At 42.2% G+C, this 144,179-nt stretch overlaps 2 protein-coding genes across 14 annotated transcripts; one reads left to right on the forward strand and one right to left on the reverse strand.

Annotated features, from left to right (window-relative positions):
• Positions 1-38,458: 38,458 nt before the first annotated feature.
• Positions 38,459-44,190, reverse strand: SIX3 (SIX homeobox 3). 5 transcript variants are annotated; one of them, XM_032102815.1, is made up of 3 exons: positions 42,346-44,178; positions 39,794-39,953; positions 38,459-39,379 (listed from the first exon to the last, which is right to left on the reverse strand). In XM_032102815.1, exons 1-3 carry the CDS (start codon positions 43,110-43,112, stop codon positions 39,278-39,280), a joined length of 1,029 nt encoding a protein of 342 aa, XP_031958706.1. In that variant the 5' UTR covers positions 43,113-44,178; the 3' UTR covers positions 38,459-39,277. The 5 variants fall into 5 exon arrangements, with proteins under 5 accessions (XP_031958706.1, XP_031958707.1, XP_031958708.1 ...); XM_032102818.1 differs by lacking the exons at positions 38,459-39,379; positions 39,794-39,953 and adding exons at positions 40,206-40,421; positions 40,545-40,621 and having other exon boundaries at positions 42,346-44,188; XM_032102819.1 differs by lacking the exons at positions 38,459-39,379; positions 39,794-39,953 and adding exons at positions 40,206-40,421; positions 40,541-40,621 and having other exon boundaries at positions 42,346-44,188.
• A 2,393-nt stretch (positions 44,191-46,583) lies between these two features.
• Positions 46,584-81,932, forward strand: LOC116441188. 9 transcript variants are annotated; one of them, XR_004238947.1, is made up of 13 exons: positions 49,606-50,311; positions 61,392-61,481; positions 62,466-62,588; positions 67,237-67,348; positions 68,131-68,269; positions 70,497-70,605; positions 71,663-71,724; positions 74,291-74,373; positions 77,012-77,456; positions 79,665-79,829; positions 80,279-80,430; positions 81,162-81,445; positions 81,565-81,932. XR_004238947.1 is itself a non-coding variant. In XM_032102820.1 (8 exons), the coding sequence occupies exons 1-8, from the start codon at positions 50,243-50,245 to the stop codon at positions 77,168-77,170; spliced, it is 750 nt and encodes a 249-aa protein (XP_031958711.1). In that variant the 5' UTR covers positions 49,584-50,242; the 3' UTR covers positions 77,171-77,777. The 9 variants fall into 9 exon arrangements, 1 of the variants encoding a protein (XP_031958711.1); XR_004238942.1 differs by lacking the exons at positions 49,606-50,311; positions 68,131-68,269 and adding an exon at positions 46,584-46,687; XR_004238944.1 differs by lacking the exons at positions 49,606-50,311; positions 68,131-68,269 and adding an exon at positions 48,648-49,012.
• Positions 81,933-144,179: the final 62,247 nt, after the last annotated feature.

Here is a 144,179-nt window from a genome sequence, read left to right on the forward strand (position 1 = left end):
GTACCCGATGGAAAGTCTAAACTATTGCTAGCCCTTTCATGTCTTACAAATCCACTCTCTGTGCCCATCCTTAAATACCTTCCAGGTTAAAAAAAAAGCCAAGCATTGAAAATGGCCTCTTGTTATTGAAGCCAGTGCATGTTCAATGGGTGACACAAAAGTAAATTTTCTCTGCTTTGCAATGGGCTTTCGCTGGCAGTCCCTTTGAACACAGGTAGCTGTCAGCAGGAGGCTATCACACCCTGCTCCAGAGTTTCTGAAGAAAGAATGTCAGAGATTCAAAATCCCTGAAAAGGGAACACCCCTGTCAAGGGAAGGCTTTGAAGTGACACTAAACATATATTTATAATTACAGATGAGGTGATATAGTATGCACAAGGAATAAAGACACACAGCGTGTCCTAGGGGCATGGCAGGAGAGGTGACATGCATCATGAAGCCTTGTTAAACTGTTCACTGAGGCTGAGGAAACCTGAGGCTGGTGCTTCTTATCACTTTTTGTGTCACAATGCAATCCTTTTGCTTGCAGGAGTGTGCACACCTCACACGCACTATTGATATCCCTTAAATACATGACATAACTCTTAGGCCTACCTCAAGAAGGGAACATAATCTTGTTCACATACCCATCACAGATGCCAGAAAGGATGCAGGGCAGATTTTTAGGTAGCTCAGCTCAGTGTGCTCCCTGTGAGAGGCCTGAACTCAGGCAAACAAGCCTCAGGAGGATCACTTGGAAAGAGTTTGAGACTTGCTGCCATTTGCCTGGAAGGCTTGGAGAGAAAAGCAAAGCCAAAAACAGCCAGAACGTGTGCGTTTCTATTTAGAGATCTAGCTGTCTCCATGTCTTTGTGTGTGTGCACATATGCATGCAAGAGTGATTATGATCACAGAATGAAACAGTTTATTAAAGTAGTCAGTTGTTTTCATGGTAGGAAAACATACGTATTTGCATATACACACACACACATTATATATATATATATATGTATATATGTATATATGTATATATGTATATATGTATATATGTATATATGTATATATATCTCCTCACAAATGTGTATTTGTGCATGGACATTTTCCATGCATAAAAGTCTCAGCAATGACTCTCCTATTCAGGAAAATGCATGGCTGTTAATTTTTATCACATGAAGAGCCTGAGTAAGTGTCCCTAGAGAGCCAGAGCCACAATATCTGTTGGACAACAGTGATTTACCTCTACCACAAGTACTAGGCACTTGGTTCCAAAGCCAATGGATCAATAGCTCCCTATCTGTACTCTCAAAGGTGACTTGAAGACACATGTGAATGTGTTCAGACGTCCAGATGACAACTTCCTTCCAACCCACCAGGTAACTGTAAGAAAAAACCTGAGTTACAGCTTTTAGCCAAACTGAGCAATGGATGTGGTAAGTAAACATTCCTGTAGATTGCATTAAAATCGCAGCATTTGCCTCACTGAGGTATCTGTCTGTGGCACCTTCAGTGATTTTCCTTTCCTGGAAATGAAGAAGGCTACAAATAGAAAGGTTTGGCTTCAGCAAGTGACATCCATCATTATTTAAACCATGCTTTCCCAGAGTGCTTTATCCTGAGGGAGAGCAGACGCAGGATGCCTGAAAATGATGCATTCCTGTGCAAATTTGATTACAGGATCACTTCATGGATGAAGCGTCCATCTGAACTACACATCAACAATTGCTAAACAATAGATGGCAAGAATCCCTGACATACTGCTACTTCTCATTGATGTTTCATACATTCCCCTTCACCCATAGACTTTAATTGACACTGCTCTTTGTGTTTTGCCTGCCAGTTTTGATCAAGCCCATATAAAGGAGGATGTATGTTTAAACTACCACAGCGTGAGTAATTTGAATCAAATTCAGGTTTGCATGAAAGCTTTGGTGCATTATTTGATGGTAAACTTATTTTAGATCTTCAGGACTGCCATTATGAGGTGGGATGCCACATACTGGTTGGACTAGTAATTGAATCTGGACGCAAATCATCCTTTATATAGCAATGTTTTTCTCTTTTCCTCTGTGCACGTGGAATATGTTTGTTTTATTTTAGGGCTCACTCAGGCTACAAGATTTTCTAGTAAATTCTTTGCAGTCAGATATGATTTTCTTCCAAAAAATTAAGGCCAAACCATGGCCTTCTTCCTCACTTTCTTTGTCTTACACAACAGCCATCCTGAGTATCTCTGCACAGCTTTCCAAGTGGTATTTTGAAAGGACTTCCAATCAGAAAAGTATCTCATCTACACAGGTTATTCTCAGGAGCAGGTAGGGTAGATGAAAAACTGGTGTGAAACAAACCCTTTCTGTTGAAAGTAATAGCCTGTTCTTCCCTAAGGAATGGCTAATCATGGTCTAATTTGCAGCAGTTTGTCCTGCAGACTCAATAGAGATTGGTCTGGTCATCTCCAAGGCCTTTTGAACATGTTAAGTGGGAGACACTGGACAAAGATAGTTAGTGTTCCCCAAAGAGACCCCTCTGGCACCTGTCCAGGAGGCAGAAAGAATCTTTGGAGGATGTTTCTCTCTTATTTATGTAGTCTATGTGCCGCCATGAGGCAAATGTGTGGTGAGGGAAAATGACATCCCGTTAGCAAAAGACATAAGATGATTTTGTAACATGCTTGTTTATAAATCCTCTGCTATCATGGTGGCAGTTTTGTTGCACAGTAGTTTTTAAGGAACTTTGTAATAGATAGAGACTGAACCAGTCAGGTCAGCTACAAATATTAAATAAATCTATAATTCCTTCCTAAAAGATTTGCAAGAAATACTTAAATGCTGTAGACAAGAGAGCAAAACAGTCACAGTGGGTGCAATTTACCAGAAATTAGCATTTTTTAACTTCCTCATTGATTAGTGAAGCTTGAACCATTTCCAGCAAGCGTAGCATTTCTAGCAGTTGTTTAGTGAAACATGAGCTGGTTTTAAAGCCATTTTTTCTACAGCATTATATTATATATACTTTCTTACTATATAGTCACATTTTATAGTATTTGTTTTAACAAATTGAAAGCTTATTACAAATATTGTTCTTTCTAACATACTAGTATTTACTCATTTTGAAAAAAAACCCTAATCCCACTCTGAAACAAGCACAGCTAACTTCTATTAATGTAAGTTTTATGTTTTGACCAGCTATAACAAAACTGCCTTCAAAGTATGTGGAATAAAAATCATATACATGAAGATTTGCTCTGCTGTCATTCACAGCAGTCCTAAAATGTCTGACATAGCTGATGTCTGATTGAAAGCAAACATCTAATTCTGTTAATCGGGATGATACAGATATGATGTGACAGTACCATGCTACTTTGATTGTACCTTAAGAACGTTTGTTTTGATCCTTTCCTGTAGCTGTTTTGCTGCTCAAACAGCTATATCCATAGCACTGTGTCTCCAGCTTCTGAATATTGGAAGGCCCTTCTATTATTGGCTTAACTGTGGTCTGCTTCCACCTTCTCAGTCACTGTTTCCAGGTGTTCCACCTACCTTCCTGCATCAGTGTCAGTGTTTTTGCATCACCCAGGATGTCTGATGGTTCACTGATCCAACTGAAAATGACCCTATAAAAAGCAAAAAAATACTTTTATGATGAGTGAAGCTGCACACACACACACACACAAAAAAAAAAGAAGAAGAGGCTTAGAAGTATCCAGTAATTAAATGAACCCAAGAAAATCACAGAACTGACTACTTGTAGTCTTTTCTCTGAAAGTAAATAAGCTATATCTACCAATAGCTGCTGAGAACCCGGCCCTGCATCCAGATATGAAATGCTTTCTCTGCATAATTCCTGTAATCACATTTCCTCAGGAGCTTCCTGCTTCATTTTGGCTAATATCTAAATTGTATCTCCTTTATTTTTTCTGAAATCCTTACTCTTCTTTGACGGATGTCTGTGCATCTCGTTACTGGCTGTATTTCTCTAATATGAAAATGCCGTGTTCCCATAAGTAAAGCTAGGGGAGTGATTTATGCATTTTTCTGCATGAAAAGGCCCCTTGTGTGCTTCACATGTGATGGCAGAACAAAGCAGATCTCTACAAACATTTGTTTTCCTTTTAGCAGTTATTGCCATAAAAAGAGGTCAGAAAGAAATGAAACAACTTAATGTTTTGTCCCCTGTCCAGCTCTGGTGCCTGATCTGGTTTCAGCTGTTATAATTATGGGTCTCTCTCTGAATACATGAGAATGGACTCTGGCCCCTGAAGGATTACAGCTCGTTCAGTGGTTCCCACAACTTTGGACCAACTGGTCACAGTCCATCAAGCCAGCCATGTGCATGCTTCACTTCTTAATACTTTCTGCAGCCCCAGGTGCAGAGCACTCATGATGGCCTCAAGGACCACCCAGTTTTTCTGCATTGCAGCAGTGGAGCCACTGAAATAAGTAACTTGACAATCACACCCTATAATAAACAGATCTCTTTGGCCAGGAGCTCCAGCACAGCTGAGCTAGTCAGATGTGCTCATCTTTAGGCATTTCAGGAACAGTCTTAGGGGAGCCATGGTTGGCTTCAGTGTCTGGTCTTGTTCCTAGGTATAAAACAAAGCTGAAAGGCAGATAGTTCTTCTAAATAATATTATACAATTTCTGAAAATTAAAATAGCAGTTCAGAATCCATGAAGTGCTGGTACTGTGCACTTGAACATTTCATCTGCAGGGAACATAGTGACTGGTAAAATTTCTACTTGAAACTCTCTCTTTGGACGCAGGGCAAACCTTACCGGGAGCCTCTCTCTGCCATATCAGGGTGCTCCCAGACCACCTGAAGAATACATAGGTGGGAGCCTGATGTCAGTCATGCTTTCTGCTTTCTGAAGTCCTCATCATTCAGGTAGAATTGACAGGCACAGAGGTGGTAGATGGAGCAGCATTTTGACAAGGAGACAACTTGTCCAGTGCTGAAAGACTGCTGACTTATATCACACAACACTGCAATGCTTCAGTTCAGCTGCACTCCATCCCACCACAGCCTGGTGTGTCTAGTTAAATCCCATGACAGGAACTCAAATGAGTACTTCAGAGTGTAGGAATTCCAGCAGATACATATTGCCCTTCTCCCTTGTTTATCTACCCAGCTCTGGATGAGAGAATTTTTGAGCTGTGTTGCATCCATACCATCACTTTTAAAACCCAACAGTAGACCTATCATCCATGAGAACATATAATCCTTTCAGACTTCCTTTAGGGTTTTTCCATATACCATATTCTGCATCAGTGAGCTCCTCAGTTTAGTTTTGTGTTGTCTGAAAAACAAGGGCTTCCTTCCCTTGGTCTTATATTTGGCAATAATTTTCATTGGGGGTCTCTGTGTCCCTGTGATGTTAGAAATAATGACTATACCCACGCTTTTTCACATTCTTTATGCCCTCCATCCTTTTAGAGTCCTTAGTGCAACCCAAGGGTCTTTTCCATTTCTTCTTAAACAGAAACCATTTCCTACTTCTCATCAAACTTTTTACCCTCTCTATATGGTTTTTTTTTTTTTTCATCAACTACATTGGGTTTCTTGGTATGAAGTGCCAGAAATGCATGTGACATTTGAGGTGAATTCAAACACAGACATAATTCTATTTTCTGCTTTCTTCTGCCTGCATTCTTCCCTTAGTATCTCAGTTCCTAGCTTTGGCTTTACCAGACATAAGAATGTCTCTTGCTTCTGTTGAAGCTGATAGTGAAAATTCTGATCTGATTTCCATGAGGATGAGTTGAAACTCTAGCCCAGAGCTCCCCCAGCAGCCCTGCACTAATCTCCTGAGTTATCAGGCCACCTATCAGTACTCTGTTGTTCAGCCTTTTGTTCGTCTGAGGAGTAGGTCTGCATGGATTCCATGACAGATCAATGATTCTAGGCTTCTCTTCAGAGAAAGGGAATAATTTATCATTGCTAATGGTTTGTTTTGTGTATAGATCTTCTTACCTCCTCCTGACTTGTGGCTCTGCTTATGAGGAACTGCTCTCAGAAATATCCCCAAGAGAAACACTTTATTTTTGGATAAAACTCAGTATGTTGGATGTAACAGTTTTAGGTCCTTCTAGTCATGTGGGATTATTTTTGGCTATGCCCTGACTATTTTATGACCAACCAAAAACTGTCAGTTGATGTTAGTGTAATTCTTACAGACAATACTATAGGCAAGGGAGTAAGGTCAGAACATTCACCCTTGTCTTCCACAGTCAGGTGCCACTGCCCACTTCAGCAGTCTCTGGAAATTTCTAATAACTTAAGTCCAAAGCCTGACACTCACATGATGACATGAGAATCACAGGGTACATTTTTGAAGCAATTTTCTCATCACACTAGAAATTAGAAAGAAAATCTTCCCTCAAACACGTTCTTATGTCTCAGAAAACCACGAGGATTAAAATTAACAGCTTTCCTCTTGGTAGGTTTAGCCTCCAAAGCAGGTGTGTGTTGAGCTTTTGGGATCTGCAGGAAGGTGATACTGGGAATGGCAAGCTAGCTCTGCTAGTCAGTGACACAGGTCCTAGTAGCTTCATTATGAATATGGTTTTACCCAAGGGCTTTACCAGCTAAGCAACTGTTACTCTATCTATGTACACTTAGAGGATGCATGACGTCAAGTGCCAAGCTTTTCAGGTAATTTCTGCTTAGCACCTGCACAGACATGCATAGAAAATGTCACAGTTAAGGCCCAACCTTTGATGGTTGCCTTTGGGTTAAACATTTTGTTTGCAAAGGCAGATGTGATGAATTGGTTTCTTCTAGTTCCTAGCTTTGTTCCCCAGAGAAGTAGATTTCAAGGGGATTGGTTTGAAGAGCAAATGTATACATCTTCACAGGACCACCACCTAAATTTCTGTGATTCTTTTAACAGAGCAATTACTTTTCACATTTGATTTTAACAATGTTAGTTCCCAATTTAATTAACATCACTACCGCTTTCTCTTGACAATTTCATGGCAAGTCTATAGGGATCCCATTAAAATGTCATTATATTGCTGCTGTGTTGTAAGACTTCAGTGGGAAAACAATTTCAGTGCAAGTCTACAGAGATCTTGTTATGAAGCTTTTAGAATGTGAAATGCAAATAGCATCAATTATTTCAGTATGAGCCTGTGGAGTCCCAATCCTGATGTCATCATGACATGAAGTTGAAAAAAAAACTCTTCTAGTCTTCATGTATGAAGACACCAGAATGATGTGAGAATTAAGGGAGAAAAAGAGAGACAGAAAGGGAGAAAATACTTTTAATGCATTGCTACAGTGATGTGAGACAAAAGGAGAATTCATAGGTCATACAATTAATGTGTGACCTCGGCACCCCTAGTCCTGAGCCTTCCATATATACAGTCCTCTAATCCCATATGCAGAGGGTTTAAACTACTAGAATACAGTGACAGGGAGTATTTTTAGATCCCTTCAAGGAAAGGATCCATGCCTGCTGCGCATATTTTGAGCAGAATGTAGTTTCCCACAGCTTCCCCATGACACACATAAGTACTCCTTAAATCCATGGTAAGTCCTATCACGCCTGTACACTTCATCTGTGTAATTCTCTAGAAATAATTAGAAGAGAAGGATCACCAAGCCCTGAGGGTGGACCCCCACTGTGTGCTACGGGCAGCTCCAAAGCTGCCTTGATACCAGGCGCATCAGTCACGCAGACAACAAACCCGTGAAAGGAAGCTCAGATGTGGCTCAAATGTGCCCTGTGGAGCTCATCTGACATTGGTCCTCCCAGCACACAAGCAGAGCAGGGCTTGGCTCCCTGGACACTGCCTGTGTGGAAGTTGTCTGGATGGTCACTTGGCTGCCCTAAACCCTGTAGTTTCCTAGTGTGGCAGAGAAAGCCACAAGGCCCCCCTGAGCGAGGCTGGGAGATGGCTGATCGTACAGTGCTGGGTCATTACAGTCTGGGTGAGTGAAGACAGCAGGATTAGCTCCAAAGACAAAAATTTGGTGTGGTTGTTTAAGGAGGGGGAGCAGTCACTGTGGGAACAGATAGAACAGTACAGAAAATGTACAGCTCTATGTGTTCTGGGGAGATGTGACTGAGTACAGTACCTAAAATGCATCTTTTTATGCTGTGCCAAGCACAGGTTTTTTGGTTTGTAGAGCCTGCATCCCCATATTTTTGTGCAGATATATTCCCCTCCATTTGCCAAAGGTTTACAGAAGGTAAAACTAAAGCAACAGTCGTGTAGTAAACTCCAAAAAAGTGATCCAGGTTTTCAGTCGAGTTCTTTGGACTTTTGTTCAAACTTATCTGGTCAATGATAGGCTACAAAGAAATATTCACTTTGCTGATATGGGCCAAAGATGTTGATGACTGTAACCCACTCTTCTGCCACAAAAAATATGAGTCTAAAAGGACAGCCCCCATTATGAATGAATGATTGCTTTTCCAGAAAATTGTCGTCATTGTCACCATCACCCTTGACCAGTCCCAGAATCATCAAGGGCTTCGCACATATCCAGGAATCCAGGACTGAGGGAGAAATGGGATTTCCTCTTCTCCCTCTTCTTCTTTCCTAAAGTCAGATTTGACTGTTCATAACTGTGGATCAAATGAGCCCTATGAAGCCCTTCAGAAACACAGGACTCCTGAATGGCAAAGTTCTATCTTATAAAATGTCTCATAACTACCCTAGGAGAGTTGATCTGACCATAGCCAGTCAACACTGCACCTGCAGAAGTCCATAATAAACAATTCTGTAGATGCCACAATGCTTTCAACACAAAAAGGCTGAGTTAAAGGAGTTGTAATTGCCTTATGTTTCTTAACATCTGTTCAATGAACCAAGCCTCCAACTTTGTTTATTCTTGCTCTAGGTATTCTCTGCAAGAATAGCTAGGTATTCTCTGCAAGCTGATTTTTTTTTTTTTGTAAGGACACATAGTTACCAGAAATGTTTCTGCCTCACCTGAGCATGACACTGGTATTGTCTATCTGCAGAATCACCTCCAAAAGTGTTAGAAAGGAATTGCAGTATGGAGACTGGATGGTTAAATACTCATTTTAACTACTTACTGAAGTGTGAAAAGGAAAATATTATGGTAGCACTTCAACATGTTTCTGCTGATATTGCCGAGTCATGGCAAGGCTGAGATATGTTATGCAAGCTGCTACGGTTCATCGATGCTCAGAAATCTTTGTTTACAGCTCATCCACATGGGAAGCACTGGATTAGGGGGGTATCTGTCGGGAGTTTTGTCCTCACACTGCTAAGATGCACTGAAGATAGCTAGTGGCTTGACTGCAAGATTAGAAGATTTTTACATTCTCTTTTCTGAGCCACATATGAGGCAACAAATGTACCATATCCATTGGTTTTAGCGTGGTTGGTGTTATCATAGTCTCCCCAGCTGAGCAGCTACTGCAGTTGGTGTCAGCTGCTATAGCTGTGAGTTGCTCCCAAGAGTCACATCTTACAGGCAGCCTTTGTTGCTTATATTTGCTCTAGCCTTTGTGGACAGACAGAGCTCAGGAGGGTCTGCATCCTGGCTGACTTCTTTCTGCACTGAAAATAATACAGGCTTATTGAAATATTCTTAATCTGCATAATCAGGACAGAAGATGAATATGAACAGATTTACTCATAAAATTTCTCTCTCTCCTACTTCTGTGCTCCCAGACCTCCTCTGTGAACAGCCTCTTCTGCAAAGTATTTTGCTATTTCTGGATCTCTTCCAAGACAGAAAGCAGAAGAGCACCAATACTGCTCAGGGTTAGCTGAGTTTAAAAGCAAAAACGTGAAAAACAAAACTCAGGCAACCTAAATTGTATCTGAAACCAGTATAGTTTGCTAGAGGTTATTTAACCTAAATCAGTTCACTCATCTCTTCCCTCATTTCGTTCCAATGTTTATTTTACACAGAAATTAATAGAGATGGTAAGTGATCACTCTTTCTAAGACATTTACAAATGAACCAACATCTTGAATTTGCACTGCCCAGAGCTGGTATTGTAAGTTCAGTTTTCACAAAAATGCCTGCAGAGCAGGGTGGCTTGTGGAGCCCATGTGAAATTCGTCAGGCTGAAGTGGCTCTAACGAGAATCAGATAAAAGGCCAGTTAAGCAGTACCCTGGCTATGGATAGCTGGCTGCCAACAGCCACTTTTGCTATAGAATAGAAGAAATAAGGCAAGTGGGATGGTCAGAGGGCACAGAGGGAAGGCAGCAGGAGAAGAAATTTGGAGATGGATGCCAAGGCACAAGGTGGAACAAATCTGCTGAGTGATACACTTCCTGCTCGTGTCAAGCAGAAAAGGATAATATCCCAGATGCTTCCCTTCCCACAGGGATGGTTATCCCTGTTGTCTGCTCCTAGAAACTTCCTTCCTCTCTCCCCTTTTCCCTCTCATCAAGAAACACAAGTTCTCAGTCTGTTGGCTAGGACATGATGCTGCCCCACCCATACCCACTCAGCCTTGGAAAGGGGTGAAGGGGGAAAGGGACACTCTCAGACTGGACGTCTTGCCCCAGGGCTGCCCCAGACTCTTGGGTGCAATCCCAGCACAGCCTGGCTCCTCCCCAGGTCAGAAAACCGTAACAGATTCAGTGCAGGCCTGCTGGGACTGGATGGCAGGTCCTGTGCTCTCCTGTCTTACTACAAGGCTCAACTTTACATCAAGTGATTTGTCAGTATTTTCCTGCTAGCATTTGGCTTTTGTCTTGGCTTTGCTTCCCACTGCTATTAACTGTCCTGACAAATGAAAGTCATTCTGAAACTATGTGGCTTTGTAATTATTATCTTTGGTAAATGTTTTGAAAGCTGAAGAGTTGCAGTTTGCTCCCTCACAAGCTGCAAATGCCTGCCAGAAGTTCAATTTAACTGTCAACACCTCTGCTTGTGAACTTAAATATTTTGGAGTCTGTCTTTATGGTTACGTATATTAGCATGTTCTGCTTTCTGTAGGACAGACAACTGGTTGCTAATAAGAATGTACTCCTGTTTAGTCATGTTTCTTTATTTAAGGCTGCTGTTGAACAAATCTTTATCTCTCTGTGCTAGAATTCATGTCAGAAATAGGTTCTGAGTTCACTGTTGATTAAAGACCTTTAGGGCACCAGTACCTTAAAAAATAATTTAGATGCTGTATAACCTCATGACTGATATTGCTACCAGCTCTTTGAAGGTGGAATGGTAATGCCTGGAAAAACTTGTGATAGGTCTCTCCCATTTCCATGAGTACTTTCATGCACAGATACAAGCATGTTTGGTAACTGCAGGGGAAGAATTTGTGAGCACTGAATTAGGCACAGTGACAACCAGGTGGAGAAACAGGTTGAGAATGGAGGTTTAATAGATGTATTCAGCCTGTAACAAATGAATCAACCCTCGTATTTCATTGCAGTTGATGACAAACCCTGTGTTCACTTCTTTGGAAATCAACAAGGTTAAAAGCAATATTGGCAGGAAATTGGTACCTTGGGTGCTTCTGAAAATTCTCCCTAAGATTTAGGTCTTCAGCCTGATGCTCAACTCCCATTGACTTTAGATGGAATTAGAAATCTGTGTGATCTTGAGATCTGGGGCCACAGAAAGATTTCAAAAAATGCTGATGCACCTAGTTGCCTTTAATTTCACGTGAGAAATTTCGTCTGCATCTCTAAGTTCCAGAAGACCAAAAAAACTCAATCCCTCCTCATTCCTTTGCATCCTCTGTTCTTACAAGGAGTAGGTATAGGAATTATTTGAGGTGGGATATACTCAGACCTCTCTGAGTTTGGCAGGGTTATTAAAGGAGGCTAAAAGGATTCAGTACACACTAACCTTTACAATATAATGGGAGCTGGGTACGACATCCCAGAAATTGCCTGCTAACTCTGTATTAAGCTCCTCTTCATTAAGAACCCTGTACACTCCCAAATGACAATTCTTTTACCCTGGCTGGACAGTGGTCCAGCTACAGCCTACTTCCCGTGGGAAGAAGCAGGAGTTTCTGGTTAATAGAAGAATAAGAGAGAATATGTCCTAAAATCCTCTCATGCTGAGGAATGATTGGGCATGACCACAGTTCCTTTTGGGGGGACAGGCAAAGTGGGTAACTCTCTCTTCCAGATTTCCTGAGTTTTATGGGCCCTCTTTCATATTGTCGTCCATAAGGAAATGGCATGATTTTCGAGGTCGCAATGGCAGTCCTCTGAAAGTCATTTCTGCTAAGTCTAGGTCTCTCCCTTTGGTATTTGGGCAAGAATTCGGTTAAAAAGTAGAAAATTCGTTGTTCAGGATGTTTCTGTGGATGACATCAGCAAATTCCTTAATAAATGCCACAGAAAACAAATGACAAAATCTCTGTAAAGATGAGCTATTAATTAGGCCATTTGTCTCATATGTCACCACCTTATCAGTTATACTACATCTCTTTCTATTTTCCAACAAAAACAAAGCTGCTTTTATATTAATTTTGGTCTTTGTCATGGAAGGAATTGGGTTTGCATTCTTTGCTGGGATTTTGTGTGTGTTTGTGTCAGGAATAAATACATTAATGAGACCTTGAGAGCAAAAATCTCTTTAACGTGGAAGAGAAATAATCTCCAAAGCAGAACAGAGCACGCTGAGGCATAAATAAGACAGACTGGGTGACAGTAAGTACAAGCAGCTGGCCAGAACAGATTCACAGATGGAGTGGAGCTATATGATGATAAGGGATTCATTTAGCTCTAAGAAGTGCCTAATACGGCAAAATAGCCCAAATGATAGGGTTTCCCTAATCGCCATGGATAAAAGTCTCATTGCATTAGCACCTTTAACTCACCTAGATTCAATTGTGGCCCTGTGAAAGCTCAGAGAGCTCAGCCTTCCAACACTGCCTTTGTGTACTTCTTCTTTATCAGTGAAGATTTCATCTCACAGCCACTCACATGCAGTGTTGTAAAAGTAAGTTGAGAACTAAGGTCTTCAGCAAGGTATACTTAAAATGTGAATTGTTGGTCAATAGGGAATATAATCCCACAGTTCAGATGTATGTGGTGAATGTGCCTGGAGCTTGATTTCTCAGAAAGCACTTACACATGAAGCTGAGTTTTAGAACTGCCAAGAAATGTCAACATTGCCACCAGGACAATCTAAGAGAGTGTAGCAGCACATGGAGCTTCGATATATTTATTAAGAATATAAGCATAAGAATAGAATCGGCCACAAGAGAACATTCTAGAGGAATCAACAAAAACATCTTTTTAACGAGAAGGCTGCTCTGGAAGGTGGAATAAAGAACATTTTTGCTATACGAAAAATGGCAGCAAATGAGCAGAAAGACTGGGAGAACTGGCAACTGAACTTTAGCTTCTCAGCATCTGTGAACAAAGGTAGCAAACTAGGTGAGTTGCCTGGAAAGTCAACCAAAGCTCCATGAAAGGGTATTTACATAGGTTTTAAACACCTTGTAGGTAGTATTGAAGGGAGAATCAGCTATTGTGGGCAAAAGAGGAAGTTTTGGTTGTTAAATCGGGACTGATGGTTTCTATTTTGCCTCCCTAAACAGCCCTGGGCACTTTGGTGCTAGTGCTGTGTCAAGCCTCACAACCACTCCGCTGTCCCCAGGCAGGACACAAGCAAATCCTGAAACACAGAGGACTCTGCACAGGTATGATGTGAAATGACTGAGCCAGCTGGTGAAGGGTGACCTTAGCAAGCTGTGCCTTTGCCACACTGCCTGCCCTGTGTGCCTGTGCAGCCTCCTCATGCCCCAGCACACCTCGGAGCAGTCCTTGTCACCAGCATTGCTACTCTTTGCAGGGGCAAGGATGAGGAGAATTGTTTTCAGATCATTACGATTTTAATCTGTCGTTTGCCGTTTGTATTCCCAATTGTCAAGCAAGAGAGAGGAAAATTGGTGCAAAATCTTTTAGTGACACTGAAGTTGTATAGCCAGGTGCCTCTGATGCCTTTTCCTGGTCTTAAAATCAAGAGCCATACACGGTTAGAAGGGGAAAAGGCATTTTACCTTGGTATTTATTTTAAGGATCCTTAGGTGCACATGTCCAGGTCATGTGCATCGAGATGCACCCCGTCGAGGGTGCCCCCAAAGATCGGGTATAACATTATAGGTTTTACTAATTAGCATACCTATCAAAGATTCCCCAGTGAGAGGCTCAAGTGAGCCCCCCTCCCCAAGGAACCTTCCCCTGGATGGTTCTATCTTGGTTTACAGAATGTGTTCTGGAGAGGACCTTGGGGTCTGGGGCACACTGACCCCTAGCTACGAAGCTTCTAAAATGTTGAGTCTCTTAGCTGAACAAACAAGTTCAAGAATTTTGGCAAAAAGCACTAGGAATACAGAAGTTGTAAAAGGTATAACAGGGGTATAAAAGAAAAGGCAAAAAACCTTCATGACATCACCTCTGTACATGGCTTCCTCTTTGTTGCATGGCCAAGAGATGTGTACTGCAATGGGATATATGAGCAACTGAGGGATGGAGTTTCCCTGGTCCAGTTCTTTGCTGATAGCTGCTCTCTCTCAGTAGAAAATCTGTACCCATATTTATACTTGAAGTAGAGAAATCTTGATATATGCAAGGATATGATCAAAAATAATGGAGATTTACACTTCAACAGAACTCACACCCTTTGCAATTTTACCTATTGTGAGTGCACATGTGCATATTTTGGGCTGATTTTCTCTGTCGGCTGAGCCAAAGATAGTGGGGAATACTTCAACTTTTGAAAGTTCTTCATTAAATGCCTTGGGACTGTGATGCTGATCCTGTCCCAGAAAATGCTTAAGGGCTGTCCGCAAGGCTCACCTGCCCAGCTAATCTCTTGTTTCTCGTTGTAACCCTTTCAGAGAGATTTTGTGCTTGCACAGTTCTCTAATACACCCATCTGAAAGGCATCAGAGAAGTGCCAAAATGAGTGTCATACTTGTTGGCGAGGACAGATGTGGAAGATCCCTGCCTCATTTCATGCTGCCACGACAAGCCTTTGTTTTCCACACACATGCACAACTCTGACTTCTGCTTGACTCTCCAGGGGAGAGAGATGCTGAAATGCCTTGTTCCAGATGCACACTTTTGAACAGGGTGTTTAGCAAAGCTCATTCATCAACAGAACCTGTACTGTCACCTTCCAAACAGCAAGAGAGAGAGGAATGTGTCAATGAGTCAAAGTCTTCAGTGCTGTGCAAAGAGTTTATCCTCCACCTCGCCGAACCTGCAGCCTTGGTAAAGTGGCCAGAATCAATATAATGTATATTGAAAGAGGCATGGATATGGTTTTTGGAGAGAATTCCCTTACCATGTGAGCCAAGGAAGTACCATCAGTCCCTGGACCTACATTCCATCAGAAAGCCAAATCATTCTTTCCTGTTCTCCTCCTGCGCCCTGAGGATTGCACACCTTTTTTCCTTAATAGGTCTGTTAACATAACAGGGCACGGTGGCTGCTCTGGAAGCACCCACATACCTCAAAATCCTGCAGTGACATGTTCAGATCTACCTGTTTGTTGGTGGTAGCCTGACTGCTACACTGGGAATAGCCTCAAGCTCAAATGCTCTCAGACAGGCACGTTTCTGAAGGCAAGGAGCTGTCCGTCTCCATTTCTTCCCTCCTTCCATCTTAAAACATGAAAGAATATACATTTCAGAGTCTCTTTAGGATTTATTTTAATCTTTTGCCTTGTCACAGGAGCCAAACTGTCACAAAAAGTGTGGGCACATGACATCAGATGTCCAACAGGTGACTAGACTGCCCTGTAAACCAAGCTTAACATCAGTTGCCAAACGCGATTTAACAACCTTACTTCATAATCCAAAATCCTAAATTTTGCTTTATGATCTTTGTGTTTCCTTCCATCTCAACAATGTGACAACACAGATATTGCCTTAAGGAGGTGCAGTAACAAACATTCAGCTTAGGCAGTGACAGGGCCACAACTCAAACAAATCCTCAGTACCTTGAGGCCTCATGCCAGCCTCCACACCAACCCCTTATTTGAACAAAATTTCCTGAATGTTGACATCCCTATCCAACCTCAGTAACATGGTGTGATTGAAATGGGGTCCAGTGCCAGTAAATGGATTGGGTTCACTGTTAGTGAGTGCTTATACCAATATATTGCACAGTTTCTGCAACCCACAGATCCCAAGACAATTGTTCCACCTGAACACTCAGTAGCCACGTGACTGCGCACAGCTGGGCTTCTCTGAAGCTTTTTCACTGCTGGGGAATTACTTTTTATTGTGTCCAGAAGCACAGTTCCCAAATAAAGTCAAGATTTCCAGTGTATGAATTCACAGGAACTTTTCTTCTTTCCAAATAACTCAAAAATATTCTTCAAAACATTCATTCAGAATTCAGATTCAGGTACAACAATTAAATGAATGGAACTCCTAAACTCAAGGATAGCAGAATAATTCACAGTCTTTGGAGTTTTTGGCAGTAAGGCAAGCATGAAATAGCATGAATTATGGCATTGCCTGAATGCTCCAGTTCATGTCTCAGGTAACCATTTGCCTTCAGACCACAGAGGAGGAGGAGAAAGAGCTGCTGTGCTGTTGAATTGTTTAACAGTAGCTGTAACCACTGTCTCGACCCACACCCTGGTGCAGTCTCCTCACTTTCTGGCTCCTGCTGATGATTATACCATGGCAGCTTGTCTCTTTGGTAAATTGATTCTTCAGTCTGGTTACGTTTTCAGGTATTAATGCATTTAGAGAGATCTCTAATCCATCCCAAGATGAAACTATGATTCAATCCAAAAGGTTAATGCATTGCTTTTACATGGTACTGTGAATAAGTTGAACTTGTATGTTATCACTCATTGTTTAAACACTGTAACACCTCACAAATGCACAATGTCTTTCAGACAGGAACTTCAAAGCATTTTTTCAGTCACCAATTTAACCCCACAGTGCAGCAGCCAAGTCAGCTGGCAGATACGGCTTTCCTCTTTTTAGGTAGGTAAACTGAGGCAGAGAAAACCCAAACACATATGTTCAATATGACTTATTTTCAAAGACACCAGCTCCTTACAGCTGCCATTGCTTTAGGATTCCTACATATTTCTGAACTTCAGATAACATTTCTTGAAATAAATAATGAAGTGAATAATGAAGTGAACAAAACATAAATAAAGATGACAGAGTATGAATGTATTTTCCTGCCCTTTTTGTGATCCTTCAGACCTCATAACTTCTTTATACATCCAAGGAAAATGAATGGAAGGGCAGGGGCTTGGAGGTTATTTTGCCAGAAGGAATGGTTTGTGTTCCTGAGCAAAGACACCTAATTTTTAGTGAAAGCTGAAAAGAGGAAGAAAATTCCATACTACTAGTATTATATATTCCCTTGTTTATGCACACTGGCCTGTGTCCAAAGCAGAGCGTGTGGAAACCATATGACTACTATTGAATATGTGCCTAAATCAAATTTGCAGTGTTTTTCCTCTGCTTGCCAAGCACAAGCCTCCAGTGGGGTTAGATACCATATGTTAGGTAGAAAACAGGTTGCAGTTTTATTGCCTACCTTTCCAGGTACAGGACAATCTTGCCAAACTAAGTGACATCCAATTGTATAGGAACTCCATAAACGTCTGGCTTAGTCTGGGTCTCAAAGCCCATCCTAATTTCTCCAAAATGATTGATCAAAGCAGACACCTACTCCTTCAAAGGCAGAGTCTTTAAGCAGAGAGGGAAGTGAAGAAGGTAAGGCTTTGGCTCTTTCCTTCATCTGAACTTGGGGAAAACACATTTGCAGGAGAGATTGTTAGAGAAGGCATCAGGAAGCAGCACGTACCGTGCACCGCTGTACTCTTTACAGCAACACTAAAAATTTCAAAATGTGTTTTTGCTCCTTGTTGGCACAAACCCAAATCTTTTAGAACAGAGTCTGTGCTGTAGATTAAATATGTGTTTTGCTGCTCATAACTCCAGGCAGAAATGAAAGACCCTGGTCCAGCTGCCAGTTTCAAAGGGAAGGGGTTCAAATATGGTTTTCCACTTCTGGCCAGGAACTAAAATGGAAGACTAGCCACTGGGCAGCTGTCATCGTGTTTAGAAATATGGAGTCTTCTAACATAAATGCTAAGAGTGGCCATAGTGAATCAAAGCAAAGTTCAATTTAGCACAGCAACCTGTCTCTAAGAGACAGCAAACTCACATAACCACGTTGCAACAGCTTGCTGCTCAGGGACTTCCAGATCCAAAATAATTTTATTTAGTGGGTCTAAATTGATGGCTTTCTCTTCTGCTAATTTTCCCTATCACTACCTGAGTCAAGGTCAGCTTTCACCACTCACAGCATCCCACAGCCCAGCATTCCTATGGTTTCCAGACATGTTGTGTAAAGGAATACTTTCTTCTGTTTGTTTTGAATCTTCCACTTTTTTTCTTATAAAGTATTATTCCATATACTTGGCCACCTGTCACCCTTCTCTGAACTTCTTCCAGCTTTGCTATACTCTCTTAGAGATGAGGAGCTCAGAACAACATAAAAATGATACTCATGGAAAGGGTATGCTGTAGATTTGAGCCATCACTTTATATAGGTCACTTTTACTCCATATGCATTTGCATTTATTTAAATTGAATCTCATCTGCTATCTCAGGGCAGAATTTCTTCACCTGGAGTACATTACAGAGCATGACACATGTCAGTTTATGGAGGCTCACATCAAAGAATGTCCTGAGCAAGAAAACATAGCACACCTACCACACAAAGTACACAAAAAACCACCTGTATGGGGGGACTCACACTTCTGAAAATGAAGGATTTCCAGATCAAAAATTTAGTAAAAGGATGAAAGTAGGAACGCATCCTGTATATTGGGCTAGGCATGAAGTATAATTATACAAGAATGTGAAAATGTTTTTTTATATTCTCTTCGGGAGGAAAAGTTTCAAAAGCCCATCTAAAATACTGCATGACCACTGGGTTGTTTATAATGTCTAATAACTACTTTTAGCACTTACTTACCTAACAGAGATGATAACTGGCATCCACATGCAAATTTGCAGGCAACAATCAGTTGTGGGCTACACAACAAACACATATCAAAGTCACCTGGGTCTCAGACATGGAACACTTGGCATTGGCATTACATACCTCAAGTGGCATTATCTCTGTGTCCTACTTGACTGCAGACACTCAGAAGTGGATATCCAAACACAATAGCTTTGCTCCAATCTTGGTTAAAATAATTTATTTATCATATTTACTATTTACAATCCAAAGCTGATCAGAAACTGACTTTACTCTTGAGCTAAAGTTTCCAGATCATCTAGATCACAAATTCTAGGCCCCATTTCTTTTTGAGAAGGCCCTATGATCTCCATGCTTAACCTCAATCCTCTTGGAACTCAAATGCTTGATCCAGTCTTCTGAGATTTATGTACTGGTGATCTGTGCAAGACTTTAAAAAATCAAAACTTTCACAAAGCCACAGTGTCTCCAACCCAGAGCTGCCTATTGAACTGCTGGATATAGAACAGTTTTCCCTGGCTGATCATGGTAACCACATGAGCCTTTACAGAGTTCCCAGAGATGTTGTCTCCTGTCCAGTCACTGCTGTCACTTCCTACCACCATGACTGTGATGCCTGGGACTCTCCATTGCAGCTCAGAGAAAAGAATACAAAGAGACACCAGCCTGAAGCAACTAATCCAAACAGTGAGAGCAGCTGAACTGCTGGGGAAAGGGTTTCCGTACTGACAGAGAACAACACTGCCTAAGCACTCTAGTTCAAAACAAATAGGAAGCCAGGCAGACAGGCAAGTGGAAAATGCAGACATCAGGGTCCAGTGGAAAATAAAGAAAGGAAAATGTTCAGCCTATAATCAATCATGGGTACAAAAAGACTCATGTTACATTTCAGCACTGTGATTATCCCATGGTAGTGGGGATCTGCCCTAGGATGGGTCTTCTGACAAAGCAGCAGTATCTGCTGTATAATTTTACCAGCTCTGACGGTGCTCTAGATGCATGCACTGTGGAAGAAACATATTGACTAAAAGATTGCAGCCCTTCTACTGGGTGCACTTACAGCCACTTACAGGCTAATGGATCAAGCCGCTTCTGGGTGGATGGGAAGCCCTCTGAAATCCATTCCAAGAAACACCACTAAACAACAGTAATAGACTGTCTGTAGCTATCCTCACATGGAGAATTAAAAATATAAAGCAGAGTCAGAAAAGCCTTGGGAAAAATATGTGCAGTGATTGGTTGTATTAAGTGAAACAAATTTAAGGCCAGTGAGAAGCTGGGAAACCTGTGAAAACAGAGAAGTTTTCTCACTGGACACAAGCATAACTAGTGCTTTGGAGTCCTGGCCATCAGTAGTGAGTGGGGCACTGCAAAGCACAGACTTGATTGCCACACAAAGGGACATGGCCAAGTAAAGACAGTTGCCAGTTTTCCGTTTACCTCAGCTCTCTGTTTGGCTCATTGATCTACCTGAACACCTACAGGAAGACATCAGATCAGGTGGGAAGAAAGTCCAGACCTGCGATGTTGCAGTATAAAAATTCACCCTCCCAACAGCACAGACAAGATGGACAGGAGAAGGCAAAGTCTGCTTCACTTGATGTTACAGCCTGGTAACCAGACAAAAAACATGGTAGCCAAATGAGCAGTTCCTGAATGACTGGAGAAAAGTGGTTGAAGCAGCCCCACAATTAAGCAGGTTTGATAGTCTTGAAATTCTTTTCTAAAGCAATAACAAAAGGCAGCAGTCCAAGTTTCACTAGAAAAGAGATCATACAAGAAACACAGATACACAACCATGAAGAGAAAGCTTCAGATAGCTCCAAGAAATAAAGAAGTAAATGGCTGGTTGACATGAGTATAGAAGCCAAGGCCTTGGGTAGAAAAGTCAGGAGAAACAAGGAGATTGTGAACAAATCAAATCCACATGATGCAAACCAAGAAAAGGAAATCAGTGACCAGATGGAAGGCTCACAATGTCAGATATATCATAAGCAGCAGAAGACATGCTCATGGAAGGGGATTCACAAAAGGGGTATCAACCATTTAGTCTGTGATGGGTTGCTGGTAAAAGAATTTCTTGTGGGGGTACAGACTCTGGAGTGACACTGAGCAACACAGTGAACACTTGACATGTGTCTCATGCTCTCGTGCTGTCATACCTGTGTCACACTCATCTGCAGTGCAGTGATCCTTCTCCATGGACTTATGGGGTCAAACCAGGTACTTGGTCCAGTATTCGACAGGCCAGCCAGTTGTGCCTGCTATAAGGGGCTCTGGGACCATGGCATCTGGAGCTCACAGTGCAGGTCTGTGACTGGGACTGTCCTCCCAGAGGTTTCACAGGAATCCCACTGAAATGTTCAACCTTTGGCAGCAACCTCCATCTCTTCTTTTTACTGCCCACTAAGTAGGACATTTTCCCACTGGACACAAGCTCCCAGAATCTCTCATGGGAACAGTATATTTTTGCTCTAGCCAATCTCAGGGTCTTTGTTTTGGTACTAATACCCATTTTCACACAAAATGCACATGCACAGAAAGATTTAACAAGGGCAACAGAAAATTAGCTACTAATTTTTGCAGCAATTTCCAAGCATTTGTTTTCTCTGGATTTGAGGCAGGTTGGGTTAAAACTCCTTAAATGCTATAAACATTAATTTTAAAAGACAGTCTTCCTTTGGGCACCATCAGAGCAATGGAAACAACCACAGAAAATACAGTGGAATCAGGTATCACTTGTAAGAAAGTAACTGGGGATGTAGTATTCCATTACACAGGATGCATTTGTACCATTTTAGCTTGCACAGATGGAAATATAGTTCAATGTTTCAACATCATTTGACTTTCACATGTTAAAATATTGATAAGTGCTGCACAGGATAATGCCCCTATGGTTTCAAGTAGTAACTGGAGCATGATGTTTATTGAAGTGAAATACAGCAAAGCCTTTAACAAGTATTTAAAATTCTGAGAATCATTCTCAACACTGTCATAGATTATTTCTTTATTTTTCTTCAGTTAATCTTTGTTGATATCTTCCAGTTTGTGGGTGTTAAAATAGAAGTCATCTTTTGATCACCTCAATGCTTCTGTGTTACAAGACACTCTTTAGAAAAAAAATTAAAAGATCTTCTATTTGAAAACTACAATGTTGCTGTCATACACAAAATAACAAGCTTCAATAAAGAAAAACAATGCTACATAAAATAGGCATAAATGGACCATACACTCCCTGTTCTAAATATTTATGGACCTTTACGCTGCAGCAAGAACATCTGAAAGCCATAAAACACATGATTATCCAAATTGCTCAACGAGGTCTAACTTGTATCATGTCAAAGCTTCAGTTCTAAAATGCACCATATTTCCTACACCACTTATGATTGCTAAGACCAAATTAGTCCAGCCAGAAGTCAGCAGAGACCAGAAAAGATGTCACTCCGATCTATTTGAAGGGAAGATGAACCATGAAGCATTTTCTGAAAGTGCATATCACAGGGGTAAGACCATCATTCATTCAGAACTCATCTATCCAGGCAGCAGCATCAGATTTAGCACAGAGATGCTTTGGTCCCCTATGAAAGCAAGGCTTCATTTAATACTTCCCATTGGCACAAGCATGGAAAAAAATCAAAGAGGAAGGCAGTTCGCCACATATAGTTCAGGTGAACGGACTGGAAAGGGTATAATGTTCCCTGAATGTTATTTGGAGGAAGAAGAAGAGTTTCCAAGTACTGGAGCAACCATGCATTGGGGTACACAAGTCTGCAAGGGATTTAGGAACTTGACGTTTAAACGTCAAGGTAATTAAAGGTAATTCTTAGAATGTACTCTTTAACCACATCATCTCATGTGAACCCTGAGTAGGCCAGATCCACATGGGAAGCCTGAATAATTCCCAAATGAATGTTCAGTACCAGGAGCAGTGTTTGCAATTCATGCATAAAGGTGCATGGCAACTCTTCTCCTCTCCACCTAACCTCATGGCAGTTTCAAAGACCAAGCAGTATTCATTGTTAGACCGTAAACAGAATATTGTTCTCCTCTTCTTAAAACAAAATAAGAAAAATAAATCCTATTTATCCTATTGCGCTTTGTCTGACTGTAGGAATATCAGCTTACATGGAGTATTACTTAAGGCATTCATATCTCAATAGTTGTCCTCTGAACACCATTCAAATTAAATGTGGGTTCCCTTGTTTCCTAATACATACACATATTTTAGCACATAAATCATAGTAATAAGAGTTATCAGTTTCAGTGTAAATTATTATTTTGCAGAGCAGTCAGTCTTCTGTCCCTCTAGTCACTTTATTATCTGATAATTAGAACTCGTTATAAAAGTTCTAAGTTGTCAATTTCAATACTGGTTGATGAAAATTCTGTGAATGTTCTTTGCAAAGAATACCGGAACATTTAATTTCTAAGTTGTTGAGGTGCTTCCCTTTGGTTTTATAATTTATATCAAGAGAATAGAAAAGTTAATATTATTAAGTCAAAAGAACTCCATGCTAGCATGAAACAGAAGATTTACTGAAACAGAAGATTCTGGTAGTTCATGTAGATATTCATGAATATCTGAAATTTCAAAATTTTGTCTCTGTTGTCTTAAAAGAAAAGTTTGAAATGTTAATCTTTGCATGGAAGGAGGTTAACATTTCAAAATTTTGTTTGAAACTCAGTTTTGTAATCCACTGAAAATGTTGAACAACAGGAAACAATTGACCTCAAAGTACCACTTATAAGTGGTACAAGAAGTAGTACAAACCATCTCAGAAAAAAGAATTGTATTACTATGAATTAGTGATGCAGCAAGATGTTCAGGCTACTCATTATGTTTCACACTGTGATATGTTGAACTCTATTTAAAACAACAATAACATAGTTTTTCCACTGGGCTTTGCAGAATCCTTCTTGATGTCCCTTTATACAAGATTATGGGCCATTCCCTTGAATAAAATTAATCTCTGGTTTAATGAAAGCTAGTCAAGTCTCAACACAAAGCCCATTGAATGATTTGGCATGTGCAAAATGACACAAATCTTTCTCCTGCACCACAGCTCAAGCTGAGAACACGCCTCAGCTGTGTTCTCAGTATGTTTGCATCTCAGTCACAGAGGAGCCATATGATCATATGCTATACTGCCCAAAAAATAATTTTCTCATGTGCAGAGAGGCATTTAACCAGAGATATCGTGTAACATCTTCTATGGCCATCTGTTCAACCTCAGGAGCACAGGTATTTTAGAGCAGCACACAGGTTAAGTGCTCACAGCCAGGATTTGCCTCCATACAGCCCTGTATTGCAGTGACTAGTGCATTGTGCAAGTGGAAGTGAAAGTGGCTAGCCGATTAAAATCCAGATGATCATGGATCATAAGTTGTCAGGTGGATGTTACACCAGCAGAGCAGAATGTACAATGAATATGTCCTGCTAAAAAAAAAAAGCTAAGTGCTTTTAAAGATAATGTTCTGTTTGATGTTCATATAAGCTGAGGCAGAATCTCTTTGAATAAGCAAACCCAGACAAACCGCCAGTAAAAGAGCAGGTAGCTGGTAACTTCCCAGCATGGCTAGTTAGTCATTCAGGAGCGAAAAGCTGTCACATCTGTTCTCTACGGGTATGAGTGTCACCATATTGCTTAATCAGAAACAAGCCACAATTAAAGAGGGAGTGACCCTCAGAGATCTCATGGAGATGGATGTGACACTCTGCCATTGTGTGAAGGCCTTATTCTGCTGATCAATACCTCAACTACCTCATACCGGACTGCTCCTCTGCTCACATCTCATGGAAACTGTCAAAATGGGCAGAGTATGTAGGGGGGGGTGGGAGGGGATCACCAGGGCATGCCTGTTTCGTGACATACTGTAAATGTCTTCGGTCTTACTTTAAAAATCTACAGTTTTGAAATACATATTATAGTTTTTTGCATATCCTTAAAAAAGCCTGTATGCTTTGTTTGATACAGAAGTCGAGGCCAGTGGGAACCTGTGGGTTGTGCTTTCATTGATTAGCTATATGAAGGAAAGCACAGTGTGTCCTGAGTATGTTCAGACAATGCTGTTTAGCTGGCTTTTCAGAATGAGGCACAAACAACTTAAGGTCTCTGCATTGCATCACTTGCATTGTTGGTGTTCTCCTGCCAACTGGAGTTCTAAACTCTGCATTCTTAGCGTCATTTGAGTGAAGATCCCTGCTGCCAAAGGTCAGGTGTCCCAGAAACTGTGACATAGATCCAGGGGATGGTTAAAATAGTCAGGCAGATTTATGAATCAAGAAATGCAACTCAGAAACCTCAGAAACCTATTTCCTAAAAACTAAACCTAAGGCATTGAAGGAATTAGGACTTAGATAAGTCACCACCCTAGAGGGATATGGCCCATCCAGTCAGAACTCCTTTCCTTAAGCTGGATTTCTGTCACATGGAAGTAGAAAGGTTTTCTATGGTTAACTGTGGCTATACCCTGCCTTGTTTGGAGCAAAAATTGATACTGAAGTTTCTCACATTGCAAGGGACCATGGAGGCAGCAGTACTTTTAAGATGGTAAATCACTGACCCTTGAGCAAGGCCCTGCAGGTGGGCTCTGGAAAGGGACGTTAGACCTAAGGTAGCTGATAGGTCCAAGGCTTAAAACTTCTTGTTGCCCTCAGAATGCCCCAAAGCTTCTTAATGCCTTCAGAAAATTCCCGTACACTGTGTCTCTGAAGTGTGGGCATTGTGAAGGCTTTACTGGAGGAATCACAGGAACCTTGGAGACTTAGCTCAAGCCTCCATAGTTAAGTGACAGTCAAGCCCTGAGTGGATCTGGCCCAGACAACCTACAGGTGGAAATGGAATGTATTGCTCTGTAAACTTCTCCTAACCACACACTAGTTCAAGAAGTTTTTTGTGCATGTGGTACGATTTTCGTGGGATAAAATTACTGGACGGCGTCATTATTTCAAATCAGCAGTTGTTTGGAAATAAACAGACAATAACATGAGGTGATACCTTGGGAAAAAATGCTGCTGCTATGAAAACAAAGTACTTTATGGAGAAAATGTTTGTAAAATGCAGACAAAGACAAACTGATGTTACTTATGCAGTATGACACACCTCTTCTGCCAAGGCTTGGGGGTGGGGTTCAGATAGGCACTGAAGAGGGAAAAGGGAGTAGGGAGAACAGGCACTGGCTGCCTTTAAATCTGACACTAGTAATGATATAGGATATCTAAACTCTTTTTTTCTGCAAAAGGAATGGTTGTTCTTAAAACATGTATATTATTAAAAGCTCTTAGCACCAAAAATATAAAATAACTGCCTTATTTGTATAAAATCAGTTTAGACCTAGAGCTGGAGTCTGCAAAGATGCTCATGCTTATTTCCAAATAGTGAATACGGCAGTAACTAAAAGCGTAGTTTTTCCCTATGATTAAAATTAACAGCGTGGTGACCTCCCAGTGCCACTGGTGACTTTATCACGCCTTTTCCCGTTAGGTGCGTTTCCCACTGTTTGCCGTAGACCTTTTTCTTCTCGGCTGTGAAAACTGGTAAGTTTCAGAGATGCAGGGCTGGCTCAGAGCCGTGGCACCAGTAGATGGCAGCAAGAACACGCAGAAAAGGCTTTCCTGGCCCAGCCGGGCAGCCTAGAAAGCGGTGCAACTTTAAACGGATTCAGTATTTGTCTTCCATATTTGGAGAGTGAAAAGTATATGTGACAATTAGAGGGTAATGCAATATTACAGTGCAAATAGGAGAGTGAAATGACTGTGTAACCACTGAATAGCTCCCTGATTTAATTTGTTTGTACTGACCTAACTTCTCTGCAATTTCAAGTTCACCTCTGAGGGACTTGGAAAGAGGGATGGAGATCTAACTACTGCCAGTCACCAGGAGCTTCCCCGGCCCTCCTTCTCTTTTACACTTTCTCTGCAGGGTAAAGGTGATTAACACTGCTCTTAGGCTAAAAAGTCACAGAAATCTGAAAATGAAAGAAATATCTCCCTTTACACTCGGCCATCATATTTTTTTCCTCATGGGGGATTCTGCTCCCTGCTACAGATCCTTCTGAAAAAATAAAAGCAGTTAAAGCATGAACACAAGCCCCAGATATGCACATGCACAAGTATTATTTTTTTTTCCCAAAGGGACCTAGGGTCTGGGCTGACTCACCATGTATTGTACTAATTGCAAAGATGGAATGCAACAGCTCCAGAAAACTGCCAAGGAGCAGACATAAAATCTAAGCATCTGGGTGGCAGCTGGGCTTCTTAATTATTGGCAAATATATTTATATATAAATATTTTGCCAAGCGTGATTTGGGTTAAGAGTTCCTGTGAAGTGACCTTTTGCTTTCCTTTGTTTTGTGTCTGTACACATGTCCTAGATAGATACATGGGGAGAGAGACACAGACGCGCAGACAGAGATAAATGAACGGATTTCACACAGCCCTCCAAAATCCCAAACCATGCCTAAATTAAACGAAGAGGGATATGAAGCGAGGCATAAGTGCAAGCACAGATTTCAGAACTGTGAAAATATGTCAGCAGAGCATCATTTTTTGGTTCAGGCTGATAATCACTCCCTGCTCTCATTATAAGATCAGAAGGGCCATCTGTCCTCTCTGGATAATTTGGAGCTCAGATACAGTGAGCACCCTTGTTAGAAAATGACCCTCCTACTCTCTGTAATCACAAGCACTTGCAGCCCTGGATCTGCACGACGCTGGGGAGGAACAGATTGCTTCCAGATCAGTATTGATTATGTATAGATTTGTGGTTTATTTGGTGCTATATTTGGGTGAAGAGGTTTTTATTTTGGAAGGGTGGTGAGGCTTGTTTCCTGCCTCAATTTTTCAACCTGGTTACCTTCACTTCTTCAGACTTTCCTCTCCCTTCTCGAGATGTAACGCTAGGATATTGCATGAGACAGAGGAGTATCTTGATTTAGTAATGAGACAAGTAAGCATCAGTCTGAACAATACAGCTCGAGAAGCTGCTTCCTAATATGTGGTCCCTGTTTGCAGGGAGCTGTTTCCCCTCTGATACACGGTTATTTTCGAGTGAGTGACTCACTCATTCACAGCCGTAGCAGAGAGGTGTAAAATTCTTCAACGTTTGCTCTGGACCTGCAGACACAAACAAGTCTTAGTGACTTCACTGACATAGGACAAAGTCATTAGCTGAAGGGAAAAACCTTGGCCAGGGAACATAAGCTGCCTTCCTCTTCTGACCCAGATTCAGTGACAGTCCCATGTCCCCCCCCCTCCCCCCGTGTTGCCAGTCAAGGAGACAACTTGATCATCGGAAAGGCAGGACCGGAGTAAAAGTACCCCTTTTCGGATAAGGGATGTTGCAGGAATTCACCCGGGATGAAATCATCCCATCGTTCTTGTGGGGACCAGTGTGTATGGTATCGCTAATAGCAGAACAAAGATGACAAACAAGAGGGACAGTTTCGAGGCATCAGGGAAGTTGCAGGTGGGAGGAATCCGATTTTAGCGCTAAGAGCTTCGTCGTCTCTAACGCCCCGCTGTAAGAGACTTGTGGTTTCAAGAAGTAGTTTATTATTATTCTGACGGTAGCGGTTTCTCCTCATTTGTAAGACAATGATGTTTAACATTCACCGAGGAGTAGTGAGGTGGCATTTGAACACCCCCACCCCCAGCCCCCTGCCGGGGGCCGGGTTCCCTTTGCACAGAGCTGTGGCTGGCAGGCTGCGCTGCGCCCGCAGGGACCGATCCCGGCAGGGTCGCCGGGTCGGGCCGGGCCGGGCCGGGCCGGGGTGACCGAGACTCGGCGGCAGGCGTGGGATTGTTCCCGCCGTGCCCGAGCCGGGCATCTTCCCGAGCGGCTGCAAAGCCATCCCATCCGCGGAGGCGGACAGGTACTAAACGACATTTGCAAACTCAGCCGAGTTCAGACCACGGTGTTTGCGCAGCCGGCGGGGACGGGCGCTACCCCACCGGCGCCATCGTGCCCTCCTTTCCTGGGGAGGAGGGCCCGAGTACCCCCGGACTGGGGCGGGCAGAGGCTAGGCACACTCGGGGCGACATTCAGCAGGCATCCTAAGATCTCTGTTTTTTGGGATTGGTATCCATAAAACATGTATGCTAAAAATCAGGACAAAGCAGAGCCCAGGTAACTCTCGCTGTTGATGCTGGCTGGCCTTAAGGACGGGCACACTTTTGGGCAATCAAAATAATATCTCCGTTGACTTCATATAGGTCTCTTTGTCCAGCAGATAAATGATTTCAAGTGCGGTCTTGCTGGTTGGGGGGGGGGGGGGACAGTTGTGTTTGGTTTGGTTTTTGAAAGACTCCGGATCTACCCAATCTTTAGCCTCCCTCTTTCCGTAATTTTCCTCACTAAGAAAGCTTGTACGTGTTTGTATAAAACTCAAGTACACTGAGGAGGAGGAGAGGGAGAGATAGTGGGTGCAGGACATAAAAACTCTAACAACAAGTAGCCCCGAATCTGTGAGTGATACATGTATGTGTATTCTCGCCGAATACTTCTACATCTGCTAGGCAAGGCGTCGGACCCTGTATCTGCTCACTTCTGTGCACTCCTGCGGTAGAAAACGCAGTGAAAACGCTTTACGTGCTTGTATGTATGGGCGTGGGGCTATACAGGCAGATAGGTAGATAGACTGCACTCACGTAATCTGCCCGTGTCTATCTATCTGGGAGGATTAGTTATCTCTGCATCTATTGAGAATTAACAAGGGCGAGAGATTATGTATCAACGTACAGACAACGGCTATGAATATGAAACCTTACGTACGTAGGTAAGACGGATTCAGTCAGCCACTCAGCTGCAAAGCTCCTCTTTAAGACTGCTCTGTCTTATCCTCTCAAAGCCCTCTGACAGCTTCCTCCGAGTACCTTCACCAGGGAATAAGGAGGAGAAGGCTCGGCATTTCACATCCCTGCTTTTCATATCCGAAAATGACAGACTTATGTCACCGCCGTGCCTGGACTTTGCTGGAAATGGGCCGCCTCCCCCGACCCCGCCACACACACCTTTTGTTCCAGGCAAAATAAACAATTCGGAGGAGCTGGGAAAGGGTGTTATGCCAGAAGGGAAGAGACGGTGGGAGGGCCACGCTCCCCCCCTGCCCCCCCGGCCCCGCGGGCGCGGGTCTCTGCGGGAGCCCGGCGGGAAGGGAGCGGGGGTGCTCCAGGGCAGGGGGTCCCTGCGGCGGCGGGAGAGGGACGCGCCCGGCCCGGGGAGCGGCGGCGGAGGGCAGGGCAGAGCACAGGGCTGGCGGGGCCGGGCCTGCCGCACCTCCAGGTGCGGGGAAGGGGCCGGGGCTCCAGGCGGGGGGCAGCAGAGGCAGACGGGGTCTGAGGGGCGGAAGAAGGGTAGCTGTGCGACCGAGGGGGCCGGGGCGCGGGGCCGGGGCAGGGGTCGGGGAGGCGCACGGCGAGGTCTCTCCGCCGCGCAGGACTGTATTTTGCGGCAGAAACTCTCTTGAGCGCAGACAATGGAGCGGGATGTTTACTGCGGGCGGGAAGACAATTAGCAATTCATCGGGAGAGATGTGTCACCCAAATGTCACGGGGAAGCTAACATGACATCTGTTTTAATGGCTCCGTGCTAATAAACTCCTCTCGAAGGGCGGCTTTGTGGGGACGTCAAAGATTATTTACAGAATGAGTCAGTTTCCAAACGGGCTGAGGCGCCGTCGGTGACGGCGGGAGCGCGGCGCGGCGGGGACACGGCGCCCGGGACGCCGGGGCGGGAAGGACCCGCCGGGAAGGGGAAGCTGCGGGCAGCGCTCCGGCCCGGATCGGATCGGCTCGGCACGGTCCCGGCAGGGTCCGCCTGACGGGGGGCGGTCAAAGCGCCGAGGGCAGGCTGCAGCCCCGGGCGGGCGTCCTTCCGCCGCGATGGCTGTGCCGCGACGGCAGCGGGACGCGTGCTCCGAGGGGATGCACGTCCACCTCCGGGGCTTGCCCTGTGCTTAGCTTTGCCGGGAGGATGGGGGAGTCCCAGTTCCGGGAGAAACCGCCCCGTGCGGAGGGCCCCGAAGCAGCAGGGACAGGGTCTCCGTCCAGTGGCCCGGCCTCGGAGATGGAAGTTCCTCGACACCGGCAAGCAGCGAGGCCCCAAAAAGAGCGGCCGGTTTTTCACCGAGTGCCACATCCTGCGTTATTGAACAAGACACGCTGCAATAAAACACATAAGTAGACAAACTGAGAGAATCCATTTAGAAGTTAACACAGTCTGACTCGTTCACAGCCACACAGTGGGGGGAGACAATTTAATTTCCCTCAAATCCATTTGAAGATTTTTATGTTTAGATTGTTGTTTAGATGGTATAAAAAGGTTCTTTAGAATAGGAGAGGGGGGAACCTATTGAGCCTCTGACCTTTGGCTTGTATTCCTGTGCCTCCTCGATTTTCGTCTTCTGTAAGGCCAGGTGGCTAGGGGATGTGTGGAACGTATCCAACTGTTCTTGCAGGTACGTATGTGTGTAAAGAGAAAATGTGTTTCTGTGTTCCTGTCTGTCTCTATATACAAATATATGTGCATCTCATCTGTACAGAGAGTGGATATTGCACCTTTTTAAGACAAGCAGAGAGAGCCAATCCAAAAAGTCTTTACTCGGGCAGAAACGACACTGAACATAATAGCAGGATATTGCAAACCTGTCCTCGGTACTTATTAATCGTCCAGATCAAATACATTAATGGATAGCGAGAATGAAAATAGGCTGAGAACCGTCTGTCGTCCTTTCAAGGACAACGAAAACGCCGTACTGACACCGAGTCTGAACACAACAACGTGCTCCGTAACCTGGAGAGGGAAGGGAGGTGGGCCAGGAAGTAGCTCCGTAAGAGGAAAATTGCCATTGTCAGGAAAACTAAATGCAGTTTTAGGTGACCCACTGAGATGAGTAAATAAGCTACAGCTCTACTTTTCTTCGTGTCTCCAAAGGTATTGCAGTCTCAAAGATAGCTCGGGCAGGCGAGCACTGGTCCCGCACGTGCGGGATGGCCCAGGGGACAGAGCCGCGGGAACAGGGGCTCCTCCAGACGGGGACCCCGGAGTCCCACTTGTCCCGTTCTCACCAGAGTCATTCTCTCCCAGCCCTGAACACACCTTCCTAGTTTAATACAAACCTCGTGGCGGTGATCTGCTTCCTCGGGCTTCGACGGGAGCGTCGTCTGGGCCTCCAGGGGAAACGCACCGGCCGCTGCCCGGGACGTGGACCCCGGGGAGCAGAGGAGTGAGGGAGAGTGAGAACACCAAAATTGTTCCTACATACCCTTTACTCACTTGAGTGCACCCATCTCCCCGCACACGCCGGTTCTGTGTAGCTGCCCGGTGTGTGCGTATCTGCGCCCGTGACTTTTGGGAGAGCGGGGAACAGCCCCCATCTGCTCTCCCCGCTTAAGCCCTCGCTGTTGCGCTTCCCCCCGGCGCCGAGTGCCGGGCAGAGCCTGCCCGCTGCGGACACGGGGGGCAACGGGGCTGCCCCGGCAGGGCGGCGGCGGCGGGGAGCGAGCCCCGGGGCGCGGCGGGCGGAGGGGGCGGCCCTCTTCCACAGCCCCTCCGGCTGCCAGACCTCTGGGAGTAGGGGGAGGTAGGGGAGGGATCCCGCTCTCCATTCCAGCTATTTTCAGAGCTCGGGAGCCCGGTAAACAAAAAGCTCTTGCTATCTCCTCGCGCAGATAAGGCAAGAAGTGGCTTTCTTTAATAATATGATTGAAATGTTAGGGGTATGATGCCTCCTCGTTAGTAATATTGGCTTTGCATGCAGAGCACAATCCCATCCCTCTAGACTGCTTAGCCAAAACAGAGCGTAAACTCTGTAATTAGTAACGTGTTCCATCATTAAAGAGCCCTGCTGAGAATTTCTATTTAATAATGGTCTTAAATTAGTTATGATGGTAAATACTCATCTGGAAATTCAACATCTAAAACCATCTACAATCTGGAAATGCTCCAGTGTTGCTGTAATCTCCTGTAACACAGAAATGACTATCACATTCAACCATCGCATTAGAAATTCGTCGTACCGTTTGGTCCACTAATATACAGTATGGATGTGTTAATTAGGTTAACCCATAGACTGTCTGCTTCACAAATATTTAGAAATAAACAATGAAAGCTCCTTTTTAATACGATACAGCCAGGGAAGAGAGGAGGAGGGGCGGATTTGACTCTTTCAGTTGGAAAGTCTTTTGTTTTCAGATAAGGTGGAACTGCAACGTCGGGCCTAAGAGTTCACCAACACACAGCCACGGGCACACACCCGCGGGCACACACCCACGCCACCTCGGCCGCGCTCAGCAGCTCCCCGCCACACGCAGCAGCAGAACCCACGGCTCCCCCTCCAGAATGTGACTATTATCATTCTCCTCCCAGCCTAGGCAGATCAATTCATACCACACCTTTTCTCTTTGGGCTTTATTGGGTTTTTGAAATTTAATTTTTCCATATTAGAAAACAGCTTGCTCCTTCTCTGCCGTGTCCCCTGTGCAGCGGGGCTTGGCTATGACAATCTTTCCAAGAGAGCTTTAAAAGGATCCAAAGAGGAACAAGGAAGAGGTAGCAAAAGAGTAAATAAAAAAACCCAAATAAACAAATAAATAAATAAATCTGGCTTCCCCCCTGGCTGCAAGCGGAATTAAAGTTTCACAGGCAGACTGTGATGCAGGTATAAATAAGTCATTCAGCTACGCTTATCCCCACTGGGCATATAAAGAAAAGTTATTTGTAATAACAATAGAAAATCAGTAACTGAGATAGTTGGGGGTAATGGTAGGATCGAAGGGAGGGAAGTGAAGTGTATTTCTGTATTTACCTAGACGTCTAAACGTTTATCCTCTCTAGCACTAACCTTTCATGTTTAATGAATGAATCTGCATTGCAGGTTTTTTTCCCCCTCCATGTGCCGGCTAGTTTTAAATCTGCGAGCACCACAAAGAGGCCGTGATCCCATCTGCCTATGATTCCAAATTAAAGTTCAAACGGATGGCTTACACACTGCTGATCCTGTATCATAGCCTCTCGCGACCCTTCAATTACTATTTAATAGAATTACAGTGTAAAATCCCAATAGTCTTAAAGAATGTTTTATCACAGACTGAAGAGAGAGAATATACAGACACCTCCAATGTTATTGAACTGTATTACTGACCTATTTAGATATTTAAAGGGAATATTTAGTGTTCTACAAGATATTACAAGAGCTCCTTTAATCTGAAAACATGCATATGTGTGTACACATATATATGCCTCTCTGTGTGTGGACATTACATACATCAGCTCCACCCCACCAGCTCCACCCATCCAGCCACGCTCTGTGAATGTGTGGGTTCACCCTTGTCCACACGTACACACACCCACACAATTACACACGCTCCTTCAGGTCGTGTCGAAATTGGTGAGTTTTGGCAAACTGCAGCGTAACTTTATTGTTGCCAGATATTGCTAGAGAGGTTAATCCAGTAGGAAAGCAATTCTAAAAAATATTCTTTAATTGACCTTATTATTAAATGAACTTCCCCTAATGATGTTTCTACGGGGTCAAAACAAAACAAAACAAAACAACCATCCAACCAACCAAAGAAAAGAGCCCCAACAACAAACCCCAAAACACCAAACCCAACCAAATACTTGCAGTACAGGTAAATTACCCTCTAATAACTAGGACTGGAATTAAAGCCAGTCGTAGTCCGAATTTAGATGTAAATCTTGACTTGTAGTGTAATTCTCGTCTCACTTTTTCTACCTGTTCAGCAAAGGACCTGTCTGTCGCAGGGAGAAACGATTCTGCCGCTTCACCTCGCTGTAAGCGAGGTGATTCTAACCATGCACTTGGAGGTATTTACGTCTACACTTTATTCAATACTTTTTAATATCCTTCTTCTCTTGCAGGTCGCGAGGTACCAAGCAACTTTGAAGCCACCTGGTCTGAAACTACCTTGCTTTCAAAATAAAAAAGAACAGCATCGAAAACAAAACCTCGCAGTCGTCCTTCCTCCAGACACAGCAACACAAATGCCTTTCGTGTCATTTAATCACAGCTATAACACGACAGCCCTTGCCTTTTGTCATTACCGTGGCTAGAAGAGAATATTTACCACGATTGTTGGTAATATCCTTAGTGCTTTCCCTTCCCAACTCCTTCTTGCACACACAGAGACACACAGACACCCGCCTCCCTGCCTTCTCCATCCCTTGGTCAGTTTGCAACTGGATGGTTTGGTTCATTTCCCCCTTTTTTATACACCATTTACAAACTTGTCTGTATCTGGCTCTCTGCAGGGTGGTGGTGTGACCCTCTGCGTTTTGTGCTCGTGCGTGTGTGCGTGTGTGTCAGACTGCACACCCGTGTGCGTGTGTGTGCTCTAGAAAAAGGCAATGTTTGTCTATCCTCTCCCTACACGCGGAATCCAGGCCAGTGCGATGTGGAGCTCAATAAGAAACTGCATGAATAAACACGAATAGAAAGTTGTGCTCAGCTAACCGAGGAAATCAGAGCAATACCAGGGCACCAACGTCCACATTTCTTTTCACCTCGGGCCGGGGCAGTAACCTCATCCGGGTATGCTAAAAATTAAGGGCAACGGGCAAGCAGATTCAAGTCCCTCGAAAAGGCTGCTGTAATTGATCAGACAGAGAGAGATGGGGGTGACCGAAGCCCACGCCTTACCGTGGAGGGCCAGCAGCAGCCAGAGCCCAGGAGGCACACAAAGGACCCCCAGCCATGCTAAAGGGCTCGGGCAGCGACCACGGAGAGGGAGGGAAGGAGGGAGGGAGGCAGGTGGCGTCGCTGGTCCCCAGACCTCCACGCCGGGTGGCACGCACGCCGGTGGATCCACAAACCGCAGCTAGCTGGGGATGAAGGCAGTGTTAGAGCAGTGTTATAGGCGACGAGTGGGCCGTGAGGGGGTTAACTACCGTCTCCAAACTGCTCCGGAACCGGCTCGTCTCGGCCCGACGTCCGACGGGCGGGGCGGGGCAGTGCCCCCGCGGCGGTGGGCGAGAGGCGGCGGTCCCGGCCGGCGCGGGCCGGGGGAGCGGGGCCGCCCCGACCGGCTCCCGGGGAGGCAGCCCGGTGGGCTGCCGGGCTCCGGCCATCTGCCTCCTGTCCTCCGGCTTTCTCTTAAATATTGATCAGACGCACTTCAGCTTCCGAGTAATTTCATCTTAATCAGCGGCCGGGCTCGGCGCGGATAATAAACTAATGCTGGAGAGGGCCTGTGGATAATGCCGGGCCGGGGGCAGGGAGGAGGCAGCCCTCCAGTTTGGCGGGGCTCGATAGGCCCTATCTTCCCGGGGCAGATGGACTTAGTGGGTGAGAAGGCTTAAACGCAGCTTTTCATAGATTTACACCTCAATCAGCCATTCAAGTTTTTTATGCAAATCCTAGAACAGCATCATTTATCCATTACGAAGCCCGGCTTTGAAACGGCATATCATTAGCTGCACCCTCGGCACCCCGAAACCGTGCAGGCACCAACGCCCCCTGGACGAGCGTCTGTCCTCTCCCCCTACAAACCCCGCCGGCTCCCGGGAGAGGCGGACACCCCCAGCGCGGCTGAGGCAGCTCCTCCTTCAGGTTTCGGCTGGGGATCCGACCGAAAGAGCAACTTTTTGGGGACAGGGGTGACAAATGGCGTGGGAGGAAAGGCCCTGCCCTTAAGCTTAAACTGTGCTGGAGCTTAAGGCCAGGCACTGGTGGGGCGAAGCTAAGGGAGATCTCTGGCCTCCCCTAACACCCACGGCACGACGGGGCAATCTTCGGGAGGAATAATCAGAGGGAAGAAAAATCCAAAGCTATCAGTGTAAGGCTGAACTGAGGTAGATTATTGCTGCGGGCTTGACGCCTTCTAGCTGCAGCTTAGAGACGCGAAAATGAAAAGAAAGAAAAAAATGGTGTCCCAAACTTTCACGCCTCTGAATCCTTTCAGGTATTAAATTCCGTTAAAAATACTGCTGAATGAGAACGACACTGCTACCAGACAGGAACAGAAATACTGCCCTTAAAAACAATGTACCGACATCAAAGATCTTCCTACCCAAATCACCCGGGGGTGACTGGAAAGCCAGTTTGTTCTTCTAAAGGCCTCTCCGCTGACTCTCTGCCGGCGGGGAAAGAAAAAGCAGCCCAGGCTCTAGCTTGAGACCCGGCGAGGGTGCCGGCCACTGGGAAACCTTTTATTCCCTCCTGGGTAATATTTCTCCCTTCAAACAGCCTCGTGGGGGAGGGGAAGAACTAGGTCCATCACACCACCCCCGCGGAACACGGGAGCCCTGTTGTGTGTCTGCCCCCAGGCAATTCCCGACCATTTCAGTTTCGTACAACCGGAATTTATTTTCTATTAACTCCCCACTCGTGTTGGCGACGGGCCAGTGCCACGGCCGGAGCTGCCCGTGGGGAAGACCCGGCCGCGGAGCCCGCGGGGCGGGAGAGCCGAACCCCGACGGGGCGGCCGCTGCCTCGGGCCGTACGTGTCCTTCCCGCGGTGGTTCCCGCCACACACGGGGACGTGTCCCCTATGCGCTCGCTGCGCGCACACGCGCGGCTTTTCCTCAGGGGAACCTCAGGTGTGTGAACATATTCACATATCAGCTTATTCCTTAAAATTACCCCTTAGTGGCTTGGTCTAAATTCTCGCGCCCTATGGCGGTTGTCCCAAATGCACGGGTAGCCTCTTGAGGCGTGGGGGGGAAGGGAGGAGGGGGGAAGAGTCCATGCGAATCCTATGTCTCTCCGTGGACCTAGCTCGGACTTCACTTAAAAAAAAGAGGAGGAAAGAGGGAGAAAGGACTCGGGCAACACAAAGGTAGATCGGAAGTCCATATTAGTTTGGAAATGGTCAAGAAATTCCAGGCACGTTTCTCTCTAAATCCCTGGTAATATTCAAAATTGTATTTTCAAGTAAAAACAAGTTTAGAATTTACCTCTTGCTAATTCACAGCTGAATAATCTGCCCAGGGCAAAGCAAAACTTTAAGGAAAAAGAAAAAAAAAGAGGGAAAAAGAAAGAAAGAAAGATGCTGAAATACTGTTAGTCATGCAAATAAAGGCTTCTTTCAGCACATTACAATATACTCCGGATTCGAGGGGAGGAGCTGCAACCCGTTAAGGGCGAGGAGTTTTTGTTTTTGTTTTCATTTAAAGCTACAAAACAAATCCCGAAATGTCTTAACCGCTCTCTGGAGACACCCGTCCTTGCAGACAGGCGGTCGGGGAAAGCTTTCTAGCTCGCAGTGCACAAAAAAATGACCGGGGTGGGGGAAATGATGGAGCCCGCGGTGGCTGAGGGGACACGGAGGGACACGGCCGTGCCCCGCGCCGCCGCCGCTATCGCAGCACTGTGTCCCTGTTGCTGCCTTCAGCCTCCTCGCAGGGTCGCTTCGTCCCTGTAAAATCCCTCCGGGGTGTCCCGCAGAGCCGGGGAAGGCGGGGGCCGAAGGGGAGCAGGGGCCGCGCAGCGCTGCGCGCCCCACGGCGGGACAGAGTGCGGGGCGAGAGCCCACGGGGAAGGAGTGCTTTTCCGTGGCGGACAGAAACACCAACATCGCTGGGTAGATAAGAAAATGGAATACTGTATTTGATTTAGAAAGTTTGTACATATAGATAAACACGCAGTTAAGGAAACAATAGTTTAAGCGTCCTACGTGGAGTTTAAGAAGAGACCCCCCAAAGCTGCTATGAAATACTCAAAATAGCTTTTGCATAAGATAACTACAGTTGCACCCTAAGCTTTTTTTTTTTGCTTTTTTTTTTTTTTCTATCACTGAGGTCCCTTTTAAAAACTTAGCACGTCAGATTTTGACAGCTAAGTTTGTGCAAGGAACACCGAGTCAAGGAAAATAAAAAGGAGAGAGAGAAAGGGTGGGAGGGAGATTGAGAGAGGGGAGGAAGAAAGAAAGAGGAGAGCAAATATCATATACAAGCATTTCTACACATATATTACAAACTGGGAAAATGACCGCATCATTAAGATATACATAATTCATATAAAATTTTGAAATAAAAATAAAAATCTGTTACAGTCATAACTATTCTTTTTCCACATTTATAACCAGTACCCACACAGGCAGTGACAGAAGTGTAGAAAAAAAGGTGCTTACGAATAAAATGATTGTCTGCGGAACAAAAAAACAGAAAATTGCATCTTGGCTGGACCATCACTTGGACTAAAAAAAGAAAAAAAAAAAAAAAGAGAGAGAGAAAAAGAGAGGAAGAGAGAAAAAGAGAGAAATAGGACCAACAAAAAGGCGATAAACATTTGTTATTTCCCTCTTCAAGGAGTTTCTTTTAAATTTTTTTTTATTTTTGATTTTTGTACAAATTCTATCGGAGTTTGCATTTGTTTGTCTGGTTTCTGTTTGTTTTCTTTTACTATAGAGAATATTTTTTCCCAGATACAAATTTAATCATCATCATCATGCAAGTGGGTGAAATGCGTCCATGGAAAAGCGCAAAGGAGAAATCGTGCTTGTCCTAAAAAGAATACAATTGTCACTTTTGCTTTGTTTTTTTTTTTTCCTTTCTTTTTATATATATAATAATTATTATTTCCCGCCCCCCCTCCCCCCCACCCTTCCCGCTGCAGCACCAGCGTTTGTGACTGTTGAAGTTTTAGCTCCATCTCTTGGTGGTGGTGTTGGCTGACGGTGGTGGTGGTGGTGGATTCTCTGATCCCTGTCTGTTTGTTTGCTATTATGTTTGGGTCGGGTTTGGCCTTTTCTTTCCTCCCGGCTGTGTGTGTGCGTGCATGCGTGTGTGTGTCCTGATTCTAGGTTGCCTCGGTTTGTTTTGCTCGGGATGGGGAGAGGGTGCTTGGCTGTTTGGATTTGGATTTTTTTTGTTTGTTTTCCGATATCATACATCACATTCCGAGTCGCTGGAGGTTACCGAGAGGATGGAGGTGCCCGTCTCGGCTCTTTCTGTCAAACTGGAGACGCTGGTGGTCGGGCTGGCCGCCGTGGACGGAGACTCGGCCGAGCTGTGTGTCGGGCAGCCGGGCTCTGCCAGCGACCGCATGCCGCTCTGTCCTATCGCCTGGTGCTGGAGCCTGCATCGCGCCGGGAGACAAAACAACAGCACAGCCCCGCTCAGACACCGGGCGCGGCCGAGGGGACGGCGCCCGCCCGGCCCTGCGCCCTCCCGGGGGCGGCCGCGCCCGCGGCCGGGCCCGGCCCGGAGCGGGACGGGACGGGAGGGAGCGGATCCCCCGGCCGCCGGGTGCGGCCCCCGGCACGGCCCGGCCCGGCCCGGCCGCTCTCCCGCAGCGCCCCGCGCAGCCCGGAGCGGCGGCGGGATGCAGGGCCAAGCCGTGCGCCCGGGCCGCGCTGCCCCCGCTGCCAGGGCAGGCCGCCTCGGGGGGACGGCGCCCGGCACACACACAGCGACAGGGGCCGCGGTCTGAAACGGGACGGGGAGCGCGGGGACAAGCTCTTCCTTGAGCCCACTTCTGGAAAACACGAGCAGCGCCTTCTCTTTTCCCGGAGCGCCATTCATTCATCCCCGCAGCACGGCGGGCCTAGGAGAAACCGTGTGTGGGTGAGCCCCTTAACACTTGGACACCGCGAAAAGCTTCAAGGAGCGGTCCGTAGTGGACAAGGATCGTACTGGACCCCCATTTTGTGCCCTGGCCAATACCTGCCTAAATATTTTCCAGTGCACAGACACTCTGGGGTCTGAGGCAGGGATGGAGGAAGGTCCTGTCCCAGGGACGCAGCGCTATGAATAAAATAAAAGAAGGAGATTGTGGAACACAACGCTTCTCTCCCCTCGAAATTTAAGTCCTTTTCTCATCTGAAAGCCAAAATCAGCTTTAAAGTGCACGTTCGTACGTTGTCAACGCTTAAGGGAATATTACCTTTGAATATTTTTTTAAAGAGGCAATAAATAATTTTTAGGTTCCCTGGCATATTGTAAATATTCCTCTGGGTCTGTTTATTCCACTCGAAACCCAAAGAAAGCCCAATTCAGGGATAAAAGCTAAAAGTCCTGGACTGAGCAGCCAGCCTCAACCTCTAGCGCCTAGGATTGCCAGGGTGAATCAAAACACACTCTTCGCGCAAATGCTTCTCACCGGGGTATTTTTTATTTAACTTCCTGAAAAGAGCAGAAAAAATGTAGCCTGTTTATTCTACATTTCTCATTATTTTAAGTTGTCTAATTTCAGAGTCTTTGATTTTTCTCCCATTTACAAATCCTGGTTCATTCATCTGCTGTCAACAGCGTTGAGTCAACAAAAGCATCCGTAGGCAACTTCTGTTTATTTACAGTCCTAAGCTGATCTGTTTTCCATTTAATGGAAATTAAATAACGAGGCACTTTTAGGTTGCATTTCTCCTACAGAATCTTTAATCAATAGCACCAGTGCTATAATTAGGAGGAATTTAAGAGACAGCATTTACAAGAACAAGAAGTTTTTGTTTACACGCTTACAGTGGTAGCGAAACTTAAATTAAAATAAAACCAATATGTCAAACTTGATTAAGGGTCCATTTTCAGTTGCAAAATAACTTTTACGAGAGTAACGAGAAAGAAAGAAAAAAAAAAAGCAAAAGAAAGGAAGAAGGTTGCCTCGCTTTTATCATGGCAAAACAGAAAGGGGAAAAAAAAAAAAAGAAAAAAGACACCGAGAGACACGCAAATAAATGCAAGCGTAAATGCACAGGAAACACACGACCAGGAGGCCAGGTCGCCATGTGGTGTAAACACAGAAATGGAGATTCAGGGAGAAAAAAGATTCCCGGTCTCTTAAATGTTTTTTGTTTGGTTGGTTTTTTCTCTTCTCCATGAGCCTAAGAGCTCTGGGGCTATGCCTGTGCTGGTCCCGCTGCGCATGCAGAGCACGAACAATTGGAGCGGAGCCGCCGGCTCCGCCGAAACCCGCTCTGAACTTCACAGCCTGCCTCGGCTTTTCGGCGGGGAAACCGTGCCAGAGCCCGGCCAGGCACAGATCCCGGCAAGCCGAAAGTCAAACCGGAGCCCACCGACCCGGAGCCGGGGGGTTTCCCGTCGCCCGCGCCAGCCGCCGGTGCAGGGAAGGGAGGGGGGCCGGGAGAGTCGGGCGCTGTCCCCGCCGCAGCCGATGTGCTCCGCGCACATCTACACACACGCGCGCCCACGGAGCTGCCCACGCCCGCCGGGAGCCCCAGCCCTGTCCGCACCCCGGGAGCCCGTAGGGAGCCGGGGCAGGGTTGGAGGCACGTCAGGCAACTTTGAGCCGTGCCTGTCCCCGTCGCATCCCTGTGCCTGCCGGAAGAAGACCTACCCGCCCGGCGAGGGAACCGGTTTCTCCCCGATGGAGAAGAGGAGGAAGAGGAAAGGAGAGGCAGAGGCGCGCTGCCGCTCAGGCGGCTGCCGAACCGCGGAGCGCGGCCGTCCGCCCTCAAGGTCCCGCCGCCCACCTCGCCCCCCGCCCCGGAGCGTGGCACCGCAGCCCCACTGACCTGTTTTTAGCCGCCGCTGCTCTGTCTCTTTGCCTTCGGTTTTTGAACCAGTTGCCTACTTGCGTGGGGGTGAGCCCCGTGGCCTGAGCCAGTTCCCTTTTCTTGCTGGGGTTGGGGTAAGGGTCCTGCAGGTACCACTCCCTCAGGAGGCTGCGAGTCCTCTCCTTGAAGCAGTGCGTCTTCTGCTCGCCATCCCAAATGGTCCTGGGCAGCGGAAACTTCTTCCTCACCCTGTATTTATCAACCGGCCCCAGCGGGCGACCCCTTAGCTTCTCGGCCTCCTGGTAGTGCGCTTCGAGCCACATGGCCTGCAACTTGCCGTGGGATTCCTTGGTGAATTTGTGGTTCTCCAGGATATGGTAGAGGTCTCGGAAGTTGCCCGTGTGGAAGGCCACCACCGCCCGGGCGCGGAGGATGGACTCGTGCTTGTTGATGGCCTCGCATGCCCCCGGCGCCACCGGCAGCGACCAGAGGAACCTCCCCAGCCTTTCTATGTCTCCAGTCTCCTCCAGCGTCTCGCAGACGCTGGCCACTTGCTCCGGGGAGAAGTTGAGTGTGGGCAGCTGAAACATTGACAACTCTTCGTGGGGTGCCCGGGAGCTGCCGCCTCCACCGCCGCCGGCACCGGGGCTGCAGCCCGAGCCGCTGCCGCTGCCGCCGCCGCCGCCGCCGCTGGCGAGAAGGAGGGAGCGGTGGTGCGGATCGGCGGCGAAGTTTGGCAAGAAGAAATGGGTGGGATAAAGCTCTAGCGGGGACCTGAACACCATGGGATGACCGGGGAGAGGGGGAGATAAATCAAGGAGAAAAGAAAGAAAGGGAGGAAGAAGGGAGGAAAGGGCACACGCACCGCGCACGCATCCACACCCGCACACGCACACACAGCCACATAGAGGCACGGGGGCACACACACTCACACGCACACGCGGGCACACGCACACGCGCGCTCACACACACCCCACACGCACTCGCACTCACACACACCCGGCCCCGCGCCGCCGCCGAGTCAGGATTCAGTGATTCAACAGCGATCGCCCTAATGACAACAGCCTCATAATATCTCCCCTAAATCCACAGTGAGTGCAGCGCTGAAACATTTTGTTTCGCTTTTCTATTGGTCTTCTGAGTGTCGTTGTGGCGTTGCCATGGCAGCCGCTGCCAATCACTGTCAGCCCTGCCAATCATTACGGAGTACGTAAGGAAGGTTTTTACCACTTCGCCCAAATGCACGGGGGGGAGGGAAGCCGGGCGGTTGGTGGAAAAGCCTGGTTTGTTGTTTGGATTTTTTTTTTTCCTCCTTAATCTTTGCAACTCCTAATCTCAGCACTTCCCCTTCTCCCTGTCTCTCCCCCTCCTTCTCCACACCCCTCCTAAATAAGGGATCAAATAATGCGAAAAGCAGTGTGCACATATTTGTTGAATGGGATGAGCAATTAGAGGGTGGAATATTATTGTGATCTTAACGAGCCTCGTTAAAGCTAAAGGAGATATGGGGGAAAAGTAAATGGGCCAGGCTGGGATACACGTTCGGATAAAGGGCTCCTAACTGAGACAATTTACACATGATTTGCACGTAGTTTCACTTCATTCTGCCTATCTGAGCACTAATAGTGCCGGGGAAGAAAAGAAAGATGAGATCATTAGACCCATCCTCACGCCGGTGACCCTCCCAGAAGCAGGCGCATACAGTACAGGCTGGGTTTAGCCCTGGTTCACCGAAGAGTCTCTCCTCCCCTCTCCCGCTCCCTGCCCCTCTCCGCGGAAGGAGGGATCCGCTGCCCGCGGAGTTCCGCGGCCGCTCCGCCGGGAGCCCAGGGCGGATCCAGCCTGGATCCGCTCCGGCCGCCCGGCTCCGCGACCGACCCCGGCGGCGCCCCGCTTGCTGCCTCCCCCGTCCCGCTCCTCGCTTCCCCGCCCTCCCGCTCCTTCTCGTCTTCTCTTTCCCTCTCCTTTCTCTTCCCTCTTTTCACTTTGTTTTTCTTGCATTCTGGCTTTCCTCCTCCCACTCCCCTCATCTCCTCTCGCCCCTTCCTTTCTCCGGAGCCCGGCGACCTGGCGAGGCTGTTCCTCACCCCCAAATCCGCCGGGGCTTTACACCGCACCTCTCCTTTCCCCCGCAATTTCTACCCCGAACTTGCAAGGCTCTTGTGCGGGGAACAGGAAAGGGATGCGAGCAAAAGTGGCTTTGAGCACCCCCCCCCCCCTTTTTTTTTTTTTTTTTTTATTGAGAGCAGAGAAAATCTCCGCGGTGGTGGTTTGAGTCCATCCCTCAGTAAGACACAGCTGGGTCGTCAGACCTTGCTACCATGCAACTATATTTATTATTAGGTATGTTGCTTTTAAGAAGATTTAATCAGCATCTTGAGCTGGTAACTCTTTTGTTTGGTTTCTGTAGCTATGGAAGTGTGATTTACAGAGATTTGTACGGGTCATGGACATCTTTCCAGACTTACTGTGTATATTTAGACAGGACTTTGCTTGGTGTTAAAAAGTGTATATTTTGAATAGGTTCACACACAGTAGCAAACAATACCGACATTGTAAAGGCATGTACAACGAGTATTGAAACGCAGCATCCAGACTTCAACTAATCTGCCCTCAATAAAGCTGAAATAATTATCCTAAGCCGCCTTTCTAGAAGAAAAATCATTGAGGAATTCAAAACTTTTTTAAAGATCTTTTCTGCATTCCGATGGAGATCGAGGGGTGAGGCTTGGAGCCCAAACTACTTTCAGACATCAATGGAGGGAAGGAGGGGGGGAAGTGAGATATTACAATTAAAATGTGAAAACATAGCGTGACTTGCCCTATCCGAAGGATAGTAATAATACTGCTATGGGTGGTAGAAGTTCTTTAGCTGCGCTCCAAACTGGTTGTGATCCTTTCACAGCGCACTCCTCGTGAAATAATTCCAAGTGGCAGATGAATAGGTCCAGTTGGAAGAGCTGCTGGACTGGAAGAAGCTCGCTGTATTACACATTCATCTGATTTCCACTAAACTGTCATCGGTGTGCTACATGACTTCATAGTCCTAATGGAAATAATTCGCCCTCTTAATTTTTAGTGATCTGCTTAAGCACTTCTGTTAACAGACTTGGGAAAAACTTCTTTTTACCCTCCCACCTTCCCTGGCTCACAGTTCCAGTCGTACAGCTAAGGAGGGAAAGAGACTTTTCAGCCCCTCTACAAATCGACTTGGAGGTATTAACTGGACAACAATATGTTTAGCCAAAGATTTTAATACACACATACACAAAATCTTTTTCATTGTAATCCTTTCCTTTTATGTAAAGGATTACAGAGGGGAGAGTGGGGGGAATTCCTGCGGGAGTTTCTTAATATTTGATTCAATTTTTCTTCGAGCTGCAAATTAAACTACCTTAAATGTATTTCCAGAATAACATCCAAACATCCTCTGTTGTTTTGGGTTGGTTTTTTTTTTTAATCTCACGGACTATCATACACTGGTCGTTCAGCTATAGGTTGCAACCCCTCTATTAGTATTCCTGATGAATCTCTGAAAGCTTCTACATATATTTATTCTTTCTTTCTCCCTCTGTCTTTTGTTTCACCCCCTCTTTTTTTTTTTTTTTTACCTACCCCCCCCTTCCCCCGACATATGAAACATGTAACAACTGCATTTGTGGCGTAAATCTTTCTTCCACAATATCCTTCTGTAGGGTATTTCAATGCATCTATTCTGTGTGCGTGTGTGTTTAAAACCAAACAAACCCACAACCCTGCCTATCAGCTAATATCAAGGTCTTCCTGAAGCCCGCTCTCCTCTCTGTGCCGCGAAGGTCCAGCACGGGAGCTCTGCTAGCCAGAGGCTCTTACAAGGACGGAACCAGCATCCTCAAACGTTTCCGCCGGCTCCCGCGGCTGGAAGACGCGGGTCACCGAGGCGCGGTGGTCGTTAGCGAGACCTCGGGGAGCGGATCCCGCGCTTGCCCAGCCCGGCCGGGGATTCAGCGCTCCCCTAAGCCTGTTAGGGACACACTCTCATGTCCTGAAATGTGCAAGCAGATAATTGTTGGCTCTCCAGCTTTGTGTGAGGAGGCCAGGGTGTAAATGGCTTTTAATGACTGCAGCTGCTGGCTGCAAACTGTCAATGGGATCGGCTAATGCCGAGCCCGGACCCGCCGGGCGCCCAGCCGCAGCCGCCGCCGCCGGGCGGGCGCAGCCGCGGGCGCGGAGCGGAGCGGAGCGGCGCGCGCAGCGGGGCGCCCCGCCGGGCGCGGAGCCGGGCGCGGTCGGCGGCAGCGGGAGCGGGAGCACGGCAGCGGCGGCGGACGGGGCTGGGCAGAGGCTGCCCTCTCGGCTGGGGAAATCCTTTCCGGATCCTGTAAGTTTGTTACGGGCAGGCGGAGGTCCCGCGGGGGAGCGCCCACGGGGTGCGCGGCCTCCACCCCCTCCCCCCCGGCCCTTCCCCACCCCCGCGCTGGGGCCTGGGGTCCGGGGCCGCGTAAGGAGGGGTCCCCGTGCGCTGACGATAGCCGTCTTCTCCAGGCCGGGGAACCTGCCGTCCGTTTCCAGTCAATCTTACTTGGTCCCACATGATTTATTGTTTCAGAATGACATGTGGCTCTGCAGGGCAGGGGAGCAACCCTCCCCTTCTCCCCAAAAACCTCCCCCTAAACAAACCCGGGCAAGCCAGTGCTCTCTTCCGGAGGGAGCTCTACGAAGTTGTGTGCGTGTGTGTGTGTGTCGGGCTGCCAACCTGGAGGACTTTTCTGGGGAGAGGAAGGGAAGCAGAGAGAGAAGCTCTTTTATTTCACTGCTTGTTTTGATGGTCGCTCCCAGGAGGCTGCGATTTTCTGCTGCCTAGTTAGTGCCCCTTAATCCTGACTCGGGAGTGACTCAGTCGACGCTTGCAAGCGCTGATTATTTTTTTTTTTATCGGGGGAGGCAGGGGTTCGGACGGGGCTGGGGCGTAGCGGTCGAGGTACCGGCGAGAGGAAAATGCAGCACTGCGGCCGCGGCGAGGGGGAAGGCGAGGGTGGGAGAAAGGGAGAGTCCGGGGCAGGTAAAGGAGAACCCATCGCGTTAGTCTTGTTAGGCTTTTTCTATTATTAATATAACGATTTAATTGGATTTTTGTCAGTCTTCAGAAGCAAGTGCCGAAAAAATTTGCACGGATGCTGTCTTTAAACACACATCTATCTTCCTCCTTCCTTCCTTCCCTCTGTCTTTCTTCCTCTCTTTCTTTAGTCACGATTTCCCGGGATAAATGAATGCGCATTTGATGGGTGTGTAAGATGTGGCCCATCAGGCTCCTGTAACAGAGCCCTGTGGATGCCGTGTGTGCTGTGCCAGTCGTGATAACAAACAAGTGGCAATTGATATTTTTTTAGTTGCTTGGATTGGCTTAAGAAGTCGAGGGGGTATTTAATTAGTGGTCCAAAATACTGCTCCAGCTTCCAAGTTAAACTTCCGGGGACCTCTCCCACGCTTTATTTTGCGTAAACACCGAGGCTGGATGAGGGAAACGTGAAATACCAACAATTTTTTAATTACTTTTTTTAAAAAGTGAGAAAAGGAGTGCAGCTCGCCTCCTTGGTGAGATGACGGCTTGGGAAGCACAAAACTTTCCCGAGGAGGTGAGGGAGCCGCAGCCGCCTCCCGGCTGGGCTGGGCTGCTTTCCCCCATCCCTCTGGATCTGTTGGCAGCTCCTGCCAGTCGAAAGTTACCTGCTCTGCAACAGAAGCAGCTGTACAGTCGCTTTCTCCTGAATTAAACACAACTCTTAATGATGTAGCATTATCAACAAGGGACACTTGATTGACTGATCTAGGTATGATATATGTGCTGGGCGTCTAAATTAAATATTAAGTGAAATACTTAGCTCTAATTAGAAATCGTAACCTAGCGATGAAAACTTGAAGAAACAAATTGCGGGGGGAGGAGGGGACAGGCTTTAAACGCTGCAGTGAGGAAAGTAGCAGTGATGTGTACAGAGTCTGACATATTAGCAACAAGCAGCAACTTTGAAATGATTGACGTATCATTGAAGCCATCAGGCTGATTTTAATAATTCTTCAAGAAAAAAAAAAAGGAAAGAAAAGAGGAAAAAAAAGTGTGGAACCTCGCAGACAGGTTATTTATTAATCAGCGCATTAAGCCCGAGAGAAACACAATTAGAATGGGGGAGAGGGAGAGAAGGCGGGGGAAAATCTGTTGACGAATTTAACAAATAAACGTCCATAAAGCAGCGACCATCGAGCTCGGGGCTTCTCTGGGAGATGGAGATGTCAGAGCTAGATGCCTTCTCCCCCGAGTGTGCCTTCCCAAGGTAAACAAGCACACAGTTGTCTCAACTTTCTCCTTTAGTACAAAGTTCCTGGTGCGACGGAAAATTTGAATATTTTATCAGTCTCTTGTAGTGACCCTCATTAGGTGGGCATCCTGCTAAGGCCTTGGCGTTACAAGAAAGCTGCCCAATCAGAGCATTTGCACGCCTTGTTAGCGATGGTTAATGAAGCTTCCCCATGCACTCAAAGAAAGGCCCCCTCGATGTAGATTTACCTTATGTCAACTCGTTACTTCTAATGAATCGCATCAAAATTCTTCCCTGAATGGGGCCGAGGCGCCCGGACTGGGATCCCCTCCCCGCCCGGCGGAGCCCACCCCTGCCACCGCCGGCACTTTAGCGGAGAATCCGAGACCAAGGTGACCAGGCGCAGTTTGGCGGTGGGGAGGGGGAGAAGAGGCCGAGGGAGGGGACGGAGCGGAGAGTGCGGCCGGCGGCGGCGGGGGCACCGCAGCCTGCGGGGGGGACTCAGCCTGGCCGCGGCTACCGGCGAGGGCAGCGGCTGCGGAGGCTTCGCTGCTGGCAGGTAGACGTTTGCTCTTCGCCTCTAATTTCCAGGCTCCCCCCACCCCAACCCCCCACCTCCCCGTCCCTCCGGGCTAGCATTTTAAAATCAATTAGTATTTTCAATTCTTGAGGTGAATTATTCAAACAAATGTTTGGGAGACCCTGAGGGAGAATTTGGCCGTGACAAAAGGTTTGATTAGCTTTATTTCCCCCCAAAAGCAACAAAGGCGTAGGGCTGAGAGAACAATCCGCTACATCAGGGCATGTTCAATTAAATGAAAGTCATTAGCTTCGCCGTGAAAGCACTACCTTTAAAATCAGATGGGGCGGGCGGGAAGGGGGGAGTGGGTGTACTCTGATAATTGTGGCAGGAGGATTTAACACTCCCCCTCCCCCTATACACACAAAGCCCTCCAAAAAGAAGAAGAAGGCGGGGGGGGGGGGGGGGGGGAACCCAAACCCAACACTTCACCCTTTGGAAATTTGTGCTCAGTCTAAACAATAGGAAGCCCATAATGCAGATTATAACACTCACTGACTCGAATCCATTATCTGCCCTCCACACTGTCTATATATTGATTTCCATATACTTTCTATTGCTCTCAATGACTGAGCAAAGCTCCAGTTAAGAGCCCGCGACACACAGGAGCGCTGCTTGAACTACATCTCACCAATACAAGCCAGAGCCGGTTGTAAACACGAAACGCTCCCACTTTCCCGGTGTAGCTGTGAACAAGCACACGACCACCCCTCCACCCCCCAAGGAAGCTGGCGGCCGGGCAGAGCCGGTGCGCTGCCCCGGGGCCCCCTCCCGCCGCGGGGAGCACGCGGATTCCCCCGCGGATCCCCCCGCGGAGCCACGGCTAAGTGCGCACGCCCGTGTCCACGGGAGAAAACCCGCGGCCGCTGCCCGGGGCGCCCCGGTCCCGAGAGCGCCGGAGCCGCATGCGGAGAAGGGGGTCTGGGTCCCCTCGGGGCGCAGAGCCGGCACCGCCGGGCGAGCAGAGCCGGGGAGCTCAGCTCCCCGCCCGTGGCCCTCCGCCAGCAGCCCCTCTCCCCAAGATCTGAGCTCTTAATGAGGGATGACGGTGGTTTCTTTAACTCGGAGACCCAACAGAGCAGAACTTTCCCAAGGCAGGATCCTCCGGCTGGTAAGTTGGATATTTAGATTAAGATCACTTCCTCACGGGCTCCTGTAGTGTGTGTGTGAGTATGTGAGCGTGAGGAAGCGAGGAGAGGGAGCAAGCTCAACTGAAAGTGACCATAAAATAGAGACAAGAAACCACCAAGAGCACGACCTGATTTTTTTGGGGAAGTGCTCTTAAAGGGAGGTGGGGTGAGAGCGGGAGGCCGTCGAGGCTGAGACGGGGAGCGCAGTCGAGCTGCCCCTGCCCCTTCGCAACCTTCCGCTGCAGGGCATCGCTCCAGGCGGAGGGGAAGAAGGTATTGAGAGGGTTAAAGTGCCGGGCGAGAAGTAGAAATTTGGAAGCGAATATGTGTTGGGGGGAGGGGGAGTAAAGCGGTAATTTTGCTGCTATAAAGACCCCAAATAATCCACTCGGAACCTATATAGATTGGAGAGATAGAGGACAGTGTCTTAAATGGTCACATCCCCCCGCACCCCCCCCCCCCCTTTACTTTAATGAAGATTGTTAATTTGCTTCGAGGCAGTGCGCTGGGTTGATAAATCCTCCCCAGCTAATATGTTAAAGTTTAAATGCCAGCAGGTGCAAATTCACTCTACTTAAGGCTATAAAAATAATGCCGAAATTCAAGAGCACAAGAAGTCAGCCTTTGTATTGTGATTTATAAAAGGGAAATTGCGCTATACATAGCCAACTATTTACCAAAAAAACCCAACCCCCAAAGCCCTGAAAGTGCTAAACTCTTCTTAATGATGCCGAAGGTGAAGTTGTTTCATATTGGACAAAATGGGAATTATTCTTTGTCATGTAAATCACCCTTCACTTGACCTCAGGTTAGAGGATAATGTTCATTCTTAGTTCACACTAAAACTTATTTAAATTAGAGAGCCTGAAGAATCATTTCACCAAATCCGTGTAATAAAGTGAAGAGGACTTAGGGATCTTCATTCAAAAAAACCCATGGGTTAGGAACATGTACTTTAAAAACTGGTATTTGCAGCAAAACTCCAGGATTATGAGGTTTTTATTTAATAAAGTTATGCTCCTTGGATTTCCTGAGAAATGTGTATATAATTTCGCATAACAAGATTAAAAGAAAGGAAAAGATATGAATCAAAGGAGCTATAGATACACAAAAGACCTCCAAGTAACAATTACTGTAATACATATTTTAAAATAGGAAAAGAAATGAAAAGATATTTAACAATTGGGTAAAACAGAAATGAAGGTTTGATAAAGAAGATGCAGCTTGCGGTGCTATTTCATTCGATAAATATACTTTTGGCGTGGAGTGACAGGATGTATTATTTTGACACAAAATGAAAGCGTTACTGCAGATATAGAGACACAGATATACACGAAGACAGCTGTATACACTCATTTATAAATTAGTGGGTGCACGTGGAAGGAAATCTGAGCGTCTCTACTTTCCAAAGCAGCACTGAATAATATCCCATAGGTGAGGCACTGGGCTGAGGTGGGTTTAATATTGAAGTGCTGGAGATTATTGGAAATCAAATAAAAATTCGACACGCACAGACCCATTAGAGGATTTAGTGCTGAGGAGGGAGAGATTTTCCAGGGCTTTTGTTGGTAATGTTTCAATGCTAGGCGCTAACTTTAAGAAAAGTGTCAGTAGAATAACAAATTGAGGGCATGAAAGCCCACGGAGAGAAAGCAAGCAAGGATGCTCTTGACTTCTTAGCAGTTGCTTAGAAAGGATCTCGAGCTTAATATGGGAACTCAATCAGCGGAGAGCACAAAGCTGGGGAGAGGGAAGTTGGGCTCAGCACGTGCACTTTGGTCAAGTCGAGTGAGCACCGGAGGGGGAGCCGCGGGCGCGGAGCCTCCCCGGGCTGCACCCCCAGCCCCCCACGCCTGGCACCGGCGGCCGCGGGCACCACCTTCCCGCATCCCGGCCCGGGGCTGCCGCCGCGAGTGGGGACGGGGAGTGGGCACATGCACGCCAGGGGCTATGCTGAACCTCTTTCGCCTCTGCGGCGGGGCAGGAAAAAGCCGCCCGCCCGAGACAGGCACGGGGGCCGAGATGGGGGACCAGATAGAGCGCAACTTGTCCCTTTACTGGAGCGCCAGCAGTAGGTTTTGTTAAAAGACTCTGTTATCAAACTCCGTGTTTCTGCGAGAAACAGCCCATTTTAAAGCCCGTCTGTAAAGATTTTTAACAGCTTAACGAAATATCAGAGATAAGGGAAATCTGGAAGATGCTCCCAGGACATCAGACCTTAATGTGCTCCTTCAGCGGCGGAGGGAGCTCCATTCTGTTCCCTGTACGTATTATACTGCAGACAGGATTCGATATATACTCTATTTAATCTTGCTCTGTGACAGAGCTGTTTAAGTGTATACCATGCCTACATTCTTTGTATCAAGACCAAAAGGATGCATTGTTGAAAGAAAACTATTCAAAATCTTTCATCTGATAGAAACGATCCAGCAACTGTGAGGCAGCTACAGCACAATGGTTCTGTCTGCATAATAGGTATCTCATAAAAATACAGCGTGTCATTGCAACAAAAAGTTAAAAGTCTTAAATGTATCCATCTTATATATTGCATGAAGTCAATAATATTCTAACCTCTCCTGCACCCCGCCATTAAATGGTACACGGCACTTTAAAATCGAGGGCATTGTGATTGAAATCCCAGTCTCTAGCAGAGAAAGAGGGGAGCAAGGTAAGTTAGCAAGGACCATTACGGATGTAATGACCTCAGGGTAAATATTCATTAGGAAGAGGGGATTCCTCTTCTAATACCCAGTCTATTTTCTTTGGAATGCAATATCACGGAGACCAATGTGGTAGCAAGACACAAGATTTAAAAGGAGATTATTGCCAAGTGTGTTGGGAAGAGTTTGGGAGATCCTTTTCTTTTTTCCCAGATACTTTTCTCAAGTGGGACGCAAATGCCAAGAATAGCTTCTTTTTTTTTTTTTTTTTTTTTTTTAATCATCCTTCTAATTTTATTCGGATAGCTAGAGAAGATTACTCCTTGCTTAGCCCCCGGTAGCAGAAAGAAGAGAACATTTAAGCAGCACGATGAGCAGCCCTGCCTCTCTTTTCCCTTGGTAGGTGCACTTAGGCGGCGGCAAGAGAGCCTACACAGCCCCCGGGGACAGAGTTTGCCTCCTGAACTACTCTTCTCTTGCTGAAGAACAGTAGCTCCGACCTCCAAACCAGCTGGGACTGGCGCTTTAAAGTAGCTGCGAACAGTGCTCCCGTGTCTCAACACGGTCACGTAGGAGATTTGAGCCTTTTAATTTCCAGACACGAGGAATAACTCCCTCAGAGCCCAGGGTTGGTTTAAGTGGTCGGTTGTTGGGTGTTTTGTTCGGGGTTTTTAATTTTTTTTTTCCTTCTAATAGGATAGAGAGGGAAGCTGGGTACGATGCTCTTGTAGACACAGCAACATAAAGGGGAGGAAAAAGCAGAGCCGGGGCATATTTGGCTGTAGGGAACCTCCCCGAGCCGCTCTGTTGTCCCCGGCGGGATGGCGCCCGGGGGCTGCGGGCGCTGCCGCCGGCCCGGCCCAGCCCGCGCCCCGGCCCTGGCGGCAGCCAACGGGCGCGTCGCCTGGTGTGACCTTCAGGGAGCACATTTCAACTGCTTAACACCGAGAAAAGTGCTTCTCTCGCTTGCAGGCGCCATATTACCGCCGGGAGCCAGGGCTGGGGCGGGGGGAGGGCGGTGGTGCAGTTAGTCTAGTTTTACGCAGTTGTTAATTCAGACTGGACGAGCTCTCGATGGCTCCATTTAAAAAAAAAAAAAAAAAAAAAAAAAAAGACTTTGGGATTATTCTTTTCTTCTTAGCCCCCCCTGCTATCCTCCCTTTTCCAACTGCCCCCGAGGGGATGAGCTTTGTAACACTGATGCCTGCTCTGGGACCCTACGGAGCATCCTCCCCCTCCCAGCCCGATGGGAAAGGGGATGCGCGGGGGGCGATCCCCGAGAGCACGGGATGTCAGGGGGTCCCGGCCCAAGGTCCCGACACTCCCCTTGCCGGGGGTCCCAGGCACCCCCGGGCAGTGCCGGAGAGCTCCCAGCTTCCCCCATCCTGCTGCTTGCCGGGGAAGGACTGCGAAAACTCCCTAAGCCTCGCTCCCTCCGCGCACACCCCGTTTGTGCTGAGAAGGCTATGAGGCTCAAAATAAGAAAATACCCCCAACAAGCCTTTCTCCCGGTGCAAAATTATTTCCTAAGCTGTGGGTCCGCACTTTGCTGAGCTCTCCTGTCCCTCAGTTCTCACAGAGACCTGCTTCTTAGTCAACGGCGCTCTTTTGTCTGTTCCCCCTCCTTCCTTTTTTTTTTTTTTAAATGAAAAAAACTAACCAACCCCACCCAAAACCCGACAACAACAACTTCTGTAGCTGTGCAGAAGTGGAGGAAGCAACACTGCGATCGCGGCAGGGACACAGAGAAGCCGGACAGAGCCTCTCCTCCCCTGGGCCGCAGCGCCGGTGCTGTCCTAAAGGCTCAAGTCCTCTCAGGATTTCGGAACAAAGGCAGCCCAGCCCGGCTCAGCCACGCACGAATCTCCATTGTAATCCTGGGCTTATCCTTTTTATTTTTCCCTTTCTTCATTTGCCCTGTTTTCCAGCCTGCAATTCCTGAAGGTCAGAGGGAGAGGTCACAGCTCTGCATCCCCTATAAATAGATTTTGATATTTAGACAGCTATTGCTACTCGATATTAACTTACAGGATAATGGCGAGAGATACCGTATGCGCTGAACCTGTTATTCACGAGTGAGCAACATCTGTCGAATACAATTCTCGTCTTTTTGCCCTGTTTGGCTGTGGCACACATCAGTAGGGGGAAGGACGTCTTGAGGCTGGGGTAGGGACGGGGAGCAGGACGGCTCTGCAGGGGGACAGTCGCAAGTACAGTGTTGAAACTATACAAGGACTTAGAGAGCTGAAGTCAAGAGCCAGGTCGGCACAGACCGGCTCTGAGCGAGTGTAGGACCAATTCAAGAGCGGCTGGTGGAAAGATTTCAGCGGGCTTTTGACACTTCACATTAAAATATAATGAATGATGCTGAGGCGGAAGGGTCTTCCCTCTGCACATTCACAGCCCGATTTCCCCTGTTTCTGACTTTTAAAATCGTGGGTTCCAGGTATATCTGAACCAGAGGCTCAGAGCTCACCACCAACCCTTTTGCTGTTTACAGAGCATTCAAGAGAAGGCAAGGTGTTCAAATGTGGGTGATACTTTGAAGGGAGCACTGAGTTCTCGTTTCTTTTTCACAGAGCATCCCCTCTTCTGGCTGTTCCCAAACCCTTCCCTGCCTTTCGCTACTTGCGAGGCAGAAAGGCCTTTACACTCCCAGCCTGGGAGTGTACAGTCCTGGGTGCCGGCACTTTTCTTGGCGGTGCGATAAGAATTAAATTCACGGTCGGTAATCCGACAGAGGCTTTAGAACAAATCCACCCGCAGCCGGGTACCCGCCGGGATGCGCCGAACGGAGACGGCCAGCGCTTTGGGAACTGGTGGCACCGGCGAGCAGGTCCCCACGCGGAGGCGGCTCGGGGTGGCCAAGCCCCCGCGGGACGGGGAGAGGAGTCCGACCAGGCTAAAAATACCGTTTCTTCCTCGTTGTGCTGGCTCACACGTGGGTCCTGCTCCTTCTGCGAAACAGATTCCCCTTATCACTGGCGAGACCGCAGCTCTAGAAACTAGTTGTAATCAAGATCTTATGTAGCAGGACGGGAAAGTACGCCAGCGTTGCCGTCTACTTACCTGGGCATGAGAGGGGAGGGGGACGGTCGTGAAAGGCGCCGATTGTGTGTGGATTTTGAGGTTAAAAAGAGATAACCTGGGGAAGGGGAGGGAGGAAAGGCGCTGAGTGGCTTAATTTAATCAATAAAATGTCTGAAAGTGTTGTCGAGATTTGTTTCTCCCGTTTGCTCGTTTAACTTGCCCTTCAATGCTCATGTGTAACATCTGGTACTGTGCGTATACAAGTGCGTTTTGGGGGTGGTGTGCGCTTTATTTTGAGAAAAGGGATAACTGCCATAGAAGAGACACAAAAGTGGCAGTTTTAAGATGCTGCGGCTTCCTAAAGCCTGGCGGGTTTACAACCAGCTCAGCAGCAGTGAAACAAACTTGCTGTCAGAAGTTTCCGACGCTCAGGAAGGAGGAGCGCGTCTCACTGCCCGGCCGGGGACCCGCGGGCTTTGTTCCGCGGGGAACGAAGCCACGGGAGCTGCCACCGGCGCCCCGCTGTCCCCGGCCGGCAGGGACACTGGGTGGAGGGCTGGCGGAGCTCCCGCCCGTCCGGGCAGGTGTCCTGTTCTGGGCCGGCCCGAGGCAGCGGTGACCGCCCTTCGCCCGCCGAGAGAGCCAGGAGCGCTTGTGCCCAGAGCCCGACCGAAGAGGCAGACGCGACTTTTCTGGGTGTTTTTATGGCTTGCTAGGGAGGGAAGGTGCCGTCTCTTTCCCCCTCGGCTTCTTCCGCCCATCGCTTCTCCCCAGGAGCTCCGGAGGGCGTCGGGAGGGGCCCGGCGCTGCACAGCCCCGGGCACACAGGGACGGTGCGCGGGGCCGGCGCAGCCCCCCCGGAGCGGCAGCCCGAGGGCTGAAGGGTGAATATCTTGTGCTCCCTCCATCTCGGGGCTCTCTTTGACCTGATGAGCTGCTTAGGGCGAGCTCTTACGGTAGCTGTTCCCGTAAGAAAAACCCTAGTTATTGTGAGGTGCAGTCCCCATACATTTTTAACCATAGTGATTACTAAATTAATAGCAGGCCCTAAGACAGATGTCAAAACGTCTTGAAAATGTTTATCTGTGAATAATTGAGAAGGTGGTAAGACGCATTATCTGATTGTATAATGAAATATGTATGAGGAACAGCTGTTTGCGATAGTCACCTCCCGTTGTTTCATTAGCCTAGAGCCTCCTCTTTAAAGAAGCGCTTCCCTGAAGTTTGCCATTCAGCGTCCGCCGTTTCCACCGGCGCCGGCGGCCGAGCCATGCCCGCCGGAGCCACAGCGGGGAAGGAGTAACCCGGTGCTGTCCCTAGGCCGGTACACGGGCTCTCCCCGTGGCATTTCTGACTGGTGGTGTGCTCCTAGGGCGAGAGGACAGAGGCGCGGATGGGGTCCGAAGATGTCTTGCCGGGCAATCTCAACCTGAAGGGGATGCCCTGAGAAGAAGGATCCTAGATGCTCATCTCGGAAGCACAGCAAAAAACCATTTATTAAGATTTCATGCCGAGCAGCGACAGCCTCCTCGACTGCTTAGCGTTGACATAAACTTCCAGACGTCGAGCATATGCTGTTGCACAGCATTGTTTATGTGTGGTACCAGATGTTGCTTTGCATCCTATTGTCTGGAGACAATGTTTAGTTCAGGTTAAAATATCTTTACTTAAACTGCTCAGTTGGCCATTGTGTGAGCATTAGTGAAGTGTCATGGAGAGGTAATGGGAAGTCCGGGGAGGTTAGCACTCCGAGCGTGGCCAGAAGGTCCCTGGTTCATGGTGGGGTTACAGCCACCACTGTCATCTTTTGTTTTCCCTCCTCAGAGAACCCTTGTCCTTCCTCTAAAAGGATGTGCCCCGCTCTCATTCCCTTCGGAGTTTTCTCCACCGTTTCATGAAACGGCCCGATGTTTGTTTTTCTAGTTCGCCTAAATCGCTCGAAAGAGGAAAGGAAAGCACGGTCCTGCGTCACCGCCACCCCAGGCCGGGCCGGTCCAGGCGGAGCGGGGCGGCCCCACACCCCCGCCCGGGGATGCTGGCGCCGGGGGGAAATCGGTCCCGGGCGCAGAGTTCACGCTCCAGCCAGGGCGGAGGCTCCCTCCTCCCAAAATGCTCGGCCGAGCCCCCTTCCCTCCCTCCTTCCCTCCGTCCCTGGCAGGGCGAGCGAAGGGCCGGCAGGGCGAGCGGGCCGCGGGCAGCCCCCTCCCGCCGCCCGGAGGGAAGCAGCCCTCCTGGAGCCTTTTCTTCCCTTTAACCCCGCAGTTTGGGCCGGCCGCGGCAGCTGACCTGTGGCAAGACTTTTGCTCCGGGAGAGAGGGGAAAAAAGCTATAGACTTTAATCGGATTTCTCCCCAAACACTTCTGGTATGTTGTTGTTATGCATCTATATGGAGATCATTATTTATAAATGAGCGAGTACGATCAGTCGCAAAGACCTTAAGAGCCCGGATTTGTGTCATTAAGTTGAGGGCGGGGTGGAGTGACTTAGCGGGGGACGGAGGTGGTGGCCGGTGGGCGAGCGGGACGTCACCTGCAGCCCCGCTTTCCCTTTAGCCACCCTGCCACCCTGTCACCCTGGGCGAGATCCCCCCTCTGCAGGCGGAGGAGGCCTGGCCTCAGTCTGGGGCTTGAGGGCCGTGCCCCGCCAGCTCCGTGTTCTCTCCCTGCAGTCCTGCCTAACACAATGGAGGCAGATTTCCCCATAAACCAGGTACCCCACGAAGAGTGGGGAAGACGTGAGAGCACTTTCCAGCAGCAGCAGCAGCAGCAGCAGCAGCAGCAGGTTTTATTGGTCACTGTAGCCCCTACCTCCTCTGCTCCCCGACATTTATGAAGCCACTTCAGGGCACAGTTAACATCTCTCTAAATGCTCGAATTAAACAAAAAGCCGCACTGTACACTTCAGCATCGAAAGCAAAGCTTTTGCACTGTACAATGTAGATGCGTTTGTGTCATTTTCAGCATTTTTGCCTGTGCACAATCCCTTATGCCTTTTATTATAGTCCTGCACATTACAGTTCATCTGTAAAGATACTGCTTCAGAGGGACCTGTTGCACACAGAGATGGTAATTAGTAACCTTGGTAACAGTTTTAAATAAAGATTATAACAATGATGTCAACTGTTTTTATTCATCATACCGTAAATGGGGTCTCAATATTATTGTGTCTGTAGAGGACAGTGTTTAAGAAACAGTTACGAGGTTCCACTTTACTTATTATAATGCAAGTTATCACTTTTTACCTTGTCCTTAAGTAAACATGATCATGGTTCTAAGTAGTATAAAGATTTTCAAACTGCTGAGGACTCTGTAAACTTTAATTTTCTGAATGAGGTAGATATTATTATGAATTAGACTTATCAGGCTCCAAGTACCCTTATGAAGAACACTGTAGTCTTCCAGAGAAATACCTCAGAATAAGTACTGCTTAGAAACCATAATGAGTAGTGTTAGCAATGGCTATACCATTAGCCTTCTGCACAGGCTCTCCTCTCTATTAAAGCTTACAGAAAATGCTCACAAGCTGAAAGCGAAATTAAGTATAATTGCTTTTATTTACCTATTGCTTTTATATAATTAAAATATTTTTAGTTACATTTACCAAACAGCATCTGCTTTGAGTATTACCTGCCACATCTATTAATCCATTTTTCTGTATTAACCACACCACCATTAGCTATTAAAATATGTATATATATATATACATATGTATTACCGATATTGTCTTTGTCAAGATATGTTTTAGTTCTCATTAACAGAAAAATATTCTTGTGGAAGAATCTCTGAAGCATGATTTTCATGCACATTTATTAATAATCACAGTTGTCAAGAATTAGATATGCACAGATTGCAAATGAAAAGAAAATATTATATGCAAAATGAAATATACAGTAGAATTGAGTATAACTATTTTTCCTCCTTAAAATAAAAAATTTACAGAGTGAAAAATGGAGCTATTAAGCTTACTTAAAAGATGGCTTTGTTGGTTTAATTATACTGTAGTTATTTTATAAATATATTTCAAAGGAAGCTTGCCATATTGAATGTCAATGAAGCCTGTAAAGAAAAGACTTACAAAAGCTAATGCATACCAAATACCAAATTTTAGTCATTAGCATTCCTATTTATTACAAACCAGAGGAACCTATTAAAAGACAAGAATTTGTGTTTAGCTAGCATTACAATGTTTAGCCATTAAAATAAAAAAGGGCAAAAATTTACAGTCTTCTCCCCCTGCCCTTTATAACTATATGTTCATTTTACTGAGAAAGACAAATGTCTTCAACAAAAAAAACTGGTAACAGAAACTGTGGTTCTTCATTATTACCATCTGTACCAAAGCAAAACCTGTGCTGTTTTATTCAGGCAAAACTTCTGCTTTTTTTGAAGGACCAGGGGTGTCTGATTAAGCAATTCAAATATTTTGCACATACCTTAACATCTGCATTGGAAGGACTTCAGGCCACGGGGAAGCAAGCACAGGTTGGCTTTGGGCTGATTCAGGCCTACAGGGTCAAGCCTGGAGGCTGCCAGGCCCGATCCAGCATCAGTAGGCACTTCTCTATCACTCTCAGTAGTTTAGATCAAGTCTAGGGTGTGGAGAGCAGCTTTCATGCTTAGAATGGAGGAAGGAAGGACTAAACCATTCATGAGGTTAAGCAGGCTGCTAACCAAAAGTTTATTTTCAGTGCTTGTCACAAAATCAGCATATTTATTCATGTGCTGCCTATTTGTTCAAGAATTTATTTAAAACCTCTTGGCCAAGCATTTCTACTTTTCAAATACCCTTTAAGAAATCGTGGTTTTGTCTCTTTTGAAGATGAGTGTGTGCAAATATACTACATCTCAGAATTTCTAAAAAAAAGTTAGGCACATTACTGTGTAACATATTACATTTCAACTATAAATGATAAATAAGCTTTCTTGTGCTTTTCAGCAAACTGTACTCTTTTGTGAAAAAAGAGAAGCGTTTGGGGACACTGATATTCATGATGAGGTAACAAACAGATAGATCTTTTAGCTTTTGTTGCATCCCACATGGTCCTTGCCTTCTCAGCTTGTGAGCATCACTCCTAGAGACTCTGTTGCGTCTATTCAAATTGACAGAAAAATTCAAAACAAGACCAAAGAAGCAGCACAACATCTACAGAACTTCTGGATGACAGATGCTGTCAAATGCCTGTTTTGCCTCAAAGATTACTTCAATTTTCAAAGAACTGGGGGGAGGGGAGCGGTTCAGGAAAGTTCAACCCATCTGTTTAATCTTTGTTTTCCGATTTTCATTGTTAATTTCTAAACCAGGCTTTACACTTAATTTAATAAAGGGTTTGGTTCGACTAATAAGGATCACTTTTGATTTTGATTTTGCCAGAATAGAGTGAAGGCTAGTACAAAGAAAATTCACAGTATAAACATCCTGCCCAAGAAAGGAAGGTTCACCCTTACTCCATCTACAGGATCTGTAAGTACAAGAAATTTGTTCTCTTCAAAGATTTAAACTCCCTGGCTGTAGGATGCCATTGTAGGGCCGGTTGTTTATAGCTTTTACATGAACATATGGTGAGAAATTTGACTGAAATAGTTCTACAATCAGCATATCTCAGCATATATGAAATATTTTGAATAAAGAAGTTCCTGTATGACCCCATTTATGCAATCCATGTTGCTGCTTTTCACTAATGAAAACAAAACTGATCTGAAATTTGCATGAGTGTGACGTCTGGGGATAAAAGTCTCATGAAATCAAAATGATGCAGGCTGTCTCTGATTTTGCTAAGATAAATTAGAATTTGGGAGGAAGAATCTCATGGAAAATTAAATATAGAAGCAGAGTTTCTGAAATTTTAAGAACTCCTATTTTTTCCTGGGAGATTTTTTCTGAGTCAAAGATCTTCAGTTTATTATCAATGACGAGCAGTGGTTCAAAGGCTGCAGACAGCCCAGATTAAAACAAGCCTGAAGGAATCCTTATATTGTCTCCCAAGTGTTGTAACTTTCACAGGGAGAACTTTTTCTAGGTCAGCGTGTCTATAACCCAAAATGGAGCTGATCCATAGATCTACAACTCAGATGCTGCTGGAAGGATAGATGTCTTGCAGGTCTTTCACTTACACTTTGATGGCATGCTAGATAGCTACCATTAGAAGTTTTTCAGCAGAAAAGCTTTAATTTGCAATGTTTCTGCCTACCAAACCCAAACTGATGTAACCCTAAGTCCTGTTGCTGGAGTGGCAAATGTATTTTAAGGAGAAATGATAGAAATGCAATAGTTCTGAGAGTGAAGTTCAGACAAAAAAAAAAGAGCAGCCCTATGGAGGAAAAAGCGGTGTGATGAATCACTTCTTTGTTCCTACTGGCCCTTTAATACAAAGCCAAATACAAATGTTTGAACAAAAATGCTTCAATTGTTGCATTCTCAGCAATGCTTTCTCTTTCTCACTTTAAGCCATCCAGAGTCCTTTGTAGCCATATACAGTATGCGACAGAACAATTTGGAAAAGATTCATCTATCAAGTTTAACAACTTTCTGGTGTAACTTCAGAGAGGTTTATTGCTTATTCATGTGGAAGTGAGTACACCCAACTTGTTTTGCCTGGTTTTGCTACTTTTGCTGGTTTGCAAGGCTGTTCTGGTAGCTGCAAATGGCTTCTCAAGTGACATTTGCTGACATTCAATGGTGTATATTTATCAGTATTCTTCCCCTCACTTCTATACGTGTCATCTATTTTATTTTGTTCTTCATAGCAACCTTCTTTCCACTGTCCATGGCCTGAAAATGATAAATGCCATGGTGGCATATTTCCCTAGCTGCACTAAAATGTCACTGTGAAAAATCTTTAATGGACTAAGTGTAGCTTTTCAGGTTATAACTTGTCAAATTACGGAGAAATTCTAGAGTTTCTCCCTAATCCACTGTTCTTTGGAACCACAGCACTGCAGGCAGAGACTAATTATAAGTTACACCAGTCAGAGCAGGACAAAAATAAATGAAGTAGAAACTGTTTGATCAAGGCTCGTTTTTTACTTGCTTTCTGCACTTGTGCTGTGTTACCTGATGTCCTCTCTTCAGGCTATGCTGATGTGCCTTATTTCTTATGTATGAATATGCATGTATGCTGAGATCCAGGATATTTCAAAGAATTTGCTTATCACTGTAGCACTGGATATATTTATACTGCTCCTACATTTGGGGGTGCCAAGGGAAACCCTCCAGGCTGGCCAAAGTAATGAAATCTATTAAGAAAGAGTCTCTGGTGGCACCCGTGATTAAAATGAACCCTAACTGGAAATAAATGGGTGAGAGGACAAAGTGTTGCTGCTCTGTTTTGGCTCTGGTGCCAAAATAGGTCAAGAGAGGCTGACTTAGACTTTAAAGCAGCCTCAGAAATCCAGTGTACCTGCCCAGGACTCAGGGATCTAGAAGACTATCCTGCTTTAGGTTTTCTGTTCATTTTTCTGCAGTCTGTCATCAACATTTTGGACATTATGCTCAAGTCCACAATATGTTAGTGTGAGCCAAAACAGAGAACATTCACCCTAAATCTGACTGCAGATGGTACTTTGGTGTCACTTTTCTGTAGCTTTTCCTGCCTTTGCAAGGAATACTTAAAAGAAACAGTTCCTTGGATCAAGAGACCTTTAAAAAGAAACTTTCCTGTTCTATGATCCTAAAGCACCATGCCCAGATTTCCTCTCATAGGAGAGCTAGAAAGCACAAAAGGAACAAAATGCTAGAACCAACAAGAATATTTGTTTTGCAGCCAATGGTCAATGGTGCATTTTATCTGACAAAGAGGGCATTTTTGACATTGAGGGACAACAGCACCACTTTAGATCACGCTATGAAGTAGGAAGCAGGTGAAATTATTTTTATATGATTTTTATTACTTACATTTAAGTGGTATTTTCTTTATCGGCGAGGACAAGAGGTTGTAAATCTTGAAGTGACGTGCAGCATAAAATACTTACTTGGCTTTTGATAAGAAGCCAGGGTGGAAATGCTTTAGAGTAAAATCTACCTTCCTCTTCTCCTATTCCCTATACCAGCCTTATTACAAACATGCTATTACAAGGCCTGTGCACTCTTATATCCAGTTCCAGAGGGTCCATATTTCACTCTTAGAACTTAAGTGTTCACATACTCTGTGATGACTTCCTGCAAGGATGTGACTTTAAATCCCGATGCCTACAAAATACGCCCTGCGGGGAAAAACCTCTTTCCTGTCTAACTTTAAAATCATGTCAGTCTTAGGAACTGTCATGAGTCCATCAGCTTTCCCAATTAACATTTTCAGTGCTTATTTACTGTGTAGACATAGATCACCCAGTATTTTGCTTTACAACAGAATTTAGACCTCACTTTGTTTCCAAGGCAAAGTTTAAGGGAAAAGAAATATCTTCTACTAGAATAGCAGAAAACAACATCTGGAGGAAGGTTTTATATTCTAAGGAGGATTTGTGTCTGAAAGCTTTTTTCCTCTAGTTAAAACAGTTGGTCTAAGAGAAAATACTGCCTCTTCCAGAAGTTTTTATCATATTCTTAGACCATACTACCAAAATAGCTACAGTATTACCATGCTTTGTTTGTCCTGTGGGGGTGAGCAAAATAAACTTAAAGTGCTTTTGAAATAAAGCCCCGTCATGCCTTTAAGGTCTCTGCTAATTATCTGCACTTGACACTCGCCTGGAAGCCAGCAGAAGCTCTGTGCTTAGATCTAGAAACGCTAAGATTTATAGGCTTTTCCCCAACGTTGTTCCTAGAGGACAAAGACTTTTCTCCAGTTCACTCTGCTGCCCTCAGTTTACCCTGAGTTAGGTTTACTGCATTGACTACCTGTCCTCGTGAAAGTCAGGTGAGTATGTTCTGCTACCGCTACGCTCAAGCGTCTGAGGAACTCTAAAGAGCCTTGGGGTTTTCTACTGCTTCAAGGCACTTTGTCCCCACTTAGAGGAGTGTAAATTCAGCCACTGACTGGGGTCAGAACATGGCTCTGAGATTTTAGCTTGCAATGTTCTGGCACTGCACCATCCTTCAGAAAACCGGTGCCTGCTCCAGGCATGAGGCCAGATCAACCTGCTCTTTGCACTTCTTCAGAGATGTTCACCAAAAACTCTCTGGGGCTGAGGAGGAAAACCAGCATCGGGCCTTCATGCAGAAGTTGCCAATTTGGCACCTATTTTTTCAGCATGGCATTGCAAGGGATTCAGCTTTTCACATCTATTTATTTAGTTTGACTGTTTATGGTCTTTCAAATGCAACTGTCTTCTGTGTGTCCAAATGCCACAGGGGATGGTTTGGCTTTGTGAAAAGACGGTGCAAAAATGGAAATAAAGCAGCTTCCCTAAGGGCTTATTCATAAGACACACTGCTGCTTGTGGCTTGTTTCCCATGGAGGACAAAATTTATCCTAGTGTTTGACATATATGAAGATACCACCCCTGCTCTTTGCCAGCATCAAAAGGGAGGATGTACTCAAAGATCTCAAGCTGCATGCAGAGACTATCAACAGCTTCAGATTAAGCACAGCCAACATCACTGGGACCAAACTGGATATTGTATTACTGTCCTTTTTATCACCCTTTTTATTCTCGTGTGTGTGTTCAATAGTTCACTTGAAAAACAAAACACTGAAATAAAAAACACACATATTTTCTTACTGAAGTGGTCTACCTGACGATAAAATTCAAGTACTTCTTTCTAAAAAATATTTTAGAAAGCATGGAAGTTACAGTAAGGAAAAGAAAATATTCATACTGGCCTTTTCAAAAGCACTTGCCTCATGCCCAATTTTACTCCATTTTAGTTGGAGCAGAGCTAAGGCATGACCACAGTCCAGAGGATTTCTCACCTATAAGCATGGGTAGAATTCCTGATGAACATTTAGGGTGTTGCAGACCCTCTCCTTTATCCTTGCTAGATTGCCAGCTAAATTGTGGCCAAGTTTCTGCTCTGCTCCCTAATACATATTATGGGTGCAATCATCTCGGCGTAAATCCCTTTGTGGATTTGGGCCTGAGTGTTTTTGAAAATCCCACCCACATGGGACACCCGTAGGTCAAATGAAAAATTGCATAAGCTATTAACTAAAGCTATAGCTTATAAAAAGTTACCCACAAGAAAGGTACACAGGTTAGTGCTGCTCCAGGGCATCCTTGAGTCACACTTCAGCAAGTTATAAAGTTATCTTTGGAGAGCAATCATACCAAGTTGTCAGCCCTGTAAGGATAGATTTATGTGTCTCTGACATGTCAGTTGTCTTTGCCACTTCATTGCGGCTATGATATTTCAGCAGGAGGTAACCACTGCTATTCCTCTGTCTGAAAATCCACAGAACTTTCTTCTGCAAACATTTATTACCCTGGATATTTTCTTGTCACAGGACTGCATCTCTGAATTCATCTATATGTTTGTTTAACGCTCACTCACTGGTCAGTGCTTGTTTGTCTCAAATTTTTCTCATTTTAATCTGAATTTTTGTAGCAGAAGGTTCACAGGCAAATCCCCAAAAAAACTCCATGCTTTGTTGGCTTTTTTTTAGCAGTATCATTTAAAATGACACCTTTTTTTTGTTTGTTGCTGAGGAAGTAATGCAGGTCATCACCCATCACTGGAAGAGTTACTGTCTTCATCATGAAGGGGCCTAATCTAGAAGTTCATTAGTAATCTGTACTATCGATGCAATATTGTCATGGAGCTTTCCTCCAGGGTTGGACTTGTTTCTCCCCATATTCTCCTGAAATATTGTTCTGCAAGTTGGAAAAATGATTTGTTCTTGCTGAGTCTAAAGTGAACAATTAGAGAATGGAAACTCACAAAGTGAGCTTATGTTTAAGGCCTTAATTTTCCTCAAAGGTGAGCACAGTGGCAGTGCCAATGCCAGGCAGCAGACTGTGTCCTGACTGCAGTTACCCTGGAGCCTGAACCCCCATCCCAGGTTCACAGCCGTACACACAGCATTGGCGTTTGGTAGACAGAAGCTGGAGAGAGAACAGTGCACGGCCCAGTACAAATCTGTAGCCTAAGTGATGTGATCCTCCCAATATTCTTAACTTTTGTACAAAATGCCCCCTGGAGACACGTTTACAGAGTTGCCACTTCAGCAAATGACATTTTGCGTATTCTTTGGAGATACCACATGGGTAATGCAATCATACTCAGCTCAAAGTGACCATGTGAATTGAACATGACTCAGCTGCTCTTTGGATTACACACACAGGGTATTTTATGCCAAGAGACAGTAAGAGGAGCTGAAGTGGGACTAGAAAAGGGAGAAGAAACATCTTCCCTTCAGTGCTGCCATTTTGGTATTGCTGCAATGTCCTACACAGGTACGTACCAGTTTATTCTGGTGTATAGTGGAGATCTGCTTTGCAACAACAGAACTTTTTTTGTAAAAACCAAAGTCTTTCTCAAGTGTTTCTCTCTTTGGTGTGTTTCACCAGAATTAATACGCAGAAGCTACTAAGGAAATGTGCTGAAAACTGTAGTGGTATCGCTTTTGCAAGTTCCTGGTTATTTCCCTTCTCTCATTAGGGCATATCAAAACTTACTAGAGTCCCATATCACTTTCCCCCCAGTTCTGTGTTTTAATTTCCTGTTTTCTTTGCTGATTTTTTTTACTATTCCCTTTGGTTTACTGATCTGATTATTCCCTTTGCCCATACCTGCCTACTGCAGTCTCCTTCCTCATGCTGGGGGCAACTAGTTTTTTTCTAATTACCAGAAGGCCTTCCTATTTCTCTTTGGAATTCTTTAAAAAATAAGCTCCCTTTCTCTTTGTCATTAAGGCTCCTTAAATATTTAATCATGATTTATTCTGAATTTGTTTGTCTCCTTTAGACTGTAAGTGTTTTACAAGTTAAAATACATCTGATCTCACTGTTAACAGCAGGCTGGGTTCAGAGCAGAACCAAGTGAGGCCGAGTAAATCTACCTATGAAACTTCCCAGCATTCCACCAATGCTCCAGTTCTTTCTTGCAGCAAACGTAATTGCTTTTGGAAGGTTTGTTTTTGTACAAACAAACAAACACAGCCCTCACCAAAAGAACATGTGATCTCCCCATGCATACTCAGGTTCAAATTCCCGACCTGCTGTCTCTCTAACTGCAGATGACTGTGTCAATTCATCCACAGCCTGATAGTTATCCTCAGGCAAGGTGCACTCCACAGTTTCTCCTGGAGATGATCTACTTCCTATAACAAAGCATTCTTCAGAGTCATTATCTGAATTCGCTTCCTCATATATTGGGTGAGCATCCCCACAACTGCACTGCAGAACTGCGCTGAAACTGAGCTGCACTTTCTAATGAAAATTCATTGCATTGCAAAATTCCCAATCAGCTCTAATTTGGAAGCCCCAGCTGAGCTCCTGCGGTGAGACACATATCGTAAGAGACAGATCTCGCTGTGAAGGGCTGGCAGGTTGGAGAGATGAAGGCTGAGAAGAGAAGCACAATAGAAAGGTGAAATGGCTTCCTCAGAATCATGCAATGGGTCAGTGGCAGTTTTAGGTCTTAGTGCCAGCCACAGCCCATGCTACCTCTCACATCCTGAGCTTACAGGCAGATTTAGCTTTCCCAGGTCATCTTTTCATTAACTAGATTATTCTTGCATGTAGGTTAACGCTTGGGTGCACAAGTTCAGCAGTTTTGAACCTTACTTTTTACAAGGCATCATGTACATATATATGGCACCATCAAAAAATTTAGGTAGCAGATAGCAAGGATGTCACAGTCAAATGCCTAAAAGCCAGACCTTATTGCACCAGAGTAGGCAGGGGGACAAAGAAAATCAAGTATTGCTCCAACTGAAGTCTGTCAGCTGCTCTGAACAAGGTAAGAAATATCATTCAAATTTCACAGTTTGGAAAATCTGGCATAAGATGGTGCATCTGAGGCTGTACAGGTTGTAAAGCCAATGTTATGGTTATAATGTGATGTCTTACTTAAAATTAGACTTTTCCCAATGCTTCCCTAAGTCTCTAAGACTATGAGAATTTTTAGTTTTAAAGCAATTTCATTTTTTCTTCTGGCCTTACACTGATTAGGAACAGAATTAGAGACAACTTGCTGTATATTATAAATAGCATACCACTGCATTTTGCTTATTTTTCCTAGGAGCTTTCTGAAACTAAAATTTCTCTTTGAGGACAGCTGATCCGTGCCCCTGAGGAGAAAGATGCTTATGTGAAGGCTGAGGTTAATGATTCTAATTTACAGTTTTTGTGCGAATATTGTTTTGATTCTGCAGATATCTGTCTCTCCATTGTTTTAAAAAAGCGGTAATACTTAAATAAGGCTTTACATCTTATTACCCCAAAGCACATTTAATTTTGTTTGACTAGATCATGTCAGTATGTTAATAAAATAATTGTTATTCCAAACATGCTTGGTGAACTTGAACAGCAAAGTGAAGTTTATGTGTTTAATCAAATACATTCAGTAATTTCAGTGGAAAATGCAGAAGTGTTTTCCGTCAATACTTCCTTGACTTTTGAAATGAATATACATTGCCCAAATTGTCATTCCTGTGGATCCATTTTCTATCCATATTCAAGCAATTGAATTTATTTGTATGGCTGTTTACAATGGCTGAAAAGGGAAAAAAACCACAAGGTCACACTGGCAACATTTCTTGCTGGAAGTGCTTTTACAGGTACGTGATCAAGGGAAGGAAACATCTTGCAGATTTTCAAGCCATGAGTTGTAAGATGGGTCATAAAACCAGCTGCAATTTCCAAAACCATGCTGTATTTTTCGATGTATTATAAAAAGACTGCTATTTCCCTTTTTTGTCCCTCGTGCAACATTTCATCTTTCCTTCTGCATGAGATGATGACTTAAAGCTTGTCTAGTTCCTTCAGAGAGTTTCCAAAGAGAAAAAAAAAGCTTAAAAACATCAATTGATAAAAAGCCTATCCATAGTGCTGTCTGGTTTAGAAACCAAGCAGGGAACCTTGAGGTGAGAACTGCCCGTGGACTGGTACTGTGCAGGCATGGGGAAGTGTCAGGATAGTGTGGTATGAATGGGAACAGGAGCTTTGGGCAGTAGTGGAAATTCTGAGGGGACGCTTGAAGAGACAACACAGAAGTGGGATATGAAAAGAAGGAGCTGAGGAAGCGTGATCTTGAGGGCACAGGAGCAGAACAAGGAAGTGCAAAGAGCCTGTAAGACTGAGAGGGAGTTAAGGGATCCTATGAGGCTCCTTGCTGCTCTTAACCCAGCTACCTCTCTGGATAACATTGTGGGAAGATGCCCAAAGGGAATTTGTAGAATGTGGTTTGTAAACTTTCTATATATTTATCACTAAACTCTCTACATTTTCTTTAAGCAACCTTCACCAGTGGTAACTTCTTATGGACCCAGCCAGGACAGAACATTTGTGGATGGACTTTTGGTGGGTAGCGTGGCTGGCAGAGAGCAGGTGAAGGCAGTGCCCCTGAGCTCAAGTGTATCATGTTTGTAATTTGTTTCAGGAGTGACCCTGAACCTTCCAGCCCCTGGAAGATTTTCTGTCCTCAGGGAATGTGTGGAAGCATGGAGACAAAGGGGGAGACTTGAAGTATTTCTCCAGGAAGAAAAGATGTAAATATGCTTGTATATTGGCTGTCGGGCTTTAAAGATTTTGCTAAATAATATGGTTTTATTACTTCTAATAGTGGAAAAACAAGTAGAAAACATAAAGCTGCCCTAGGATCACAGTGTTATGTATTTCCTCAGATTATCTTAGTTGGAAACCTCACTTGAGATAAGACATTCTTCTTTTCAGCAGTATAGCTCCTTCTAGGTTATTATAGAATTAAGGATATGATGACTTTACCATAAACAAACAGTAAGATATAATCCAACATTTCCACCACATTTAAAAATGCTGTATAATTGCTGATGGAAGCAATTATAGTATTCTAGATAATGAGCATCAAAAAAGATTATTTAATATGGAAATTCACCTTTCCCAATATACTTATTTTCAACCTCTACAGTTTATTCAGAGTATGTTGTGTAGCCTCTCTGCTCTGAAAAATCCATGGAAAAATGTTCATGGAGATAGTTAGATATAGATAGAGATATATCTATTTTTCTTTTAGGGGAAAGTGGCAGCTGAACAAAACCTGTTCTTTGAACCAAGCAGCAAAGCAGCAGTATAGGGCCAGAGCTGGAAGTCCTTATGCTGTAAATCCACACCAATTCAACTAAAACCAAGCACTTGTGAATATTAAATTCACACTAGTGTAGCTGAGAGTAGAAATGGCCTTTGTTTTTGAAACCCTTGGAGTCTGAAGTGAAAAAAAAAAGGAGCAGGGTTTAACCTTTAAACCTTTCACTGACCTTTAAGCAGTACTTTGGATTATATCTGCCCTTGTTAATCTGAAGCCACTTGCAAACATAACTGGCATTCCTGTTTTTAAGTATACCTTACATACATTATAGAATAGGTTAGAAATTCAGAAGTTTTGCTCCTATTCATTATGTCTTTATCACCTTTTAAAGTGACGCTTATCTTTGTTAACAACATTTCATAGTTAGCAGCAACACGAGAAATGCTTTGTGTCAAACTGCACCATTTAAGTGATGGCCAGGCATAGATCTATACTCTTGGGGATGCAAACCCATATGTTGATCAAGACATTAAATTTTGCAGAATTGCTGTATTAACGTGGAACTATGAAGACCAGCTTTGTGAACAACCTCTTTCCATCCTATGTGAGTAGAAACTTCTACAACATCTAGTAGCCATTATTTTTTCTTCTTTGGCTTTTCCTTGTTTCACGCTATTCATATCAGTGCTTTGCATGCACTTTTTTCTCTCATATCTTTCCCCATACGTATCTTCATTTTGGTCTATTAAATCCAAACTACCAGTACAAATGACATAGGATGAACCATGAATTTATCTTGGAAAAGATCTCACTGTTCTCATAATCTAAACAGAGTTTAATTAACACTAGAAACATCTACTGCTTGATATAAATAAAATAGTCTAAAATTGGTGATTGTCATTTCCCCTTTTCATTCACACAATGATTGCAAAATGTCTTGCCATTCACATGGAAATTTGTCTTTCTAGTACCTCTGCCTTTAGTGGAAAAATGTCATGGGCAGAGCACAAATTTGTGGGAGGATGTATATGTTCAAGAAATAACTGCTATACCATATTTTATGTCCATCATTTGGATCGAGACTTTTCCTGCTGGATTGTTACAGTAACACAGGGAACTGATGCACTGCCCCTTACATTCAAGCTACTCTTCAAGTGCAGAAATACCGGGCTTAGAAATTGACAAAATTTCAAGCAAGTTATTTTGCATTGAAATATGAAATGCTGAAAATTGCTGAGACAATCTAGCACAACAGAGGCATTCAGGCTGAGTCAGTGTGAGAAACACCGCTGTAGGTTTAGAAAGCTAAGTGTATGGGATTTGTTTCCCTGTAAAATTTTACCAGGATCTGACATGGTAGAGACATTGAATGTCATCGGCTTTTAAAGAAATACAGAGTTGATAAGCAGAGAGCAAACACTGAAAGGTCTTGTAGTGTAGCTGGTGAAAAGCACCTGTATTTTATGTTGGATATTTATTTGAATATGAAAAGTACTGTAAATTTTTTATCATCTCCTCATCTCTTGCTGCTGTGTGTTGGAGAATGACTAAATCTCTGGAGAGGGATCAGATCTGTAAAAGTTGTCAGTTGTTAAGAAAAGATATTCAGTGAATAAATGAATTATTGTACTGAAGTCCTTTATTGAATATTCCTGTGTCACTGCTTTAGTTAAGCATCAAGAACACAAGCATTTAACAATATCACTTTAAATTCAAAATGCCTTGAAAGGATCGAGATTGAATTTGCAAATGTAACTGAGAATAAAACGTGTGCCTTGGATTACATGTCACTTCTTGGGATGTTTTGACATAACACACTTAGAAAATACTTTCCTGTGACAGAAATGATTAAAATAAATTTCAGTTATCTATGACTTCTAACAGAGCCAGTCCAGTTCTTGGTTAGTTTGTTCTGTGCATCACAGCAAGCATCAGCTGACATGCCCACTTGTATATCAGTGTGGAGGCCAACTGCTTAAGGCTAAAGTGCTGTTGTGTTCCTTGTGTGAGTAATCCTATTAGCAGCAAGGGAACATAGGCATGGATAAATTGTAAAATGGTCAGAAGTGAGAAAATAACTTGACTTCCTTCTCTTTTCTAAAGATGACCTGTGCAGTTATTTTAGACAGACCTCTTGCATGATGGTACCAACACCTTCAAAGCCTCCATCTTTTTATCTCCTCTCAGGGGTACCAAAATCACACTAGCTCTTCAATATGTGTTCAGATAGGTACACTTAGAAAAGTACACAAGCAAATCCATTCAATAATCTGTCCTCTTCATTTCCAAAATACTGGTACCAAAATAGAAAATATAAGGATACACAGGGAGGTACTTTTCTCTGTGTGAAAACACACTTATTAAGGTATTTGATATATAAGGACCACACAGCATTGCTCCCAAAGAGCAACCGTGTCCATAATGGAAAGTATACACCAGAAATTTAGTATTAAATCTACTTTTATTAAATATAGTTAAATTAATTACAGCTTCTCAGTATCAAATTTTAGTACTAAGTGTAGTATTACGTTAAAAAACATTAATCCAAGTAGACAATTCCTACTACAGAGTTATGCTCAAATTTGCCACTCATATTTGTGGGACTTGCAGAAATCCAAGAACAGCAGCTTTGCATTTACTAACAAAATGTCACAATTAAACTTATCCAGGAGGGCAGGTAAGACTGCCTGTTAACAGTAACATTCTCAGAACAGCATGACTATTTCACTGATCAAATCACCTGCCCATCCATCCAGGCCAGGCAAACATGAGAAACACCAAAAGATTATTACTTTTTGCAATGCACCTGTTCTTAGCATGTGATGAGAGGATTGTGAAGACAGTGATGGAGCATCCATCAAAAACCTGTTGCTTCATGATCTGTGACACATTTGCTGTACTAGGAATGAAACAGAGAGAAGGAATTTGGTGGCTGTGGTTGTGAAATCCAGAACTTGGTTCTATAACCTGTTGATGACATGGACTTCTGTTGTCATTTGGCAGTGATTATTCACTGTCTTAATTAATAATTATGAATGTTGCATGACATGATGTTAACACCCTATCTGAAAATAAAATGAGTACTGACATGTCGAGGACTTGGCTAAAAGGTGTTTTGATTTCTCTCTCATTACTGCTGGATCTCACTGTTGGTCTGTTAATTATTTTAGCTTCACCAGATGAAACAGTAAGATGGGCAAAGGCAGGTTCTGCTTCCCACAGCGTCCTGGGACTGGTACCAGCTGCACAAGAGGTAAGGAAAGGTTAGAAATGCACTAAGCCAATCCAGGTACCAACTAACCAGTACCCACCGCTCCTGCTCAAACCCTCCTGCTTTCCATAGATCATTCCCACATTCAGAGGGTGGCAGAGAACAACATCTGCCACACTACTGCCTAAGACCTCTGGGACTCATGCATTTGAAAACTTCATATGGGAAAAGAAAGTAGAGACTGAAGCACTCACACCCTAGGGAAAATGCACAGCTACCACACTGGAGAGCACAGCAGGATGTGGAGCACCATCACCAAATTTTGTCAGAGAGCAACGTCTCTGGGACTTTTATGATGTCCCTGAACTGAGAAATGTGGTCTATGTGTAACATTTCAGAGGCAGCCCCTCGGGTCAGGCAGCCATACCCCTGTTCTCTGCACAGGTCCCAGAGGGGGTGAGACATGAAGAAGAGGAAAAGGAAGAGGCTTGCCCTGCCCTGGCACGCAGGTGCTCTTCTCAAACTATATCATAGCAAGCACCCCAGGAATATTAAGGCTGGAAATTGAGGAGCTTTAAGCTGCTTAAGGCCCTGGGCCTCTTATGCCTTTATGTACACTTGTGCAGAGAAGAAGAACGTAAGACTTGCAGCTTGAAATACAGATACAATTAATGCTGATGTTTGGTAACCAGTTCCTGTCTTCTGCTATGCTCCTTTGAAAAAAAAAAAGAAAAGAGAGAGAGCAAGCAAAACACCCAGAATTTAAATTTGCTATAAGATTTGACTTCCTCCCCTTGGAAACATTAAAATCCAAGTACATCTCAGTAAAACATTTTCAGGAGATGGTACTCAGTACATAAAAAGCTAAGCAAATAAACTTCGAACCTGAAAGTACCAGATCTTAAAGCTTGGAATTTAAAACTGCAAAGTGCACAGAAATAAAACCCTTGCGGACATGCTAAAATGTCTAATTCATTATTATTTCAAAAAAGATTAAAAAATAATTTCTTAACATTAAAGTGCAATCAAGCACTGAAGAAATTATTTAAACTTTCCATAGGAAAAAAGCACACTCTAGAATGCTGCGAGGGTATTGATGGCTATTAAATATTTACTTTTCTCTCTAGCTCACACTAGAAAGAGTAATTTGTATTTGGCAGAAACTGGCTGCAATTACATTAGTCAATCCAAAAGCCCAACTTGCTCATACAAAATGCAAACAAATTAGTTAAAATGGTCTAATTAGCAGACTGTAAAAATGCAAAGCAAGGCTGGCATAAAAATGTGTGCTAGACAAGTATACTTTCACAAAATAAACAGGAAGGCAAATATGAAATAGTCTAATAAATCCTAGCTAAAGGACTATAATGTGAACCCAAATATTTAGGGATTGCATACTTCAAAGAAAAGTTTCTATAGACTCTTATATATTTTTTTGCAACCCACATTCCATCATGAATGCATGATTAATACCACAGCTGAAGTTCTGGGATTTCAGTTCATCCCTGTGGAGCTGTGTGAGGGCAGGTTATACATACATTTTGTGTGAGAATATACACAAACACAGCTCCTAGTCAAGTTAATCAGAGTGCAAGGTAGCTTTGGAGCACACAAAGAATATAGGATGTGGCCTATGGAAGGAAGGTCAAGTCATTTCTTTACATGTAGCGTATTTGTTTTTGTTTCCACAATTAAGATAAATAACTGGAAGCATACGGAAATGTGGAAACAGCTTAGATAAAAGATAAAACACATTTGTTCTTATGAGAAGTATAAACTGTGGGCATTGTCCATAAGGACTCAGTTTACTGGTTAAAAAGTATCACTACAAAAACTCTATTACTGTAGTCATTGATATATTAGATCAGAAAGGGCTTTAGCCCTTTTTCTTCATAACATTGCTGCAATTTCTTAGTCAGTGGGGTTTTAACTGTTTAGCTTCTACTCCACAGATACAATAGTCCATTATGATTAGTAACTTATCACATAAAAGAAGCTGTTGTGAGGTGATGATGTGAATTTGTCTCCATATCCTTCTCATCTCACCACATGTTCTCCTGTCCTTCAGCATAGTGGAAGCCACATTCTTTCTTCTTGCCACCTGACAGATGGCAGAGGATGGGTGGCTTTGGCAAAATAGTTAGAGATGCATTGAAGAAACAATAACCATGGACAACCTCCAAGAAAAACACGATGCTATTCTGCACAAAGAACCTGTGTTCAAAAGCAATAGAGCAGCAGAAGTGTTCTGCTACACTGAAGAGGAAGTCACCCCATAGAAAACAACCCTTGGCAAAAGCAGAGCAGTGACCACAAGGTGTGGCCATCACAGCCATTACCACTGCTAGCACATAACAGATGACTCACTCAGTTATTTCACTGAAATGCTTGATTTTGGCACCTTCACTCCCCTGTGCTGTCCTCAGATGGCCTCTCTGTGCCAAAGAGTCCATCACTCTTTCTCACAGAGAGTATTTGGTGGGAAGGATATCTCACTCTGCAAGATGTCCCTGCTAGTTTGAGTGCCATTGGAGGAGTAAGGTATTTGTGGGTGTAAGAGCAGAGTCCAGTAGAGATGGACTGTTATTTGACTTAGTGCTCGACAAATGGCTTTGAGAATGGGAAAGGTAACAAGCTACATCACAGAAATTATATTTTCCACTTTCTTACTCATCACCAGACATTCCCGTCTCACAGAATTTTCCATATGCTGGAAATCTTGAATCCCACAGAGCTCCCTGGTGATGACTGGATAAAACAAGGATGTTGGATATATGAGGAAGAAAAGAAACTGCTGGCACCAAAAGGGCAGTTAAGAGAATCAAAGCCTGAGGTATGAGGAAAGAAGTCCCATCATGTCGGAAGGCTCCATCCTGTTTTAAAAAAATTCCACTATAGTGTCCCAGTTCTGTTGCTGCACATCATGGGCGACAGAGAGGAGATAGTATGGCTGCTCTGTCTCTACTATGCTCATGCTAAAATACTTAAGTACTGTGGTTGCTACCTCTTTGAAGGAGCCATGGGACTAAAGAGCAAAATGCAGCACAGCTCTCCAGGCTGCTCAGTACAATTCTTGGTGTCCTGTGTTTTGTTGCTGTCCCTACAGTCACCTGCAACAAGCCCAGGTGAGTTAATCAACTTCCTGCCTGGTGTGTGGCATTGTTCATTCTTTATATCTGCTGGCAGCTCTGTTATCCCTTAGTTGCCCAATACTAAGAAAGGCATAGATTCCTGAGCTTTTGCAGTGTTTTTCCCAGAGCCACTCAGCCCTTGCATGCAATTCATTGGAGAGGCAAACGAATCCGAGAGGAGCGGGTTTCAGCCTGGTGCACCACAACCCATTGGGGCAGATCTTCCCCTCTGATCATGGCATCCAAGTCACCTGGTCAAACAGCCCAACAGGGGAAGTGGCATATTTCCTATTCCCTAAATTTGCTGGGAATATCAGTGCAGTGTCTGTAAACCAGCCTCATACATATGTCAGCCTGATTCCACAGAAAGCTTGACTCCAACTTTACTTACTCCCATGAAGACAATTAGTCAAGATAGAAAAACTAAAACTTATCAGAAGAATTAAAGAAAAATCCCTCTTGATATATACATCTTGATAGACATTGAGGTGCTGGAGCATGTCCAAAGGACCTGAGGAAGGGTCTGGAGCACAAGTCTGATGAGGAGTGGCTGAGGGAACTGGGGGTGTTTAGCCTGGAGAAAAGGAGGCACAAGAGGGGATCTTACCACTCTCTGCAACTACCTGAAAGGAGGTTGCATCCAGATGGGGGTCAGTCCCTTCTCCCAAGTAACAAGTGATAGTTTAAGAGGAAATGTTGCACATGGGGAGGTTTAGATTGGATATTGGGAAAAATATCTCCTCGTGGAAAGGGTTGTGAAGCAGTGGAACAGGCTGCCTCAAGGAAGTGGTTGAGTCACCAACCCTGGAGGTATTTAGATGACTTTAGATGTGGCACTTGGGGACGTTTAGTTTAGTTTAGTTTAACGGTGGACTTGGCAGTGCTGGGTTAATGGTTGAACTTGACGATCTTAAAGCTCTTTTCCAACCTAAATGATCCAGTAGTTCTATTATTCTATGAGTGTCTGGGTAATAAAATAATAGTCAATACATTCTATTTCAACAATGACAATGCATATAGGAAAAACAAACACATCTACATGGCCACAATCACTAAATGAACAATTACATCTCAGGAAGGACATCTTGAGGAGCCTGATAAATATGTCAGCCCTGTGTTCAGCAGCAGCAAACCCAATTAAGAACATTAGGAAAATATTGGAGAACAGACCAGAAACTGTTCTGCTGATATATAGCCTGTGATGTACAGTCACCTCATTTCAAAAACAATATGGGTAAACCTAGATAAATACACTGAAAGACAAAGAGAGTGGTCAGCTGCATTGAATAGCTTCTGAATGAGGATGTCTTACAGAGTGTAAGACTTCTGTGTGGACAAGAAGTGACTGAGGGTTAACATAGAGTGTTATTTCTTCAGGAGGCATAGAGAAGCTAAATATGAAATATTATTGACTGTTTATCACAACACAGGAACTAGTGGGACAAAAGACAGTACCGGGGAACAAACCAAATGAAGGAGAGCTTCTTTTTCACAGATTAGGTAGCTCAAGTGTGAGACTCATTCATATCCACAAGTGGTTGCAAAGCCTTAAAGACAAGTAAACTCAGTAAAGACTCAGTAAATTCATGGAAGGCAAATCCTGAAACACCTATTGAATGCAAAGTCTGGGTCTATAACAGTAGTGATGAATAGCAAGTGAGGAACCACCATGTAGTTACTTTGGTTTTCTGGAGACAGAATATTGGGAAAAGTTTTTTGTTGCTTTGTTGTTTGTTCCAGTCTGAATGATCTTTTCTGATAGTCTGTGAGATACAAACTAGAAGAGAAGTGCTTTTATCTTTGCAGGGGATATAGAGTAGCTCTAAGGGGTCTGAGCTGAGTAGGATGCTGGGGGGTAAAAAGCTTGATTCATTTTTTTCCTGAAGAGAAGGCAGCTTCTTTACCTTCGGCTCTGAGGTAGCTCAGGGAAGTTGCTGTACCAGTCTCACATCACTTCATGTCTTACTTTCACCAGTCCTCTTTCCTTTGCTGATTCCATTAAGATTCTGCTACTTGGAAAAAAATTTGGTCTAAAATTACACACACACATAGAGGATGATGAAATAAACTCTTGTTCCCTAACTCTAAAACACAACAGTTTTTCCTTTGTTACTGTGGACCAAGCGGATCTAGAATTTGTGAGGTGAGCATAGTTTATTCCAGACTCATGCTGCAATAATTTATGTTCTTGAGCCTTTGCAGATGTATAGTCACTAGAGAGCTGTCTGATGACAGGAGTTTTTACACATATTTCATCTAAATCAACACTCCAAATGCAACATTGAAGGTGCAGTGAGTTTGTGTGGATTTGTAGCACTCCCTGGAGGACTCTGCGTCTAAAAACCAATAAACATTTCACGGTTCTCAGTAAGTGAAGATTTTCATCATTTTTGATGCATGCAATATTGACTGGGTTTCTCATTTTAATTTCAGTATTATTCTACAGGTAATAAGTAATTGGAGAAAAATTTCTTGCAAGTGAATGAAAAAAGTGAAAATAAATCTTTCTATACTTTGCTGCTGCTTTTTTTCATTATAAAGAAAGCAGCAAAACAGAACATTCATTGATAAGCGAAATGTATTTCATACTGAGAACCTGAGAACTACTGCAAGATATTGATATTTTATGATCAGAACAAGTAAAAAGAAGACAGTGAAACATTTATTTTATTACTTTGTATATGTTTTTAGGTTTTGTACACCTAATGTGAGTGTCACAGGTCCAGTTGTGAAAAGTTAATTCTGTGCAGTATTCCTTGTTACAAGCTGTAAGCTTATGTGGAGATGAAAATTTCTAATGATTACTCTGAACTCAGGTAATACAAAGGAATGACTGAATATGGGATCGAGATCTTCAATGCAGCTCTGCAGCTGGCACAAAGCAACAGTAGAGTCCAGACAAAGACCATATGTGACTACTAACATAAAGTGTTGGAAACACAGGAGATTCAAGAGCAAAAGTGAAAAGGTCTGTGTTAGTTTATTTTTTTGCTCATGGGCATTCAGATGTTTATTTTTTCTCAAATGAAATGTATGGATAAAAACCATTTTTTGATATTGCTATGTGTGATGCATTAGGAAGGAGAAGACAAATATAATTTGCATTTTTTTGTATTTGTGATTGTCTACATAAGCAGAATTTCATAGGAAAAGAGGAAATACAGGAATTACATGTCAAATGCCTGCTTCCTTGCGTTATCCTTTCCAGCATTACTACGGCTTCCATGCTAACAGACTGATTGTGAAATGGTTATTTCAGTACACGGATAAGTGAAACACACTTATTTAATAATTCTTTATTTCCAGGAATTTCTGTAATATATACCACTAAAATTTGCTATCCAGTTTCTATTTAAATATGATACTGTTCTTTTACATCTTGAGGCTCTTTACATTGCCACAAATATCAGTATGTGTACAGTATGATCCAAACACAAATAGTTTAGCATAGAAGCAGTACCACTGGGTCCCCTACTCTATAAACAGCATTTCAAACTCTGGTGGGGAGAAGTTTTAGGCAAGGAGGTAAATGTTTAATGTGAGACATGGCTTTCCATTTTTGTTCTGTAATCTAAAACATTAGGCAACCACGAATTGAATAATGTGTAGGATTTATTAATGTATTTTTCACACCAGCTAGCTGAGCACTTCAGGAGTACCAATTCATTTGTTGATAAATTTACTGTTATTTTTTAACAGTACTTACAGCTGTGCAAATGGTCACCAGCAAGAGTTTTCTGCCTACCTCCAAGTGCCACCTCCTTTTAGGTGAACAGAACTCCCCACAGCAGCCTGTCCTCCCTGTGGGCAGTGACTGGTGTGTCCTGCTCAGTTTGAAAGGTCGGATGGTTCACATCATGAAGGGACACACAGCATTCCTTGTCTTCTGCTGCACAGCACTGGAAGGGACAAATGATGCTCTTGGCACCATGGAAGTTGTGCAGTGCCATCAGGATTTCCTGAGACCACGGGTCTTCCTGGAGGTAGGTGGGGTATTGCCTGCATACTCAAATAGTGTTGGTATGGCATGTTCCAGTGGAAGTGACTGTCACCAGGGCAAGAATCACCCACTCATTTTCCACTGTCTTTCCTTTGGTTGTAGCTTTTGATTTATACAAAGGGACTCAAAAATACCCCTGCACAGAGCTCACCAACTAACCAGCCACACAGCACCTCCCCCTGCTCAAGGCTTGCACTGGAAATGGGAACAATCAGTAAGGACTTTGTGTGAGTCCTGAACAAAACAGTATAGGTGCTGTAGGAAAAGTGTTGGAACCACCTATTGCCCTGGATAGAGTGCCTGAGGAAGTTGTTTGTCTCAGGATGCCAACCACATCTTCTCCTTCCCCTTTGCTACTGGGGACAGTTTCTCTTTGCACCCCTCCTTTCCCCCTCTTCTTTTTTTATTTGGTCGTTGTTGATATGTGCCATAAACTGTGTATCCTGCTAATAAATTCTCATTCATGTGAATTTGTCTTGACATCCTTTCTGCAACACACTGATTCAATCATGCCTACTCTCTCAGCAACTTAGAAAAATCAACCACCACTTCTTGGCCAGAAACTGAAAGGAAATACTAAGATTTTGAGCCAGCAGATGACATCCATTTGTATATAGAAACACTTGAGTGAAAGATGGTAGGCAGAAAGATGTCACCTGGCTGGGACAATGGGTCTGAATTAAGTGCTCAGGTTGGACATGGAAGTAAAAAAGTCTCAGCCAAAGCTAGGGGCAGTGCAGGGTGCGGTTCGAGTGTCCAAAGGGTTATGCTCCCATCAACATCCATGCTTTTCCACCTAGCCCTGTAAACTTTGCCACTCTTGTTGCCAGCAGCTCTGCTGCTGTTGCAGAACTTCTGAAGGCATGTACCACTAGGGCAGCCTTCAGCAAGGAAAGCAACAAATGTGCCCAAGTTGTGTTCTTTACTGAATGCAGTTTTCATAATTGAAGATACAGTTATCCAATGACTTTCTAAAAGATTAACCCTGTTGCGTGACTAACAAATTGCCACAGTACATAGCACATTCTAAAAGCTGAAAAGACATGTTCTACCATGTAGTTGCAGGTCTGGGATATCAAGAAATACTTTTCATCACCACAAATAGGAGTTGGAAGTCTGCAGTCTGATTCAAACCATTCAGGCGCTTTTTTCACTAATTCTAAGAGGGACAAAGTCCTGTCAATGACTGACTCACTTTATGTCATATCTTAGAAGTTGTGGAAAATTTATGTGCAATTCCTTGTATTCTACATAGACTTTAAAATACAGAGTTAATAGTCTGTTTCTTCTTAGCTATAGGAACAACTTTTACACAAAAACAGCACACAGGAAATGTTTTATGATATTTGAAAACATTATATAGCTCTGCGATTTGAAGTCTTTTCCTTTGAAACTGAATATGGCTGTTCAGTGGCTGAGGACGGCAAGTAAATCAGATAGTCTGAGACCTAACAAACATTTGTCCTAAAAGCTAATAAAGTTACCAGATGCTTGGACAGGCCATGTCCCCTCTGAAGTCAAAGATAGTTTTGCAAGCATCCATCACTGGATATTGAGAGATTCTATTCTCCCGCTCTTCCCTTCTCTCCCTGTGGAGGCTGAGTGGAGGAAGCAGAGTGTTACAAATTACTGTCAATGACTGAAAAGTGTCACTCCCCACTATCTATTTAGTATTCAAGTTAACTCACCAGTTTGGGAGGCAATAATGCAACCTGAAATGTATAATGAAAGTGTGAAACACACAAAAAATTGTTGGTGTCTATTTACTAGCGTGAGCCACTCACCTGACTATATTCAGGGTTGCAGGTTAAATCCCATGGCACAGTGCTTTTGCGGAACACTTCCTTTATTTATAGCAGATTTCACACTTGGCTACCTTATCTCCATTGGCAGAATTCCTGCTTGCCCATAACAAGCCACTTCAGGCATATCAACAAGACCTGAGCCTATATTTAACAGTGAAAGGGTATTTTTGCAACTTTGTTCTCCCGTAGGAAGTCTTGGTGGTACTTTGACTGATGATTTCTCTATTACAATTTCCAGTTCCCTTCCACTTCTTGATACATTTCAGGAACCACTTGCAAACCAAATCAACCACAGCATTCCTTATGCAATCAAAATTTTCCATTGTATTTTAAAAACAGATACTAGAGAGGGTTGCTTCTGCATAGAGCCCCCATTTTACTCATCTCATTCTAGTGTTCATGCATCTGTGTGCCAATAAGGCTTTTGAAGTCCCCAGCCCAGAGCTCCTGATCATCATTCCAGGACTGTCTTTACTGTCTTTAAATTAAGACAGTTAAGATGATTTTGGTGTGACTCCCCACGGGGACTTCTTGATACAAGACTCAGTCCCAGCTCCAACCCCAAATTATGAGTATGTGTTCATAGTGCACACTTACAGAATCAAAGCCACATATCTGAGCCACAAACAGGGAGCAAAGTTGTGATGGGATTATGCATCCCGAAATATTTATGTGGTGACTGTCAGAGATCTGCAGAATCCTTTCCAGCATCTTACCCTTGTGCTTCATTTTAAGTGAAATCTTGTATTCTGGAATTGGAGCTGGAAGTAAATACCAGAAGACTTAGGTTTGGGGGTTTTTTTACCAAGTATTTTGCCTCAAATTGCAGATCCTCAACAGTTACTCCTAGAGAAATCTTGGAAGCTGGGAGGGGAACTTTCTGCTCTTGAGCAATGTCAAAAGAAAAGTTTGCATATATCTGTAAAAAGAAGAAGTTAATGGCAGGAAATGTTGTGCCGTCTGCATCCAGCTAGACAGTTGAAGCCCTTATTTCACCACTACAGTTTATTATTTATTTCAGATGAGGGTCCTTTCTCATTATTCCAGGATACTCAGATGTCAAAAAAGAATTTGAGATATACTCAGAATTTTTCTATTAAACTGAAACAAAGCTATGGCCTCAGTCCACAGGAATTGCTTCAACTTAACACTGGAACTTAAGTATATGACCCTACAGTAATCAGGTGAAGCAGAAACAACACAGTAAGGGAATTCCTGACTGCTGGAGAGTTTACTGGACACCCTGTCTGTTACTTTTTCTACTACACTGTGAAACTTACGAATGAATGGAGTAAGAATGAAATAAAGCTCTTCTGTTTACAATTTATGTGAATCAATTTTGAGTGGAAGGGCAAAAATTGAGTGAAGTTTGGGGCTTCTAGCAGTTCTGGCTGGTTCTCTGCTCCTCTGCACATCCTATATATGAGAATATGGGGGTGCAATCCATCCCCATGTAGAGGCAGCCAGATTGGACCTCAGCAAAGGGGGTGTTTCATACATGCAGTGTTAGCTGCAAAGCAAATTTTTATTACACTGTTTATTTCTCTAAGCCCTTGTTTTATGCATAGAGTGGTCAATAAAAAAATACCACCAAAACAAAAAACCTCACAGTTTTCCCAGTGTCTTCATGGTCAATATAACTACATTTTAGGTAAAAGCTTCTTTTATCACCTCAGCTAGCTTGCTTACATATAATAAGCACTGCTGAGTAGTACATCTGGTTAATGATTATCTTTTACATATTGATATTAGTACCTGAAGTGGGAACAGCTCATTTCCTGAATACGATTACCATTTTGAAATCTTATGCACAGGGGGAAAAAATCAATTCTATAAATTAAACAAGAAGTTCTGAGAACTTATATCCCCCAGTTCACATCCAGATACTAATGCATCTCATTTACTTTGTTGCTATTCCCTTGAGTTATCTGTGTCATGCAGACCAGTCTTGTATGTCATGTTAACTATCCACTGAAAAAAGCTAGAAGTGTACTTGTAACAGTGCCCTAAGCGAGCATACAAGGTAGGTAGAAGAACATAAAAAATTCATCACTGTTACATTTCAAGTTGCTGGGATATTTTCATTCCAATAGGACAGAACCCATGTCAGCTAAAGATGGAGCTATAATTAAACTGATATGGCATTCACAATTGCCTCGAAACCTGCTGTAGTTGTCATATGTTTCTTTTCCCCATCTTTAAACTATATGGAAATCAATTATCTCAACAAACCAGCTGTAAGGACTGTATGCCAACCACTTACACTTGAAGTGAATAAATTATTTGAAATTCATTATTGATGTGAACAACTCTCCAAGATTTAAAGCACCAGTCCATTTTCTGTGCCGAGATTCACATGGAATTTTAACAAGTTCAGCACTATCCTCCGTCATAAATTCGTACAGCAAACTGTTATGCAAATAGCTAGAGTTCAGGGATTGGCGAGCCGTGCACAGAAAATTATGCTTCAGATGACAAAGTGCCCGTGAGTTAATGGTTCTTTACATTTAGTGACAAATTTGTTCCTGATTTACCCCAGAGTGACAGACACAGGGTAAAAGGGGGACATCGGAGACTGAAAATACCATTTGTGTGTCAAGGATGTTAGCAACCTGGAGTGGTGATAGGCACTGGTGTCTACAGGATATGAAATTGAGTTGATGTGATGTCATTTTGGCTCTACTGTAACCTGGTTATCTCTTGCCAAGACTTCATGTATGATTAGTCAGCTCGGAGAGGACAGCAAGCCTTATCAGGCACACTTCCTGACATTCCTGTCAACTTAAGAAATGTGGTTAAGGAATTTAAGATGAGGTGTCACATCTTCATATCAAATCCCATTGAGTCACCACCTACAAGTTTGAAGACTCCTTCTAAAAATATTAATGAAAAGGAAAAAGGAAGTTTGGGCTGGATTTGACCTTGTAGTGCACATTGCATGTTACATCCCTCTAAGTTAGTGTCTTTATTATGCATACATTTTTTTTTTTGTATGCACAGAAAATAATTGCTATACAGGCTGTGGAAAAATAATATTAATTAATACTAATGCTAAAGCATGTTCTGAGTTAGCTGACTTTTAGTCTGTAGAATAAGGCAACCTTTTATGTGCCTGTGCAATTTTAAAAGAAGCTCCTTGTGTAAAAAGATTGCCATCCCATATATTTAACAAGGACTATATTTGGAATGGTTAATAGACAGATGAAAATACTAAGCATAACAATATTTTTTCATCTCTTCAAAGGAAAATTTTGTACAATGTAATAGTCACACTGTATACAGACTCTTTCAAGTTTCTTTTCAAAAGCAAGTTAGCAGCATGCTATTTTCATGCCATTACATTTGTCCAACTGCACAATTTGTATTAATAAAGGCAGTTGCATTCACTTCCTTGCTTCTTTGCAGCAAATTCATTGCTAAGTCAAAAAGATTCCTGATATGCTGCAGACCAAAACACTGCATAAACAAGGCACAGTAAAGGGTCTGTCTATAGACCACCACCTGGAAGACTAGACATGCACAAGTACCCAGTTTTTCAGCCATTGCCAAGGAATTCTTCCAAGAATTTCAGGGCCCGGTAAGGTCCAAAGAGTCTTCTCAGGCAGCATACAACTGCTTCACATCCCTTAAAGAGAAGCTTACAGTCCCAAATCCTGACACATTAGGTACGCATTCCTTCAGTAACAGTTTTTCTGGTTAATAATGATAAGTATATCTGTACTGAATAAGTAGCCCAGGGGAAACTGACTCTACATGGCACACACAGTCATAACTCCTTCATTTAAGAGATGATCCTGGTGCTTGCAATGCAGGTCTGGAAGACATGCAGACTGTGCAAGCACATCTGAGAACAGATGCAGGAGACTGTAACTGGCTGCAAGAGACCTGTTGAAATGAACATAAAGCTATAATTACATTATAACTTCTGGGGTTTTTTCTGTTAATGAGAAGAACAGCAATAAACTTCCTTTTGCACCTTGCCTTATTTATTTGGTTGATTTCACCTTTCACCAAAAAATCACTATTTGTCTGAATAGTCCTACAAGGGCTTTTTTGCTTTTCCAAAACCAGTTTGTGACATTTGAGATTATGATTTCTTGCTTCCAAATTTAAATGCACTGCTTAATAAAACATGAATGGGAAGAACCAGTGGAAACATTTGAACAGAGCAAATTACTTAGACCTTTAAGTCTGTCACTTTTCTCATGGCAACAAAATGCTGAAACAAGAGCATCTGTGACCTGTAGGTTCAGCGAGCTAAGCCCATGAAGCTCAGCAATGTCCTCTGCTTGCCTTGAAGAATTGTCCAGCAGCCAGAACAATTTCTCTTCAAGAAACAAATGGTAAGTCATAAATCTTTTTGTGCACAAGGATAGGCAACCTGCCCTTTACCAAACTTTCATGACTGTTTCAGAGTAGACAAACATAAAAGAAGAAAAGGTTTAACACCTCAGTTATACTGAGCTGAGTTATAGAAACGTTCGGTAATTCAGAGAGAAAACATTTAGTGCTAGTGTACAGCCTTCAACCTGAAACTATGTAAAACTTAAATTGACTATAGAGGTTATGAATCATCTTCTGAAAGTCTTCTCCTGTGGAACAACAATTTAATTGTGTAGATCTCTCAGTCCATAAGCAAGCATGAGGAGAGAGCAATCAATGTATTCTTTAGACTGGAGCAACATTTCCAAATTCTTCAATCTAAATAAGTCCAAGAATACCACTAGATCTCTCCTGCTTGGATCTGACAGCTGGGTTGATTTTAGCTGAAACATTATGATTTTTCTGGGGATAGACATCTACTTTTTAAGAAGCTGAATATTTTTGTGTTAATATTACCCTTAAAAGTGATACTCAAATGCAAACTGCCTCTACAGTTCCTTGTCACCTACAACATCAATATTTTCACCTGAGAAATGGGTAAGCACTAGGCCACTGTCAATGCCTTGCAGTCCCAGCCCTGGAGTGAGACTGAGAACTAAGAGTTTCCTCACTTCTCTTACCAGTAGGACTGTAAGCATGCTTATACCACCTGCACTTGTTGAGGTGCACTGCTCCACACGTCTCAAAACCAGGCACGAGTCTAAACTAACCCGCTGGTATGAACACACATCGCCCAGCTATAGATGTGCTGTCTGACTCCCAGGTCTTCATGTCTAATTCAGTAATTAAATCAACAGAGCTTTGGCTAGTAAATGATGATGATCTCTCTTTCTGAAATTGTCCCAAAGAGGAAGAAAAAAGACGGCTGGAAGAGACAGAAGTTTCTCCTGTAGATGTTTCTGTGACAGAAGCAAGCAAAAATCATATTACAGGACAGTGATTAAGATGTGGAAGGTGATGAATATGCGAGTTGAAAGTTCAGTGGAACTTCAGGTTAAGATTTAATTCACCTGTTAGTGCCTACACAGTTGGTGTTTGGACTGTGCATTGCCCAGACTGCCTCCATAGCAGAGAGAGACAGGAAACCCCAAAGGGCAAAACACCTCCTAGAATGAGAATTATCCAAGAGCAGAGGAACAAATTCCCTCCCAGGGACTGACTATTTGTCTCCTTTGACCACAGAGCATAATGTAAGGTGTCAGAACAAGCTATTACCCTATATTTCAAGGACAATTTTTGTATCTGAACATCTGGCTTGGGCTTATCTCTAATTCTTAAAGCAAGACCACTCATTAGAATGGAAATGATACTTCTTAATATCTGCATTTTTAGAAGTACTTTTTTAGGATAAAGTAGCTGATGATCAGTGCATAATGCAAGGCCAGTCTGTGGCACTTAGCTTTGCAGGAGACAATGTTAAGAGCTTATATCGACTCTAATCTTACTCTTATTGAGGTCACTGAAAGTTTTACCACAGACACCAAGGAAAAGAAGCTCAGGCCCAGATAACAGCAGCCATCAAGTCCTTGCCATTGTCTCAAGGGAAGAGACAGTTGCCTTCTAACCTTGCTCTTTTTAAAAAGTTTATTTGCCTTTATCACTGGACATTTTGACTTCTATTTCACCATCCAAATTTTTCTGAAATAGCTTCCTCTTCTACCATTAGCCCCAGTGATTGCTTATGCACTTTACCATGTCTTCAGACAGTATTCCATTTCCAATAAACAAACAAACAAACAGAAATAACAAATAAACAAATAAATAATACATACTGACTTTATCTGTAACTGCAATAGTCAATAGAGCTTAGTTGTAGTCAATGGGAAGTGTCATGATAGAAAAAGTCCCTGCTCCAACTGGTCTTTTGTTGATGGTAAGGGACAAAGAAAATAATTTGACCTTTCCAACACACTTGCTCTTCACAGAAATGAGTCAAATATGAATATTTGCATTGCACTTCACTGAGGTGAGATTAGAAGATGTCAGGAGAGGGAGTCTTCTACATGAGACAGATGAAAAAACAAGGAAGCCAGAGGAAAAATGGAAACAAATGCAAAACTCATTGGGATAGGGAGGGAGCAACTGAAACGGAATGCTAAAATATGTACATAGCATCTATTTGGGCAGGGATACATACTGGAATATGACTTTGTAAATATGCAGCTTTTGCCTTACCAGAATTATTTTAATTGTCAACTATCCCTTTTGAAAAAGGGTGGGAGTGCCACGCATCTTTACCTAAGAAGAAAAATAACTTATTATACATTTTATAGTCATAAGCTGCCCTGCAAATCCCTGTAATTAAATGGAGGGCTTGTTTTGTAGATTCCAAAAGCTTTGTCATTCTAGCTCCTGCACTTTTCTCTGGCAAAGGTTAGCCAGAGCTCTGGCAAAAGGAGATTTGTTTTTCCACAGATGGGAAAAGAAACAACCTCAGGGTCCTGGCCAGACCTCATTATGCTGCTATCCATTCCTAACTCCTGATTTTCTTGAACAAGGTCTTTCAAGGGTATTTACACCCAACCTATCCCCTCTGGGAATGTCGTCATCATGTGTGTGTCCTGTAAAACATACTAGTTTTTCCTAAACACAGTCTGGTTCTGCTATTTTTGCTGGGCCTTTGACAATGTGTCATCTTTGAAATGTCATTGCATTACCCTTTTGCTGTGTTTGGGGTGCCAGTGTCAACTGCAGGCGCCTCTGGAAGGATGTGCATTTGATTGGCAAAGACAGGATGATTGACAGCGGGTTAGTCTCCTGTCAAAGCTCAAGCGTATCATTGCGTGGCAAAGCTGTTCTGCTCAGTGCCACCTGTCCCCAGTCCCTGCCACATTGGTGCATTTCAGCCCACTGTCAAAGACAGCTAACAAGTGGTATTGGTGCTGTATGATCAAAAGCAAACCTACTGGTGATCAGTGACAGAAAAGTCTCTGCTTAGGCCAGTAAAAAAAAGCACATTTTAATGCTATCTGTCTGCCTGGCTATCTGTATATTTACACATACATGCACACCCCCGCTAGTTGATTCTTCAGTACAAAACTGCAAGCTGTGAATAATTAATATGCAAGGTCTGAATCTTCAGTCTTTATTTTTTCTACCTAGGAAGTAAATGGGAGTTTTCCTACACACCAGTCCTACAGATTAAGCCCAGTTATCAGCAACTCTGATTTGGATACCTGCAAAGTTTTAACATGTTCCAGCTTGTCAGTCTCACACTTAACTTTCTGCTTTAAAACTGAAGATACGGCTGAGAGTAATTATGAAAATATTTAAAGAGGAGGATAATTATTCAAGTAATTTGTCTTTTAAAATTAACAATATGGTCTTATCTATTGTCCTAAAAAACTATGTGAAATTTTTGTCCTATTCAGAGAAGTCACTCTTAAGTGAGAGGGTTCATTTGCATTCACTGATCATCTCATTACATTTTGCCTGTAGTCCTTCCTGTAATTTCAGTAGGATATGCTATTCTTCTCTCTTAACACCTTGGGCGGCCGGCCACGGGATTAAAAACGTGGTGCTTCTCAGTTGCATCTGACAGCCAGTGAAACAGAGCTTCCTTTCTGAATATCTGAAGCAATGATTAAAAATCTGTGAACTCCTGATTTGTGCCTTGTATACATGGTCTTCAATGCACTTTCAGACGATGTGAGGTTTTAGAAGCATCCCAGCTTTAGCTTTTAATATGTATGTCCATTTTCAATGAGAATGTTCCTTCTAATGCTGGCTTTGTATTTTTTCTTTAGGAAAAAAAACCCCCGTTTCATGAATCTTCTTATTGAAACAAATTGATTTCTGGACAAAATGTCAGGATTGCTCACTCAAGACAGCAGTGAAGGCAACAGTGAAATAATCCACTTATGTAAAACACTGTTGCTATCTTCTCAATCAGGAAAGTTCTGTTGATTTGGAAAGGATGTTAGGCTTTCCCCATCCCAGGGACTTCCACAGATTAAAGTTTTTACTCTGTTACAGAGTGAAACTGATGGCTACGACCTTGGCTGATTTGCAATGAAGAATGCAATTATGGTTTTGCACTTTCCTTTTTTCTTTCTTCTTTTCTACCTCTAGATTTCTTCTGCTCATGTTGTTCACCACCCCTTCTCAGCCATACTTGCTGTCTCCTTCATTTTCCCAGTTTTCTGTTGAGGTTCCACTGCATGCTTCCTATCCATAGGCCCACCTCTTCAAGACAGTTTCCAACTCTGTGTTCTTACTGCATGACAAAATTTTGTCTCAGAGTATTAAACTACTACATCAACTTCTGCTTTAACTCATCCCCACTGATCGCATACTGAGATGTTTACAACTTCCTTAATCTCACAGAACCGTTCTCAACAACCTGTTTGCTGAACTTTCCTCATCATGACCTTCATGTATCCTTGGAGAGCTTCAGATATCTTCCCCACCACAAAATCATATTTCTCCTTGTTTTTATAGTTCTTTCCTTATGTCTCTCTTTAGCACAATCTTTTTCCTTCAGCCAAATGTGTAACAAGCCTCACTTCAGTGGCAATGGCTCAGAAATTTATCTCTGCAAGGTACCATTCTACCTTATCTTCATCCACACAACCCTGTGCCTTAGCCTGTCTCCAACAAAAAAACAAGTCCCCCGTATTCCCTTAAACATTTTTGATCTCTTCCACACTACCTGTTCCACTATTTTCTGTGACATTGAGACTTACAATCGAGAATAGTCTTTGACTTCCTTTCCATCCACACATCCAGCCTGCATTACACCTCTGCCACATCTGTCTCTGGATCATATCTAAAATCTCTCTGTTTCTGACAAAATCTCACATCTGAAGGAGGCAGGCCTGTTCAGTCTCAAGTAGAGATGGCTCAGAGGGGACCTCATCTAAGTCTATCAGTATCCGAAGCAGGGGTATCAAGAGGAATCAGGCTCTTCTCAGTGGTGCTGAGCAGTAGGACAAGAGGCAATGGGCAGAAATCGATGCACAGGAAGTTCCATCTGAACATGAGGAGAAATTTCTTTACTGTGGGGGTTACTGGGCCCTGGAACAGATTGTCCAGAGAGGCTGTGGAGTCTCTCTCACTGGAGGTATTCAAGAACTGTCAGGACACAATTCCGTGTGATGTGGTCTAGGATGACCCTGCTTGAATGGGGAGGCTGGACTGGATAACCCCGCTGGTGGTTCCTTTCAGCCTTAATCATTCTATGATTCTGTGATCAAAAACTCTGAACCATCACCTGCTTTGACACCCACTGCACCCACTCTCCTCCTCTTTGGTTCCCCTGACATTCAAATTGCTGCTTCTGCATCACAAGCCAGTCCTAACATGGCAAATCCTTCTCACACTTTGGAGTCCTTGTCTTAAATCTCTTCTCCAAAGTCCTCCTCCCCCATATCAAATTCCAGTTGTTCCAGTCTTTGCTGTCAGAGCCTAACCAATGCCTTCTTAATTCTCCATCTTAATTTTTTTGCATTGCCCACACTGTACCCTATTGACTGTTCACTGTCATTGCCTCCTCTCTTTTTAATGTTGCCTCTGAGCAGGCAGTGGATGCCTGAAATGCTGTTGAGAGTCATTACCCACTCCTACTTTGAGCACAAAAGCAAACAATGATCTGTGGCATGGTTATTTGATACATAGGAATAGTCTATTTACATACTGATAGATGGTTAATTGCTTTCATACTTGCTGGTAATAGTTCTGTTTTGCCTTTTCACATCTCTCTCCATTTCACCTGATCAAAGTATCTCTGTCTTGTGACAGGGACTCTGTCAACCTGTAACTTCAGAAAGCATTTTGTAAATTTCAAGCAACTTTATAATACCATATTATTAGGTAATAAAACCACAAGTATGAGTCATAATTTTTCATGGGCTTAATATCTTCCTACATTTTTCACCCCTTCCCAAAGTTCTTCCATGGTATTTTGCCTTAAATAACTACTTCCCTGTTTAAAATATTTATTTAAAAACCCAACATGAACAGACTAAAAATGTTCATGGTTATATTTATTAAAGCTATATACTATAGCCTAATTATTATAGGAATTACTACTCTCATTTGTATGTAGTACTTATTAATACTTATTAATAGCATAAATACAGATTTGGTCAAAGTTTTTCCATGCAGAGAGCACAGCTCATTAAAAAGCTTATAGAAAAGCTTTTCCATGGACGTAAAATGTAGCAAACGCTGGAGAGAAACTCTAGTTCACTTTACTGTTCAAAGCAACTGCATGGTGTTTAATTCTCATTTAATGCTGTTTAGAGATATTGATTGAGCATGGCCTTACTGTTTAACAGGGGCATCTCTGAAGGCAACTGTCGTCCGATGTGTTGAGCCCACAGTTTTGACATGGAGCCTATTCGGTGGTGGCCCCACTGATTTAAGTCATTTGGAAGGAGTCGGTATGAGCAATGAAGTGTGTAGTGGGAAGGACAGTCTCTAGATCTAACAGTTTATCACTGATAGATAATTTTTCAGGATTCAAACAGTCTGTCACATCCCAGCTAAGAAGTGACTTGCTTTTACAATGCCATCCATAGGAGTCTCTTGCTGTGCTGATGGTGAAATACACACACAGACGATTAAAGACTGATATCTATGTATAGGGGGAGATATCATCTGTTGAGGCACTAGTAATGATGAGCTCTGTGATAATCTGACAGACTCAAGATATCTGCAAAGACCTCCTGGAAATGAAATGCAGTGTGGATGCAGTGGTTCTAAAGAGATCTCAGATAGCCTGTGATTCAAGTGGGGAAGGCCTCTGCCTCTTAGGCATGGCTGTGCAGGGAGCCAAGAATGTGCTTCCCAGAGCAATGGCAGGGGCAGGGGACTTTTTGTAAGGGATTTGGTAGGTTCCTGCTGCTAGCTGTCTTACTACCCAAATTTTAGGGAGCCCACAGGACTTTCACGTTCTCTTATTGTTATTTAGACACAACTAACAGAAACAATTCCTCCTTTTCCCCCTTCACACTCACTACATATCTGACTGAGGGACAATACAATGTGCTTATACTCATTCATCCTACAGTAGATATTTTGTAAAACACACAATAATTGGAACTGATGCAAGGTACATTTTTTGTTCTAGAACATGATGAAACAGCATAAAAATTTCTTCTGGTGAATGATACGAAGTGTTCTGGGGTTTACTGTGTTTTCAGTTTCTCATGTTTTACTAATGTCATAGAAAAAAACAGCCTTCATGCTATTCCAGAAGAGATTTCCATATAGAGTCCCATAAAAAGTTGTTAAAACGTTATATTTCACAATATGGAAAACACTTGCTTCATCAGTTACACGAACCAAATCCATCTCCAATACGTTAAACATATCTGAACAGTTCCTTGTCTTGCTTTGGACTAACATTCGTCAGGAATCAAGATATGAAGAAGTTTAAACTAAGGTGTAAATCACAAAATACATAGGCAGTTAAGTGCCATCCCTAAATACCAGCTTTCACATACCAACTACTCTGGTACTCTACCACTCCCTGATGCACTGATTGCCCCTGCTTGGACAACTCTTAATAGCCAGTTCCAGCAGTAAAAAGAGCAGAAGATTCTTGAGAAGCCAGAAGTACACAAGAAAGTTGAATATTGCAGCAAAAACTTAGGTCTTGGTTTTGGATTTTTTTATCCATTGCTTTCTTTCTGTAAGATGGGTATCTCCATTCTGAATTGTTTGTCTCTATCATACTTCAAAGTAAATCACATTTACTTTTGACATTCACTCACTGTAGGCTCACTGCCTATCACCCACCTCACGGCACACCTTTGTAACTCATTTACAACTTGACACTCCTTGAATATATTGCAACATTGTCATTGGTGTTTCTAATCCCCTTTTCTCCATACCTCACTTTCCTCAGCCCCCTGTGTCTTCTGCTTTCTGCTACACAGCATGCATGGACTTGCTGTCCCACTCACATCCTGCATTGCACTGCTCCCCACACCATCCCAGCCTTTGGACTGCTGCTGTTGGTTTCCCTAGTTCCTGCCTGCCTGTTTCCCAGTCCTCCAGTGGATCCATCATCCATCCATCCATCCATCCATCCATCCATCCATCCATCCATCCATCCATCCCTCCCTCCCTCCCTCCCGTGCTCTCTCTCCCTGCCACCCTGCAGAAAGCAGCGAGTGTCCTTAGCTGCAGTTGCAGTTTCCTCCACTGAGCCTTCCTATCCTGTGTGGCAACTCAGCCCCCACCTCCTCCATGGCCCCTTGGCGTTTGACACTCAGCTGCAGCTCGGGTTACTGCATATTTCTCATCAGGAAATTAAGCTCTTCAGAGGCAACACATGCCAAATTTTTTTCCACCCTAACAGAGAGCTCTCCCTGTATGTTTGATCCTCGTCAGATAGGACTATAAATACCTGAAATACTGGACAAACTTGTGCGACCATTTTTGGATTACATAGCCTACAGGATTAGACTTCTTGCAAGATTTCCAGAACTTCCTGGTTGGCTGAGTGTAAATATTTCAAAAATAACATCTTACAGTATTTCAGTGTTTCTGTTTCCTCTATTGGTCAAAAACAGGAAATGCAGAAGCATGTGAATCTCAGGTTTTACTAAACTTCAGAAAAATAGGTTCAGAGAGGGAGCACTTTAAAAAATAAAGGACCATATTAGAAGCCAGTTTCTATTTTCACCTAAACCAATTCACCCGTCTGCTTTAACCATCCTTCAAAAACAACAGAGACCGGAGTATTTTGCATATTTGTAATGTCTGACAGAGATAATAAGCAGAGAGCAGGCTGGTTCCAAAATAGGCTCATGCTCCTTGTGTAACCTGGTGAGTGAACATCCTGACATGCAATTATTTGTTTTTCCTCTCCTTACTAGTGCAAAACATTTGAGAAGCCAGGTTTTAATTTATTTCCATTTACAATGTTACCTAAGGACATTTCTTATCTGAGAAAAGCATTACCATTCGAAAGAGCATTTTCCCTCTTTTAATAGCTGCCTGTCCAGTGCTAGTTACCTTATTGTATATATAAAGTTAGGACTGTTTCTTCTCATGTGTATCACTGATCAGCACTGAGTTTCATTTGCCGTTTTATAGCCACTTCCACAGCTCTAAAAATTGAGCATCTAACCTTTACCTTATCATTTATTCCTCTGAAAATGTATTCTGCAAGTCTATCACTTAACTCTTTCCCCTCACACTATCATTATACTACAAGCTCAAGCATAGCACCACAATGGAATACATTTGCTTGCAATATTTTATCCTATATTTCCAATTAGCCTATTGAACTTTTTTTTATATATATAAGCTTTAGAATTAAGTTTTCCTCTTTTTATTCTCACTTTGGAATTTTAAGGCTTACATTTCACAGAACTTGAACCCTCCTGTCTTGCTGCCTTTTCTGACATAGGATCCAACCTTGGTAAGTTGTGCAATGGGGACACTGCAAAACAAGGACAAAAGCTGCTGTAGCTGCAGCTGCTACAACCATTTTTGGTTGTGGTTATAAATTCAGCTTCTTCAAACAAGGGAATATTTAAGATCCGACACTGTTTGTGCTAATTTTCTGAGGCCTGGTTCAGAAATTACCTACTCTCTACCACCTGCTACAGAAAAAGAATATTATCAAGAATGTGTACAAAACTCAGCTAAAGGTTTAATGGAGTTTGAATAGGCCGATGTTCCCTTGGCACTTTTCCTGAAGTTGTTTTGGCACCAGCTGTTGCTTGGTATCAGTTAAAGTCGATTAGTACAGCAATTCACACAGTGCAAGCTGAGGGCATTGCTTTCCAGATGTACTTTCTCACCTTAGAACAACTGGCAACTCAGTGACTTCTGAGCCATAGGTGGCACCTCTGTGTTTTAACAGCTTCGTGGACTGTTTTGAATCAATGTAAACATCCACAATACGGGGTACAAATGAGTAAGAGCAGGTTATGAACTGAGAGGAGAAAGAGTATCCTTTTGCCTTCTTGTACTCCCATTTGTTCATTTCATGGGTTCCCCTGAGCTGTTGCACTGTAAGAACCCTTGAAAATGCTCCACGCCATTTGTGATTTTAAATGTTTCCACCACATCCCACTTAGTTATCTCCTCCTAGACTGAGAAATCCAGAAGTATTCCTAGTTCCTCCAGCACAAGTGTTAAGTTTCTCTTCCCTTCCCTTCCCTTCCCTTCCCTTCCCTTCCCTTCCCTTCCCTTCCCTTCCCTTCCCTTCCCTTCCGTTCCCTTCCCTTTTTTGTTTTGTTTTTCCCTGAGACTAGGGGTGAGTGAGCAGGGACCAATGCTGCACACAGTTTCCAAAATGCTCATACTCTTGGGGTTACTGAGCAGTTTGATGATCATCCTGTTATATGTGAAGTTACAGGATTTGAAGACCATCCCAATCACTTTATAGATTTTTAATACCAACTTTTCTTTAGCATTTCATTGCTCTGACACTTGGTGTCATGAACTTCTCCTGAAGCTCGTGTCCCACATGCAGTTTGTTTTTACATTCCTGAGAAACTCAGACCAACACCATGCTTTGATACCTTGGCATCCACTGCTTTTCTAAATAATTTACAAACATGCAATACCTTACAAATAAGTTTCTGTGAGACTTCATTAGAAACATTATTCTGTTTAAAAAATGTACCAGTCATTTGCAGACTATGTTTCCTAATCTGTAATCATAAGAGGGTAAAACTCTTTTCCTACCACTTCTTTCATGTCAGCTTAATTCCTTAAGAGCCTCTGTGGAATGATGCTGTTGAAAATGAAAACTAAAAATTTATCAGCTGACCTCCTCTGTGCACATTCTCCATGGCTGCTCCAAAGGACTCCAACAAAGATTTGCAAAGGATGGCTTCCTGACCACTTGTGCAGCGCATACACAGATCCAATTCTGATCCTGTGCTGGGGAGGCAGATCTGGCACAGGCAAAAGCAGAACCAAACTGCTAAAAACACAACCGAAGAGATTTGCTGCAGTGTTAAATAAGTAGGTGCTGATATTTCAGAGGTGAAAATATGTGAGTGTTAGTGCTAGAGTTGCTGTTTGAAAACTGCATTAATTGGACCATGTTGAAGAGATGTACCCTCACCAAGAGACAACAGCACCAAACAGTATTCAATAGTCAACAAAAAACTTCCATGGAAATGCAATTTTATTAGATTATCAGGCCTGAATTTTTTTAACAACTTGTTAATCACCCAGATATAAAACAAACAAAAAGAGTGATCAAAAATGCACAATATTTAAGTAATTAATAAAATGTCTTTAAAGGAACCTCACAGAGCTTTAGCAAACTTCTTGCATGTAGACATTCTCCTCTGGGTATGGTATAAACATCTGAATGTGAATTCAAAGGTTAACATCTTTATAAATGCTAAAAGCATCAGCAGAATTTTTAATGAAATATGTTTTCAACCACTAGGCAAGGTTTTTATAAAAATTATATAATTCTTACATAATTGATGGCAGCAGCTAATATTGGTCTCATTATTATTGTCATTTAATTATAGTGTAATTCTCTCCAATATTTTGTCAATGTAATTTAACAAGTTATATGTCATCTGATAGCATTACAAAATGTGCCATTACATAAGCAATTGACAGCTATGCTGTTTTAAAAACATTGGCTACCCAACAGCATAATTTATGCAGGTGTGAAAGAAAGTCCTAATGCAAAATGCATCTTCACTAAATCACCGCAAAAAAAAAAAAAAAAAAAAAAAAAAAAAAAAAAAAAAAAGGAGAAGGAGTACTTCAGCTACAACTGCATACTGTTTTAATGGCTCAGGGAGACTAGGAAGTCTGGATTTTATTTGTCATTAATGTTAAGATCAGAAGAGTAGTCATCTTAAGTCATCTTCCAGTAATGCCTACCTACAAATGCCTATCACCTATCACCCTACTAAAGAAACAGACAAGTATTGATAGTGATGCTACTGAAGTGTTCAAAAGTTTTGCATCTATGGTCCAAGCTCCAGCCAGGGAAAAGGTTTCTGGTTACTTTAATGGACCACAGATCAAGACTTCTTAGAAATCACAGAATATGTAACAAACCATGTTCAGAAACATAAGTGTTTCTGAGCTAGCCAGAGAGACACATCCAAATTCAATCCTTACTTCCCAAATCAGCTTCCAAAACTTATCCTGAGGCTATGCAGAAGGAGCTTTGGTGACAAGAGTTTCATTCTGTGCCAGGTCTAAAATACAGATATTTCAAAATTTCTCACAAGGAACTATTTGAAAAACACTCAAGGTCATTCATACTATCCCATCTTGAAGTTAATGTTTACGTTTATGAGGTAATAAATAATCCATTGTATTAGAGAAAATAAAATACAAAAGTAAATAATAATTTCAAGTGAAAAATGAACACCCAACAATGTCAAAATGGATTATTTTGACTTTTTTCCAATCTTTCTTTCTTTCTGAAAAGAAAATTTAGGCGAAATCAGGGTGAATTTTTGCCATGTAATTTGGTTTCAGCAGAAACATGACTTCTCAAGGAGGTAGTTTCTTACAAATCCTTCTCACCAGTTTTTGGCATCCCTCTTGGCTCATTGATGTCCCTCTGTCCCAGACCACTCTGGATGGCAGCAGCCTTCCAAATCAGGGCTGGTGCTCCCGGCCTGCCAAGCTCACAGTGATGTGGCTCTGCTTTCTCATCAACATTTGCGCTTTTGGGCCATCACCAAAACTCGCACTCAGAACACCCACTTCTCCTGAGAGAAAAGAGCAGCACTTCACAGTAAAAAAGAAAAGAGCAGAACTTCACAGCAAAAATAGCCTTCTTCAAAAGCAAGAGACAACGAAAAATGCCATCCTGATCTTAGGAAAAGCCTGGAGGCTCTCTCATCGTTAACCTGGTTAAGAACGTTAGGTAGAACTTCATGTTCCTGTGACTCGCAGGAAAAGGCAGTAGTGTCACACATTGCCACTAAAAATAACTGACACGTAAAAATAAACAAAGCACCACTTTGCCTGGTATCTTTTAACAAAGAGATGAATACTTGTACAGTAGGTGGTAAGCTGAAACACATCATATTTGATATGAGAACACTTAACTTCGTGGGGACTGAGACAATAATGCTATGCAATTATGTCGCTAGGGTCTAATTTGACTGTAAGATTTAAATAACAATCCTATATCCCACTTGAACTTGAATGTTTTCTGCTCAGTGGGGATGCAGCAGACACTTCAAAGTTTGGAAAGTGTATGCAAAAGCTGCATGCTCACTTGTTTTCTTTGACATCTGGAAGAATCTCTAAAAATAGGGGGCCAGTGTAAACGGGAACAGCATTTGGTCCCTAAATATTGGCCAAGAAATGAACTTTTGAACACCCACATTTCTGTCAGTACTGCAAATGTGCTTTAATTTTTTCACATTAAGGGCGAAACAAAAATTGCTAAAAGTATTCTATAAATCAACTCACCAGCCATACATGGAAGAATAGTTCCACGTACACAATTAAAACAGGCATGTATCAGATACAGGCCCATTAATTTTGGAAGTCCTGAGATGCTTAACAAAAGCATAGAGTACTGCAACCATTTTGCTTTTGAAGTATATCTCCCTGACAGGATACAGGGAAGCTGTACTCATAGTTGAGCAGAAGCTGGAGCCATAGTTTTTTACTAACAGCTTACTGGGGAGTAGGAGAACAATAAAATTAGGCAAATTGAGTAGCTGAAAAAAATTTAAAATAAGAAGAAACATTTGTAAATGTAAGTTTATCCAAGGAGTGCTGTCTGTTCTGCCTTTTGGCCAGCCTTCTGCAGACATTCAAATGGAAAGAAACTGTGAATGCTGAGTGAGCTAAGAGCATATAGTCAAACATATATTTGAATTTGGATAGTTTATGTGGAATTTTCAAGTCAGAATAAGAAACAAGGTGATTTGAGACATCAAGGTTAGTCCTGATTTTTGGTCATCTATTTCATTGTATCTTTCTTTTTGCCTGCTGTAAAAATGAATGTCCACATGAACGGATTATTCTAATTAATAATTAATTTATAATTCTAATAGTAATTAAATTATATTCCTGCCCCGCTTTGGATAGTCTTAAACAATTGCGTGAAGTAAGCATCAACTTGAAAATGTTCTCCCCAGCTTCAATTTTTATTTAGTTTTCCTTAACAAAACATCCCTTATCTATCCTAGGCTCCCTTTCCTTCACAGTCAGACCCCCCACTACTCCTGTATCTCTCTTCTGAAGTTATCTGGATCCATTTGATATCAGTTATGAAGGATGAAGCAAAAAAAATACCTCTTTATCTCAATGCAAAACACTAACACCCATCATCAAAACTGTTATGGGCCAAATGAAAATCTGGTTATGAAAAACAAAAACGGGTAATGAGCTGAGCAGTTTGAATTAAATGACAGGCCTTTGGAAAGAGTTGCAATTAATATTTTACTTATTACTAGAGAACAAATGTTCCCTAGTAATAAGAGAGAGCTAATGCAATGGGGTTTTTAGATCATGTGGAATGATGAACAACTGAGAGACTTGAATTAGAATTAGACCTTGAATTTCTTGAAGTCAAAAACTTGAGAAGTTTGTCTTTCAAGCCAAAAGTGGGAAAAAACCCATGATGCATAAAAAGATAGTGCCATATGACCAGAGAACAGAAAGTACAGTAAATGAAAGAAAATAAAAGAATGTTTTGGCCGGTATTGGTTCATTAACCTAACCTTTAAAGTTTGCCACGTTTTAGAACAGGTCTTGAAGGAACAGATAAATAAAGGCATGGAGGTGAAGGAACTATTGGATATAGTGCACTATTGGATATAGTGCAGTAGGATATATAATAAAAGAAAAGAGATCTAGGCAGACCAGCTTAATAGCTTCCTTTGATAAGATAGCTGATTTTCTAGACAAAGGAAAAGGAGTCAATGTCATCTATCTAGACTTCAGTAATACGTATGGTATGGTGCCACATGGGAAATCATTTGTTAAGCTGGAGAAGATAGGGATTAGTAGAGGAATTGAAAGATAGGTAAAGACTGTCTCAAGGAACGACAGCAAAAGATAGTGTTGAAAGGAAAAGTAGCGTGAGGGTTACCAGTTAGCAGTGGAATTCTTTATGGATCAGTCTTGTGTCTGATCTCCTCCTTATTTCAATTAAGATCATGACACAAATATTTGGAATGTGGCGATACTGCATAGGTTGGCACTATCAATACACAGGAGAGAAGGATATCATGCAGAAAAAGGCTGTAAGGACAGGTGTAATAGAAAAGGGTGAGAAGCAGTATTTTGAAGATAATGAAGCTAGTCACTTGCCCCCAAATGAAGATAATGCATTTGGAAACTAATAACAAAAATTAGGAATCAGTTAGAAAAGACTGAGCTAGAGGGGGACCCCAGGTTAGCTGTCTGTCACACTACAGCTGAGAGCAAGCAGTGAGATACCGCAGTAAAAAAGGACACACAAGGAATGCGTCAAGAGGCACTTTAGGTGTATAGAGGAAGACTAGCTCCATTATGAAAATCTCTGCTGAGACCTCTGTAAGTGTTAATATAGTCCTGCTAAACAGTTTCAGGCAAGACAAATCAAAACAGGACCAGGTGCAGAGAGGGCTAACCAAAATGAAAGAGAAAATGAAGACTAAACCAACAAGTACTCAGTCAGGGGTACCTATAAATACTGAGGCTGTCATTATAGAAAAAACACACGTACCTTAACTCACATTCAGGATGTAAGCTTTCTTCTTCAAGTCTATAGTAAGACTCTGACCCTTTGTGTCTCCTGTGTGATGGATATTATCAGGAGTCAGCACTAAAAACTGGTCAGATGGCAGGGAGCTACTCACATCTTCCAGGGAACTTGTCCGTGATATATGTAGGTATATATATAAACATTTATATACATATATATATATATATATAAAACATATATAAAAATTTTTTATACATATAAAAAACATTTAGACATTAATGTGAGCCTATCAGGCAGGGATCTTTTGTTTGCCTCCTCCTAAGGAACTCTGGCACTCTAGCACACCTTTGTGATCAAATGAGTAACAAGAGCAACAGCAGTGGTACACTACAGTCAGGGACCTGTTTTGGAGCCCTGCCAGTGGTCATCTATTGGCCAAGACCAATGTCTCCCATCTCTTACTAACTACACACCTCATTCCACACCAGCCTTACAAGGTATCAGGTACTTACTGGTATTGCAAGCTCTCACCTCTCTCAGAGTGATACAAAGACGACAGGTTATCTAAATAATCTGATTAATCTTTTCCATAATGCCGACCTGGATAGTGAAGTTGTCAGTGATTTCCTATTAAAACAGCCCAATTAGCACTTTGGAAGCATATCAGCAATGTCTGAAGCCTTGAAATGGGATCTTATTACTTCATAATGAACATGCGCAGCCTCGCTTCTGAAAAACACTTTTGCAACCTTTATTAAATTAGAAAGAGTGGTGTAAAAATTCCCCTGGAAAATCCTCCATAAAGTTAGTGGAACAAAACCCCTCTTGCCATGCTTTTAAATATATCCCACCAAATTCTAGTGGAAGAAGGAGCTAGCATTTCAGGTCCACAGGCTCTACAGAAGACAAATACCTATTCCTGCCAGCTGTAATATCTGGAAATTCTGGCCCTTATTCTGCTATAGATTTTCAGATTGCTTTCTCTGATATAGGAAATCCAAAATTGCTGGTGTGGTGTATCCTGTAGTCTGTTGCACAGCAGTGGGTGAAAGCAGGTTTGGTGTAAAATGATTGAGTTAATATTTATTTACCTGGATCTTTTGCCATGTTAGGACAGGTGCCCCCAATGTCTGTGTCACTTAGAGGTTAGGTTGCTGCTGAAACTAGCTAGTCATATTTAAGTATATTCTTTCCATTTAATCACTGTAAGCAGAAGTCCAGATATCCAGCTCTTTTCCCTGCCATTCTCTCAGCAGCGTTTTTTTCACAATTTAAGAAATCATACAGAGATTATTAATACGCTATTAAAACCCCAAAGACTTAGGTTATCATTTCCCTTGTTTTAAAGATAAGCCATTGTAAAGGAAAGGATGGCAGTGCAAAGACAGCATTCTCAGGAGAAGTGAACTGAAATGACATCCTGTGTCAAAAAAAAAAAAAAAGCACCTTTTAGGCATGATCTCAGTTAAACAATCCTTTTAGGTAATTTTGTTAGAATAGCAAATTTTACAGCAAAATTAAAGTAAAAAAATAATTTGTCATCTTTCAATGAAACAAGCCAGGAAAGAGGGGATTTCCAATAATTACCCAAAGGGGCAGCTGTATTCAACGGATTTATTTATAATAATATTATTTGGTAGCAAGGAACTTACCATGGCTGAATGCAAAAAAGTATTTTTTGATGAGTTAAAGAGATTAAGAAAAATCAGGCAGATTTTGACAGAGAATGGTGTGTAAATGAGAGGTGTTATCAGTCTGAATCTGGCAGCTCCATTTTTGTTGTGGTGAAAAATATCAGTATTATTTACTAAGAAGATTAGGGCTGAATTGGAAGAGAGGCTGGTTGTTTGGAGATTGAGATAAGATAAAGGATTTTACCTTCTATGCACAAGCCAAATGCAATACACACAGGACTGTTATCTCCAGCTCAGGCCTAGCAGAGGTGTATTAAGATGTACATTGTAATTACCAGTGGCAGGAGTAGATTTCATAAAGGCTATTTTAAAACCGAATAAAATGCTGGCCTTTAATTATACAGCTTTGAAACATTTTTCTTAGTTAATTGCAACAGGAAAAAAAAAATCCACCTAATATTTGAAACTGATTCTTGCAGAGAAAACATAAGCGGAGCAGGCAGTCTTTGCCTGATCTGCACTTGTTTTGCTGTCTGGCTTCATTCTGTGATTTGAATCACAGGGACAACTGAGACTGCTAAACACCTTCCTCATTTTCCCCCTGTTATCCAGAAAGCAAGATTAGCAAGGATTGGGGAAGACGGGGGCTGGAAGGAGGGGGGAAGAATAAATCTCCCTTTCATGACATAATTAATTAGTTCCAAAAATGAGCTGTGCATTCATGAATCTCTCATGGTTGGCAGTGATGGTTCCAGCTCTCAGTACTCCCAGAGGTGTCCGAGGGATTGTGAGGGGCAACATTATTTTTACCACTGAGAAGTATCCGAAGGAGAAGAGCAAACCAAGTTGCACGTTTAGCACAAAGCCTGTTTGGACCTGGGTTGGAGCTCACACAAGGCTGCTGTTGTCAATAAGGAGAAACCAAGCTGGTAGTTTTGGGGGGAATTAAAAAAAAAACCTGAACTCCCTCTCTTTTAGAAGATGTTGTTATTGTCTTATATCCCAGAGCAGCAGCACACCTCACAACAATCCTCTTTGGCTCTTCCATTAAGAATTGAAGACAGGAAGGAACCTCAGGCTGCCCAGGAATTGCCATGAGGCATTGCCACAGTGCATGTCCCCTCTGGGCTTCCATTTCTGCTTTGACTATGAGGAATATTACTGCCATGTTTAGTTCTTACAAAGATGATCAATTACTTCCCCACTTTCCCACTTTAGGGGAACACATCTATGTTCAAAAACCTTGCAAAAACACTTCCATGTGGTGAAAACTCAAAGGTATTTTGTGATTTCCATTTCCACATCAGCAAAAAGCCTTCATTACATCCACATCTCTGTTTATTTTAAAATCCAACATCATAAGCATATGTAATATAACAAGTGTATGTACTCATTAGTAAACTCCTCTGTGGAGTTTACTATTCATGTTACTAAAGGCAAATAAATGCCCTTAGACTTGAGAAACCTGAAGAATATATTTGGGTTTGTTTTGGTGTTACTTTTCTGCTGGAAATTGTGAAGGCTGCAGTTACACAGCTGGCTTTTCATGCTATGACTGCTATAAGCAGCTAATTAAATTATTACTGACTATTGCTCAGTGAGTTGCTTTTGGTAGCACTACTTCATATGACCTTCAGTTCTGCTTTTTGTACAAGGTTATACAATCTTGCCCAACCAGCCTGGTCCATTTTTCCTGTAACAGTGGTGAAAAACATGATGAAATACTAAAAAATGTATAATTGCATCACAAAAGAAAAAAATTGTGGAAAACCATAGTATTTTTCATGAAGACACAATGCAGATGAAGTCCTCTTAAAAACTATGCATAATTCACTAGCTTTGCAAGGTACTGCCCTCTCTACATGTTGGGGAGTCCCTTCTAGTGCTCAAAATATCTGCATCTCAGAAACAAGCTGCTAGGAAAACTGGGGGTGGGCACCACTATGGATCTTGCCTAATCCCCTGGCTTCCTTCCTTTGATCTACAATGTTCAGTTTCTCGATATCTGTGGGAAGAGATCCCAGAATATATCAAACCACATAATTTTAACCCCCTTTGTTTGGAACTAAAAACACACATAGTCATTAAAGGCAAGACAAAAGTTACTTACAACTCAGATACACTGATCAAATCCAAGCAATATACCATCACAAATGGAGTAGGAAAAATTTTGTGCAATTTTCCCTGAAGGAAGCTGGACTTTGGAGTTCTGCCTACAATAGCAGTGCTTGAATGCATTGTGTCCACACTGCTGTGGTCTGCTCATCTCATAAGTGGTTGAGGTGCTAATTTGTAGGCTGAGTCTACGAATTATAGTCATTCGGATGTGTCAGAAATTTCACCAAACACTAGTTTTAGTCTATAGGATGTACATTCAGCATGTTAAAGGTGCTGTGAATCTTGTCTGTATCTTGGTGTAAATTTCAAGTCACAATTTTTTCTGTCTATGTTAATGGCCAAATAATTTCAACACTATTGTTAGGCTGTAGTGGACCACTGAAGGCAACTGCTTTTGTTAGTGGGTAATTTTGTTCCTAGAAATACAAACTGTGCACCAAAAGTCAAACCATTCTCTGATCCCTGTCTTGTTCCTGAGACAGTGCAACTACTTTCTTCTCTCCTTTTGTCTAGACAGCAATGTTCCTAGCAATGAGGTTTTGAAAATCTTGCTCTGAATCAATTTAACAAGTCATATTTAAACAGAAGTGGCAAATAATTCATCCAGCTTCATAAATGCCCAGAACAAACAAGGTCGACATTCTGGTCTGCAAAGCTCACTTAAACTGACAAAGTGATGCTCTTTCTCTGTGCTTCCAGCCAGTTTATCCTGAAATAAAACTACAGTGTCCTAATAGGCCAGGATCTATTAGACTTGTTCACAGTTCATCTTTCTTAGTTATTGGTAGCCAGGAAGTGTAGAAAATTGCAAGTACAGTAAATACTACATTCTGTTGCAGAATAGTCATCCATCCATGAGCATAATGCTAAATACAGAAATATTACAGTGTTTTTGTTAACTGGATAAATTGTGCTTTAATGTGCTTTTATGGAAAATGACCACTTAGAGAACAAATGTGTTTGTTCCATATAGGTACCCACAGACTTCTTGCAGTGTAGAATATGTTTGGTTTGCTTGCAAAAGCAGAACTAAACAACAGAATTTTACATTAAAGTTAGAACCATAAGAAAGAAAACATAGTGAAACCAAAGGCAACTTATATTTATCAGCTGTGTTTCCTTTTTTTTTCCCCCAACAAAACCTGACCAAAATGGTAAATTTCTTAAACTAGAAAAAAATTCCAAACCAAAATACACAGTAGTTTTGCTGATTAGGGGTAACAGAAAGTTGCTGATGGAACGGTAAATAAATGGATGCTGTCAAGAGTTGTGCACTTCCTGTGTGGTGCTGAGCATCCATTGCATATTTTAGGGTGCTTGGAGCATTCAGCATCTTGCAAGCTAAGATCTGTAAAAGAAATCTACTTTGCTTTCCTTGAAGCAGAGTTTTAGTTAGAAACACAATTTAATATATATATATATATATATATATATATATATATATATATATAGCTGGTATGTTTTAAGAGTTATACAACAAATGCTGAATAAAATACATATAGTCAGATTAGTTGAAGCAATTAAAACTTCTTAGTATTGAAAAACCAGTAAGAATGATTACATTCGTAATCCATATCATAGGAAGAAGACTTGGAAAAAGAACAGGTGGTGGACAGTTGTATAGACCTAGAAATACTTCTTAAACAAAATTTAAGCCTACTTTGTTTCTGCCTTGAAATTTCTAGTGACTTGCAAAGCTTGCAGTTTCAGCCTTAGCTATGCAAGTCACTTAGTATGCTAGGGTTGTCTTCAAAATTTCCTGCCTGCACATTTGGGGGGAAAAAAAAAAAACGATATCTCAAAGGCCATAAGGCAGAAATCTAGTTTCTAACTTTGGCTGAGAGTGACAGTGTTGGTCATGTCTTTGTGGGCTCAATGTGCTGTGTGGTTGTTGCAGAAAAAGAGGATTCCTTACTGTTCCAGCTATGATTACATGCTCAGATATTATCTTGATGGCTTTAAGAGACATCCATGTGTGCAGTGGGGTGCAACTGGTTGACACAAAATAACATTTTTTCCAATTTGTTCCATGGTGACAGTAATTCAGACAAGAAGATGATTTTGTATTCTACTCTAACATTCTACCTGGCCAATAATTCCAAGATAATACAATGTATATTTGAAAAGACTTTTCTTTATATATAAATATACATATATATATATATATACACACACATACATATATTTATGTATTTATAAGCCCAGTAAGGGAAATGTAATTGCTCATATAAACAGATTCTGCTGTGCATACAATTATTTATTTTACTCTACAGAAATGATAAATACTTGTCAAGGGATTTTTTGTTGTTTTTGTTTTATGTATTTAAGTGCAAATGAACTCCACTGCGAATCAGCGACTTATTACGTTCCATATTCATGTGTGACACGTCTCAAGTACCATCCTTTTTTTTCTATAAACATGAGATATGATCTTGGTGTGTACTGAGAACCTCTGACAATCAGTTCTTGGCAGGGGGTGCTCAGGAGTACCTTAAAAATTCGATATTTACCTGGGTTGCATGCCCTGAAAGGACAGAATAGATCAAATAATTCTTAATTTAAGTTACTGAATGACCTGCCTCAATCCCCAGTTTTGGTGAACTGCAATGCGGTTTCTGGAGAAAATGGTATCCCCTAAGAACCAAAAAATAAAGAATACATGACTTTTCCTACCTCAGTAATCCCATTCAACTAACAGCTGAGCACACTCTAAAAAGTGTTGAGTGCTTTCAAATCCTAAACATTCAGAAATTTATGGACTAATGTCTATTTCACTTGGCCTGGAGAGCACTGATTTAAAGATCATAAGTGAATTGGAACAAAAAAATCCCAGGATTTCTGCGCAAATTGTGTGTCCAGGACTGCTGGCTATTAAATATACGCAGACTATATTTACAACATTCTGCCTCCCTGGAACATGCCATAATTAGTGATTTTTCATTAACATTAACCAATAAGTAGCAAGGAGAAATTTTGCAAGTGTTTGTGATTGCTTAGATAACAAATTGGATTGATTCCATCAGACCATCAATCTCAACTCCATATTTGGCAGAGATCTCTACCAATATTTCTTAGAAAATTGTTGCATCAGTAAATTTAATGCAAATACTGCTATGGGCTTTTTACTGAATGACAGAAAAATAGTTCACATTTTCAACCTTGTGAGTAATAATTTCACAAATGTGAGTAATAAAAAAATGCATTCAGTCAAGTGGAATCATATAACAGCAGTCACCACTTCCTATTGCTTCCCCCAGTTTATGGTTCTTACATCACATTTATCACTCATCTCCAGACATGAAGAGAACTTCAGCCACATTCTTTAGATACCTGAAGTAAAGTCATACGCTAAAGATAGATCAGCACATTGAAAGCTTTTCACTTAATTTTTCTTTTTCTAATGGGCTTGCATAGATTTTGGACAAACATAGAACCTTTGCTTATCCCATCCTTGTAAAGTATCTCAAGAAAAGAAAAGTTATTGGTACAAGATTACCTTTTGCTAGATGTTGAAGAGAAAGAAACAAAAATCCATGCACCTCCACCCAGCAGTACCTCACGAGCCTCAGTAATGAAAACAGCTGTGTTCCATGGGATCCTCATCAGCAGCAAGGAGATGGATGCACAGGAAAAAATTCCCTGCCTAGGCTACGTCTGGGTCATCATCCTGAAAGACAAAGTTAAGGGAATACTGAGGAATCAAAGTGATTGAGGTGTTCTGCTCACTTTCAACACTTTTCCTTTCACATTCCATCCCCAAAGAAGACAGACAGATGCTTCCAATACTACTGACTTACTACTGGAATAGACACAAATACCTCTCTTTTTAAGCAAGTAGTAAGCAGTGGCTTCGAAGAGCCTGTATCAAGGTGAAAATACCCATTTGCCTTCTCCCTCCAGAAAGGCATGAAACTTCCCTATGAATTGTGGTGTAGAGTTTTTCCTGTACCCAGAGCATGAGGAGCAGACAACAGCTGAGAAGTGCTCAGGAAACACTTTGCATGCATTCTCCAAACAACATCCTGGCTGCCATCCATGGGTACAGAAAGCTCAGTCAAATCTCATTGGTTTTGGCTAACAGCTAACAAGAAATTTCCTCACAATGTGAGGAATTCACATCAGCGTCCAAGTGAAGACAGCTAGGATTAACCAGATGTCCACCAACCCAAATAAATCCACTCATCAGGATTTTGCAGAGGGCATAGATGCTTTAATTTGCCTATTGAACAAATTGTGCCTTTACCAGTTAGTTTCCACACGGCAATTCTATTGCCAGTGGTCTCTATTGTTGCAAATAATGTAAACACTCCTTGTATAAATTACTGCTTGTCATTTGTAAACAAAACCTTGGAAGACGTGCTTAGGAATCACCTTGCAGTTGAGGACAAAAGATCTCTGTTAAGATGTACTAAACCAGCAAGAGAGCAAGCTTCTGGCAACAATTTATTTTACCTCAAGGCATTTTGGACGACTCAGTGTTCTATTAAACACTGAGCATGAACCATCAAAACAGATGCTGTCTGGCAGATATGTCTCAGCTTAGTACTGTTCCAGGACTTACGTACTTAATCAGCATCTTCTAGCAGACTGTGTTTTTGAGCTGCTAACCAGCTCCATTTTAAATGAGATGAAAGCCAAAGACTTAATCCACCCATCAATGCCAGCAGAAGCCTTTCATGCCCACTGCACTCTTACGTTGTATTACTTACACCAAAACAAATCCTTCCGTCTCCCCTAAACATGTCTCAGGTATGCAGTTCTGACCTTGATCCATAACAAATGCAAGATCATTTTCCATCAGTAACCAAAGACCTTGAACTCAACTATGTGAATTGAGAACTTTCATTCTTACTTGATTCTCTTGACTTGCACAGCTCTGAAGCTGTCTGCATTTCTCTATACAATCATTTCACCTGTCTCTTCTTACCCATCTTGCTAAGGAATCAGTTCTTACATTCTTCTATCACCACTTCCACTGCTACCATTATTTCAGTGAGTATGAAGTTCTTGCCAGGACTGGAGTGCATTTCACAAACATTATCTTCTTTGGATAAGGGAGTCTGTCAACCCAGACAAGTTACAGACTAACTAAATTGCACTTCAGCAGGTATTTATAGAAAGGGCAGTGACTAGATTTGGGCCTTTGTTCATTGGGAATAACGAGACATTAAGATCCATTCCTGCTGTGATAAGGTGTCAGGCTCAAGCAGAGCATAATTTCGTCAGGCAGTGAGAGGCTGGCTACAACCACCTTGCTGACCAGACGTGTAACGGGCTACAAAAGAGGGATGAGGTCAGTGTTCACTTGCTTTCATTTGCAAAGGTGGCCTCTGCAAGGTAGGTAGAGGACTTATCTTTTTCCTTGTTTTCCTTGGGGGGCTGCCATTCATCTACATGCTGTGACAGTCCCAAAGTCGACACAGTGTCATCTTGATGAGGATGAGATGAATCCCTGCAGAGTCCAGGAAGATTTGACTGTGAGCAATTACATTTGATAGGACTCCTGAGGGGAGGTTCTGGCTTCAGATGCTCTGACACGGTGCTGACACAACACCTTCAGCACAGGGAGGCTGCACAAAATTTCAGGCTGGCAGAAGCAGGCTGCAGTAGTCTGAAATGGACCCAATGAAAACTTCATGGAAAGGGACACAGTAGAAATTATCAAGACTGTCACTGGTGATTGGGCAATGGTGTTTATGCCATGTTCAACACAGTTGAAATCAAACGCAGCTGTGTAGTCCTTCTTCCCCCAAAAAAGTGTCCAAATCACTGTGTTGTTCTTTTTGCAGTTTCTCATGATAGGCAATTTAACATTCGGAACAGTGATACGCAAAAATAGGTTCTATAGCATAACCTGAGAAAAAAACCCTCTAACTTCAGGCATTGTCTTTCATATGGAAAAACCCCAAGTCTGTGATGATTCTGATTGAGCGATTGATTGAATGATTACTCTATAATGATAGTTCATCTGCTGTGCTTGTTAATCTAACAACTTGTTTACAATAGGCCCTTAGAGGTAAGATTATAAATACATAATGCATCAAGGGTGGTTGTATTTTTTGCCTAATGCGCAGAAATATTGTGTAAAATGGGTAGTTATGTGTATTTTATCAGGCTACAATTTCGTTAGCTAGATGAGACTTGGCCACTGGACATAAGACAGTCTAACTTACTCTAACAGCGCCACTCAAAAGAACAAAGTTTGTTGTAAGATAAAAGGAATCACCACCTTAAATCTTGTCTCTCTTGTATGTATATATATTCATTTATGCTGCAGCACACTTTCATGGCCAAAGGTGTATCTTCTCTGATAATGGTGATAATAGGAGTCAGTTAGGAATAGCAAAGCTATTTTTCTTATGTATTAGCACTTCCATTTCTGTATAATCCTACTAGCATGATTCTGTAGTATTTACAATTTTGGTAAGTACCGATTATATTTTCAAAGTCAAAGTGGGATAAAATTAGTGCATTGTACCCCGTTGTTGCTCTTTCTATAGCAGTCAGTCATACATATTGAACAATACCATATGAATGTAATTTTGAGAGGTAAGAGCTTGATTATTTAAAAAAACACTTACATGGGCAGTATGAGCTCTTGCTGAGGATCTTCACCATGTGAATATCATGCATGCAGTCTAGTTAATAAAGAAAAGCTGAGTTCCATGGATACACAGGAGTGTATAGGTGGAGTTCTGGCACTTGAGCATTTTTTTTTCAGCATTGAAGTCCATTCAGCAGCCAAGAAAACTATGTCTTATCACACCATTTGTACACTCCACTTCTCAGGGAATAATATCTGTGTATCTGGTTTGCTAACGTCAAGAGGCAAGTGTTGTGGTTTAGCCCCAACTAACAATCAAGCAACATGCAGTCACTCATTCAGTCCCCCCTGGAGGGATTGGTGGGAGAAGCAGAAGGGTAAAAGTGAGAAAACCTGTGGGGTTTGGATGAGGACAGCTTAATAGGTAAGCAAGCGCGGTATGCACAAGCAAAGCAAAATAAGGAATTAATTCACTACTTCCCACAGGCAGGCAGCTGTTCAGCCATCTTCAGGAAAGCAGGGCTCCGTCACACATAACAGTTACTTGGAAAGATAAAATACCAGAACTCCAAACATCTCCACCATTCCTTCTTCTTCCCCCAGCTTTATATGATCAGCATAATGCCGTATGGTGTGGAATATCCATTTGGTCAGTTGGAGTCAGCTATCCCAGCTGTGTCCTCTTCCATCTTCTTGTGCACCCCCAATCCCCTCATCAGTGGGGTGAGAGGCAGAAAAGACCTGGACTCTGTGTAAGCTCTGCTCAGCAATACCAAAATTATCTCTGTATTATCAACACTGTTTCCAGGCCAAATCCAAAACACAGCCCTGCAGTAGCTACTACAAAGAAAATTAACTATACCTCAGGTAAAACTAGCATATTATCCAGCCTTTATTCTATATCATTTATGTCAAGCAAACCCTATGGCAAGCACACGAGCCTGTCAGTTACCAACTAAACAGCAGTAACAGTTATAAATTCAGTCTAGCACATTCCAACCAAATCTGTCAAATCCTTTGAAGTCCCATGTTGGGCACCAAAAAGGACAGTCATGGTTTAATCCCAGCTGGCAACTAAGCCCCACACAACCACTCGCTCGCTCCTACTGGTGGGATGGGGTGGAGAACAGAAAGGGTGGAGAAAACTTGTGGGTTGAGATAGAGAAAGTTTAATAGTGAAAACAAAAGCCATGTGTGCAAGCAAAGCAAAACAAGACATTCATTCACTGCTTCCCATTGTCAGGCAGCCAATATTCAGCCATCTCCAAGAGAGCAGAGCTCCATCATGCGTAACAGTGACTTTGGAAGACAAACATCATCACTCTGAAAATCCCTCCCTTTCTTCTTCTTTCCCCAGCTTTTTATGTGGACCATGATGTCACGCACTATGGGATACCCATCGTCAGCCAGGGTCAGCTATCCCAGCTGTGTCCTCTCCAAACTCCTTGTGCATCCCCAGCCCCCCCACTGGTACTGATGTGAGGAAGCAGGGAAGGCCTTGGTGCTGCGTCAGCTCTGCTCAGCAATAGTGAAAATATCCCTGTATTATTAACACTGTTTCCAGCACAAATCTAAAGCATAGCCCCATACTAGCTATTATGAAGAAAATTAACTCTACCCCAGCCCAAATCAGCACAGTGAGTACTTTTGGCCACTGGCAATGAGTGGGATTTGGGAAGAGAGTTTTCTGTAAGTCTTACAGGTCCATCTGGGAATGATGGATGACTTTCAGCAGCAAAGATTTTCTAACAAATGACATTCCAAAACAGAGTCTTACAAAGTACTCATAGCTAATGTCAATAATTCTCTCTTTGCCAGTTTAAATATCCCTCTCAGTCTTTCGCAGCCTCACTGGTACAGTACACTGGCAAAATTAGCAAGTTAATGTCACCACTCCTTGTAGATAAACACGTGTAAAGTGTCAGGCATAAGGAGGAGATTACAGAACGTGTACTTCTAAGTACCACTTATGAATACAACACATGTAGCTCATGGAAATGTTGACATCATCCAAAGAGGAAAGCAAGACTTGCAACCACAGTGGATTATATCATTAGCCAAACTGGAAAGCAATCATTCTTTACAGCTGCAAGAGTCTGTGCCTGCCCTGAACCTCCCGTTTTCCTGAGGAAAAATATATCACTACATTAATATAAACATTTTGACTGTGAAAGTTCCCCAAAACATATGTGACATACACATTTTAAATACAAGCACTTCGCAGCTGATGGATTTAATCACCTCTTTCTTGCTTGAGAAAGAAATGCCACTAAGAATGGAAAGAGGGTGAGGAATATGGATGCGAACACAGCAAAGTTCCAGAATGCACACCACCGTGGATGGGAGTATGAGCCAGTCAGGTTGCTGCAGTGGCACACAGAGGCTTCCACTGGCTTTAGGAGCTTACAGAGGTTGTGCTGTTCAAGGCAGAGCATCCCTGCCCAAGAGAGCTTGCAGTCAAATAATTCAGGCAACTCACAATAGCTGGAAAACAAAAATTATAAAATCAAAGATACGTGTGCCTGCTCTCATTGTAGGCATCTGCACTCCCTCCTGTCCCTCTCCATTCTCCTAAAAGTATTAAAACCTCCTGTGCCAGCTGTGAGCCCAGGGTGTTTCCACCAGTCGTTGCTGCAGCAGATGTGGCTTTTGCAGAAATGGTTGAATAATAATGAGCGCCTTACAAACGTGCCCCCAGGGTGTTAATCTGTGTTAAAAACGAATTGTGGTGTCCAGACAAGCTACTAACCAGGAACAGGGTGCAGGCTGGTGACAGCAAGGAGACAAGGCTGCTGCCTGATGGACCTAAGCTGAGAGCAATGGGAAGGCATTAGGAAAGGAGGAACGAGCACAGTTGAGTACTTGGAATATTAGGCACGACTAGGGCTGGTTTTCTGTGGGTATCAAAGAGACACAACATGTGTTTAAGAGCAAGAAAGACCAGAAAGAAAGAAGTGCAAGAGGCTATAAAAGTTCAGATTAGAGTTTTCCTTGTTTTGCTACCAAAAGGAAGATGGATTTGTCCGCCTTCTTGGAGGGACAGAACGGCAGGTTAGCAGGTCTACGGTCACAGGAATGGTAGCACTGTTGGTCAGTGTAATGAAGAATAGGAGACAAAGTAGAGCCAGGGTATAGAGGGAAGCAGAAGAGGTCAGTTTTGGCCATACTGAAGACGAAGCATCTTCAAAAGAGGTGAAAGGCAGACAAGAAGTGTGGCAATGATTTAAGGAACTATGGCAGGAATGGAAAAGTAAATTTGCAATTTTCTAGCAGAAAAATATTTCAAATACTGTTGCCTGCAATTTTTTCTCTAGGTATGGTTTGATGAATTTTTTCCTCAAGGCAAAAAGACTTTTTGCTTAAAGCTGTTAATGAGATGAGGCACTTGTCATAGAGGGTAATGTAGAAAGTGAGAGGTCAGAAAGGACTAGTGCTTTGTGGGAAAAGGGTAAAGGATATAACCTTTGCAGGGATTAGGAGAGCTGATCCAGGGTTTGCTAATGGCAGAGGAGAAAAAAGTCAACCAGCTCTTTTGCTGCATACCTTTGCAGCTGAGTCAGGCTAAAGCAATGGGCAAGGAAAGGCATCCATAGGGAACGATGCACAGGTTGAATCTGAATAGGTGACTGGATGTGCAAGACAAGTATCAGGAAAGGATGTGCATAGAAGTTGCAAGTGTCACTACACTCTTCTAAATTTTGTTTTCAGCATGTGCAAAGGACATGGAAGAGAAATGTGAAAACACTGAGATCTGAATCTGAATGGCTGGTGGAGAGGAAGAACTGATGCAGCAGGAAAGAGTGAGAGGAGAACGTGGGGAGGCCAAATAACAGCCAGAGAATGCAGTGATGGAGCAGAAAGAGCTGAGAATATGAGGGGTCACAAAATGGCAAACATGCCGGTTTGTGAGAGAACTGTGTGGGCACCTGTACCCTACAGTATATTAAGCCCAGCAAAAGTGCACCACTACTGCAAAAGATATGGTGTAAGGCATTTAAATAGGCCTAGATGACAGCAACAAGAACATTTGAGTTGAAGAGGATTTAGTAACTCAGAACTCTGGGAGCAGTCTTTCCCAGGATTTTGAGTACAACAGAGGTCAATAAAATTATTTGTGTTCTTCAGCAAAATTCTCAGTACCTTGATACTTCAGGCCCTAAATTAAAGTTCAAAGCCAGTATTTTCATATGCTTCTCAGCTTCACCCAGGAGTCTGCAGGTCTGGCATTCAATTTGCTGTTTCTTGGACAGGAAACACTGGAGCAAAACCCCGATTCCTCTTTCTAAGCTTTCTCTTCCAGACTTTTACTTCTGTAGGTTTGTACTCCCTGTAAAATCATCACTTACGTAGCTAATATTGAAGACCTCTTCAAAAGTAGTAGAGAGCCTCTGCCCTTACTGGGCACCGAACGGTACTGAAAGTGAGTAATTTGTTTTTCTTATTTTGTATTGTGCTAGAACTTGAAATTTCCCAGTTCATTGTTTCTGCCTAATTTTTAACAGATGAAGAAAATAACCTGGAATCTCTGAGGCCAGTTATTAACTGGAGGCACTCCATTCCCTATTTCTTGTCAGACAGAACAATATAATTTATTCTGTCAATATGTTACTTAAAACTCAAATGAACCATATCAAAAACCTGACCTTTTTTTAGAGTGAAGTACACTTTGTATCCACTTCATTTCAGATGTGCAACAATACTTTCACAGAAAAAAATTGACTACTTTGACTCACAATCAAAATCTTATCAAATGTCACAGGAGATTCAGGCCAAGTGTTTGTATTTACTGTGCTTGATTACAGATCAGTAGGAGATAAAAAATGACTCCTAGCTCTTATATCCAAGCCATACTTTTCTTCCTAACATAGATATTCACAGACGAGAACCCAGGTGAAATGTTCTTATAAAAATGGAAGGGGCAGCACACATTGGCATGACAGCAACTTAACCTTTTTACCCTTTAACTTAGAGGCATACTGAAAATACATTTTGACTCAAACAATATGACAGATGTAGTCAGAAATGTTTAGTACAGAGAAAATTTGGCCTGGTGCAAAGATATATTTTTGAGCTTACACCTATATTTAACCTTGTCTAAATTCAGACCTCTGTGTTTAGTGATTATCCATGAATTTCCCAAAGGCTTCCACTCCTTTCATAAAATTGTAAACATCAGTTTGCAGAAATAAACTCCTGCTTACACTGTAGGTACAGCCAACATAACTTTGAGTTTGGTTTGGGACATCTCACCCGGGAAATGCTCTGTATCTCCTGCAGGATCCCATACTAAAAAACTAGACATGAATGTTCCCTCCTCTCTTGTAAGCTGCATATAATTTTCCTGGGTAGTGAATGGGATTTACATGTGCAGCGTCTGACACTGAAGGCATCATGTGAGTGACTAGTTTCCCTGAAACCAGTATACTTATCAAGAGTGTAGAGATCTATTTTCCTTCTGTACCATGAAGAAATCATTGCTTTTGAACTCCTTGGTATCTAAAGCAGCTACAGGTTTACTTGGATAAATAAAAATTCTCGGAGTGGTCTCGTAATTCAGGAGAGGGTTTTAGGCAAATGATAAAACCTTGGGGCAAGATTTTTGGGTTTTTTTAAAATATTTTTTTGGCCACAATTATTTATAATTAGGACAAAATTTAGAGAAGAAAAGCCAATTTAAATTCTGAGTTCCCCACAGCTTTATGGAAAATACTCCACTTTTACTGTAACATACAGGGTTAACAGAAAATCAACAAGAAGAAACTGATGAGCATGTGATAAGTGACAAGTATTAACACAGTAAATAATCTGTTTCAAACTACTATGGGTTTTAAAAAATATTTCCTCTAGAAAAATAAACTATCACATAAGAAAAGGTTAACTGAGAAAGCATGGCTGAATAAGATGTGATTTCTACATGTGAAATTTGGTAATATTTTACAAATGTATCAAGGCAAATCATCATTACTATTTAATATGTGTCCAGGAATGATGCACAGAAGTTCTACCTAACTCTGGTTTTGGTTAGCAAAATTTAATTTTGCCTATAGGCAATATATATTTCAAAGTATGTCAATTATACTTAAGACACGTTAATGCATTTTTAGAGTAATTTCTGTGTCAGTGAAATTATTGCCTGCTCTCCCCTTCCCACCCCCCACTGCTGTCACATATAACTATAACCACATGGAAAAGTAATATTAGGAAACACATTAAAGATGATTTATCAGCTGGAAATAGGAAAGAGAGCCAAGAGCAGGTGATGAACTCTTCAGAACCATTGCATTAAGCTGAGACAGAAAAGGCTGCTCCATTATGTCAACTGACCTGAAATATATAATCAATTTGGACCAAGTTCCATTCTCATTCACTCTAGCCTAATTACATATTATTTAAACGGCATTGCTCCGGATTTCTACTTACACAAGTGATAGTCAGAATTTGGCTTTTATTTGGCCCCACAAGAAAACATGATAAAAGAGCCTCACAGAAACCATGACTCACTAAAGCTGCAGGAATGCACTGCTCACTCTCTTTCAAAGGCAAGGTCTTAACTTACAGCCTTTACCACTTGTTTGCAAGTGGACCAATGTGTTTTTCACCAGAGTTGCTCGCTCAGGTAGGATTTAGAGGTGAAAGGTAAAAAAAAAAAGAAGTCCTAAATCTCCAGACTTAAAAATCAGCCCAGGGACCAGTAAATGAACTAACTTTACAAGTTGTTAAGGCTGCTTTAATATGCTCAAGGAAAAGAGGCTGCTTAACAAGTAGTCTGGCAAATCCTGTATCAGCTGCAGTTTCCAGATAGAAGTAAAGCACAGTCCCATGTCGAGCACATTACAGTATCTAATCTGGCAGTCACAATAGGTGACTGATGCAAGATTCTCTCCCAGCAGAAAAAGTATTTGACACAGGAGGTTACTTAGCAACATTTAGAGAGAGGCTAAAATGACAATAGGATGGAAGTTTAATAAAGGACTACTAGAGGCCCAAAATTCAAGACTGACCACAATAACAGGAGTAAGTGTAAATGGTATCTTCCCACCTAGCCAAGACTCCCACAGGGAATTTACTAATAAGGAGGATAGCCCAAATCTCTTCTTTGGACTCCAGCTGAATTTGGTCAGCAGTGGCTGTGATGGGAACCTGCAACACCCCCTTCAGTCCAGCTATCCTAGCAAGGCACTCCCACCATCGTTTACTTTCAGGTCATCCCTGAGGTCAGTGGAAGAGGCAACCTGTGTTCACCCTGCACCATGGAAAGATCCCATATCTCTAACAGATTTTCTTTTCCTGGTAGTCCAGTGGTAAGGCTTATCCATGTGTTCAACCCACCACTTTCCTTGTCTCTAACCTGTAGCTCAGCAATGCATGCAAATGTTCACTCACATGGTGATTAACCCTGGGAAAGGAGACAGTATCAAAGAGAATATCTTTTAATAATTCCTTTAGTCAGAAAGGAAACCTGGGGATTCCTCTGCTACATTCTGTGGAAATCTGATGAGCAAAGTGTTCCTTTCACACTCTGGTATTCACTGCCTCAGTCTGATCTCAGTTACAAGGATGTCACAAGACCGGAATGCCATTACAATCAATTATTTAACAAGGAAAAAAATCACAGGTCTGGTCTGTCATGGACTCTTATGCACTGTGTGCTGTGCTGAACTGCAATAGTTTACATTGCTAAGTGGTCATTTATCTTTTTGGCAGAAGGATACAAAATGGCCTCCAAAAGGTAACAAAGTATCACCTAAAGAAAAGATTTTCCAAAGGCTACAAGAAGTAAACAGACCTACTTTCGGGGTTAAGGCTTGGTGTTAGAAAGTTCAGAGCCGGGGAGGGATACACGTTTCCTACTCACTGACCAAATACTTAAATGAGCCTTCAAGTTCAAAAGTTTAAGTAGTCATCAGTTTAGAAAACTGCTTTGCTTACTTCATGTGTTTGAACAACCACACTGAAAAAATCCCTTTCACTTGAACAAGCAGCTGATCATTTTTCTGAAGTAAATATAAGCAGAACTTGAACTCAAAAGGAGCTGTATGTAGTAATCAACACATTACCCAGAGTAATGAGAAAATCATCTCTGTTTTCTAGAAGCATTAGATGATTGCATGATAGTGGTATTACACTTTATCAGCACTGATACATCATCCGTGTAGGTGCACTCAGGAACAAAAGTTGTTCCTGTAAAAGCATGGGCAGTGCCTGGCATTCCAGGGCTGCTAACGCTCCCAAAAATATCTCCCAAGTCAATTTGCCAGTCCCATTTTTCCGATGATGCAACTCTTTATCTCACACGACTAGGTCTATAGAAAGTCCCCGGAGAGGAGAGGCGGCCGTGCCGCCCGCGGAGCGCGGCACCAGCTCCCCTCAACAGCGCCCTCGCCACCACAACTTCGCTGAGCCGCCGGACAAGCCCGGCCTGAAAAGGTCTGGTTTACCTAGGGGACCGGCTCCTCCTCCTCCCCGTTTTTATACTACTGTGGGGTTAATAGCTATGTCGTGAGGGGTCAGGGAAGACATCTGTGTCTCAGATAATATGCTTACGGTGATTACCACACATAATTGACTGACCTTCCCTCATTCTTTTCCTGCTGCAGGCCATGGCTGATAGGGTGAGATGCTCCAGAGGAGTTTATTTTCCATCACACACTATTGTGCTGCTGAGCAAATATTTTAGCAAGCGTTGAATGAATCACCTTTCAGACTTTGGGTTTGACAGTTAAAATATGAAGGCTGTGACCAATCTAATAATACTAGATTTTAAATCAGCTTTGGGAGAAAACATGGAAAAATCCTACTTAAAATCCATTTACAGATACCTATTAAAATCCTGGTTTGAGTAGTGAAGTCAACACAAATTTTTTGAGAATTCTTGTTCTTTCTTTCACTCTCTCTGCAGGCTTCATCTCCCTACCTCACTTGGAACATTTTGAGCTCCTGAGTGGGTTTAAAGTATCTGCAAACCTGAGTGTAATAAATAAATAAATAAATAAACATTTGTGCACTGCAGAAACCAAGCTTCCAGGTAGGAAATGCTGAGGTCTAATTTAAGATCCTTACTTCAAGAGAGAACATTAGAAAACCTTTTTAGTTCATGGGGCTGTGCTATAGAAATACATGACTGTGCTGGACTATTCAGCATAAACATGTATTTCATTTTATAGCTGACAAGAAATAAGAAAAGCCCTCACACCATTCAGCAACAAAGCAATATTTTTCCCACTTTATATAAAAGAAGAGCAAAATTAGCTTTTATTTTCAATATACACTTACAAAAGGAGTGGAATAAATGTAACAGGAGATCTTTCTTTAAAATACTGCCAAATGAAAGCTTCATCCGAAACATTAGGATTTTAACTTTCTAATACTGTTTAACTCTGTTTTATCTATCTAGCAATTAGTCTACCAATCCAGACATAATATACTCCCACAGGAAACAATCTTTATATATATGAATATATGTATATGTCCCAGGTTAGATTGTGAGTGATTAAAGCTCTGTACCAGGAATATTCATCTCTCTCAAGGAGACCAGGCGATACCTAGAGGTGCCTGTACAAACACACGCACACCTACTTTCTCCCTCCTTTTAAAACCCTTTTGTCACATGGAAAATAATCTTTACCACACACCACCAGTGAGTCTTTATGGCCTATCCTCAGAATTTCAAACTGCAGCAATTTCAGTGGGAATTAATGGGCGGAATGATATGATACATTGAACAAATACATCTGTTCTTACTCCTGCGGCTGAAAGCTAACATTTGTGCAAATGAATGTTCCAGCACTACAGCCAAAAAGTGTTCCCAGCCCCACTACTTCCTCCACTTTAATTTGTCCAACAACATAATCTACATTCTGAGCTGCCATTTACGGAAATCCATTTGGAACTGCCATCATCTTTCAAACATTTAATATAATTCATAAAATGTAGCAACTGCTTAACAAGGAAAAATATACATATTCTAAACGTATGGGTGATCTTTAGACAAATCTCAGCATCACTTCATAATTATATACTACAAGTTTTAATTAACTAAAGCTCTGAAAATCATAATGCCTTATTAAAATGCAATTAATCCTTTGATTAAAAAACAAAAAGCACAAGTATTTACAACAAAAACACAAGTAGAATAATTACAAATATCATGTACCCATTTCTTTTATTTGGGTGTCACTTATGATGTCTCACGTTCCCTTCATTAATTCAAATACACACATTATCTCAAATCCACAGCAGACTGAGTGACAGTGGCCACCAAACACACAGCACTATATCCTATTGATTTCTGCAAATCCTGAACAATGCCATTTGCATGCTTGTTTCTGTAATAATAAAGATATGCCATTCAGAATTAAAGCACCGGCCAGACTAGTGGCAACTAATTGTGTTGTGTGTAATGAGTGCAATTTCAATTTGATATAACCCTCAGCTTTTCTTACAGCACTCGCTAAGTACTTTCAAGTCTTTGTGGGGAAATAATTGATTTTTTTGTGCTGTGGGCACAAGAAAATTATTATGATCTTTTGAATAATGCCAAAGAAAGGACCATGAATGATTTAAATTGGTATATGAAGAAGGCTTCACTGTGGATTGCAGTTTGACTGACATCCTACTAATGTAGTATCTAGATTAGCAATTTTTAAGGAGGCAGCTAATATAAAACTGGTAAAACGGAAAACATTGCTAACAGGGATTTTGTATTTGTTATTCAGTGAGGAATAACAATATGGGGATTTAAGGCATGTCAGACAAACACTATACTATTACATAATTGCCCTCACTCTTTTCTTTTATGGCACATGTATTGAAGGGTATGTTTCAACTGATAAATTACACATTTAAAATATGTAGATACAATGGTACAGTACTAGGTTATCACAGCAGCTAAAGTCCATTGGATGTGTTGGTCTGTAACCACCATGTACAAAACCTTTTGTTTTGCGTGATTGTGACAGAAAGGTTAGCAAACTTCCAAAAATTACTCTTCCAAAGAATTGAGATAATTGCCTTTCCTTTCAAAGGAAGGAAATCTTTTTCCTAAACTGCTGCCCACACCAGAGCACCAACCTACCTATTTTATTCCCTGCTCTGTAAGTTTTATTTAAGAATGAAAAGTCAGAAGCAGGTCTCAGCCATCTACAGCAGCACCCTAAGTAAAATTCACCCAAATCACCTCCTGTACATAAATAACTGTGGATTGTTTCAATCTGAAATGGAACTCTCTCTCCTTTCTCTTTCTTTTCAACTGATGAATACATTTTATGTAGCAAAAGTGGTGAATAAATAAGGACATTATCCACATTCCACCTTAAAATGCATACCTTCCAAATCTTATTCTTCAGAGGAGGGAATGTTGTTAATTTAGTTGGTCATAACTAAATAGTTTCTAATCTGGAGCAGGAGTCTGCTGAGAATATTGGACAGTTTAAAGGTTAATCACCATCGCCTGGTTACACAAGTGAGGCAGAACTAATTCCTCCAAAGGCAAATGGCTTGCAGTTTTATCAGCAGTGCAGATTAGAAGTGTTAATATACAGAATAGAATGGATGCTCAAGGGCCAGTTTTCCCTTATCGGCAAACTTTGCAACAGAACTCAGCTACTGCACAACCTCTGCACTTTCTATAATAAGGCCCCTCATTTTGCCTCTCGAGCAGAACTATCAAACAATCCTCCCCAAACCACTGCCACCAAAATCAGGGTATTACAGACCACAGCTAATTGGAAGATCACTATAATGAAGTAAAAGATAAAATACTTTGGCTGCTGGCCTAAAATGTGGATCAGCACAACATAGGAAGCTATCTGGCTATGTCACATTCTGAGAGATTTACATAAACAATAAACTCAAACCAACAGCCCCCAAAAATACATCTTTGTTTATAGTAAATGCAACCTAAAGCACTAGTTATAAAAACTAGGAGGATTTACATATTCAGCATTATTATTAACAGAGCAGACTCTACCAGATAGATGTAACTTTATGTACGCAGTGCAAGGAGATAACAAAAAGGTAGGGTGTGTAAGTACACATGTTGTAAAACATTTGCATATTTATGTTGCTCGATGTACACCAGAATACATTTGCTACTGCAGCACATCACAGCACACAGACTCTTGCTTGCCTTCTCCAAGGCTGTTTTATGCTACGGGTGTTTTTCGTCAGAAAAAAAGAAAAGAAAGGGGAAGATCCATAAGTGTCACATGCTATTTCCCAAATAAAATATGCTGCCAGAAAATCCTACCTAGAAAGATAAGAAAAAGAAAAGGCACTTTGTATCTATGCATCAAGGAGAAGAGGAGGCTATTCTGCTCAACAAATAAGAATAGCCAGTCCAGAGAAAAGTCATATAAAATATTACAGTAATCATCTTTGCGTAACAAACCTGGGGATAATGAGCATATGTTTTACAAACATTGAGCCTGAGCCTGCTCCTGCTGAATGAGTGGGGACTTCTGCCATGGACAGAAGAGAGCTCCGGATAAGCTCTGTATGTTCTCTTGGAGCTCTGTTAAAACCCTCCAGGCTGCCCTCTCTGCACATCTCCTCAGTCACCACCACATCAAACACTTGCTCCATCCATCCTGTTTCTTCACCCCGTGTGGGCTCCATCTGAGGAAAATATTTCATTTCAGGACACCAAGTCCTTAAGTCCCATTCATATCTAAGTTCAGGAGGGGGAAGCAGAATATCATGAATGGACTTATTTTCCTAAAATAAAAGGCTGTTAATTTTAATATGAGAAATGCAGCACTTTAACAAAACATAGAAAATCTGATTCCTTCTAAGAGTGCCACAGAAGAAGAAGTATTTTTTTATAGAGAACCAACTTTTCCTTGGCTGTGAGCCTCTAGAGGATACATAACACTGTCACACCTTGCCCAGTGAAGCAGCAAAAGGAACACACAAAAGATGTAGACAATAGACCATTTAGCCTTAAATATTACCTACGATAATAAATATGTTTGAATTGGAGAACTACAAAACCTTGCTAGCTAGCAACAGAAAACATCATCTCTCTCATACATTTTGCTGTTCTTCAAGAATAATTTAACTACATACATGAAAGTATAACCCCAAGTACATTAGGTGTAGCACAAGTAGAATGGAGACATTGCCTTTTGAGAAGGATTTGTGCTTGGGTAGAGTGTGCCTATCACTCAATATTTCAGAATATAAAAACATGCCTATCTTGATTCACAGTTAGTCATCACTAATTGTTACCAGAGCAAAGACACTCTCAAGTCTTCATGGTTCAAAACCAACAAATGCCTTGTTGACATCATACCCTACTGGCATCTCCCCTCCCTTCCCAAAACTTGGGTGAAGTTGAGTTTTACAGTGTCACCTGAGAGCCTGCAGTTCTGCAGAGACTCTAAGGTGCATATCTCCACCAGCCAAGGAGCTATCCATCAGCTCTAAATACTGACACATTCCTGATCCCTCAAGGCACATCAGTTTATCTTCACCAACACAGAATCAAAAAAAAAAAGGGAGATGGTTCCTATAACAAGGATCATAACTATTTAGGGGAAAAAACAGAGGAAAATTTTTTTCAAGTAGTGGAGTGTAGACATTGCTGGCTGTCAATGGAACACCCCATCACAAATAAAACATAGCTGAAGTTAGCTCTGGTCTCGTGGTGTAACTGGATGTGGGTGCATTGCAGAGATCTAATCTTGAGATGAAGTTGAATAAAGGTTCATCACCAAGTAGATTAGATGACAACAGTCATATCTACTGCCACAGGCATAGACAGAAACCATTAAGGACTCTAAAGGACTTGCAGATTGAGAGAGATGACACTAAAAGCCTGAAAAATTTCATTAAAAGTGAACACTAAAGACTAGTACTGACAATCCCCTTCCCTCATGTGGGTCTCACCCCATCAGATGATTTTACCAGCTAGAGCAGGGTCCAGCACCATCTTGCCAGTAGGATCAAAATTTTCTCCAACATGTTCAATACTTTGTGAAAGTAAGAAAGATATTTACCATCACTCCAAGAAATCACTCTACTGCTCCCAAAAATTAAGATTATAGACTTCACTCTGACTGAAACAATCTTATTAAAACTTCTTGTTGGAAAAACAGTCAGTGAGAACTCATAGTTTTCAAGAACCAGGAGCAACCTGTCGACCAAACAAGATATCCTTTGAGGGACCCACCAATACCACTAATAGGTGACTGAACATCTCCCACCCTACAAAATCCACATATACACCCAGAGAAAAAATACCCACAACACATTAGGAAAAACATGCAGATGTCTGAGAAGCAAACACAATGAAACCAACACAAAGTGATAAATTAAGGACTTTGGTCTCTTACTGAGATTTCAAATAATCCTTTCTTTTCCTGTCTATCCGACATGAGGAATAAAATTAAAGGGAACACAGAATAAAAGCAGAGGCTACAGAGGAAGGTATCTGTTGACCACAGGCACCAGTATCTTCTTTCTGCTCATCTATGTTTGTGGACAACATTGCTCACCTGTAGATAGCTTTGCTGTTCATCAAGCACTAACATAGCTCTGGAGGGATTAATCATGTCTCGGCAGGAGGCTGTCCAAAATGACCCATTAGAGATTTTTGTCTTCAGCATTTCCAACTACAGGATTCTTGGAGGCCAGTGATTTGAACCTAGTGATTCAGAACAGCAGGAGATACAGCTGGCTTCAGTAGGCACAGAAAATATTCACTCTGTCTAGCCACTGTCCTTATACAAGCCCTGTCATAAGAATATTCAAGTGCCTTTGTTGTTTGCAAGCAACTTAGTAACAGGAAGGTTTGTTGTATATATATTTTTGCACTTGGCTCATTTTGCACATCCAGCAAATATGGGGAAATGTAAATGAGTGGCATGATCTCAGGAAGTTAATCTATATAATTACAAAAAATGGATAAATTTCATTGAAAAAAATGGAAGAGAAAATGTTTGAAAACTTGAGGAAGACTGATGCAAGAATCTCTTGCAGTCTGGTCTGAGAGCAATCTAACTGGAATTTGCCACTGAATGCATATATCATTTCATGTCTGCCTACCCCTTGGCAAGGCTGAAAAATGTCCATGGGCTTCTGTCAGTTATTCTCCTCTTATTCAGAACTGCACCGTCATTCAAAGGTAATCACATATTTCTTTGCTCCTAGCACCCTGCCTGAACAGTTTAAGTATCTCTTCATTGAGCCCACAGGCTACTCTTTTATCAAGAGTTTATTAGTGTTCTACCCTGCCAGTCCCACTCAATCTTTTTTTTTTTTTTTTTTTTTGCCTCAGATCACAATGCCTGCATAGATATTTTAAAGAAAACATGACAATATTTTGGACATTCCCACTGCTTCTCATCATATAACTGTAAATCACCAGATAGGTTCTAGAACTATTGTATTGATGAAGATACAGAGATAGCATTATCTCTAATGGCATTAATCACTTTTTGCCACACTATCCAGATGCCCTGTTCCCATTTGGCATCAGCTATAAGTTTACATAGCCTCAAGGGGAGGCTGGGCAAGACCACAGAGCAGAAATGCACACTGGCTTTTTAAACACATTGGAACTACATCCATTTCATGAAATTCTTCAGCCATGAGTAGCTGAAAGCCAGGACAGTACTTAGGGGGAGGCATCAGATGTGCAAGGCTGGCTCTCTGCTCTTCCCTGCATACCCGCTTGTGGCTATTGTTGGACTCAGGATATTGGGCTACACTGACCTTTGTTCTGAACCAGTATGCCTCTTATGTTCTTATTATGTTCTTATGTTAAGCAGGAAAAGAATTTAGCCTCTGGATAACACCCGGTTGTGCTTGAATTCAGCAGCAAAATTCCTTTTCATTGTTTCAGATTTGAAAAGTTAATTACCAAAAAAAGAAGTGTGCACACCAGTATATGAAGTTGTGTTGGTACCAGACACAGAAGATTAATTTTTTTATAATTAAGAACCTCACAGGATTTTTTTAATATCTACATGGATAGGGACTTTTTTCACCCTGAAAAACATGTAAGCCAACCCCTGCTCCAGACTTCAGCAAAATTCACCATTATGAAGGTATTTTAAATAGGTCTCTGCACCATCCACCTAAGAAAGGATTCCATATAAGAATTTCTGAGTGTGAAGTCTCAGGACATTTTAGGCAGAACAGTTCTGTTCACGGCCTTGCAATCTTCATCAGAATACGTACGGCTTCTTAGATCTTTAGATCCAGACTCTAGGCTCATCCCAGAGCAATTAGTTGCAGCTCATAGAGTGGTATTGCTGGTTTTATAATGTTTTTTCTAATGATGTCATTTTATAATGACATTATTTTAACTCTGTTCCGATGGAGCTTCAGCCCCCTTCATTGAAATTTTTTGGAGAAGCATAACGAGTTGTGCAAATATTTTGAATCTCTTACTGATGATCAAGTTTGATTCTCTCACTGTCTACAACAAATTCCCTTCCAAAGATTCTACCTGGAAAGGTAAGAATTTAGGTATTCCTGGAAGTCAAGGCCAACATAAGCACTGTGAATAAATACTTGGCTATGTTGAAGACAATTACAACTTGTATTAAGGATCAGGATGCCTTAGAGAAGGTTTTAAAAAGACATGAAAAAAGTGCAACAGGAAATACACAAACCTAATTGCACAATAGGGAATTCTGGGTCATGTTTTAAAATGGACATGCAGACATCATTACTTACCAGGAACACATCAGGAATTTATTTCCTCCACACATCACAGATTGAAACTGGAAAGTAATCTTGCATAGCTGCTTGTTTTGGTGGGACTATACAAGCTGAAGTGAAATCAGACAAAACCACATGTAACAGCAGAAAAACAAAAGAAGCTTAATTCTAAGTGTTTCTGAGCTTGGCATAGGAATAAGGAAATTAGAACATGATGAATATTAATATTTAGATTGCCTGTGCATCAAGAGGCAAAACATCTCAGAAAAGCTACCTCTGCTGTGCATATCAACCTCTTATTCTTTGATGTTTTGTTATACAAACAGTAGTCAGATAAATACACACAAAAAGCTCAAAAACCTACAGTATTTCACAATGTCACATCAAGTGAGGGATTCTTTTGATTTTTTTTTTCCAGACCTGCTCATGTGCACAATTTCTTTATGCCCCATTTGCTATAAAAATATTGGTCAGCGAACAATGAATAGGTAGACATATTTCACTGCATAACCGAGAGTGAACTGTCTTTTTAGGTTTGTCTTCATTTTGCAAGCCCATGTATCTTAACCTTCATAATGCCTGTTTACATCAATAAAGTAAATTTATTTACTGGAATGCATTTGCAGAGTTACTTATTTACACTTTATTTGTTAGAAAGCCAGATATTTACTATAGTACATTTGTGAACAAAGTTTCACAGAAACTTCAAACATGCATGAATCTGATGTGCTGTGTTTCAAACATGCCTAACTTTGACCACATCAGTAGGACTGCTCTTATACTCACAGCTACCTAAAGCACCTTCTGAACTGGAGGTGTAAATTCATGAGGTAGTGGTGGAGATTGGTTCAGTTTTTCGAGTCCATGATTTCTGTCACCTCCTCCTCCATGAGAGGTTAAATAGAAAATGTGAAGTTTATATGAACAAATACAACTGATTTATGGAAAACCCAAAGAAAAAACACACACGAAGTATAATCCAGAACGTTTATTTGTAGAAAGAAATACTATCTTAAGTCCATATCCAGCTACTTTATTCTTGTTAAGGTCATTCCATTAAACAAGCCCCAAAGAGAATTATCAATATTATCTGACACTGTAACAAAATCAGAATGGGAACGAGCTTTATACACAGCAGAGGAAACAGAGTGATACCAAATGTTGGCTGCTGTTATTGACCAAGTCAGCCAAGTAAAGCCTACAAGCTGGTTAAACATCTGGAAGGAGGAGGTAGAATTTGCATGGAAGATGGATATGATTGCAACAGTAAAATAATCTGTTTCTTGGAAAAATATAACAAAAATGAGCAGGCCCATTCACCACGCTTTGCTGGTGAATGCCACTAAGGCACTACTTGGAGCAATATCTTGCTTTCTTTGCAGGAGTTCTCCCAGGTACTGTAAAAGTACCTGCCCCATGTTTGATACTTAATAAGTAACAAGGAAATTTAGAGTTTCTTGAAGCACTTCTCCTGTCCAGCTCCATTTCCATTCTGGCTGAAAGAGTGGAATACTTTATCCGGCAAATGCATAACGACCCAGTGGCTGAACTTCACATAGGTGAGGTAGAGTTAGACGCTATGGAAGGGATGAGAAGTATGACTTGGCTTTCTGCTCATCAAAAAAAAGGAGCCCTTTGTTATTTGTATTGGCAGTCTGGCTGTGTGGTTAGGTTTTAAGGTAGTGTAAAACTGGGAGGGAGCAAAGGAAAGCTGAACATCTTTAGAAAAGTTCTGAGCCTTAAAATACAAGCTCCTGTCCTTAGCTCTGCGGTGCAAACTCATCTCTCAAGGACAAACTTCATTAGTATTGTGCGGTCTTCATCATCTCTAACCCAAAGCAGCCTGCTCAGTCAGAAACCAAAATTGTTGCAGTATGACAGGTTTGCAAAACAGTTTCCCTCACTGGGATCTGTGCTGGCCACCAACCAGTTTCCTGATGGCATTTAAGGTTGTTGACTTAAAGCCATGCTGGCAATTTATCGGTGGAGGAGGGAGCTGAGTGGGAGGTACCTTTCTGCCCCTGTTGACAAGACTCAGGATGGAACATGCTCGATAACACATGAAAGAGTGACTTGGTGCTGCCCACATTGCCTCTCATCAACACGATGACTGCATCCACCCTAAGAGCCCTAAATGGCATTCTGCTTGTGAAAAGGTTGCCTCCCTCCTGTTTAAATGGGGCAGTGGTAATCAGTGAGGATGCTTAACCTGAAAGAGAATATGAGATCAGGAACTTGGACTCAAAAATTCTTTCTCTCTAGAGCAGATGCCCAGAGCCAATAAAAGCCACAAAAAAAAAAAAAAAAAAAAAAAAAAAAAAAAAAAAAAAAAAATCAAAGATACATTTTTCATATTATTAGGGGGTTTAAAATTCCAACCAAAATGCACAAATATTTTTTAGATTTGGGCCACCAAAATTTAAAACATAAAGTAGATTTCAGTTTCAGTTAGTTAAGATGCTTCATTAATTATAACTTCTAATTTTCACATCATTCTACAGTACCTAAGACAATATTTAAAGACATTCAAAAGAAAAATGTTTGGAAAGAGGAAAGTGAAAAGTCTGTATTCCCAAAGACATCAAAGCAAGATGTTTTGACAATGCCAGGGAATTTTAATCAAAAGTTTTTGTCCAAATTCTCTTGTAAGGAAATGACATGATTTCATACAGTGTTTTGATTTTCATTAATTGCATTTACTTTAGTAACAGAATCCAAAGAATGCATAGAAGGATGAAACAATGCATACTTATCAAGTAAAATGCTGGCTTATTTTAACCTATTCTATCAGCAGAAGTACAGCTCATCTCCATGTAAGATTGCTATGCAGAAACACTCAGTGGAAGACAGCATGCCATAGAAAGTAGGATAAGGGAACTGGAAAAAGTAGAGTCTTATGAGGAAACAGATGGAATGAAAACATTTGGCAAATATCAGTGGTGGGCTATTTTTTTGATATAGCTGTTAGGTTTCTCTAGTGTGAGAAGTCAAATAGTTTGGCTAATAGTTACACGTGCACATTGAAATTAACATATAAGCATCAAAAAAGCATTGCACTGAGGTTTTTAACCAAAGAAGGAATGCTACTAAAGCTATCAAACTACGAAGGGCCCAGCAGCCTTGCTGTCCCCTTCCAAAGATTTGCACTTCACCCTTCCCTACTTGCAGTTTCCTCCACATAGCAGGAGTACATTGGAGGATTCTCCCAGTGGCTGGGACCAGAGGTTTTCCACCAGTAGACCAAGCTATTCTGCACATGAAAGAACCACTATAGAAGGACAGGTAATGGGAAAAGCAAAACTAATCTGACCTGGAAACACATCATTATTCCCATGGAAGTCTTTTCTCTGGTATCAGACATTGGGAGTGAGAGCTGTGCTGGGTTCTTTGACACCAAGAAGAGTTTTGAATTCCTGAGCACAGAAGTAAATTAAAATTGTGAAAGCCAGTTGCAATAAAGAGAAAACTACAGCAATGTGTCACTGTGTTTAGCATCTCTGTGCTCTGACTAGCACAGCAAAACTAAAGGATATTAAAGACCTTTATATTTTTATCACAGCAGTGCAAAATTTAAAACAATAAAACAATAAACTGCTTTTTCATAACGCCAAACTACCTTCCCCACTCTTCTCATTCCCATCTCTGAGATTCTGCTTGAGTTCATCTTTACCTTGACCTTGCTTCTGCTGAAATCCTTGTTCACATCTTAATCACTTCACATCTTGAATACTGCAATTCCTTCTACGGTCTGTCTAAATCCCAACTCTCTCTAAATGTCAAGAGGTCCAGAATGGTGTAGTCAGATTAATTTCTTGCTCCATGCATGGATAAACAATATGATAGAAAGTGTGTTTATGTAGTAAAATTGGGAAGCTGCAATAGAAGATGAGGTGATCATATACAGAACAGGAATGGCAGAGAACAGACATCCTGCAGCTACAAACTGGCTAATATTCTCAGGCATTACTGCAGCACAATAAAATCTCTACTATAATATAATTAGCACCAAGACCAAGAAACTTGGAAATCCCAGGCTTCTCTATCATTGCAGACGACAAGCATCTCGAGTGCCTTTGCCTCCCAAAACAGTAGCACATGTTTGGTATCGAAATAGGCTCTAAGATCTTCAAAAGCACAATGCAAGAGTTGTATAGGAAAAGACTTTCCCTCTGCAGTCAAGGGGACAGCCAACTCTTCAGGCTTGCTTGTCCAGCCAGAAGCAGCACATGGCATTTTGTTAACTATGAAGAACCACTGTAAAGAAATCATTTGCCAGCAGAAGCTAGGGGACAGGTACCCTATGTCAGACTGTGCTGTTCTGCAGTGATATAGGATCCTAAAAAATCAGCTGCTTCAGAAAGATTTGTTATCAAAGTTGTCCTGCTTTTCTGGGAATTTTGTGAGTTGTTCTGCACTAAAAAATAAAAGGAGTATAGAAATTATAAGAAAGTCCAGATGCCTGTAGCCCTGCTTAAAATTGATTAAACACGGTGGCTACTTGATTTGTCTGGAATCAGTGAAAATAGCGGTCAAATATTGCCTGGAATACCTTCAGTAGAAGAGGTTTTTATCCCATATTAGTCACTATACACCCAACAGCAAAACTGTTAGGAGGCAAACTTGACTGCAGCCTTCTTTTCTTAAATCACCCTGGCTCTTACCCTCCCTCTGACATACACCTTCTAGTCACATTGATCAAAGAAATGTATCCTGCCTACGTTGAAAAAAACCTCCAAAATAATAATTTAACTCATATAAAAGAATGTAAAAGATGCCTCATCCATTGCTTTTATAAACTCCAGAATCATACTCAATTTTGTAAGAAAGCATTTTCCTCACCTGAATGGTAATTAAAAACCCTAAAACTAACGAATAAATCCCTCCCTGAAACAGTAACACATCTCAAGAATGCTTGCAAACCAATGAATCCAAACAGCATAGTTTGGATGATTCAAATATTTCATTTCAGTATTTTTGATAATTAATTTTTTTCCATATTATTGGCTCAAATCAGCGAAGAAAACTTTATCCTGAATCAAGAAGCAGAAAATTACCAAGGAACAGTTCTAAGAAATAGTTTTAGGTTCAAAAATTACTGGAACCAACCTCTTGCTGAAAGAAACACACCTGCTTCCACCTCTGTTTTTCAAGTGGCTTTAAAAAAAAAAAAAAAAAAAAAAATCCCAACCAGCTGTAGCTATTTCTACAAAACCAGTTAGCAAATCTGTTTCTGCCCACCTGTGGCTGCACCTACAGACAAAATGCATTGGCCTGGAATGGGGCGGTGACCTTGCTGCTGAAGATGAAGCTGAGTGCCCTAGAGCTGGTTTCAGCCTGGTTACATGCCCGTCTAAGCCAATTTCCAATTATTTCAGGTGCAAGTTTTAGCATGTGCAGTAGCCCTCCCACTTTGTTTCCTCTCATTACCATATGAAGACTTGCATTAGATGCCCACAGGCATTTTGCAAATGCAAGGATTTTCAATTACCCATCCTCTGACAGGCATCGTGTCATCTTTGTACAGCAGCTTTACATCCGTGAATGGGGGCTTCTACGTCATTGTTGCCAGCAATGAATAACCACAGTCACTTCCCTCTCCTGCAGCAGCAGCAGCAACCCGTGCCCTCTTGAGTAAGCTCTACTTTCCCTCCACAAATATTGCTGGGTCTATCTGTGGTGCCAGCTGTGGACAGGAAATTTTTCAACAGTGGCTCTGCATCACTTACGGTGCATTTCATCAGTACTGTTCCTATGTGTGCAAATGGAAAACGTAACTATGGAGCCAGCAATATCTGCGGGATTAATATGATTTCTCATTAATGAGAACTCTGTGACCTTTGGTATGGGATATATTTAGCCTGTTTGTTCTCTTTTTTTTAGGTGAAGTATATTCTGCAACATGCTGTGATTTCTGGCCTATTGATTAATGGGTCTTTCCACCACAAGCAATCTTAATCTTTCTTAATTGCCTTAATGGCCTCATGGCCTCTCTTTTACACTCTCTGCCCACTATGTTGTTGTTGCAAATGCTTTTGTATCTTAACTTCATGACTATACTAAGGACTTAAAGGAAACTGACTGTGAAGTCTATTGTTGCTCTTGATTTTTCCATTCTTTAAACTCATGTTTCAGGCTCCTAATATCTGTAGGTAATTTTTGGATGTAAATGTGCATATATTATAAAACAGCTGTCCAGAATTCATCAATAAAGGAGTTGATTTTTTAATAAATTCCTAGTATAGTTCTGTAGTGCAGACCATCAGATTTATATATATTGTTATTCAAATCTGAAATATTAAAATTCATGGCTAGTGTTCAATACAGTTGTAAGAATCCCAATTCTACAGTAAGTAGAAGACTTGAGTAAGTCTGCCCTGGAACGGTTTGCTATGATACGTAGAATAAAAGATGAGGAGTCCACAAATAAATATCTGGTTTGAGTCTCTGCTCTCTCCTGGGGGTTTATTTAGAAACAAACAAACAAAGAAGTGATGAGATAAGGAGCTATCAGATTTTTTTACAGTACATGTCATTTAAATTGCACGATGTCTGGGTCAGTAATGTTTGTTGGTCACTGTGTTTTATTCGTGCTGTGAAATAGAAAGGCAGAAGACAGACCAAGTAAATGACAGCAGACGGTTTAGTGACTTAATTTTCAACCTACTCTTTCTCTACATGAAGAGGTGGAATGCCAGCAGAAATATACAGACTGCCTGTGTCATCATTAGCCCATGGGCTAAATGCAGCATCATCACATGAGGTTGACTCACACAGGGCAGACACTTGCAGAGATGTACCCACACAAAAGAATAATTACAACAGAGGTGTTGTTGACATTCATAAGTGACCCTAGGCTCAAAAATATTAGTCCACAAAGTCTACTCAGGGTACAATATTTTTCAAATGCTTCCAGGCAAGAAGGAAAAAGTTTAAGAAAGATTTCATCTAAGTGGTGACAGTAGCTTAATCCAAAATTCTTTATTTGCCTGACACTAAGTCATTCCCAGCAACTTCCAAGTCTAGATCTAGTCTAGAGCCAGCTGTGCAAAAGCAAAGGCAAAACTGTGAAGGCAGCAACTTCTATGGAAATAATTTCACTCCTCTCAGAAGGGAGAAGGTAATGCACAGTAATTGCAATACCCACAAACAGCAAATCTTTAAAACTGTCAGTAGTCCAGAAATGTGTCACTTAGACCACTGTAATTATGGGAGAAAAGGTGACATTCGGGGTTGGAAAAAGAAACATGCTTGTAGTAGAGTCTTTTTATAGGAAAATGTCACCTGTTTAAAAGCTGTTCAGAATTTTGGCAAGTTAGAAATAATCATGGCTGACATTACCTGGCAAAGAGCAGATGAAAAGATCAAAACTGGATAACAGATAAAAGCAATCCGGCCCATGGTTCCATCTTTCAATTTATAATGGCAGCAGCAATGTCAAATACTCCAAAACCTGACAACCAACGTGGTATGAGCAAGGATGAAAGCAGGAGAAAAATGCCAGGGGCAGAAAAAACCCCAATAAACCACACTGGCAATTCGAAGAAGAGAGCAATAGATTGCATCCAATTAGAAAGATATGTGCATATGCATAAATATTATTTATTTGCTTTGTTTTGGTGGGATATTAAATGTTAGCAGCTAAGATTTGCTAAGACTTATGGCTGGTTACCTCTGCAATGTTAGTCTTCATCCTTTCCTCTATCATGATGTATCACATCAATGAAAGCAAGCTTCCATCCTCTGAAAAGCAGGTTAATCCAGGCCTTATAGAGCCTGTCTAACACAGAGGCCAAATCTAAGTTGGAAGTTTGAACAAAAATTGTGATTTCAGATTTCTATCTAAATAACAGTTTTTAGTAGAATTTTCTGTACACGGTTTACTAGAATGTCTTTTCTTGTTGATTTTGGTGGGCAGGGTCAAAGGAAATATTCTTTAAAAGGTTCTGATCCACCCAATTCTAATATTAATTTTATCTTGCACTGTCACCAGGGTTAGGCTCTGCAGATTTAGCACTGACACTGAAACGAGGATTGGAGCCCTAGTAACCTAAGTCAGGAAAAGGCAGTTTTCCCAGTGATGAAGGCAGATGATCAGAAGGAAGTGAAAGGAATGAGGTATTTTAATGTCTCATGCTCTAACCACTTTTGCACTCAGTTCTGATGCTTTGTTTTTAGATGCTCATCAATTTCACCTGAATTTTTTTCCCACAATACCAAGTTTGGACTTGTTATACAGAGTCTGATTATTGCATTTGTGGGTATTTTAGTTCTAGTTTACCAATAATGCAAAATTAATCTTAACATCCAGCTACAGATGCCACACCAGCTTTTGCAGGGGGAAAGGTTTTTTTCCTATCTTTCAAATTCAAGTATTTCTAAAATGTTTGAAAAGTCTTTCTATAGCAGAGTCCACCCTGAAAACACTGAAAATTTGAGTTTTGCCTTTTATTTTTCCTGATCTACAGGAAACATGTTGTTTTGTCTAATGAAGAAAAACATGATAGTAACTTACCCACCCTACCAAAAGGTGACTGAGAAAGCAGCTATGAAATCTAAAATAGTTGTTTATGGCTACAGGTACCTTTCTCTGTTGAATAGAATGGATCAGCCCTGCATAAAACATCCTGGGAAAAAAGACCTTGTGAAAAGGGAGCCCTGGCTAGGTGGGAGCTAAGATGCAGGAAATCAGGATGTTTAGGAATGTGCAGTGCAGTGCTCAGTGCTGAAATGTTGCTTTTGTGTGTGTGTGTGTTTATTTGTTTGGTTTGGTTTTCAGTTAAGGATATTTTCAGTAAAAAAATATATACAATTTGTGACTATCTCTGGCCTTTATATTTATTTGCCTTCCTGGGACTTGGGGAAGGGCTGGCATTTTCTTTAACAGAGCTCAGCACCACCTGATGGAGCCTCTCAGCTGAATCTCCGGATGCCGAACACAGCTCTCTCTCATTATGGTATTGTGGAAATCTATGGTGTAGTCAGAGCAGCTTTTGATCTGTAGCCATCCAAGTGATGGAAAGCTTGTCTGAAAGCTTCTCTTAAAGCCTCTTCCACAGCTGAAGCACATTTGTAAGGAGGACCATAACTACAGTAGAAATTGGATACTGATAGTACTAAGTCCTGGCCTTACTGAAGCGAATCTCTATTTTCCATAGATTTTATTGTGCCTCAGGTATTCCTTGAATCTCAGGGAACTAAGTTTTATCCAGCAATAATATCTCTTTGCTGATCTTTGTGAGAGTTCTAAAGGATTTTTTTCAACAAGAAGTTACCCAACAACCACAATTATGGTCACATCAAACCCCTACCAGCATCTACTGAAATAACAAACCAGAAAGGACATATCACTTACTTCCTAACCTCGAGGTTATACTATGGCACATCACACTTCTATGTCCTTGCCCATATCCTGATTCCTCCAACATCTATTTAAGTGCTTAATTTCACTAACATAAAGGATCTTGGTGGATTCACTACTGACATACCTCTCAAGGAAGTGGAGGCAAGTGATTGTGTCAGAACTTAAAACTTTTGTCTTTAGGCACACTCCACTGTTGCATATGAATCACCAACTATGTTTGGTGCACAGCAAACACAACGATGGCAGCAGGACAAAACTGAAAAGGAGCAGGAAGAGACATATTCATCAGATGCTGTGAAAAGAAAACTGCAGAATTTAAAATGAGTTTGCTCACTGTCTGTAGGATGCTATCCCAACTGCAAATAATAAAAGAGACCCAGAACTACAGCTCCACTAAGATCTGTGCCTGGTTCTGTGCTGCACCCACAGATCTACCAGAGTCAGACATCTCTCTGCTCAAGAATGTTTCCTGTAAACTTAAACCAGTGGAAGTGAAGAGTGAAAGGGTTGTGTATTACAGCTACAACACTGCACATCCTTAGGGCTGGAACTGACCTGAAGTTTTAGGTTAAACTTGAATGCTGCCACTCTGATGTAAAATTAATGTGGGAAGTGTGGAAAAAAGTCTGGTAGGAAGCTCTGGAACATAAAGAGATATGTTACTTTTAGCATACAGTTTGCATCGGCCTTTTTCTGTTCAGCTGGATGCGTATCTTGCTTAGAGTAACCTTTTTTTGCCCAACTCCACCCCACTCAAATCTGTGTAAATGCTATCATTTGAAGCTCAAGTTCATCAGGGTACATGGGTGCATACATGGCTTTCATTACAAGTCATCTGCTTGATTTCCGTGAAGCTATTTAGATGCTTAGACTCAATTGCGTTCTTAAAAACACTCAGAATCAACCCCTAAGTCAATTTTCTTTTGCCTTCTTCCAACCAACATTATGGATGTATTCTTTCTTTGGCTCCCTGTCTCTTACCACATGCCCTTTAAACTCACCATCCTGTCTGCAGTGCTCTAAAATGTCTGCATACTTGCCAGCATTTCTCCTCATATTTTCTTTCCCTTATTTTGTCTGAATCCACTCTCTTGTCTAATGCCATACACTTCCCCCGACTTGTTTCCTCTACTCTGGACCTTAAGTAGCATCTGATGTTTTTCTCCTACTTTTGAAACAGTGTCCTTGGCCTCTGTCTTCAGTCAAGTAGCCTCTCAACCCCTTTTGACCATCATTATTATTTTCCACATTTCGGTTCTTCATAAAAGGCAAAAAAAAGGAGGAACAGCATGATGCATGAGTGTATCAGGAGTACTGAGACTCCCCAGAAAATTAAATTATCTTAATTTTATTCTTAGAAATAATCAGTGTACTAAAATCACCGATATTTTTCAGGGACTATTTGAAAGTACAGTTTGATAATACAGATTTTGAGATAGCAGAACCCACCTGATGAATAACAGCATCCAAGCTTTGCATTGCCTGACTCGAAGAACTGAAGTCACAAACCTCCTCAGAATGAACCTCAAACACACAGAAGATAAATGTCATTTTCACGTGTAGAAAAACAGGCAAAAGAATAGAGGACAGAGCTTCTTCAAGAGAGGACTCTCTAATTTCTGCCTATGTGATGGCTCTTAGGAAATTTGCAGCCCTGCAGAGTAGACACACACCATGGAGGCACAAATAGTTTTGATCTGATAGAGGGAATAGTTGTTGGGTGCAATGACAGGAAATACAATAAGCAACTTCTCCCATTTTTGACAACTCATACATTGTGTAGAAAGAAACTATTACAATAATTTTGAAGCCAAATAAGTAGGGCAAAGAAGGGCTTCTCCACACTTTTTAAATCAATTTGGCATGTAACCTCCAAGCTCACTTAAACCTTTCTCTTTCATCCTTTATAAAACAATTGACTGTAGCCCACTCAGAAGCCTACCTGTGCTTATCCTGGAGTCCTCAGGGGATTTCACAAGAGGACTTTCCAGATGGCAGAAATATCCCTGTGCACAAGCTGACTGCATTTCTCAGTTGATGCCCACAAGGTTTTATGCCCAAGAATTTCTGGTAATTTATAAAAGAGTTGTAACATTAGTTCTGAAGGAAATAACTTGCACTGGAGTCTAACTACGTTTGCTAATTTTTGTACCAACAGCTAGTATGGAGCTTGAGGAAGGCTAATTTCTCTTGCCAAAAAAAGCATGGATGCTTTGTGACAGCCTTTCTAGCCCATACAAGATTGTTCAGAAATGCCGGCCTAAGCCTTTAAAAAAGTATTTCATAACAATAAAAAATGCTTTGAGCATTTTACTTCCAGCAGGACAGAATAATGTGTTATGTGAAAATCATGTATAAGGATTCTGTCCACCTATTTTCCTTGCAAAACATTTGCTAATCATGCTGTTAAAGGGGATGAACATATTTTAGAATATTAAAATTTGATTTGGCAAAGACGAGTTTCAATATTAAAACACATATAATGACCCTTAGATTAAGCTTTTCTGATATACTTAATACCCAAGCTAAATAACTAATCCACAGAGAACAGGAGGTGAACTCAGCAGCTGAGTAAGATTACAATTTTAGGACATACTGTAGAGGACACAGGGAAATGCAATCTCATCATTTTCTTAACAATATTCACTATATATTGGTTAGTCAAAACCACCTGGCACTAAATCAGAAAAAAAACCAACATCCTGCATTCACATTGAAATCTTCTCATAGGCCTGAGACCTGCCTAGTACACAACTGTGACTGTGTTGTTTCATCCTTCAGAGGAGAGGCAGAAACTACTGTGCGCACTGTATTTCATTCAGTGGTTTGTTTAGCAAAGCACAGGTACTGCTCAACTTGGACAGATAGCCCTGAGGGAAAAACTACTCTCCAAGAAGAGCTGGTCAATCACAAAACAAGTGGAACACAGTAATAATTAATCACAGGTGAAAATTCAGTGCATGATTCCGAAGACAAAAGATTTGGCAAGGGTTTCTAAAAAATTTTCACTATTTTTATAGCAGCATGGTGTCAAAGCAGAAGAAATGGACACAGCATTGCAGAAAGTCCTTTACCTCAAAGTAAAGTAATTTTTAAATTATTGCTGGATTTGTTACATTTTTATGCGGACGGGGAAAGGTTGCAATGAACAACCCACAATATAACACAGATCAAGTAATATGAATTTGCCACAGTATTCAAATCAGTATATATGTATACATCTGTATAGACATTATATTCATGTGCACACATTCTGTTATGTTCACTGATGTCCACATTAATGTACTATTGTTGTTCATTAATTCCTGTAACACAGTGTGCATATGCACATGATGGAGAGTGAAACATTCACACATGCAACATGTGAACTGTTGCAGGGAGCAAACTCCTTTTGAAAGCAATCTACCTGAGAGACATCATTTTTCATATATTGTACAGTACATGTAAACATAGATGGAAAAACACAGCTAAAATACCAATTTTCTTCACTTTCTTTCACCTAACTCAACAAAGTATAAATTTTTATTAGGCTGTGATTTATTGAATAAGTATTTTAAGTTCTTACATTTCCTCAGGTATGTCTACATGCAGGAAAATAAAGCTAAATTAATTTAATTATTTGTAGACAGATTATCTCATGAACTGTTCAGTTATGTTTTGCACGTATTTTTCAACAGCCTATAATAATTAAAATGAAAAAGGATGAAGGTTTATATTTTAAAGGGTTTTTTAAATGAATTTTTTCATAAATTACTTTTCTTCTAGCGGAAAATGGTTTAATTTATTTTGATAGTAAACAGATCTTTACAGAAAAACATATAGAAATTTAAAAAAAAGAAGAATCAAAATCATTTTACTTCAACAAAAAGAACCTTCTAATGACTGCTCGCTAGGACCCAAATATAAAGTGAGATTTAAGAACACTTCAGAAGTTGCCTGCAACTTTCTTTGCAATTATCAAATGGTTCAAATGATGAAATGTTGTGTTAGCTGTAATAGGCTATATATTCCTGCTATGTGACAGGCTTTTCTTTTCATCCAGCAAAGAAAATTCACTATCGATGCCTTGGGAGTAAAGCTAGATCCTGAATTTTAAAGAAGGCGTATAGAGGTTACTCGAATGCCTTTGCTTTCTATAACCACTGATATGTCATTTATATTCTCCAGAAGGAGAGAATTTGTGTACAGGCAAATGTTTCTGTAAAAGAGTAAGGTTTCTAGTATTTAGCATATCTATATCTCAGCACATTTTTAACCTGAACTACTATTTGCTTCCTTAGGCATTTATATGGGGAAAACGGATTAAAGCAGGCAGGAAATAATGGAACCGATTCTTTACCGTGAGCAGGATTGGACCTAATGTATTGTTAGCTTGAAGGAGGAGGAACTTGGTCTTTTTCATGTGCCTCTTAATACAGATATCTCTTCAGCTTTGCAGAAAAGGTGTTGTCTTTGAGGAATTTCTGTCATGAGTAATTTCCATATATTTTTCCCCAAATGGGATAGGAGCTCTTGGTAGAGCCAAGGTAGAGTGGGACAGAAAATTTAATTCTCTGCACAAGCCTATCCTGGGAAGCACAGCCATCAGACTGAG

The sequence above is a fragment of the Corvus moneduloides genome, chromosome 3 (genome assembly GCF_009650955.1).
Source record: "Corvus moneduloides isolate bCorMon1 chromosome 3, bCorMon1.pri, whole genome shotgun sequence".
NCBI classification, from domain to species: Eukaryota; Metazoa; Chordata; class Aves; order Passeriformes; family Corvidae; genus Corvus; species Corvus moneduloides.

What these genes read in the sequence shown, in the direction of transcription:
- LOC116441188 (XM_032102820.1), top strand. Translation starts at nt 50,243, where the DNA reads ATGACGGTGGTTTCTTTAACTCGGAGACCCAACAGAGCAGAACTTTCC. An exon ending in CATTTGTGGATGGACTTTTG is followed by an intron (nt 70,418 to 70,496) that starts GTGGGTAGCGTG and finishes AATTTGTTTCAG; the next exon opens with GAGTGACCCTGAACCTTCCA. An exon ending in TGGTACCAGCTGCACAAGAG is followed by an intron (nt 74,374 to 77,011) that starts GTAAGGAAAGGT and finishes ACTCATCACCAG; the next exon opens with ACATTCCCGTCTCACAGAAT.
- SIX3 (XM_032102815.1), bottom strand. Translation starts at nt 43,112, where the DNA reads ATGGTGTTCAGGTCCCCGCTAGAGCTTTATCCCACCCATTTCTTCTTG. An exon ending in GCAGCGGCGGCTAAAAACAG is followed by an intron (nt 39,954 to 42,345) that starts GTCAGTGGGGCT and finishes GGCGCGATGCAG; the next exon opens with GCTCCAGCACCAGGCGATAG. An exon ending in CGGGCACCTCCATCCTCTCG is followed by an intron (nt 39,380 to 39,793) that starts GTAACCTCCAGC and finishes TATTCTTTTTAG; the next exon opens with GACAAGCACGATTTCTCCTT.